The sequence below is a fragment of the Misgurnus anguillicaudatus genome, unplaced genomic scaffold, assembly GCF_027580225.2.
Source record: "Misgurnus anguillicaudatus unplaced genomic scaffold, ASM2758022v2 HiC_scaffold_35, whole genome shotgun sequence".
Lineage (NCBI taxonomy): Eukaryota > Metazoa > Chordata > Actinopteri > Cypriniformes > Cobitidae > Misgurnus > Misgurnus anguillicaudatus.
Window position 1 is genome coordinate 1 of NW_027395285.1, and position 116,120 is coordinate 116,120.

General features: G+C 36.8%; 4 protein-coding genes and 1 long non-coding RNA gene across 6 annotated transcripts; 2 read left to right on the forward strand and 3 right to left on the reverse strand.

The window, feature by feature from the left end:
* Positions 1–46,175: 46,175 nt before the first annotated feature.
* On the forward strand, positions 46,176–61,464 carry LOC141363486 (major facilitator superfamily domain-containing protein 4A-like). Its single transcript, XM_073866096.1, has 10 exons — positions 46,176–46,654; positions 49,891–50,089; positions 52,722–52,958; positions 55,051–55,216; positions 56,014–56,129; positions 56,235–56,408; positions 58,403–58,550; positions 59,000–59,070; positions 59,149–59,269; positions 60,891–61,464. The coding sequence occupies exons 1-10, from the start codon at positions 46,419–46,421 to the stop codon at positions 61,010–61,012; spliced, it is 1,590 nt and encodes a 529-aa protein (XP_073722197.1). The 5' UTR covers positions 46,176–46,418; the 3' UTR covers positions 61,013–61,464.
* A 9,144-nt stretch (positions 61,465–70,608) lies between these two features.
* Positions 70,609–87,255, reverse strand: LOC141363488 (ETS domain-containing protein Elk-4-like). Its single transcript, XM_073866098.1, has 6 exons — positions 86,420–87,255; positions 82,975–83,255; positions 78,993–79,649; positions 78,728–78,907; positions 76,346–76,462; positions 70,609–71,628 (listed from the first exon to the last, which is right to left on the reverse strand). The coding sequence occupies exons 2-6, from the start codon at positions 83,179–83,181 to the stop codon at positions 71,527–71,529; spliced, it is 1,263 nt and encodes a 420-aa protein (XP_073722199.1). The 5' UTR covers positions 83,182–83,255; positions 86,420–87,255; the 3' UTR covers positions 70,609–71,526.
* Positions 87,256–89,132: 1,877 nt separating this feature from the next.
* LOC141363487 (Krueppel-like factor 15) lies at positions 89,133–94,561 on the reverse strand. Its single transcript, XM_073866097.1, has 3 exons — positions 94,375–94,561; positions 91,835–92,842; positions 89,133–91,704 (listed from the first exon to the last, which is right to left on the reverse strand). Exons 2-3 carry the CDS (start codon positions 92,776–92,778, stop codon positions 91,536–91,538), a joined length of 1,113 nt encoding a protein of 370 aa, XP_073722198.1. The 5' UTR covers positions 92,779–92,842; positions 94,375–94,561; the 3' UTR covers positions 89,133–91,535.
* Positions 94,562–96,277: 1,716 nt separating this feature from the next.
* LOC129428032 (solute carrier family 45 member 3) lies at positions 96,278–105,105 on the reverse strand. The gene is made up of 6 exons (XM_055184893.2): positions 104,835–105,105; positions 104,507–104,558; positions 102,833–103,027; positions 100,441–101,256; positions 99,908–100,173; positions 96,278–97,839 (listed from the first exon to the last, which is right to left on the reverse strand). Exons 3-6 carry the CDS (start codon positions 102,972–102,974, stop codon positions 97,429–97,431), a joined length of 1,635 nt encoding a protein of 544 aa, XP_055040868.2. The 5' UTR covers positions 102,975–103,027; positions 104,507–104,558; positions 104,835–105,105; the 3' UTR covers positions 96,278–97,428.
* Positions 105,106–111,779: 6,674 nt separating this feature from the next.
* LOC141363489 (uncharacterized) lies at positions 111,780–114,765 on the forward strand. Of its 2 annotated transcripts, none has more exons than XR_012368977.1 (4): positions 111,780–112,346; positions 113,190–113,275; positions 113,424–113,497; positions 114,316–114,764. It is a non-coding gene; the product is annotated as an uncharacterized lncRNA (long non-coding RNA). The 2 variants fall into 2 exon arrangements; XR_012368978.1 differs by lacking the exon at positions 111,780–112,346 and adding an exon at positions 112,353–113,013 and having other exon boundaries at positions 114,316–114,765.
* The last annotated feature ends 1,355 nt before the right edge of the window (positions 114,766–116,120 follow it).

The window sequence follows — 116,120 nt, forward strand, 5'->3', positions numbered from 1 at the left end:
GGCAGTGTGTGAACAAAACATCCACTCTCTCCTTCTTTATCAATCTGCGTTAAACCAAAGCAGTCTCATTAGACATGCTGTTTTGATTCTCTTGTTAATGTGATGTCACACTGAAAAAGCCCCACCCATGGCCACAGACTGACTGGTTAATTTTACCCAAAAGCTCTTCTAAATGTGTGCTTATGTGGCTAAATACTGTTTATTATTTTCTCAGACTGTATTCACAGGAATCAAATCTATTTTAACTGAAAGCACTCACTGTCTGTTGGTAAAAGAGTAAGTAGCTCATTTGCTTTAAAGGTACACGCATGAAAACAGCACTTTTTTGCTGTGCCGCTAATGTCCATCAATCAGACCTGAACAAGAAATCAGGTGATCAATTTTATAAAAGTTGTGTTTGATGTCAACGTTTTATTTAATTATGTAAGGTTTTACGTTATGTTTAAAACTAAATTGTTAGTCATGGATGTTACAGTATGTGTTTACATGCACCGATTAGGGTTAATAAACCGATAACATGTGGGACTATGTAAACGCATAAAACGGTTTTCTTTTTTCAGGGAAAGCCCATAAATGGTGTAAGCAAAAATTGATCGGCGCAGGTAGTTTTTTTGCTCATTACCCCGATTTGGCATGGCATGTAAACACCTTAAAGGGACATTTCACTGGTAGAAACATTCATCGTTATTGAAAGTGGGTCATATTTGTAGTCGAAATGTAACATGCAAGCAGGGCCGTGCACAGGGGGGTGGCTCGGTGGCTAGAGCAACTGCCCTTCTGCCCTAATCGGCTGAGGTCAAGGGCGTAGGTTTGATTCTGGTATTGGTGGGGACATAAATAAAATGGTCGCATTGCAAAAACTGTTTATTACCGTTTACTTGAAATAAACAACAGACAACTCAGTATGCACTTTACTCAGTGACATCTGACTTGCCACCCCCGGTGCCATCCCAAATTTAATGTACTATAATAAACAATTCGTTATGTCCTAGAGCCTAATAAACAGTAACTGTTAAAGTCTTTGTAAAAAAAAAAGAAAATCACAACATATATGAATTCATATTTACTGTATAACAATGAAGAATATGCTATTAATATTTAATTCTTAATTTAATTTTGCCAAAAAAATCCCAGTGTTGAAGTTGGTATGTATATCATGCTGTTTCCTGAACAACGTTTATTAACGTTTCTGTAGTTCACATTAAATCTTCTTTTCATTAACAGACAGTTAATCAGTGTGAAAAAATAGTTTTAAGTTTAAATGTAACCTTACATTATGTCTACATCTGTGCAAGTAATGACCACAGTGCAGTAATGTATTCAGCAATCATGACATGAATTCATGTTTTTACCATGTTGAGGTTATTTTCTTTCATGGATTAAGGACCCCCTAAATAACCTTGCCACCCCATTAATATAAGGTTGACAAAAGTTTGCAACTCCTCAGGTTAACATGGGATTGTCGTGTATTGGTGAAAACACTGTCCTTGTGCATGAAACAGTTACAGTGGGTATAATAATACTTTCTTCCTCACTTACCTGTAGCCCGAATAATCACGCGCGTCTTGTTGAGTGAACTTTGGCGCGTTGTACAAAGTGAAACCATCCTATCACACGTAGCGAGTAAAGACATAAAGTGATGTGATTTAGAGCGGCGGGACTCAATAAATGCTAATCCAATCATATTAGCAATGTGAGTAGAGAGGCGGGACTAAAGAAATGCAAAGCCAATCATATTAGCGATGTGAGTTACGGAGGCGGGCATTGCAGAGAACGAAAGCTGTTAACCGTTTGTGTACCACATAGAGCGTCATTTTTACAGAACGGGATTCCGAAAGATATATAATATATATATATATAATATATATTATATATAAATACAGATTAATTGTTTGGTCAAAATTATTGCTAGGGACAATTCAGTCTTTCCTGAATATTGCTAGGGACATGTCCCTAGCGTCCCACCCAAAATCTACGCCCATGGCTGAGGTGCCCCTCTCGCCAACCCCAGTCAAAGTGTTCTGTTACCACTCGTCTAAAGATCCACTGTTTCTGGTAATCCACTTCGCGATTTCCCGCCCGCTCCGCAGCATCTCTCACATTCTGTGTCCACTCTTTAAAGGGCGAAGACGACAGTTTGTTGTATTAACAGGTAGATTCATTATATTACCTCAGTTGTTGAGCTGCTCAATTAGTAATTTGGTAGTTTGAAGCCGAGAGAGGTCGTGTTCTATATTTATTTTTGCTTGATTGTGTTCTCGTGATCACTACTTAATGTTCTCGTTATTTTTTAGCTTTAATCACATCACAAGAATACAACTTTTGTTATGTCGAGATCACGAGAAAACAAGCTGCTGTTTTCTCGTGATCTTGACATAACAAAAGTTGTATTCTTGTGATGTGATTAAAGCTTACGTGTACTCAATAGAACATAATTTTTAGACAGCAAAAGCATATTTAGCAAATTAGCATGGATGAACAAATGAGATTTTGCTTCAGGGATTCGCTCAAGATGAAACAGATTTGCCAATAATTGACCATTTGATAGCGCGGTGAATTTAGGGACCGTCTTTAAAGTACTCCATATACGTTTCTACTTTAAACAGCATTAAAATGGAATAACTTAAAGTCAACAAACAGTCACAAAACCAACTGTAAAGTGTTCGTGGTTGTCAACTATAATGCACACTTTTTTAGATGTTTTATATTTATTCAAATAAACTGTTAAATACTATTGAAGATAGAAACGTGTACAGTGCACTTTAGAGATGGTCCCTAAATTCACGAACATCAAACTTTATTTATTTATTAAGTCTATCGACAATTAGCTACGCGTGGTAACGGCGAAGACTTATACATCAGCAGTCCACTTCAAAATAAATGAAATATTATGGACAGGAAATTACATTATGGCATTTGGATTAGGCTACAGTATTATGTCTGGATAGCGAGAAAACAACTTTTGTTATCTCGAGATCAGGAGAAAACAAGCAGCAAAAATAAAAATATGGATGACCTCTCTCGGCTTTCCTATGTTTTTGTCTTCTTAAAGTGCTAACAACTTAGCAAACATTTTAGAATTACAGTGATTGTCTAATGAGTACCCGATGAGATCTAATATAAATAACACCAAATTTGCGGTTGTTGGCACACTTTGTCGACAAAAAATAAAAAACAATGTTTAAAAAAAGACAGAGTTGGAAGGAAGGCTGCAAAAGCTGTTCAAAATTGCAAACATGGATTCAAAGCTTCAGCATGTAAATCATATAGAATATTAAGAAGTTTTGTCACACTCTAAATCTTGTTATAAAGTCTATTTTCCATTATAATCACTTATATTATTTGATACTAATCTATAACACATCATATTGTTAAAACCATATAAATTGTGCCCCCTTGCCCCCTTTTTGGTTTGGGCCACTGCCCCTCAAAATGTCTGTGCACGGCCCTGCCTGCAAGCCACTCCCATTAATCAGAACACTGCTCAGATATGCTACTGTGTACATAAATGCCACGTTAGTATAACAAAGAAAATAGAAATACTAATTTTATAGTAAGACGTCCGTTTATCCCTGCAGGCTTTGGCTGTCGCTTCTAGTTTAGGATTTAAAAATATGTATCCAGGACCATATACGGTACGAAGCTTGGGTAGGAGCAAGCTTCATTCAGTTTCTGATTTATTTTTGAGAGTGCTTGGCCAAGCATGTATATTCCCAAAGAAGAAAATGCCGCATCCTGCACACAAACGTGTCCATCGCATAATATGTATACTCCACAGACGCGCTGGCTCAGCACTTGTGCTCGTAAGCCGAAACACGTCTGTGAAATAAACACGCCCAAAGTACCTCTCTTGCCCGGGACCATTCACCAAACAAACGTCCATATCCTGATCTGATGCAGAAATGTTATACAGAAAGCACACAGCGAGAGTACAGGCACTATAGTCAGTCCAAGCTCGAGCCAGTCCGGACTTCTCTACGTAGCAGAGGCAGAGGGTTGAGACGTCTTCACATCTTCTGGTCTCTCACACCCAAGATTGTAGTTTAATACAGAGTGACAAATTGGGAGGTCTACAGTCTCTCCCCTGCTAATGTGACGACTTCTTAAGGTGGTCTACATTTCTTGATTCTGTCTTTGAACCTTGCGGCTGAATACGATAGCCAACCCACAAATCAACCTGACCATGCAAAAATCTGTCACCTAGTTGATGGACCCTTCCCCACTTAGAATTGCCATTTTCCTCATAGAAAGTCATAGGTTTTGTTGGCTGTGAACAGACAGCATGTGCAAGTTATTTTGCCTGAGGTGATGTATTAGTGTCTGCACAAGTAATCTAATTAGCAGTGTGACGCAGAGGCAGCTGCATGTGTTAGATCCGTAGGGTCTCTGCGCTTCAAAATCATATGGCAGTTCCCTTTGCTAGCTACAATAGCTTACTGCTGACAACTGACAGCGACGTTAGGCTTGTCTTAGCTTGTAACAGCCTTCCATCTGCTTACTTTAAATGATGATGACTCTGTTGTAATAAAAAAAACATGTTATAATCAGAGGTAGGACATTAGTTATTTATTATATGGTGAAAAACCATGTTTCATATAGAGACCTACAGTAGAATGGAAAATGTTCTTTCACTTGACATCACATAAATGTGTACATGTTATGTATATGAATAAAATTAGTTTTTGTGGTCTTGGTAGAACATACAGGTTGACAAAGAGACATTACTACTAGGAGACATTAAAGGGGACATTTCACAAGACTTTATTTAAGATGTAAAATAAATATTTGGTGTTCCCAGAGTGTGTATGTGAAGTTTTAGCTCAAAATACCCACGAAATTATGTACCTATAGTCACGTAAATCTTCTTGCTTCTCGTGAGTCTTTTTGCTTCGGTTTACTTTTAGATTTGGTGTTTGCATTAGGATGTCACTTTAAGTATTGGTTCATACTTATTTTTTATGATTTTTTTATATTTTCAGATTTTTAAACCATTGTCGCCTGGCATTAGGGTTGGAGTTGGGTTTAGGTAAAGATGTCATTTTATGTAAATCTAACCCTAAACTGAAGCGACAATGGTAAAAAAAATAGGACAAAACAGTTGAGTAACAAATACGTGACAGTGACACGTAAACAGAAATATGTGATGTTCATGCAAAAGGCGGAAAAACGTGTCACAAAAAAGACTCACAAATTTATGTGACTATAGGTACGTAATTTCGTGATACTGGGTTAAAATACAATAGATAATTTATTATAGCATGTTAAAATAAAGCAATAAGCCCCAAGAAGCAGTGGGTTACCAGTGCGTTTTATAACAGCTAAGGGGCGTTGTTAGGCATGACGCGAAGCTGAGATTTTAAACAGAGTTTTCGCGGGGCTTATTGCTTTTATAAAACGGTTGCTTCATATGCATAGCAGGATTTCATAAAATAATACAAAAATAAGTTGTATTTATATTAATACAAATATTACTCTTCCGCCAAATAAAGTAGTTCCTCAGAATCAAGTGTAGCTGCAACAGAGTGCAGTTCCCAAGCAACACAGACGCAGCAAAGGCTGCGTTTACATTTTGCATTAACATGCGATCTCGGTGATCCGTTCACGCAGATCCGATCATTCGTATATCAGGACACGGCGCGTTTACATTTGTCACATAAATGTGGCTTCTGTATCTGGATGTGTGATCGGATCCCGTGCGGGGAGACGCGCGCTGGGTGGATAGCTGTCAATCAAAATGGGTACAGCTGTCTTTAGCCACAGGATTTAGGGTTTTCGCGCTAACCGCAATCCCGTATTGTACAGTGCTACCGAGAAGCCAACAGCATAGAATAACTAGCAACCCCAACAACCGTGATGTTCACATTTTAAGCTTTATATTTTTTAGCTTTAAAAGCCTTATAGCGTCCGCACCGCGGATGAATGTCCTGTTTAACTTGTCCTGAACTTGACTTTCACCCGCATGCTTTAAATCAACAACAAAATCCGTGTGAAACATGACCAACTCCACTGTTTTATTCTGCCTTAATAACGGGCTTTTGGCTCTGCCTGAACTTATATGTATATTTATATTTTAACCATAAACTGTTGTTAGTTATGTTTCCTGGTAATTTTAATATGATTTAATTAAAAGAGCTAACAATTTCCTAAATTTCCTGTTCATAGTGCGTAAGAAGTAATGTAATTTACAAACACATAAAAGTAACCTTGCATAAAACCAACACTGAATAAATGTATTTGGTTAATGTTATTATGGTTTGTACGTGTTTTAAAGTAACTTAAAATGTGTTAAATGAGACAGAAACAGCCGATTGACCAGAAAGAAGCGCAACATTCACGTAGATATGTGACCATGGAAACTCAAACATTATAACGACGATCCTGAATTCTGCCATTAAATATTAAATCTCTCTATGAATAGGAACATATAACATATGCCTGAATAACTTAAATACAGTCAGCAGTGTTAAAATGCTTTTGAAGATCGATTTATTAAGATACTTTTAAGCGTAGCTTCCATTGCTCCACAAATATGAATGTATGCGTCTCTCACCTGCGCTCCATGACCGAACGTCCTTTATTTTTGACAGCTGTCAGTGAGAGGAGATGATAGTGGGCGGGGTTTTTTGTGACGTTGACCTGTAAATGCAGATACGATGGCTGGATTGCGTTTACATTACACTGAGATCCGATCACAATGCGTCCTCGACTACCTCTGCATCAGGACACACAGATCGGATAACATTCCGATCACAGACGCGTTTACACTTGTCTTTTCAATGTGTATGTGGACAACATCCGGATACAGGTCGCATGTTAATGCCAAGTGTAAACGCAGCCAAAGACACAGTGAAAATATAATTAAAGACTGTAGTGTTTATTTTCATAAATCAACAGTCATCTAATTTATACATTAACATTTATTTCATGCAACTGTTGAAGTGATGATCAAATATGCTTAGAAGCATGCTTAACTCTTTCCCAGTCAGCGGTTTTTAAAAAAAGTTGCCATCCAGTTTTAGTTTAATGCCTTCCAAAATCTTCTTCTTTGAATTAACATAAAATATATCAAATGAAAGAACAGACCCTCCACTTTCAAACAAACAAACAAACAAACAAAAACCTGTTTCATCCTACCTTCATTTGTTTTCTTATCACCTCTCAAATTTTGAGCTAAAAGCTGAGATAATTCCATTTTTGTGAAGAACGTTTGTAAGAGATCAGATTCAGAGCCTGATCAAAACTTACACTGTGTTTTTAGAGTTGAGTGAATGCGTCAGTGTTTGGGTGGGGTGAGATCGAAGAACAGGCCATTTTATAATTGCCATTTTGTAGGTGTGAGCAAAAATGTGCCATTTTTGTGTCCTTTAAAATGCAAATGAGCTGATCTCTGCACTAAATGGCAGTGCCATGGTTGGATAGTGCAGATTAAGGGGCGGTATTATCCCCTTCTGACATCACAAGGGGAGCTAAATTTCAATTACCTATTTTTCCACATGCTTGCAGAGAATAGTTTACCTAAACTAAGTTTCTGGGTTGTTATTTTTCAAAACTTTTAGGTTGATAGAAGCACTGGGACCCAGTTATAGCACTTAAACATGGAAAAAGTCAGATTTTCATGATATGTCCCCTTTAATATAAGGTACCTTCATATATATGAAGGTACCTTAGGTTTTTGGTGAACTGGGATTGAATCTGTTATCCATTTCTACTTGATCCAGTCTCATCAGAAGCTCAGGCATCTGTTTAGATAGAAAGAAAAAGCTGTTGCTTTCTCCTATCAGACTGCATTTAAACATCTGCTGAGGAAAATTGCTCCTGGCTGGATGCTAATCGCTTCGGAATGCTGTTGTCTCGGGATCATGGTGCGTCCCAAGTGGAACTCTCACTTGGTTTGTGCTTCCCTGCAGTGTTTCAGTTAACTCCCTTTTCACCTCATAAATCCAATGTAGCCGGTTTGCTTCTATTCACATATTCACACTATAAGTGTAAACGCACTTTCTTGTACTTGTGAATAGACACTGAAATATACAAAATGGACATATTACATCCGCATAACAGTTCGGAAATGCATAATTTCAGAAACGCATAGTCCATTTTAAACTGGTTGAAATTGCCTAAATTCTGAAACTCAGTTAAAGGCCTTTTTAACATGGCAGATGTATTTAAAATTGAATCCAGATGGGACTAATTAAAGTTAAGTGATTTGCTCTCTTTGAACGGATGAATTATCATTATGAATAGATACGGTGTAACATTAATGGAACAGAATAAAACCATTATAATGTTGAATTAGGTAACTGCATTTACTCTGTTAAAGAAGTGTAATGGTGTCAAACATGTTTGATCTAAACACAATAAAGTAAACCTATGAATTTAATATTCTATAAACCTCAAAGGATTCATAAACTTTTATGTGCCACCTTGACGTGAATCCAGGCTTTCATGAATAAAATTATTGTGTTTATTGTTATTATTGTGGAGACTAATGGTCTCTGTGAGTCTTTATATTGGTGGTACCATTAAATCCTACTGAAATAATGCCCAAAACACACTAGTAAAAAACATTAGAATTTCTATGATGGTTTCTATTATTTTGTAGCATGGATCAATACCTTGATTGTATTACAAACTTGACATTACAAGTTTAAATGCACAGTTACCCATAAAATAAATGGGATCAGGTTCATGTTTATATACAAGTAGTGTGACAAAAACACCATTTAATTTGGAATGAGAAGTACAAATCTAAAGTACGAATTTTGTTTATTCCATAATGATAGTCTGGTATATCTGTTAAAATCCTCTGAAATGGAAACACACTTTGGATTTTATTGATTAGTTAATAGTCATCTGTGATGGCTTCCTGTGGTTGAATCATTTAATTATTTCAGTTTCTCAGCCTTTTCACTTGAACCTGTTGAGTCATAAAGTCACCACTACCAAATATCAGTATTGCAAAGTGTTGAGAATTAGTTTTTTGAATGAGCTCATAAAAGGCTACTTCACCCTAAAATGAGAATACAGTCATTATTATCTTATCCTCCTGCGTTTCAAAATGTATCATGTTAACTTATTTGCAACTGATCAAATATATTCTATCAGATTTTAAACTCTCTTTTCAATTTAGAAAGCCTCTAGCAAGCCTTTAGCAATATCAGTGCAACAAACAAACACGTTTGTTAGGTTAATCTTCCCCTTTTCCTTGGAGAGTTTTTTCATTTACGCTTCTGCACACATAACAGTGTTGCCAGATCTTCCATCTATCCTTTATAGCTCACACGATTAGATGAATTTGATTGCAAAATGTTTGTCTGAAATTTGAATGACTTGTGGTTTAGGTTGTGGATGTATTTTCACTCACAACAGATTAGTCCTTTCATTTAGATATTGTTTGAATTATTAAGTTTGTTTATATTTTGAAACTGAAATGATTTTTGAGTAAACCTCAAAGATATTGAATATAACAAGATTGAGCACTGCTATAGGCGGTTTCAGCAGCAACAGCATAAACAAACAGCTTTTTACCACTTCCTCTTATCTTTTGGAAATCGAAACATTTTTATTTTCCACAAGGTATTTATTCCAGAAGTCAGTTTAGTCACGAGCCAGAATGATATAACAAGCACAGACCGGAAGTTAACTTAGGGCCATGCGTGTGTGTATGTGATAAAAACTTCTACAGACGGACAATGCAATGCTGAATTTCAGAAGTCCCACCTTCCAGTTTAAAGAACCAATCATTAGGGAATAAAGACTGAGGATATTCTGGGAGAGGGGCTCTGTGCAGAGAGTCGCATGAAGCGCTTGCCAACCTGTGCACATGCACAGATGAAATGGCTTCGAGTAAAGGTGTTTTTAGCGCAATTTGAGCTTAAGAAACAAAAGTTATGGTACAGTTGATGTCAGGTTTAAATGGCACCTATGGTCTGATTCACGATTTTACATTTCCTTTGGTGTGTAAGTGTGTATTAGTACATGTTAAAGATATGCAAAAGGTACAAACCCCAAAGTAAACGATGACGTGAGTTATCGTCTTCAACGTAAATCTCTTTTCTTGGACTACAACAAACACACGGATTGTATGCAAAAGTTTACTTCCTGGGATTGGTGATGTAGACAAGACCGACATGATCATAATTCCTCCCGCTTTGGACTCACAGCCTGTAAGTTAACTCCTGTCAGCATTGCATTGTGAGGGAATCTTTCAAACATGGTAAGGAGCGTCACATTTCCGCTTGACGTCAGAGGTATTTAGGCCAATCACAACCTACACTATAAAAAAATATTTTGTGGCTTAGTAAATTTAACTAAATAAAATGAGTTTTCTTTAAATTCTTTAAAAATAATAATAATTCTTCTTTTTAACCAAATTTTATTAAAAATAACACAAAAAGGTAATTCTAAATGAACACATTATTTAGTCAATTCAACTATATTTTATCATGTAAAATTTGTAAGAAGGAAATTAAATTAATATTTTTTGGTTGAAACTACTTGAATTATTTTAGTAAATATAACTAACTAGTCAGAGCCAATGGTGTAGTGGACGGTTCTCCGACACATGGTGCAGACGCACTTCTGGTGACCCGAGTTCGAACTAACTAGGCAATGGACTGAAAATAATAGGCTGTATTTACTTAAAAATATAGTGTATCATTTGTTTTTTCATTTTACATGAAATTTTAAAACTTACTTAAAAAAGTGGATCGATGCAAAAATTATGCACTGTATTTACATTTTTTTTGTAAATCCAGCGTATTATTTTTTTTAGTGTACAGGTTAGCTGGCCAATCAGGGACGCATCGCTTTACAAATCGATGAGTTTTGTACAAAATCCATGTGTTTCAGGAAGACGGAAATCTGGAGCTACAAAAATGTACAGTATGTGGAAAATAATGTGTTTTTTGAACCATAAACCATCCTAACATATTGTATTATACCAAATACACAAAATAACGTTGCCATGAAATAGGGACACTTTAATTGTTTGTCAGAAATTTCGTTTAATCGTGTTATATTCCTACAAGCGGTTCAAGCTGAAATAGCTTAAAAGATGGTTGTTGCTTAAGTGCTGTGATGTGGCCTTGCAAGCAACTAGTTCAATTAAAAGACTTATAAAAAAGTTCAATAAGATGAATTAATGGATGGACAGATCAATGAAAATAAACAAACAAATAAACAGAGGTTATTCATTTTATCAGTATATCAGTTATTGTATAACTTTTTTGTTGTATATACTAGTCCTAATGTGATAAATTTAGTGCTTGAACAGTATTTTTATCTCTGTTTAGAAATGCAATAAGATCTAACAAAATCTAACTCAAGCATCTTCAATGCTGCCCGCGAAAAGCTGTGCTCATTATTTTTGAGGTTTTGGTATTTTACTGGAGATTAAAATAGATCCTGTTTACATATTTATAGCAGTTTAGGTTTAATGACTGAATAAAGATATCCAGGATTTTTTATTATCTTATTTGTGAGAAAAGCATTTTGTATTGCAAATTACATTTTATTGGGTCTCTAAACAGTAATATGCAGCTGTTGAATTTTAATTGCTTGCTGCAGAAATGCTAGTGGACTGGCCACTCCAGTCATAACAAGGCAATTTTGTGTGCACAGAAAAAACAGGAATTGTTGTCCCGTCATAGTTTCAGCTGGTCGGGGTTTGACTGCGAATGACTAATATCACACTTAAGTCCTGGGGTGAACCTTGAGGTCTCTTACTTGCTCAGTCAAGAGGAACCAATTCACCTGCCCAAGAAATCATTCCTGAGTAACCCAAGCACAGCCCTCCTCACATGTATCCGTGATCCAGAGATTAGGTTATTTTTCGGAGTGCCGTGTGTTTATTTTTCTTGAGCGCCAATCTCCTGTCAGATGTTTGGAGCGAATCATTCTGAAGGGCCTCGCTCCTCCTTTTATAACCGATCACCCACTTTATGGGGAAAACAACTTATATTTGTCAGGCTGGTGAAGAGTGAAGGGTATACAGCCGAAAACTGCATTTGCTTGCGGGAGATCATCTGATCCAACTTATCGAACATGTCGCTACACAATGGAGGTAGTAATAACCCCGGCGAAGCTTCTGTACTTCAAAACATCAAGGTTGGCTCTCAAGTGAGATGAAAAGCTGTGTGGGAAGATGGACGCTGGGTCTAATGCCTCTAATCTTCTATGTGAATCAGTCTTTGTTGTGTCTCTCTGCGTGGACACTACAAAGAGAAAGATGCAAACAGCGACCATTAACTTGTAGATGCTTCATTTCGACGAGTGTCACGCCAAAACCATGCATGCATAATTTTTTTCCTGTTTTTTTTTTCATAATGCCCTTAAACTTCTTTTCTTCAGCCACGGTTTGTGAATTTATACAAAACAGCGAGGAGAGCAATCAAAGCCTTCAGGATTGTTTGCACATTATAAACATTCATGAATATGGTCATGAATATTAATTAGGTGACAAAACATTTGCCCAGCAGTCCTTGCTGAATGCAGGGAAATAAGCGACATGGTAAAATGCGGCTTCCTGTTTGTACGTCCGTTCAGTTTAGGGGACAGACTTTCCACAAGCAGGGGGTGACATGTCTCCTTCCAGTTATCATTACTAAATATAGTTTATAAAACATTCATTTGATATTACTAAATGTAGGTTTGGGAGGAGCCTAAACATTTAATCATCATTACAACCATATATAAGCAGCAGTATATCTGCGCTTTCCCAGCGACAGTTCTTCCGGCATTCCTTCTTCTCCTCAATCTTTGCTCTTTTTCTCCTAAATGCAATTTCATTATGGGGGTTTGAGCTTGAAGCTCGAGCTGAGCCTCGCCTTTGAAGACAGCAAAGCAAGCTACAATTAACTATTAGACTGAATAAGAAGGCAAACTTTTGTACTAAGTATAAAGTTTAATTAAACAATGTACAGATTTTTTGATTAACCTCCTTGGCCCCAAGATGGGAATCTTTGAAATGTTTTTGTTATAAGATAGGTTAATTCCCACATACCAAAAATACAAATACTGTGCAGACTTTTTTAGACAGTTAAATCTGTAACACTTAATGAATTAGATGAAAATAAACAAACAATGAACGATGCTTCTACAGCTTTTATTAATCTTAGGACATGTTAATTTTGGGATTTACTAATACATAAAATCAACCGTTGTTACTGTTAACATTAGTTAATGTACCATAAACTAACATGAATAACTATAATGACATTAACTAATATTAAGAAATGTTCATTTATTATTGTTCATTGTTTGTACATTTAAATTAATCCATGTACTAATACAACCTTATTGTAAAGTGTTACCGTTAAATAATGTTTTTTTTTTAGATTTAAATATATAATACCTTTAAATTACTGTGCCCATCACAAAACAAGGATGTTGCATAACAACACCTGTGAGTTTTAAACTCACATGCCAACGTTCTACTAGGTCAATACATTTATTTCTTGTTTAAAGAAAAATCATAGTTTTTCAATATTTTTGCTATGTTCTTACCTCAACTTAGACGAATTAATACATACATCTCGTTTTTCAATGTTTGAACGTAATCTTTGTACAGCGCGTCGTGGATGTGGAAGCATTTAGCCTAGCCCCATTCATTCCTTAGGATCCAAACAGGGATGAATTTCGAAGCCACCTAACACTTCCATGTTTTCCCTATTTAAAGACTGTTACATGAGTAGTTACACGAGTAAGTATGGTGACACAAAATAAAACGTGGCGATTTTTTGAGCGGATAAAAAAATGAGAACTATATTGTATAGCGGAAGAGCACTTAGTTTGCAGCACTTCGACCTCGGCGCGCAGTAACATCATCACTCCTGACTACCCCCCCTCTTGCTCAAACTTACGTCAATGTTACTGCGCCTGAGGTTGAAGTGCTGCAAACTAAGTGCTCTTCCTCCATACAATATATTTCTCATTTTTTATCCGCTTAAAGAATCACGTTTTATTTTCTGCCACCATACTTACTCGTGTAACTACTCATGTAACAGTCTTTAAATATGGAAAACATGGAAGTGTTTGGTGGCTTCTAAATTCATCCCTGTTTGGATCCTAAGAAATGAATGGGGCTAGGCTAAATGCTAACACATTCAAGCAGCGCTGTACAAAGGTTAAGTGCACGCATTGAAAAAAGATAGATATGTATTAATTCGTCTAAGTTGAGGTAAGAACATAGTAAAATATTGAAAAATGGTGGTGTTTTCCTTTAAATAATAAATCATTTGCTCAGTTTTGGAAACTATACTGTATTGTGTTGGTGTGTGTTTAATTTTTGATTCTTTTTTCATTTTTTTTTTACCCTAGAGAGGTTACTTTCTCTCTGAGGCCTTTTACCCTCCCGAGTCTTCATTAGGAGAGACCTTGGATCCAGCTTTCACACTCCATGAGACTGTTGCCAAGGTAAAAGTAAAACTTTCCATCCAGTCCAACATTGGGGATTTATTTGTTTGTGGGTTGGTTTGTCAGATGGTCTTGGTTTGTCAGAATCTTTTATGTCTGTAAATTGATTTAAAAAAGGTGAATGGAAAGAATATTACGTAACCCCAACCGACCATCAATCCACCGACAATGATTGCTTGGCCAGAACCTGACATTGGCCAGCATGTTCTTACCCCATTGGCCTTTTAAGGAGCAAGCACGCATGCTCAGACCGCACACCGTGCATAAGTGCTATGAAATAAAGATGAAACTGGATGCAGCTTTAATAAACTACTTTTCTCTTTTAACTGCAACAAGAAATACAATGGCCATTAAAGTTCCTCATCATAGTCAAGCAGATATTGTTCTGCACCATGAAATATTCAGGACCCTTGAAGACAGATTGGCAATGACAAAGAAAGTCACGTGGAACAACAGCGAACGATACAGCGGATGAGAGGCTCACAAATTGTCCCCTTATTGTTCAGTCTCCTCAAACCGCACATACAAACATTATATGCAAGAGACATTAGATACAGCCACAGTCTGCAGAATCTGAGGAGGCAAATCTTTAGTGTGGTTTTGAATTCACCGAGCAGAATTGGATGTGTCAAAATATCATATTTTTCAGCACAATGGGCATAAAGGTTGGAAAACTTCCATGAATAATAAATCAAGACAGAGAGGGTAAGATCTCGGGCTGCAAAAATGTTCAAAGACACACACACACACACTGGGGTGGGAATTTTCCCACCATGAGTTGACCTGAATCCTTTGAGATGACAGAATGGGTTATGCTGCCAGAAAGGGTTATTATGAACGTTGACACTTACAATGCAATACACACATTTTTTTTAAGAAATATTAATATTAAAAATATTACAGCTGGAAGCTACAGAACTGATAGATGTGTAATGTACATTTATATTAGTAAATATTAGTATTTTGTATGTTTTGCGCGTGCAATTACATTATTTCAAATGGAGACGAATGGCAAGCGTGCTCATGCATGGTCGCGACATGCGCATGGTGCCGCAACCTTTTTTTTTCAGGCGCGCCGGTGCCCCAACCAGATGAAAATACTTCCATACTGATATTGTATCTGTCTGACTCCATACAGTAAATTATCGTAATTACCGTATAATGAATATGCTAATTATAATGTTTTTAGTTCGATGTCATGACCCAGTTTGTTTCATTATAAGTCTAATAATGGTACAACTGCTTATGCTTCGTTTACCAAACGATGGTGGATAGATTTGTAAGTCTGTCAGAAAATGTGGGTTACAGTTGCCTCTGGTCTCCCATACGTGCTTTAAAATTAGCGCAATAAGTGGCATAATATTTCAAGTCGACATGATTTTGACAATTTACTCATAATGTGTGTGCCTACACTTATGTGTCTTTAATGAAGTATTGTGTAATCACAGGCCGTGATTTGCTGGCGCAGTTAAGTGTTCGTTGATAAATACAAAAGTGCCTCGTGCGTGATTGTGAACCATTCGTAATTCATAACTTTGTCGTGTATGTTGTGGAGCGTAAAATTTGATTTATTCTCCCAATGTTCAGTACCCACTTTTCACGCCTGCGGTAACCTCTAGGGGTCGCCTTGTGTAAATATGTCCTACTTTCTAAGTTTATAGTCACACTGGCCCTGTAATGATGCTGTAAGGGTTGCCATTTTCTGCCTGTGTGCACTTTATGACCATAAAAGTCAATATTAATGTATGTTAATGCCTCCTGAGAATTTCTTCTACATCACATGACCTGTAGTCACCGGCAGGCTGCCGCTCCGGTACGCTTTAGCATCCAACCAAAATAACATCTGTGGATGTTGTTAACTTGGTGATCTAGATTTCTTAGGGAAACTAAATTCAAGTAGCCCCTCGATGCCAGCTTAAATCGGTGGAGGCAGACGTGAATTGATGGGGTGCGAGAGTTGGGTCTCATTGCTGTCTAGCTACGGTGAACATCAGGCTTCCTTACACCTGCGGGTCCCGAAGGATATCAGGCCCGAGCCGAACTCTCTTTTTCTGTGGGCTGAGGTGCTTTGGGAGTTCTGTCAGCGTGGCTTGTAACGTTCCCTGCTCATTTTTCACCCCACCTTTACAACCACAGCTGGGGCGGGTTGACGGGGGGACAGAGGGGCCGAGCAGTGCGGGTGAGTTGGTTCCACTCAGCCTGGCACAGGATGCTGGCATCGATCATTTGAGCCGCAGGTACAAGCACACTTCATCACCCTCACAGGGTTGTATGCGGCATACCAACTCTCAGTGGTCTGAAGCCTCTGTTTTTTCATGCTTAGCTTTAAATCTACATCTAAAGTTACTCATTACCTAACAGGATAATTGGTCCGCTTTTCAGTCTTATACTATAGGGAAGAACCGGGGCAAAAGAAACACAGGATGAAAGTAACAAAGTGATTTTCTTCGAGCCCTGATAACATTTGCGTCCCAAACTACGACAGCATCTTAGGCACACAACCCCTGACAGAGCTGACAAATTTTGCGTTATTTACTCATCGTTTTCCTCGTGTCAATCCAGAAAGGTGTTTTCAACCATGATGAGTAAATTCCTAAAGCGGTTATTTTGTTCTTATAACGCGCTGTGTTTCTCGTTTCATGTGTTAAAGCAGTGGTTCTCAAACTTTTTCCGCGTGCAGCCCCCCTTGTGTATGGTGCATTCCTTCGCGGCCCCCCCAAAGAAAATTTATGACAAAAAAAATTCTAAAATGTAACATTTTAATTAAACAAAACATATTAAGTTATACAAAGTATTGCTGTTGGTTAGTAGCCTTATTTTTTTAGGTTTAATTACACAGAATTCATGATAAATTAGTGTATTTTATAAAATGTCATAAAACTGGGGCCCCCCTGGCACCATCTCGCGGCCCCCCTGGGAACCTTGAGAACCACTGTGTTAAGGTACTGATCAATCTACAGGTTATTTAGTGCTCTAACACATCCTGAAGTTTGACCTCTCTGAGTTTTTCAAAAAAAAAAAAAAACATTTTATCGGGTTTATATGTGAGGAGATCCTGTCGGGTCGAAAGAAACACTTGTTACTTTCGTCTTGCTGCTAATGCTGTTGTATATGTAAAAAAAATATTGAAAAATTTATATTATTCTAATTTGATTTAATTTAATTTTCAAAGTGTTCAAACTGTTGATTTTTTTATTCTTAACAATTTAGGTTTGTACTGTCGGTTGCTTTTGAAACATTTGATAAAACTGAAATTTAGAATAAAATATATTTTCATAATTTTTTTACAAAGATAAATGACAAAATAAGCTTGCAGTTACATATTAACGAGGCCATAGTCATGTAAATTAAATAAACCCTACTGAAAAATCCAGCAAAGACCAGCATAGGGTATCTGGTTTTAGCTGGTTTAAGGTGGCAGTAGCTGGTCTAAGCTGGTCCTCCTCAGCTAGACCAGCTTAAAAAGTGACCAAAACACAGCTAGACCAGCTTCCAACACCAGCAATACCAACTAAAACCACACTCTAAAAAATGCTGGGTTGTTTTTAACCCAGGGCTGGGTCACTATTGGACAGAACACACTGCTGAGTTAAAATGACCCAACTGCTGGGTTATTGTCAGTCAAATCATGTTGAAACAACGCAGCATTTTTAGAGTGCAAGCTGGGAGACCAGCTAAAACCAGTTTACCAGCTTATGCTGGTCTTAGCTGGATTTTTCAGTAGGGAAAACAAGTGTAACACAAAAATCTATCTTGTTTTGTTGTGTTACTTTCGTCCCTGCAGGTGGGGTCGAAAAAACAATTCACTATGTTTAAAGTGAAATTATTCTGAAGTGGTTTTATATTTTTACAAAATTCCACCTGGTATTGATAATTTGGGTTTGTACTGTTGGTTGCTTTTGAAACATTTGATAAAACTGAAATTCAAAATAAAAATATATTTTCATTATTTTTTACAAAGATAAATGACAAAATAAGTTTGCAGTACATATTAACGAGGTCACTTGTGAGTTATTGATCATGGCAAAAATATATCTCTGTCTACAACATTATCTTTTACAATTATGTTTTTCTGAAAAATTGTACTTTTGCCCCCGCTCTTCCCTATTATTAAATATTATTGCTGTACTACAGATAAACAGTATCTAACCACTAAAAGACATCAGAACACATTGACTGCATCCAAAAGCATTCCATGGAATGTAGGCAGGCATGTCCGAATCCAATGTTAGGTTTACTTCCTGTCTCCTGGGATAACTTTATTGTCCTATCCCACAATTCCATGTGTGAACGTGCATGGGAATTGTGATTGGCCGAGCCTGGTTGAGTTCAGAAAAATTCAATGGTGGCCAAGAAAGCAGCTGGAGTGGAAATTAGGTGTAAAGAAAGTTATTTTAACTTTAAAAAAATTTTAACAGCATTTTTAGCGAGAAATTATTTATCACAAAGGCACTCTCTGTTTAAATTTCAAACATCCATTACACTGCCTATGAAGTCTGTCCGAATGCGTTTCTCGGAGTTGCCTTCATGCCTCCGAAGTCAGCTGCCTAAGCTTTCGGACGCAGCTAAACTGTTTTGCTAACCTTTTGCGGTTAATTTTAGGTTCAGTGCATTATCTCCACTTATTTCTTGAGGTTGATGCTTTTCTTATTATAATCATACATCAGTTCAGGTGAAATCTTTAATATTGACTGAGTAAGGTCATGTCAAAGATTAAAATCAGAATGGAATCAGTGATTGAAATTAAGCATCTAATCTTATAATTAGATCATGAAACCTTATCTTGTATTTCACAGAAGTATTAGCTCAGTGTTAACTACTATGAAAGCAATATCACATCGCAGTTATGTACTGAATATCAGCACAGCTATGATTACCTGCAATGTGAATCACAGCCCTGCTGATAATATAACAGCTCTCCTGCTTATTTGAGATTGCATACTGTAGTGTGCAAGGGCAACTTAATATATACATTTGTTTAACAAACCAAGCAACTGGTCATTTATTTTTAATAACTGTTGCAACTAAACTTGACAGTCGGTGACCTCTATGCAAATGGCACCATCAGAGTCTAAATCAGCATTTAGTGTAATGAGAAACTGTCATGATTGGATGATTCAGTGAAATTAGACTGACTAAAGAAGATATGAAGAACGATTTGAGCTTCCATCTCAGAATAGGACACCGGGTCATACTGTAATTGATAGGCTTATATGTGTGCAATGCATGATGTCACCCGCGATTGTGTCTTAAGGGAAGTTCGGTGTTAGAACATACCTTCAAGTACAGCGTTTGCAGATGGAAAGAGTCTTTTTAGGCAGCTTTCAACTCTCAGAACTTACCGTAGAGATAGAGTTATCGCACCCCAAGTTCTTTCAAAATTAACCTGCCATGCATCGCTTGCCCTGGGACTCAGCCAGCCAGAAAGTGCCGTGAAGTTGGAAGCCTGAGAGATCGGGATCTGCCAGCTCGAGAGACTGTGAGGTTGAGAGCAGCTGCCGGTGGTGATTGAATGTCCCAGGACAGCCATTGTTATGTGTCAGATGGAAACAGTGGTGGCGTGGAAGAGTGAAAGGTCTGTATTGTTCTCTGACAGCCTGAGTGACGCTAGCCGGGCGGGAGAAGAAGCGTGAACGGAAGATTCTGCCAGCTCTGCTTACACGGCACTGGAAGGGGCTGGAATCTTCTGATGGGCTCCGTTGGGAACGTCTACCTGAGAAGCATCTCTATTTGCTTTTCTTATATACACTCACCGCTTGATTAAAAGATTCCTGTCCGGAGTCCTTTCACATAAATGAGTGTCAGGCCATTGCGGATTTGATTTCGGAATGACGTTCGGATATCATTGTTCCGTCTCCATCGGAGCTAATGCGATTACTCAAAAGCACTGGCTGTCCATTGTTGGAATTCACCCTCATTTGAGTTCTTAATGTTTTAGTCTTTTAATTGCTTAAATGGACCATCTGCTCAAAGCAGTTGTATTAATATGAAGTCACCATTTGGAGGATAAAGGATTGCAGAAGAATTGCTTGAGAAAGCTCCCATTTTCCTAAAATTAAGTCTGAAACGATAAGATAGCTCTAATTTCCCAGAAATTACAGCCTTTGACGTATCGTATAGAAATGGGCTCGTAAAAGATTGTGAAGCGAACTTCAATTAAAATGCAAAACAATAGATGGACAAAGAAAAAAATCGAAATAAAAATGCAGTTACCAAGTGTTTGTGAGATTCAACATCAGTAGTAAAAAAATCCAAAGAAAGAGATTCATCTGTCTGCCCCCCCTCTCTCTCTAGATAAACTTGATGAACTTGATGAATTGCTTTTAGGAAGACTATCTAGATAATGCTTTAAAGAGCTTCTCCGGCACATAACTTGTCAAAGCTCACTCAGGTGGTTTAATCTCGAAGGATAACACGCCAGCTCTTTGTATTAGGCCTTGATGATGCTGCCGCCTTACAGCTCTTTTTTAAGAAGAAGAAGAAGAAGAAGTGAGATGATCCTGTGTTTTTTCTATTAATCTCATCATGTAGCTCGGTTGGTAGACCATGTTGTTAGCAGCAAAAATGTCATGGGTTCGAATCCTAGGGAAAACACATATTGATAAAATGTATGAAATCTTAAATGCACCTTAAGTCGATTCTCTCAAATGTGTTAATTGCAGTGTAAATGCTTTATCTAGTTGTAAGTAATATTATCCATTAGAGTCTGCATCGATCCGCACTTTAACAAGAAATTGCGAACCATCCAGGTACTTTAAAGTGAGGTGCATGATTTTTGAAAACGATTTGGAAAAGGGAGTCGGGCCGATTACCAAAACACACTTGTAGCCAATCAGCAGTAAGGGGCGTGTCTACTAAACGACATCATTGCCTGGGTTGCGAATGTGTGGGGTGGGTCTATCAAAAGAAGGTCCAGATTTTATTGGGGTAGGGGCGTTTTTGTTTAGGTGATTTCAAATGTCAACATTGGCTTTCAGAGATCGTGCACCCCACCTTTAAGGATACTCATTATAACATAGCATGATATGGGCAGCCCAGTCTCACGAAATATCGTTATATAGTCACGTGATATTATCACGAATTTCCGCGTTTTTTCGTGATCGTATAACGAATTCCTGTTTTCGTGTGATTATCACGTATTGGTTACTCAACTGTTTTGTCCTATTTTCTTACCATTGTCACTCCAATTTAGGGTTAGATTTACATAAAATGACATCCCTACCCATACCCAACTCTAACCCTAACGGCAGGCGACATATAAAAAAAATAAATACGAAAAAATAGTATAAACTAATATATAAAGTGACATTCTAATGCAAGCACCAAATCTAAGCCTAAACCGAAGTGACAATGGTTTAAAAATAGGAAAAAGCAGTTGAGTAACCAATACGTGATAATCACACGAAAACAGGAATTCGTTATACGATCACGAAAAAATGTGGAAATTCGTGATAATATCACGAAAAAATAATTTAAAAAAAATACGTGACTATATAACGAAACTTTGTCAGACTGGGTAGTATATGGAGCATACTATTTCTAATTTCAGATACTATTTAGGATGAATAATACACAAACTGGGACACAGTGATAGTTAAATTGAATGTTCAAAGTGCTTTTGTATTAATGGGTACTGAGGAACTCAAAAAAACATATTAAAAGCAAAGCATGCTGCCAAACATCTTCAGTTGTGTTTAAGGACAAAAAGCTTTTGGAATAACATAAAGGTGTATGATGACAGAACTTTTCCTTTTATGTTAAACATTTACGTATGCTTTAAATGAGCAACTTCTAAGCAATGGCATTCTCATCAGTCTCATCCCATTTCCACCATTTTGAGATTTGTGTAAAACAAAGTATGGAATTAATTAATTTCACATCATCCTCAGGTTGTTTAATAATAAATCATCATCGCTCTGAAAATAGGAATTTACTTTCAGTTTCACACTCACTGTGAAATACGTTAGACACTTGTGCTTTCATGCTGTTAACATACCAAGAAGCACATTTTTAAGTTTCTTAGTAGTTTGAACACAGGGTGAATTTCACACTTAGATGTGCTTTTACCCTCCTCAGTGCATTCAAAGAAAGTGTTAACCTGCAAATGAAGTGCATGTGTTAAACATTCGGTTATAAACACAGATTTTTTCTATGGATGTTTCTTATAATAAATATAATTAGCAAGGAAGGGCACAATCCACCCACACTGCATGTTAAACTTTTTTTTATCATCATTTAAACATGTCACTATATTAATAACAGTTATCTACCTATATGTGTGTACACAGAATAACTTTTCACTTCTCAAGGCAAAGTGTATGTCTTTGTCTGTTGGATATTTTCTTTTATACTATTGTGTAAGTGCATTTAATGTATGTGTCACTTATATGTGCATTAAAAACTCTGTGTGCACCATTGTTTATGCCAAGGGTGCAAAATAAACACTCATCAAAGTTAAAATTTTGCTTGTTAGCTTTACACAAAACAGCATGCATTGTATTAATATTTAATACAAAGCTACAGTATTTAAGTAATTTTAATTCAAATGATGGAAAATAATGTTTCTTTAATGGCCAGTAAGATATATCCCAGAAAGCAATTTTGCATTTAATAGACGTCTAGCCGTCCAAACACAGCCTAGACATCTAGGCTAAAACAAGGCAAAATGTGTGCTGTCAGTGAAAATATAATATACATTTAACCATAGCCCAAAAATAAAGTAAATAAATAAATGAAAGCAAGCACTTTGTAATCACTGTTGACTTTGCTTACATGGTGAATTTCATATATACATTTTGGCAAAAACAGGATGTAAAACCATTTAAAGTTTATTTTGGCTAGAAGTTGGTTACTCATAGCCGCATTATATCGCGTCTAGTTAACTTAGACAGTAAAATAATTTTTCAGTGTGTTTTCACCGTTATTGGAAAGTGTAGTAAAAAGTCATTTTTGCCCCCCCTCTAGATGTTGCTTCTGTCAGAGCTCCTAATCGCCCCAAGCCCAGAAATAAAATTCTCTCTGTGGTTTTAATGCAGCAATTGTCACCAATACAAATTGCCTTTTTTTTGGAAAAAATAAGGAATTAGCAAACCATAGATTTTTCCAAAAACTCTGAACTGATGTGTGTGACGGGTTTCTTTCACGTGCTCTACGTCACCGCTGGCAGCATATCAGGAGGAATTTATCGTGGCCTAATACATTACATGACGAGACGTCAAGGAGTAATTTTCCCAGACACTCCTGGGATTAAGTCAGTGTTTAGATGGAGCTCTCCCAGCAATTCTTCTTTATCACCTGGCTAACGCAATTGGCGTCTCATTGTACGAGAGCTGACACGAGTGTCGTTCGACACACATTGTACCAGGGACGTGTAATTTGTCCACAGAGCGAAGGCTGTCCTGGAATCTGGTTCACGTTCACTGGTTCGTCTCATGCGTGGTGAAGATTAACGCCTCATCCATCACTGCTAGTGATTAAACAGAATTCTGTACGTTCGAGGCCTTTTTTGCCTTTGTATAAAACTTAAAAACGAGGAAACATGCCATCTGGGAGCCAGCCGAGCACTTTTTTGAGGACAAATTTGCCTGTTTTAGAGCATATTACTGCCTAGACTGCCCCCATGTAGTCCAATTTCCTCATATTCTGATATCCAAACGTTGGTTTATGCTGGATGCTTTTGATGTAGTCAGAGTTATTGTCAACAATTACATTCAAATTAGGGCTGGGCATAGATTAATTTAGATTAGATTAATTAATTTTTTGCATAATATATGAGTTTGTGCTGTGCATAAATATCATGTATATTTAAACACACACACACACACACACACACACACACACACACACACACACACACACACACATATATATAAATATATATATTTTACACATATATAAATACACATATTTTAAAATATATATACATTTAAGATTTTTTTATTTATATATCTTTTTTATTTATATATAATAAATATAAATAAATATATATGCACATGTCAATGTTTCTTAAATACATACATGAATGTGTGTGTATTTATATATATACATAATAATTACACACAGCACAAACTCATATATATATATATGAAGAGTTTTGTTGCAAAACGAGATAACCACCGTTTTTTTAATTGTTCAGAAATCTTGTTTTTTGGTTGTGCATTCCAATTAATTTCAATGCAACTGCAGTTGGTTTGTTTTGATTTAAACCTTCATAACTTAAAAAATACAGCTAAGTAGCACCGTAAAACAAAAGAATAACATGATAACATAATAATAAACATGTTTTGACAAAAATGTAAAAAAAATGGATTTATCTCCATAAAAATAGTCCCTGACTGCGAAAAACAACATGAAAGTTCAAATAAAAACAACAAACTGTTCTCAGACTTTGTCTCATTATATGTTTATGTGTTGCTAAGGGTGTTGCTAAGGGCGCAGTGATATTAAATAGAACCGTTGGGTGAAGCGGTCATAGCAGTGTTTTATTGCGAATAAAGCACACCTATTGACCAATCAGAATCAAGGATTGGAACTAACCGTTTTATAAATATATATATTCAGTATTTTCACATTAATGCAATGAAAAGGTTAATGCTGTAGACAGCAATTAAAATGTCTTATTTTTATACATGTCACCCCTGACAATGTTTCAATCGAATGTTTGTGTAAAAAGCTGTCTCTTTTCCTACGTATGGAATTAAATTTTGTAGTACTGTATTATACCCCTTCAGGCCAACACAGTCTTAAGGCAAGTCGTGTTATAGTAACAAAAATTTTGATTAATTTATTTGTGTTTGATGACACACATTTCTGCTGTTTTTCGTCTTTTTCGTTCTTTCCAGCACAAATTTCTATCAGTGGCTGTTCGCATGGATTTCTTTATCGTTTGTTTCCTATTTTTAAATCATTGTCGTTTGGGGTTAGGGTTAGATTCGGGTTTGCATTAGGATGTAATTGTATGCATTGGTTTCTACATGTTTTTCGTCCGCTTTAAAAAAACTATTCTCGCCTGGAGTTGGAGTTAGAGTTGGGGTTTGGGTTAGGAAGTCACAGAAAGTGATTCTAACCCAAACCCCAAGCGACAACGTTCAAAATATCGAAAACAAAGAGAGAGCATTTGGTCAATATCATCATCTTATTTTTTATTCAAGGTTAGCGACATCTGATCTCTTCATATATAAAATACAGTATCTAATACCATAAAACCGTTATTTGTTATACTTCATGTATATGTAACTTGAACTATTTGGTTGTAAATCAAATTGCGCAACAGAATCGCAAATCAAAATTATTGTTATGAGAAAATTCAATTTCCTCCCCTCACTATTAACTTCCACTGTCACCTCGGGAGGGCTTTGAGCATTCTGGCAACATCACATCTGTAGCCAAAATCTAAACTGATGGTGTTATACCAGTCACCCTTCTCTTATAGTTTTTATGATTTCTTTGAATAATTACTAACCTAATGTGGCAAATAACTGGAACATTTTTCTCTATTAATAATAATTTGCTGTCTGATTATAATGGTACATTTTTCAAACTTTAAAGGATAAATGAAAAGTGACATTTCATCATTAGGAGAAAGTAACAATTTAAACAATAGCAGGCAGTGTTGGTGTACAGTCCTGGCCAGAGGGACCTCAACATTTGTTAGCATAATAATTTCATTGCTGTTGACAGGCAAGTTCGGCTTCAGCTCTGTTTACAAGAATATACTTAGGAAACCTCATTTGACCTTCAGTCCGAGTATTTCTGTTTTAAATGTCATTTTTTACTTTTTGATTTTGAATGAAACCACATGGCACTGCATCTCATATTTTTTTCAGGATTAACAGTATATTTTTCGTCCTTTATGAATAATTTCTGAGCACGGAAACTCTTTAAAGCAAGCAATCTCTTTTTCAGATTGGTTTCCTGCTGTCCTGTTTTTACTTTTCTGTTAGTGATTTCTGAGATGGACCCTGCAGTGTTTCTTGAAAAAGTCCCACAAAAGCCAATTAAGAGTATATGATGTGCATCTATTATGAAGCAAATGGCATGCAATTTGAAATTGTTAGGAAAGAAATGCAAATCTAAGATGCAGTCATGGGTATAGACTATTTGTGTACTCCGTAGGGAAAGTGTTTTCTTAATGTCTACACAGCTGTGAGGCATGCGCAGTTTCTGAAACCATCAGTAATTAAAAATTAACACATCATAACACGCCAATTCAGTTAATCGGTGCATTTGTAACCTTACATAAATCTGAGTTATTGTTTTTGGTGTCACGGTTATCGTGTTTATCTGTTCTAGCCTGCTGTGGCCCCTGCTCCAACTGTGTACTTTGCATGCTATCTCATACATTATAAATATAATGTTTTGAATAAGAGCCTAAAAATCCATATAACCGAGGGGGTTGGTGTTTCACTTGGTGTTTTACTTGAAAAATATTATTAAGATCATTAATTGCTGTTTAAGAGCCATGCCTTAGTGTGCCCCCCTACACTTTACTAATTGTTCCTACATCTGTGTTTTTGATAATGGTCCATTTAAGTTTATGATATTTTTATGATGAAATCAATTTCATTTTATGAATAAACTTTTGACCTTGTTGGCACATTTATGACTAAAGATCTAAGCTTTTTGCTTGGGAAACTGCAGGCATGTAGCTTTATCTTTTGGTTTTGTTGGTCCAATAATTTGTTGTATGTTCTTTAAAGCAACACTATGTAGTTTTTTTTACCTTTAAATAATGTCTCTAAAATTATTTCAGTGATAGAACAACTTTTAACTGGACAAATTGTACTGTTGCTGCAACCTGAGCAGCCTCCTAGCTGCTACAAGCACACTCTGAAAGTGGTGGTGGAGGGTAGAGCACACAGCCCCGCCCCTCCCCCTGCCTCCAGAAGAGTGTCTGATACCAGGCACTGTTGCACTTTTCAACCACATGGGGGAGCTGTAAGTCCTTTTTACATGGAAACTACATTGTGTTGCTTTAAAGAAGCTGTACGTAACATCGCAGTCTAAATATTGGAAAATAATCCTTGCCCCCTCTCATATTGCCAGATGGCTAACAATGGAAAGAATATGTTAATCTGCTCATTTTTATTTGCAATAAATTATGTCATCTGCAAATAACAAACCCACTCGTGTGGATTTGTATAACCATTGTGGTCTCATTTAAAGGGATAGTTTACCCCAAAATGAAAACAATGTCATTAATGACTCACCCTCATGTCGTTTTAAACCTGTAAGACCTCCGTTCATCTTCAGGACACAGTTTAAGATGTTTTATATTTAGTCCGAGAGCTTTCTGACCCTCCATTGAAAATCTATGTATGGTATACTGTCCATGTCCAGAAAGGTAATAAAAACATCATCTAAGTAGTCCATGTGACATCAGTGGGTCAGTTAGAATGTGTTGAGGGATCGAAAAATACATTTTGGTCCAGAAATAACAAAAATGACAACTTTATTCAGCATTGTCTTCTCTCCCACGTCTGTAGCGAATGCGCTTACACAGTGACGCTGTTGACTTGTTATCCTCGGACATGTTTGCAAAGATTTTTTTTTCAAACTTACGTGCATCTCCCTCAGACTGTAAACTAAGCTCGGGCGCAAAAAAAGCTGAGGCACACCAGATAACAGCGTCACTGCAGTCTCGTGCACCCGGTTCACAACAGACCCGGAAGAGAAGACAATGCTGAATAAAGTCAAAAATTTTGTTATTTTTTGACCAAAATGTATTTTCGATGCTTCAACACATTCTTACTGACCCACTGATTTGGGACTGCTTTTATAATGTTTTTATGACCTTTCTGGACATGGACAGTATACCGTACATAAATTTTCAATGGAGGGTCAGAAAGCTCTCGGACTAAATATAAAACATCTTAAACTGTCTTTCCAAAGATGAACGGAGGCCTTACGAGTTTGGAACAACATGAGGGTGAGTCACTAATGACATTATTTTAATTTTTGGGTGAACTATTTCCTTTAAGCAACCGTGATAACTGCCAACCGAGTCGAAATACACTATTTGGTAAATTGGCAGTGGGCAGGATCATACAAACCAAAACAAAAACAAAGATTCTGACAGCATTTCCAAAAGAGATAACTGGCTACAGCATTACTTTTCAGAGGAACAGATACATGAACTTAACACGTTTCCTAAATATCTACGAATATATTATAGTATTTTGTTTATGCAGTAATGTCAAAAAACAAATCGTTTACTCAATAATTTTCTGATATTTTATCATTTACTCAACCTCATTTCAGTCAAAACCCATTAGTTTTCAAATCAAAGCTGATCGTTTCAAATAACACTGAATGTTGACTTTCTCTGTTCCAAATCCTTATCAACTTTCATTGTATAGAAGAAAGCAGGTGAATATCTTTTGTTTCACACAACAAAGAAAGTCATATCTGAGAGAGTTTGCTAAAGATGACAGAAGTTTTGTAGTACAAACCAAAATCTCAAACTTTGAGAGAGAAATATTAAGAGCAACCAGGATATAAATACTTTAGAGTGAATAATAGTGAACAATATTCTTTTTGTCAATTCAGTTTAATACCTGCATTATTATAGTGGTGGAGCTCTCAAACATACAATAAAGCCATGCCATGATTTCACTGCTGTCATTTTCAGTGGCCTTTAGCGTAAAGGGTCTCTTTTTAAAGCCCGCGGTGCCTTTTATTCACCTCTGTCAGCATTCAGAAGCATTAACCTGCCTGCGGTTGTGACCCAGCACTGTCATCTGTCCTGCAGGATTGGAGCGTGGTCTTTCTGTTCCAAGAAGCACGTGGAATGTTTGTTTCTCAGAAGACCTCAAAGTGCGTTTTATCCTTTTTTATTTGATATTTTAGAAGAGAGAGAAACGAGAGTTGAATCGCAGCTCTGGCATTAAACCCACTGCTTTTTCTTGAGCTATCATAGCGTCCAGCAGAGGTTTTAATTCTCTGAAAGCCCTTACATTGTTTCACCACCACTTTCTATTGATGTATGCACTTATATTACTGTACACTGTAAAAAATACTTTGCTGCCTGCCTTAAATTCTTTTGTTGAATCAACTTGGATTAACAAGTAATTTCAACTTACTATTATTTATCTTGACTAGAGATGAGTTGTTATAACTACAGGTGAGTTGTTATAACTTGACTTTGCTCAACTATATTTTATAAGTTGTAACAACTCATCTCTGTTGATATGACTTGTAAATCTGAGTTGATTTAACAAAAATGTTAAGGCAGCAAAGAGTTTTACAATTGATAACTGAATGGCAGGATGTTCAACTGTTGTTTACATGTTTGTTTAAGTATAGTTTTTAATATTATTTCATTCTATTGTGTATAATGCTACAGTATATTAAAATAGTCAGTACAGACATCAGTAAAATTTCCACTACCAAAATCGATACCACAAGAGAATAAAATTGTAATAAAATAAAAATGGAAGGGTGCGTCTCATTTCTCTGTCTTAAGGGCTCGTTATAGTTGTGCGTAGGTCCTACGGTGTAGCCGCGACGGCGTAGGTTCCGCGTCGGTTTTCATTTATACTTTTGCGTCGTCGTCCGCGTCGACGTGCAAACACGCGCGCAGGCCGCTGGTAGTCAGTAACCACGCGTGTAACCACAGTAGCAGTGCGAATGCCAAAGAAGAAGAAGCTTTGCAAGTTAAGCCACAAACGAAGAAGAAACAGCAGCTTGTTGTGTATCATTTGAAAAGACCAACAATGATGGATGTAAATAAACAGCGACTTTTGTGGCATAGGAAATACTTATGACGCAGTTTTTTTTACCTGACGGGAGGGGTTCTGGTGGACCAATCACAGCGCTTGCGGTCCGCGTAGAACTGACACGCTGTTAAAAATTTTGCGAGGTGCGCATCAGGCTACACAGAGCTACGCACAGGCTACGGATAGCTACAGCGTAGAACCTACGCACGTCTATAAATCACCCTTTACCCCTTACCCCTACCCCTCGGTTTTGCGCGTTCATGTGAGGTGAAGTGGTGTCTCAATTCTCCGTTTGATCGAGGGCTAGGGCCAAGGCGTAGGGATACATTGCCCTTGAAACGAAGTGTGATAAGGACCACACTTGAAAGAGAGGGGTAAACGTAAACGTAGGAATTTCTCAGGAGAACCGGCCTCAAGATGTTTTATGGCTGAACGTTGAACTGTCAAGGAGTCGCACAAATAAAAGTAACGTTATTTTCGGCAGTTTAATTGAGGTTATATTATGACACACATGTTTATGATACTTTTAATAAAATGTTCAAGCGGTTTTAATTGTAATGTTTTGTTTTGAATCGCTAGTTAAGGCGCTAGCTAGCAGCTAAGTTATGCGCTATTTGTTGAGACGACGGCACACCTGAGACGACGACATCTTCTTTGTTTATGTCAACGCTTGTCTGTTTACGTAGCAGCCAGTTAGCGTCAAGGGAAGGGGACGCAAACGGTAATCAAGTCGTGTCTCATTTATTAAACAAACGATCTTGTCTTACCCCTTCACTCGGTTTCGAGGAGCAAGGGGAAGACGAAGACAAAGGGGAAGGGGTAAGACAGAGAAATGAGATTGGCCCTAATTAAGTTAAGATTGCTTTTTAAGTATACTTAAACTTTTTGCAAAAAAAAAAACAAAGATGTTCACTGTCAGAAAAAAAATGTCCCTAGCTGTCACTGGGGCGGTACCCTTTCAAAAATGCACTTTGAGTAAATTACATATGAGTAAATCAGAGGTACATATTGGTACCAAAGAGTGCATATTAGATATATATTAGGACCTCAAAGGTACATATTGGTACCAAATGTAAACTTTTTGTATCTAAATGGTACATATTAGGACCTATTTAAAGGGTACTGCCCCAGTGATAGCTTTGGACCATTTTTTAACCATTTGTTTTCTGACACTTTAGAGTACATAGTACAAACTATGCAATGCTTGAAGAATCAAATATAATAAAACATTAAAACATAGAAGTCATATTTACAATTAAACTACTTAAAATTGTTATTGGTCTACAATGCATGAATATAAGACATAAAACTACACATTTAATGCAGTTAGAGTTTGATTGAAGGGCAGGCTTGTAGCCAATTTGTCTATTTACGTTCGATACGGATATAACTGACTATGTTTACATTAACACTGTAAATTTCCACTAATAATTGCATGTTTACATGCATAGACAAATTACTGCATGCACTGTAAAAAAAATCCGTAGAAATTGCAGCTGGGTTGCCGGTAATTTACCGTAGATTTAAATTTATGTTTTTAACTGGCAACATTTTGTTCAAAGTTAAATGAACATTAAACATTTACAAGTCTTTGTCTTTATAGAGTAAAACTAAAAAAACAGCATCAAGCAAAACATTCTGGGAAACAAAATCTGAAGCAAAAAACAGAAAAAGGTTGATGATGACTTCTGGTTCCCAGAATGCTTTGCATGAGGCTGTTACTGTATAGTTTTATTCTGTAAAGATAAAGACTTGTTAATATTTAAAATTGATTGAACTTTGAACAAATTCTTGCCAGTAAATTACATAAATGTAAATCTACGGTAAATTACCGGCAACCCAGCTGCAATAACATTGTAATTTCTACGGAATTTTTTTACAGTGTGTGCTTCGCAGACAGTGATCAGAACCAGCCAATCAGAGATTCATGCGCGTTCATGCTCGTGCATTATATTTAGTACTTTCGCGCTACAGTAATGCCTTCTTGATATTTAAATAGCGCCTTAAATTAACAAGTCATAAATAACCTTTAACAACCATGATCAAGTTCATAACAGCTTAAAATGCAATCTACATATATATCTTGAGAGTAAAATTTGTGTACATGTCTTGACTGAGCAGTTTTAATGAACATGCCAGTTGTACCACGCAAGTTTTTTTTTTTTTTTAGGAAAACTTTTTTACTCATAAATCTGTACTGCTTGAAACACTGATGCTCATTATAGGTCCTAGAAACATTGACTTGTTTCAAGTCGGAGTGACTGTCGTCGAGCATGTCTGAAAGTGAGTAACTTGTGGATCATTGCTGACACAAGACGTCAATTGGCTAAACACGCAATAAAGTGCATTACATCATAACTTCACAGACACAGGACCCATTCAACCCGAGCCCATATGCACATGTATACACTGCCGATGTTACGGCACTGCACCCAACCATCAATCAGACATCATGAACCCAAAGTAACTTTTATTATTCCTGATCTTTATATTCACCTCTTGGATGGACATATTGTTCATAAAAAGGTTAATTTTAATAGCCGGCGCCCATAATGTGTATTGATCACACTGAATTAGCTAAATTTATTGCATTTACATGCTCTGAATCCAAACATAGCACACACTGAGCATGTGCAAGACTCTAATTAATGTTTAATAATGAGAAACGTGCTTGCAGAATGGGAAAATTGCCAGCTTGTATGTTTAAGTGAAACTTTCCACGCTGGAAGTTTAATTGGTCTCAGCATCTGGCAGATGTTTGCTGTAAATTACACCCACTACACCAAGCAATAAACACACACACATGCACACACGCACACACTCACCGAAACATTCTGTTTTTACTAATGATTTTTCTTCAATGGTGTTTACTGTTAAATTTACATTTATGCATTTAGTGAACTCGTATCTAAACTTATATGGTACTTGCAAGCTATGCATTTTATTAGTATGTGCATTTACTTGAATAAAACCCATAACCTTCTAATCAGTGTAATATAATACAGTATTGTATAATTTACAGTACAGAAGTATAGTTCATTGAGACAGCCTTTGTATTTGCTTTTTAGAAAGTTAATATGTTAATTATGATATTTTAACTACCTACCTGTTGTTATCTATGTTTTATTTTTTTGCCGGTATCTCTTGACATACAATACCATCTGGAAGCTTAATGGCAGAGGCAGAAGGTCGCTTGGCAAGAAATTTGTCTTGCCTGACACACTGGAAGAATACATTTGACAGACAGTGGTCAATAAGACATTGATTCATTAAACACCATGTGGTCAGCCGTGGTTTCGGGGACCTTAGTGCACTTCTGTACTGTATGTCAGTATAAAGTTCTTTTAGAGTGAGTCTGAACAAGGATCTCTTGTGATAGATGTTTGCTCTGTAAACCAAATAATTTATTCTTGTTTGCTTAGGAATGTGTCCATTAAAATGATGCCTCTTTGTAACTGCAGTTATGTAAAAAAAGCAGATCATTTAAAATTAGTTTGCTGCGTTTCTTACCTTGGGTTTTATGAAATTAACAAGTGGATTTTTTTCTAAAATTAGTTTTCACGTTAATTGAACCTTGGACAGATCTTTACTTATCAGACTTTCGAACATAGTGACCTCATTACCTTGAGGTATCTTATTTGAAATACTTTATAAATCTAATTAATATAATGTCTTAACTTGGCTGTCATTACAGTCTAGGGCTAATAAAATAATGTAGTTCCTCCAGCAGATTATCAACTGATCAGCCAAGACTGATTTGATTTTGAGTTTTACTAGATGATCTGTCCACCATATTAAAAGTTCATAATTGTTTCCACTGTTATTCAGAATTAAGATTTTTTACACATCCTGAAGTTTGACTTCTCTTGAGTTTTTCTAAATAAAGGTAAATCGGGTTTAAATGTCAGGAGGTCCCTTCGGGACGAAAGTAACACTTGTTGTCCCGCTGCTAATACTGTTGCATTATGTTGAAAATGTTATATTATTCGAATGTGATTTAATTGAACTTTAATAGTGTTCAAACTGTTCATGCTCAACAATTCAAGTACTGTCGGATTGCTCTTGAAACATTTGATGAAACTGAAATTTAAAATGAAAATGTAATTAAAATATTATTTGCAAAGATAAATGACAAATATATTTGCTGTTACATATTAACAACTTTCTTCAAAAGTAACAATTCGCTACTTATAATTTCAATTATAAGTTGTTTTACATTGTTTCAAAATTTCACATGTTATTGATAGAGTTATTGAATACAGAAAAAATATGTGAAATGGGTCTCAATTATTAATCATGCGTAGGCACAAATTTGTGTGTGAGATGTGCGTACAGATGTTCTGACAAAGAAATCGTGATTCAACGAAAACTTTTGTATCAAAATGTCTTCTAAATGTGCATAATAATGTTGATATATAAAATGTCCATGATTATATTAAATATTATAATATTTTCTGTATTATATATTATTATACATGATCTATATTATTATTATATACATTATATAATACATTACTTATTTTTCCTACACATATAAAGAGGATGCACGTAATAACAAATCTACACGCTTCCCTTCGTCACTTTTTAAATCTCTATATGAAAGCGTGTGTGTGCTTAATGCCTAATGTAAACATCATGTAAATGTAATGACAAGTCCAAACGTCAATCACTTGATCTTCTGTCTCTTTTATTTTAGATACAAAATAAAATATCTGTTTTTTAACGCATCGAATACTTCTTTAATGTTACTCCGGTGGACACACACTACTGGCTACCTCCAGCAAAACCTCCCAAATAAAAATTGCAAAGCAAAACAGAACTTTACAGATTAAAAATATGATCATGGATTTCTTTTCAAGCTCTTTTGCTTCTATGACAAACTTGTCAAACAATTTCTGTGGATCAGCCCTGCGGAAAGCCTTTATATGGAGCTGGTTGGGCGTGTTTTATGCAAATTACCAACCTCGTGGCCGCTCATGTAAAACACTCCAGTTTTACTAACGTAAGAACGTATAAGAATAAATTCATGTGCGTGCGCACGTGTTGTGAATCAGGCGGAAAGCGTACGAAAAACATACGCAATTATTAGTGAATGAGACCCATTATCTTTTAAAATTACATTTTTCTGAAAAATTGTACTTTCGCCCCTGCTCTCCCATACTAACAAAAATGATGTATTATTTGTTTAATCTGTATGTCATGTGACCATTACCTAAAATCTCAGGGGGTACAAGTAGATAATTTAGTTCAAGGGAGTTTGGCTGACAAAAACGTTTCAAAACCCCTGCAAAAAAATACTTTCTTTAAATGCCAAAGACATTCTTGTATGGCATCGTGAAGCACCTTTATTTTTAAGAGTGTATGGCGCGTGCAGTAAACTGTCATTTTTTCAGATGTTGATCTGGTTTTGTCAGGATCCTTGCTGATGTCACAGACTGCAATCTGTTCTGCTACAAAGTTCTGTACACGTTTGTGATTTCTTCAAGTCCGAGTGCATTTCTGCTTCAATCAGCTAGTCAAATCTGATTCAAATCCCACAGTACATGTCTAAATAGCAATCACAACATGCCTGACCCAATTTCTAATACTCAACCCACTACAATTCATCACAGGACATGAATATCCTCTGGTCTGGAGATCACATGCAGGCCTGTCAAAATCAGTGTTCGGCATTTGAGCTGCTCAGAGGGAGCCCTCTGCTGTCAGTACATCCCACCCATCCACGCACCCTCTTTTTCTCTAATATATACAAATATATTCCCCCCACAACAACACCCTGCAGTACTCACATGTCCTGGAGCATAAGATGAGTCAAGAAAAACAAGAGTATGCATATATGTACTCACACACGCACACTTTTTACAAATGCCAGAAGGCAAAACAAAATGAGATAAGGTAAAAATGAAGAGTTTGGTTCCAAAACGCAATAAATCCATTTTGACTAATTTGGGTAAAAACATGTTTTCTATACCAAGAAAGTGACAAAATGAAAACCACTATTTTCTGTTACAAACGTTTACATAGCATCTTTAGGTTATAAATACATTAAAAGTTCAAATCCATAATCTAATTTTCAAAGATTTATTATAAAAATGTATTATTTTTTCCACAAAATGCAATAAATCCATGACAAGTTTTTTTCCCCAAAATGCTATAAATCTATTGAATCAATATATAAATGTGCATTCTTCTTTGCCATGTTATATTTATTTAGTTGACTAGTGGTATACACTGATTAAAAAATAAACATTAATGGCATTAATCAAAACACTTACTTTGTCATATAAAGAACACTGTCATTGCTGCTGTTGGGACGTTGTCACTAAACTTTTTTTAAAGCAATCAGCTGTAAAATGTTTTGGTCCTGCTCGATTTTCGTTGACTCTGAGTAAAATAATGGAAAGTTTTTCATAAGATCCCCTGGGGTCAATGTGTTTGCATGACAGAAGCTTGATGCTGTCGGGAAAACAAGCAGCAGCAGGCATTTTTCCGGCTCCCGAGTGTCTTTCACGTAAATTATTAGATGTTGATGGCTTAGGTTTCTTTCTCGTCATAGAAAACCACCACAGGTTTATCAATGCCATCAAAGTATTATTTAGTTTTAGTTTGATTGTTGATCACGAAGTACAAAGTAGTGGATTTTGTGTGTATTTAACATGCCGCCATTGTTGTTTACAATGCGTGGAATGGTGCGCTGTGATTTGTTGAGTGGATTTATTGCATTCTGCAGAAAAGGAGGACTGGCGTTTATTATGTTTTGGGAAAAAAGAGAGAAAATATGACAGGATAACACGGCGGATTTTGCATAAAATTAACGATTTACTTTTTAATACTGACCTGATATACAATACTAATTATGGCGTTACCTCATTTTTTAGTAAAATGGCGTTTATCGCGTTTTGGAACCAAACTCTTCAAATACTGTTTTAAAATATATTTTTGTGGTATTTTAAGAAGAATTTGTTTAAGATTTGTGACTGTTTATGTTCATCAGCTGCATATTAGTGCAGACATGATTAAAACATATGGTTTTGTTATTAAAATATTTATAGTTTTAGTTTATAATTTTAATGAATTTAGTCAATAATACTCAACTGAAGGGCACCATCTTGTCTTGTGTCAGATGAATGCACGGATAGCAACCATACAATACATGTCATTCATCATGCATCTGTTTGTCACATATAAAGGGTTGACAGAAGGTGGTTGATGTTGTGGATGATTAGTTTCCTTACAGATTTCATGTACATCTTTCATCTTTTGGCAACAGATAAAACCGTGATATAAAAAACTTCAAATTTTTAGTTCAGACACATTCAGCTGTACCATTTAATGCTCACTACTAAAAACAATGCTAAAATATCTCCATCCTTGATGGCACATCTTTCTCAACTTTGCTAGATTTTTTTGTTAAGAAGCCAAAAATAGATGCAGAAAACAAAAATAGTCTATTGATGTATTGCAGATATATGCATTTGTGCAAAGTACTTATATTGGCTTCACTCAGAATGGAAAGCTATATGACTATATACTAAATAATCTGCACTAGACTGTTTATCCATTAATATTATTTTAAAGTAAATTGTATATACCTATACTTAATTTCAAACAGTGGTACAGACTGTCACACTGATGCTGCGCTTACACTATATATAAGTTTGATCCACTTATCATCTTGGAAATAAAAATATATAAACACACGCTATAAATAATATATGTGACCCTGCCTGTGAAAACCCAGCTAAAGTCATTTGTTATTTTTTACATAAAATAATTCTATATGAAGAACATTTGGTGAAAATATCACCTTGATATCTTTAATATCGACTGAGGAAGGTCATTTGATTTGATGAATTTCTTTCATTGAATTATATTTAAAGCTTGAATGCATTGTAATTGTAATTCAGTTTGGTGTTAATCTCATGTGGAACTTATCTGTCTTCGTGTTTTTCCTCCTCTGTCCCATTGTTGCATGCATTATCCATGAACTTATAAAAATATTTATATAGTATAGGCTATTATAAATAAAACTGAACTCAATCTTTACTGCTTCATATAAAAACAGCTATTGTGGGAGTCCAGCCCTAAACTCCAGCCCTGGGGCTAATTCATTTAGGTAGGATCAGTGACCGAACACCAAATCCTCCTTTTGGGAAAGTGTTACGGTGCCCCCTCACAGGTCATGATTTCACCCGTCCCAACAGCGAGATTGCCAACAAACTGCGGTTTCCAGAAGCCAGAAGAGGTCAGGCAGATTGAGACACTTACCATATGATATAACTGCAGTCGATAAGAGTTCACGCTGTGCAGTCCCTCGGCCTGGACAATAACATCATGCAGAATTTGAAGGGACCTGAGGTGAATCAATAGTGTTTGATCAGCAATACCAGAGAAAGAAAGGGCAACAAGAAGATGAGAGGTGCTGAAAGACGTCCCACTGGGTGATATAACAGACTGTGGTGTTTCATGGGCGCTATGGATAAAGGATTAGCACATTTTACAAGCTGCTTGGTTATGGTCACTCAGTAGAAAGCGATGGAAAAACTCTTTTACATTATAAAAAGTTAATAAAAAAGATTTGCAAAGATAAGAAGACTAAGTACAACCAACATACTTATATACCTGTACTGTAAGGGTTGCAGGGTTGCAGGCATGGCATCCTGACAGAGTATTTAATACAGTATATGAGTCAATTAAAAAGCATACTTAACATTAAACGGCAGCTTTTCTTAAAAATCCACTGTGGCTAAAAATATATGTCGGCAAGTGTGCCAAAGAATAAATGTTACTGTTAACGGGAGTGTTTTTGATCAAAATAAAATTAGTTGTGGTCTATCATTGATGGTAACCTTGTATCAGTACCATATGTTTTTTTATTTTCTTCAATGTTACAGAAGAAAAGCAAAATCGACGTGCCGCAAATTTGATTGAAAATTTTAATGGAATTTTTTGTTTGTGTCTATGTAGATAACAGCCGAGGTCATCCTGAGACTCGCTACGGATCCTGTTCTTCCATTTTACCCTTTGGATATTGCTCTGGATGTTCAGAACAAACTCAAAGGTAAGAATGTCTGTTTAATTCACAGTTAACACTCTGGGGTCGGCTGCGGCGCGGGCGCCGCCAACTCTTTATTTTTCAATCACTCCGTTAAGAGACTTAGATAACTCTGCTGATTTTGGACATAAGGATATGATTTATACATCATTTAAAACGTTAAAGTGTCTAGTTTTTTTTCTGTCCACTCCCAATAAAAACAGAATGTTGTGCTTTTCGCAAAATTAAGAAAATAAACATGATGCGCGTTTTGTTCTCTCTCCCTCAGTGAAGTCATTTCAGAAACGCGTCAGAAAATTAACTGTAACTTCACGAATTCATGTCATATAAACAAAGGATAAATGTCTACATAATGCTTGGAATGTCAGCTTTTAAATGATGTAAGTGAAATCGAAAACATATATTGTCATTCGGTGTAAACTGTATGAAAAGTAGGAGAGGGACCGTCTTTCTAATGTTACCTGATTATCTGTAATGAGAAGAGATCGCCACACCCCCGCGCCATTGAAGTGATTGAGCAGAGACATGCATATGCATAACTTGTGCCTCCTGCAGTCAATGGATACGCAATCCACAACCAAGTCTCTCCATTCCTTGTTGTTTCATCAGATTGCACCAAAACATGACATCTAAATCCTTATTTACTTGCGTATGTGTGTCAGTATCTCCAGACGCGAGTGTTTTCTTTGTTCTTCCGTCAAACATTTCACGCGAGGGGAACAGACATAAACAAACACACCAGTCTGGAAACTCGACGCGGTTTTTGGTATTCTTATAAAATACGCGATTGAAAACAGTTATTTACTTGCGTATGTGTGTCACTATCTCCAGACGCGAGTGTTTTCTTTGTCTTCCGTCAAACAGTTCACGCGATGGGCAACGCATACACAAACACGCGAGTCAGGAAATCGACGCGTTTTTTTGTAATCTTATAAAATACGCGACTGCAAACAGTACAATCCTTATTTGGTTGCGTCTAAGCATATATCTCCGCACAGCACGTTTATTAAACACAGGATCACTCGCATGTGCACACATAAGTTACTGCTTTCATGAGCAACACGTGAGGTAATGGCGACGGCTGTAAACAAACATTGAGCAAGTTTATCGTGCAAGTTTATCATGCTTGTCCCTTGTTGTGTTTCTACTATAATGATATAATGATTACAAAAACACAACTAAGAGTCCAAACAACGATAGGCAGTTGTTCTTTTGAGCTTTTTGCTGCACACAAACCCTGTGTTCACTTTACCATGATTAGAGTCAGGAAATCGACGCGGTTTTTGGTATTCTTATAAAATACGCGACTGCAAACAGTACAATCCTTATTTAGTTGCGTCTAAGCATATATCTCCGCACAGCACATTTATTAAACACAAGATCACTCGCATGTGCACACATAAGTTACTGCTTTCATGAGCAACACGTGAGGTAATGGCGGCGGCTGTAAACAAACATTGAGCAAGTTTATCGTGCAAGTTTATCATGCTTGTCCCTTGTTGTGTTTCTACTATAATGATATAATGATTACAAAAACACAACTAAGAGTCCAAACAACGATAGGCAGTTGTTCTTTTGAGCTTTTTGCTGCACACAAACCTTTACCATGGCTACTATGTGTGTTATTTCTCTTAAAAATGAGACTTGTTCTCTTTTTTAATTCTCAATGAGCTTGTGCTCAAACTTTAATGTAACAGTTACAAACCATTAACCAGCAGCATAACATTCTCCATTAACTCTTATTTTTCTCTTCCATCTCTCCACATGCACCATCGTCATCTAACCCGGTAGTTCCCCCTACTGGTCACATTTAGTATGTGATTCATTGCCTATCAACACATCCCCCTTTCTTTAAAGCTGAACTGAACATGCCTCAATATGTATATTTATATTACACTGGGATTGTGAACAACCAGTTTCAAAGTATTATATTTTTTAAACACACAATTAGAACATTATGTATTCAGTCCATTAATTTACAAATCGAGTCTGACTGGTCTTTTGACTTGACGCTCAGATCTTCTCAAGACCTGTGACCCTAACTGACCATCACTTGTGTCCACATGTACACATTCATTCGATTTCAGGTCTGGCACTGTTTCTGCATGTGACACAGGAGCAATTCCATCTTCATCTTCACATTCTGTTTCCTTGAAAGTCTCTTTGGTTCTGAGAAGGTGACGACGGTTCCTTCTGAGCACATGACCCTCCTCAGTCCTTACTTCATATGATCTCGGTCCAATCTCCTGAAGAACAGTAGCTTTTCGGTGCCACGCATCCTGGTCTTGAATACGCACAACATCATCTTTGGCAAGTGGTCTGAGGGTTTTGGTTGCCTTGTCATAATACTGTTTTTGTTTCCATTTCAAATTCTCCAGTTTTGTCTGTATCTCTGCATTTCCTTTGATGTCTGTGTAGCAAGGTAGGGTTGTGCGTAACTTGCGATTCATCAACAGTTCCGCTGGGGATAAACCACATTCAAGCGGGGCTGTTCTGTAGCTTAGTAGAGCTAAATAAGGATCCGACTTGCTGTCTGTGGACTTTTTAAGGAGCTGTTTGATGATATGCACTCCCTTTTCAGCTTTGCCATTTGCCTGTGCATGCTGTGGACTTGAAGTGATATGGGTAAATCCATATTGTCTCGCAAACTGCTGCCATTCCTTGCTGCTATAACAGGGACCATTGTCACTCACTACAGTCTTTGGTATACCATGTCGGGCAAAAATAGACTTGACATGTGTAATGACACTGGTGGAGGTTGCACTTGTGAGAAGAGCTATTTCGGGAAAATTTGAGTAGTAATCTATCACTATCAGATAGTCTTTGCCATTACAGTGGAACAAATCTGTACCAACTTTCTCCCAAGGAGCAGTGGGTAGATCTTGGACCAGCATAGGCTCCCTTGCCTGTTTGCTCTGGTACTTGTTACACGTCTCACATTGTCCTAGCATGTTTTCAATATCCTTGTTGATTCCGGGCCAGTACACAGCGGTCCTGGCTCTTCTTTTACATTTTTCAATGCCCAGGTGTCCTTCGTGTAACCTACGAAGTATCTCTGGCCTCAGGCTGTTTGGAATGACAATTCTACAGCCTCTCAGTAGCAGTCCATTTGCCACACTAAGCTCTGATCTCATGTGATAATATTTTGGACAGGACCCCTTGGGCCAGCCACCATGAATGTTTTCCATCACTGTTTGTAGCTCCTTGTCCTTGACTGTTTCTTCACAAATTTCATTTGCTTTGACATGAGATACAGGTAGAGACTCAACAACCATGTTGACATAATTCTCAATTTCTTTTTCAGTGGAGCATGCAGAACTCCTCTCTGGCGCTCGGGATAGCGCATCTGCCAGCACTAAATGTTTGCCTGGTGTGTACTTAAGATCAAAATCATACCTTTGCAGTTTCATGATGAGCCGCTGAATCCTTGGTGACATCTCATTAAGGCTTTTCTTGATAATTGACACAAGAGGACGATGATCTGTCTCAACTGTGAATGTAGGAAGCCCATAGACATAACAATGAAATTTCTGTAGTCCATAAGCTAATCCAAGACATTCCTTCTCTATTTGAGCATATCTTGTCTCAGTCTCAGTCATGGACCTAGAAGCGTAAGCAACTGGCTTCCAGCTGTCCCCTTCTGCCTGCAACAAGACAGCTCCAAGTCCGTCCTTCGATGCATCTGTGGAAATCTTCAGTCTTTTGTTGGGATCATAATACGCAAGCACAGGTGCATTTGTCAGTGTGACCTTTAGAGCATTCCATTCTCGCTCATTTCTCGATGTCCACTTGAACTCTTTGGAGTCATGGAGAAGTTCTCTCAGTGCTGATGTTTTCACTGATAGGTTGGGTATGAACTTTCCAATAAAATTGATCATTCCCATTATTCTGAGCACACCTTTTCTGTCTGTGGGGCGCGGCATGCCTAAAATGGCTTTTATTTTCTCTTGATCTGGCTTTACACCTTGAAAAGAAAGTTTGTCTCCAAGAAATGTTATTTCTTGCACACCGAATTGGCACTTTTCACGATTTAATGTTAGCCCATTTTCACGCACCCTTTGAAGCACTTTTGTCAGTCTTTCATTGTGCTCTATTAGATTGGAGCCCCAGATCACCACATCATCTACATAGCAACGGACCCCTTCTAGGCCCTCCAGCATGTTGTCCATTGCTCGATGATAGATTTCAGATGCTGAGATTATTCCAAATGGCATTCTCAGAAATCTATACCTCCCAAAAGGCGTATTAAATGTGCAGTATCTTGAGCTTTCCTCGTCCAATTTGATTTGCCAGAATCCCTGTGCCGCATCTAACTTTGAGAAGTACTTGGCTCCTGCCATCTCACTTGCGATTTCTTCCCTTTTTGGTATCTGGTAGTGCTCACGTTTAATGTTTTGATTTAAATCCCCTGGGTCCATGCATATCCTCAGTTCTTTGCTTGCGTTCTTTTTGTCGACACACACCATGGAGTTTACCCACTCAGTCGGTTCTTCCACTTTGGCGATGACTTTTAACTGACACATCCTTTCCAGTTCCTTTTTGAGGCGCTCCCGAAGTGGAGCTGGAACTCTCCTTGGTGCATGGATTACAGGGGTTGCATCCTCCTTGAGTTTGATTTTGTATGTGCATGGAAGGCATCCCAGTCCTTTAAAAGCATCTTGATAACGAGTCACAATGGATTCAACTGAGCCTGTTTGAACACTTACTGCTTCTGAGCAGTTAATGTGGTAAACTCTCCTCACCAGGTTCAATTTCTTTGAGGAAACACCACCGAGCAGTGATTCCCGGCCCTCAGGTACAACAGAGAACAGTACATTGTGGCTTTTGTCCTTTATTGTCACTTTCAGTCTACACTGACCTTTGCTTTCTATGTCTTTTCCGTTATAGTCTTTCAGTTGCATTGTTTTCTTGATTATTTTAGGCTTTTCTTTCATGGCCTTTATTTCTGTCATGCTGATCAAGTTTGCTTGTGCGCCTGTGTCAATTCTTAGTGCTACTAACGTGCCATTAATTGGCAATGACACAATCCATGTTTCATCATTTTCTAAGTGGCTAACATTTTCTTCTGTGGTATCTTCTTTGATATCGTTACAGGACACCATGCCAACAAAGAAAGTCTCACTTAGATCAGTTTCTTCAACTATTCTCACTGACTTTGATTTGTCCTTTGTTAAGCACTTTCTTGCAAAATGATTTTTTCCATTGCACTTTGAGCATCTTTTGCCATAGGCAGGGCACTGCCGGGGCTCATGTCTGTTACCACAACGGTTGCAGGAGTATGTTGCTGCATCTTCTCTGTTATTCTTTTGTGGTGCAGGCTTTTTTATTTTATTTTTGACTACTGCAACCTTTGCACTGTCATGTACAGCAGTGGCATTTGCTTCATTAAACGTCTTTGCATGCTGTTGTGCTAATTCACTTGCATGACACAGTCTCTCTGCTTCTTCCAGTGTTAGTTTAGCATCTCTTAAAAGCCTCTCCCTCATCCTCTTATCCTGAATTCCATAGACAATTTGATCGCGGATCATGGAATCTTTTAGATCTCCAAAATCACATGACTGCGCTTTAAGCTTCAAATCAGTCACATAACAATCAAAAGTTTCTTCGGGCTGTTGCATCCGTGACCGGAACACATACCTCTCATACACGATGTTCTTCTGTGGGGAGCAATATGCACTGAATTTTCCCAGGATGGTATCGTACTTCTCTTTGTCTTCATTTTCGCCGTACTCGAACGTGTTGAATACTTCAATGGCTTGGGGACCCGCAACTGTAAGCAGCAACGCAATTTTCCTGGCATCGGGTTTATTGTCCAGTCCTACGGCCGACATATACAACTCAAAGTGTTGTTTAAAAGATCGCCAGTTGCTATCTACGTTACCTACTAATTTCAGTCCCTCCGGAGGCTTCAAAACATCCATCTTTACAAGCTGAACTCAGGCTTGACAAAGTCGTTTGTTTTTTTTTTTACTCCTGGTACCATGTGTTATTTCTCTTAAAAATGAGACTTGTTCTCTTTTTTTAATCCTCAATGAGCTTGTGCTCAAACTTTAATGTAACAGTTACAAACCATTAACCAGCAGCATAACATTCTCCATTAACTCTTATTTTTCTCTTCCATCTCTCCACATGCACCATCGTCATCTAACCCGGTAGTTCCCCCTACTGGTCACATTTAGTATGTGATTCATTGCCTATCAACACAGTTTACGTCACGTTTTTAGTTAAATTAGATATAGTGGCATACAATTGTTGATGATGTATGCCACCAGGGAACCTGTATTTCACGATACCATCAACTAAGGAATGATTCTGCTTTGGATATTGTCGCAGTAAATTTACCACAATGTCGTGGGGAAATCGAGACTTCGTTGAGCCACGACCTAAATATATAGAAAATGCTTCACTTACAAATGTAATCCATATTCTTGACTTTAGCACACCTCAGGTTTCATACAAGCCATCATCATCAGCAGGTCACCGGCCGGAGGGGCGGAGCCCATGAGCTACGTCACAGCGACGTTATGGCGTTAATGTTTTCGTTAAAAAATCTCTCTTCTTTATTAATTTATTTATTATTTTTTATAGATAAACTTAACATAACAAAACAACATAATGTTTTGTTTATATATTATATTATATTATATTATGTTATGTTATGTTATGTTATGTTATGTTATGTTATGTTATGTTATGTTATGTTATGTTATGTTATGTTATGTTATGTTATGTTATGTTATGTTATGTTATATTATGTTATATTATATTATATTATATTACAAATGTATATTGTTTTAAGTTAGGACACATTCAGGCGGGGCTGGGGCTAAATCCATATGCGAAATAACCTGGACAGGTGGATATAATATCATTCATGTTTTTACATCAGTCCAGCTTTTACATTGTGTTATATTTTCTTCTTATTTTTTTTACAACATCTCGTAAACAATTTCCAAACTTTGAATCAGAATCGCTTAATGAGAGATTCACAGACGCTTCGCTCGACTGAATCATTAAAAAGAGTCGAATCGAATGAATGATTCATTAACTCGGACAAACGTCATTACACACGCGTGTCGCACCTTTAAACTGGTTTGCCAACCCCCTTAAAACTATTAAAGAAGAAGAAGAAGAAAAACACTCGCGTCTCAAATCAGATGTTTGTTTTCTCACGCCTCGGATGAAAGTTACTGTGTAATGTTGAAGAAACTTATGCACGTAATAATTTCTCCAGCATGAAGCATTTGTTCAATGAACGGATCTGCGCTTTATTTCGCGATAACTGGCAGCATACTTTAACATATTGGAGTGTCTTCTTTAGTTTTGGACTCTGTCTCGCTTTTCTGGGTCCGACCATACTGGACCTGAGATGTCAGACCCAGTCCACATTACAGGAGATCACTTTGGTCTTCTTCTCACAACAGTTTTTCCTCTTTATTGGAAGCACCATTGGAGGATTTTTCAGTAAAACGTGAGTATTAAGTCATACTAAATTCCTATACATCCACAGTTGTTGTTGTTTTACGTATAAACAAATTTTGTTACTTCCTCAAAAGCTGTTATCATTCAACATGATATTATGTTTACTACTATGTTCATTGAAAGTGAAGCTTCAATCTTATTTTTAAAATCGTGCGTGTTAAATTCTGTAATGTATAGCTGATTCTTATGCTGTAGGAAAGTTAATGGATTAAAAACAGGTAGATAAAATACTAGATACAAATGTTGTAGGTTTATGTGAGTTGTAGGCTAGTGTTAAATGTCCTTGAATTAATTTATTAATATCATTACATTGATGATAACAATGATCTGTTTGGTTTATACTAAGAGCAGTGATGGAAGTGAACAAAGTTTCTTTATCTCGCTGCTACTAAAACGTTTGGTAGATAAAAAAAGGAATCAAACTAATCACATTTATTCAATATAGACATGAAATTTAAATAATTTGTTGACTCATCTTAATGCAGAAAAGTTTATATCAGATTTATTATGAATCATAGAGTTCATAAAAGTTATTGTTAATGCATAAAGACATTATTCACAAATATGAAAATGAAAGCAACCTGTGTTTCTAGCAAACACAGAACGTTTCCCAAATGTTAGTTTTTGGTTATTTTTTGGGAACGTTTTTTTTTAAAGATTTTATTTTTGCAACCATAAACTAACGTTCCCCTAACGTTGCATGGTGGTTATTTTTAAATAACCTAAAAATAACTTGTACAGAATGTTCTCTAATGGTTATTTTTTGGTAATTTTTGCAACCATAAAATAACTTTCTCATAAAGTTGCAGGGTGGTTATTTTAAAATTATTTTAACGCTAGGGAACATTAAACTAACCAAAAAACGTTCCCCTAACGCTATTCTAACGTTAAAAGAGCGTTATTCTAACGTGAAGGGAACGTTAAACTAAGCTAAAAAATTTCTTAGGAAAACTCCTGGCTAACCAAAAACAAACCTTGGAAAATATCATTTTAACAACGTTAGGGGAACATTTTGAGAAACCAAAAATTGTTTGCTATGTAGGCAGCTTTTAGTCATCTAATATTTTTTAAATTAAAGGTGCTTTGCAGCATTGCCATAGACAAACCATTTTTTAGTTTCCTAAAAATCTTTTATTCAAAAGTTAGGGTTAACCCATAACCCTAACATGCATTTCTTCATCACTTTTATATATAGTCTGTAACATTTTCCACTACAAACAACACTGAAAGATCACTTTGGAGAGTTTGGAGACTCACCAAAGGACCCATTCATGGTCTCTGTTTGTGTCTAAAAACTTCTGTTGTGGTCATGTGCTTATTAAAGTCATACTGTTTCATTCAGGTTATTCAGTTAATCTGGGACTCAAGCCATATAAACACACACAAGCTGTTCCTTTATAGTACATGGCAGACAAAGATATGATAAACAAGTTTAACAAATTTTTCTTATTTGCAAAACTGCTCTTCACAGGACACAGATCACAATCACAGTTATTTCTGTGTCTTCATGTTGAATAAGGAACTGAGAATTGTTTATTTAAAAAGGAAATGTTGCTTTTAGGTCTGTTGATGATAACATCAATGTCTTTTATAGTTACAGTAGGTGTCAGTTTCTTCACACTGACAGTCTGCAAGGTTTCAACTAAATCAAACTTCTACTTTTTTTAAATATTTTACATTCAGGTGTCTTTTAATGGTTTAAAATGTTTATGCAATAAGAAAACTGAGAATAATGAATTCCCACACACTGTACATTTGTGTCCGGTTGTCCTGTAGGATCTTTATCAGTCTTTACAGCCCTGAATATATTTAAACAAGATTATGTTGTGTTTGGTCTGTGAATGTGTCAAGACCAGGAAACCTGGCATGAGCAGAGTTAAACATCTGCTGTCATGAAGCTAGCACAGATACTTGATAAGTTATCTCTACAAAAATAGTTTTCGGGGCAAGGTGAAAATTAAGTCAGTAAGAGATATCACACAGAAATATTTAAGGGTTAAGCATGCATGTAACCTTTCTTCAGGGCTTTATGCAAAGAATTTTTCATAATGGCCCGGTCGGTCAGGCCAGTGGTTCAGGTTTTCACTTATCCTGCCAAAATTTCCTCTGGACCAGCAAAAAAGATTTCAGTGTCACATATAAAACAAAAATCAAAAGTCAAATATAATTGTATATACATTTTATTAATCATTTGTGAAGATAATTGGCAATTTTAAATGTAAACTCTAATTCACAATAATCCCATAAGGGTCAATCGTTCAGGTTTATCAAGATTAACTGTGAACAGAAATGAAGAAAAAAAAGCGAAGTTTAGGGCTGCAAAATGATTAATCGCAACTAATAGTTTACAGAATAAAAGTCTTTGTTTACATCATGTATGTGTGTGTACTGGGTATAATAATTAGAAATATTTACATGTGTATATACATTTTTATATTGATATATAATTTAAATTATGTATAATTATAAATACTTAATGTATAAATAGATTTTGTTTCCTAAAATTGTACATGCATGCTAGATACAGGTCATTGAAAGTGCTAGTATCTATTTTATGCAAGAAGTTTTCTGGGGAAAAAAATCCATATTATTCCCTGTGTAGTGTAGGATAATAGCATAAAAATTCTAGACTTTTTAAGCACACGTGCTAAACTGTTCACTTTAAATGCTTATATCTTCTGTATGCAAATATTGATTCATACCAAAATGCTTTTTTTGCATAATTGTGTTTGACACATGAAAACGTCTCGGGTTACGTATGTAATTGTTGTTCCCTGAGAAGGGAACAAGACGCTGCGTCTCCCTTGTCATACTTCCTGCGTCCCTGTAACGTCGTCTTTGGCATATTTCAGATAGTGATATACTTCCTGACTCCCACGTCACCCTGTCTTTGTCATTCAGCGTCACCATTGGTTGAATTTAATATACACATTCAGATGCACTTACCCCTGGAGGCGTCCCCAAAGTGTCACCGCAGTGACGCAGCGTGAGTTCCCTCGAAAGGGAACTGTAACAATGTACTTTAAAAGGTAACACAATGTAACCTTGCTCTCACCTGAAATGTGTCCCCACATTTAGTCCTTGAATTTAAGGGTCCTGGAAAGTCCTTGAACTCTGATTAAGCAACAGCTTATTTATTTTACTCGTGTCGTTCCTTCAGTTTTAATTTTACAATATTTGAATGCAGTTAAGTAAATAATTGATGTCTTGTTTCTCTTTTTTTAGGTATGTGTGTTCTTTGTCTGCATTGGCAGTGTCCACTTTCATCATCTCTGTGGTGTTTGCCATCATCCCATTATGCAATCATTTACTCATGTTGGCGTTTGCCCTGGCAGTGTCTGGTCTTGCCATGGGTGTCATTGACACCATATCTAACCTACAACTGGTCAAGATCTACCAAAAAGACTCCACAGTTTTCCTGCAGGTGGGCACAAACTATTCTTATTTAGTCCTAAATATTATGTTTATCATGGTTTCATCATGTATAATTATTAACAAAAATGTTGCTCCACTGCCTTTATAACACCTCGCACCATTTCAGGGACCATCCAATCAATTCTATTAAATCCAGTAAATAAAAAAATTTGAAAGCATTTAAAGTTCAACTTGATTTTATGATATCATATATATTGCATTTTTTGCGATATTGTGTAGCCTTATACAAAATACTGGTTGTAGATGAGATAGTAGGTTTATTTGAGTTCAAGGGGGCGTGTACAGCAAAGCATTTAACCAAGTTGCAACCATCAGAATTCTCAGATAAAGCCAATACAGAAGTCACTTAAACTGTAATTCATCGACTGGCCACTAGAGGCTCCAAAAGGGAGTCAATTCCCATAGACCCCCGTGTTAAAATGCCCAACTTTACATCAGACATAAATACGTTTACAGCCTGGTACAAAAAGTGTTTTTGGTCTTTTTTTTGGTTTTAAGTGGGGTGATTTATTAGGTAACTCATCCGTTTGAATTAAGCCTTAAAGTTCTGCATCATTAGGGGCGTGGCCACTTGAGTGACGGGTGAACTGGCACTGCTGTCGCTAGAGTCGAGCTAGGTGGGCGTAGTTTCAGCTTCACCCACGTCCCACCTCTTTACTCATTTTCGGATATTCGTGAGTAATGTGCGGTAACGCGCGGCCAAGAAGGCGACGGCAGGCACTGCCTACTATTGGCTTTATAAACGATCTTCGGAAACCTATGGGTGACGTCACGGACACTACGTCCATCTTTTTTTACAGTCTATGGTTTAAACGCGGCTGAAAAGCCAGGCAGATGCCAACTGTGTTTTTTTTAGCTGGGTGCTTTGGTTTCTATAATACTTCTGTTCGTTGTACAATGCGTTGGTTCTTGTGGTATGTGTCCCAGCCCTTCTCCATTGTGATTGGACAGTCCACTGAAAATGTCTTTGTTCTGCTGTTGAACACAAAGGAAGATATTTTGTAACTAAAACAGTTTGAAGCACCATTGACTTCTGTAAGATTTTTTCCCTACTGTGAAAGTCAAGGTTTCTTCTGCTTCCTGCTTGATTACAAAGTTCTTATTTTGTGTTCGGCAGGACAAAGAAATTCAGTTTGTAACAACTTAAGGGTGAGTAAATGATGACAGAATTTTCATTTCTAGGTGAACTCTCGTTTTAATGCCAAAGTTTCACTTTCTATTTTGAGCTATATTAAATTCCCCTGAGATACATTTCTTCAAAGAGTTGGGTGTGCACAGAACCCGTTCTACCGTGTCATTTCTAAAAGACATTGTTCATGCAAAATGCATAGAACAGAGCAGGTTTAAATAAGCTCACGTTGTTGTATTGTGTGTTTCGTACATGGAGTATACAACATAATACCCATGCTGCATTTTCTCTCATTTAAAAAAAAAATTGTTCTGCTGAATACAAAGAAAGATATGTGAAGAATATTTGTAACAAATCTAATCTGGGGCACCATTGACTTCCACAGTAAGATAAAATCATACTATAGAAGTGAATGGTGCCCCAGATCTGTTTGTTTCCAAAAATTTTCAAAACATTTGTGTTCAGACATTAATACAGTTTTGGAACAACGTAAGGGTAAGAAAATTACAGACTTTTAATTTTTTGGTGAACTGTCCCTTTAAGTGTAAGATATACTGTATTAAATCCCCCTGAACACAATGGGGCGGTTTTCCAGACAGGGCTTTAGCCTAGTTAGTGTTGTCTTGATCAAAAACAACTTGCTCTGACATATCTTAACATATATCAGTGCGAGTGTGTCTCAAGATACACCAGTTGTGTTTATTTATAAATTATGCTTTTAAAAAGGACTTAAAAATCCTATTTACCTAAGGCTAAGTCCTGGCTTAACTTAATCCAAGTCCGGGAAAACACCCCAATGTGTCCACTTGCTATGTTGTGACCGATGTTTCTAATGTGTTTTGGGTTGTGGCTCTTACCAAAACATGAGAGATCAGTATATTTATGCCTAAATGTGATTTCTCTTGTTTTGAGAATAAGACTTCAATTCCCAACAGATGCATATACGTTCTCAAACTCGGTGTGCACAAAACCAGTTCTATGTCATAAAAAAGCTGTTTATGCAAATCACAAAAGACAGAAGTATACAAAGATTGTCAGATATCTAAAGCATCTATTTCAGGAATGCAACATGACCAGAAGTGTGTACCTTTATAACTGATATTTAATACAATTCAATGTGATATTCTATTTAACACTTATCTAAACAGCAATAATAAATCACTCATTACAGTGGTTATACTGTACATAAATGTAGTTTTACCATGGTTAAGGGGGTAAGTAAAAACCCTTAACCTGCAGTAACCAAAACTCACAAACCTCCTGTGGTTTATCGCTTTATTTTAAAGTAGCTTCACAACCATTTCAGTTTTAAACCTTGAGCTATCTGGGTCAATCTCACGAAACCACCGAAACATCACGCAGTAAAGATTTTACTAATAAAACATCTTGAAACCAGGATTTTGTTGGAATTACCCAACTATCCTACTATTAAAACTTTTAACTGTATTGTTCTTGGTAAAAGTCTGTCTTTGTTCTCTCTGATCTTTCCCAGGCTCTTCACTTCTTTGTAGGTCTCGGGGCTTTGGTGAGTCCCCTGATTGCCGACCCTTTCCTATCTGAAACCAACTGTGTGATCACAAACAGCAGCATCAGTACAACATCAATAAGACATCTGAGAAACAAGCTCGCGGGCAGACATGTGCACAACGTGTCTGACGTGCATCTGCACACCGACGGTGAAGTCGTGACCAACGTTTCCTATGCATTCTGGATCATGGCTCTCACTAATGTAAGAGAGATCAGTCTGTAAACTGTGATTTGAGTTTGTATTGAGAGGCATTATTGACAGTGACGTGCAATTAAAAGACTGGCCGATAGACTTCAGAATTATGATATCAAAGTAGTGTGCATACTAAATGTTCTGTCAGCCCTGATGTCAGATGAAGGGACGGCTAGGAGGGTATTTGAATACAAGATTGTCTCCTTGGCAACTGCCCTCCATCCAACATTTTTTTTTTGCATATTCATTAGGTATAAAGATGTGTCTAAAAAGCTGTATCTGCTTTTTCCTGGATATACTACAAACTAACAACATTAATGACAAATCTATTAAATGTTAAATCTATCAAATCAATTACAAGATCATGGTGATATTTGTGATACTGCATAATTTTATTTTGAAAACTAAATTTGGCCATAAATATTGATTAAGTAATTTCAATATTTTTAAGTGTTTTATCAGTTTGCAAATAAAAATAAGCTGTAGGTCTGCAACAACTAATCGATAAAGTCAATAATAATCAGTTAGGAAAATTGTTTCCATGAAAATGTCATTATCAATTAGATGGTCTGCACATCATGGCAAAAGTTAAAGGCAGGGTAGGCAGGAATTATCTAAAAAACTTTTTTACAAATTTGTTTAAACTGTCTTTATGTACCAATACATAAGTAAAATGTAAGTACTCTGAAAAAGAGAGTATAAAACTCGAGTGTCTGTAGACCTCTCACGACTGTTTTAAACACAGCTAATTATTTCCATTCGGGACGAAACAAATGATTGGCTTGCGCGACTATCACTCTCTCTCGCGACCAGGGCTACCACCCGTTGCTATGGGATCTGCCCACACATGCACACACCCGATTGATTTGAACGTGCACGAGGCACTTTAGGAAGAGCAAAAGTATGACAGAGAAAGAAGAAACACAGAAGGGAGGGGGTGGAGTGAATGGTGATAATGAGCTGTGTTTAAAACTGTCGTTAGAGGTCTACAGACCCTCGATTTTTAAACTCTCTTTTTCAGAGTACTTACATTTTACTTATGTATTGGTATATAAAGACAGTTTAAACAAATTTGTAAAAAAGTGTTTTAGACTATTTTTAGACTTAAACCTGCCTACTCTGCCTTTAAGTAAAACTTAGTACTTATTTTGTTTTTTTTTTGTTTTTAAGAAATGTTACTGTTAAAACATAAACAAACTTTTATTTTGTTATAATAAAGAAAAAATCATAAAGCCTATTATCCGATTAATCGGTTAATCAGACAAATAATCATCAGTTTAATCGATTATCAGAATATTTGTTAGTGAGTACAGTTTTCACATAAATACTCTGATTTAGGGATTCATTTAGTTAAAATAAGGAAAAAAACAATTCTTAAAGCTTATTATCTAATTAATCGGTTAATCCGAAAACTTATCATCCGATTAATTGATTATTAGAAGATGTATTAGTAAGTACAGTTTTACACAAATACCCTGATTTAGGGTTTTATTTGGTTATAATAAAGAAAAAAACATAAAGCTTATTATCCGATTAATCGGTTAATGAGACTAATAATTATCAGATTAATCGTTTATCAGAATATTTGTTAGTGAGTACAGTTTTACACATAAATACCCTGATTTAGGGTTTTATTTAGTTATAATAAGGAAAAATAAATAAATAAATATTCTTGAATCTTACTATCCGATTAATTGGTCAATCAGACAAATAATCGTCCAATTAATCGATTATCAGCATATTTGTTAGTGCAAGCCTTAGTAAGATAAAATGTCTTGCAAAGCCAAGTTTTTAGACAAAATTTCTGTGCAAATAATTTGTAAAATGTTTAAACTGCTGTATGATTTATTAGTAGCCTTGGGAAATAGAATAATTCAGACAGTTGTGTCAACAGTTAAAAAGGTAAACACTCAAACATAGATCCGATGTTGTTTATGTTAATGTCTATGTCACCCTAAGCTCATCCAGAATGATTCGCTTATATCATTTAAATGAATCAAAACAATAAATATATTGTTAAACTCACATAGACTGCTCCTGGTTACATGGGTTTATCCAGCTAATGTCTCTATACATAACTTGCTATCGTCTTTGTGTTTAGCTCCCTGTACCCATCGCAATATTAATCCTCATGTACCGTGAGCGGGTGTTCGCGTGCGGTTGGAATCCCAGTCGTCGCCTGTTAGATGGAGACATGCTGGCGATGAAAACATGGGGGACAACAGGACAGTTAGACGACAGCAGCCAACAGAAAGAAGACCCCACAAGTAAGACTTGAGGTTGTGTTTGAAATCAAATCATCATCTAATCCAACTCAAAATGTTACTTTGCATTTTGATTCTAATTTTGTGTCACAATGTCGTAACTTTTGCTTATCCAGTCAAATAATGAGTCACAAATCAGATGCATTGTGTTAAACCATGTATGTTTTGACAAATGTAGTAGCTCATGCAGGTATACTATGCGTACCATTTTAATAGTATGCACAGTATACATACACACGGCAATACTTACTACACAACTTTCTGTGCTGTGCATGTAAATTCATTACGTCTGTATCAACAATTGTGATGGAGTACTAAATTTGATGTTTGTACTTGGATGTCAGTAAAGAGCCAGCAAAACATGTACGACTAATGACTTGAGATTAATCGATTGTTGTAATGCATTAAAGCATACTTTCTGTGATTTGTATTAAGTAAATTCAGTATGTAGGTTTTGCAGTACAGTTTTACACACAAATACAATGATTCACGTTTTTATTTAGTTATAATAAGGAAAATAATAGATTAATCAGACAAATAATCGTCCGATTAATCGATTATCAGAATATTTGTTATATATTACTGAGTGCCAGCCTAAGTAGGTTACAATGACTTACTAGGGCAAAACATGTACGACAAATCACTTCAGTTGAATCTTTTGCTGTAATCCTCAACTGTAAGTCGCTTTGGATAAAAGCGTCTGCTAAGTGCATAAATGTAAGATGTACATAAAGCCATAAAAGGATACTTTCTGTGATCTTCCTCCTCTATATCCCAACTCTTCATTGCTGTCTCCACAGGCCATATAGACATATTCAGCTGCTGTCTCCTTGGCAACAAGAATGGACTTCCACTGTCTTTCTTTGGGATTCATATCCTCGGGGGTCTGGTGCTCTTCTTCTCTGACGGTATAGTGGTAAGGAGGATTAGCACTTCACGGCCGTGTCGGCTCTGTGATTTAAGAGCTTTTGCTTAATTACTGTTTTAATTAATTCATGTTTTATTTAATCTCCTACCTCAGGGCTCATACACAGGCTTTGTCTATACCTATGCAGTGGCGCCCCCTATGAATCTACCTCACAAGACTGCCGGCTACTTGACGTCAGTCTTCTGGGCGGCCATTACCTTGGGCCGCCTATCTGCTATTCCGCTGTCTTACCGGTGTAAGCCCTTTCGACTGCTAACCGTCAGTCAGGTACGATCTTTACCTCTTACGAACAGCCAATGAAAGAGTCAGATTTTTATTATTCCCCTAATGAAAACAATCCTAAAACCAGAGTTCCCACGGGTCCTTGAAATCCTTGAAAGTTTGTGAATCTGGGGGAAATAATTCAAGGCCCTGGGAAGTTTTTGAAAAAATACATACATAGATACAGGTGCTTGAATCTATTTTATGCAAGGAGTTTTCTGGAAAAAATCCATATTATTCCCTGTGTAGTGTAGGATAATATCATAAAAATTCTAGACTTTTTAAGCACACGTGCTAAACTGTTCACTTTTAATGCTTATATCTTCTCTATGCGAATGTTGATTCATACCAAAATGCTTTTTTGCGTAGTTGTGTTTGACACATGAAAACGTCTCGGGTTACGTATGTAACTGTTGTTCCCTGAGAAGGGAACGAGACGCTACGTCTTGTCATACTTCCTGCGTCCCTGTAACGCCATCTTCGGCAATATTTCAGATAGCGATATACTTCCTGGCTCCTGGTCACCCTGTCTTTGTCTTTAAGCCTCACCATTGGTTGAATTTGATATACACATTCAGACGCACTTACCCCTGGAGGCGTCCCCAAAGTGTCACCGCAGTGATGCAGCGCGAGTTCCTCTCGAAAGGGAACTGTAACAATGTATCTTAAAAGGTAACACAATGTAACTTGCTCTCACTTAAAATCTTTCAAATATTGCAAACTTTTGTAATATGCACATTGCAATATGCACATTTTGCAATATTACGCTCATTATATTGCTTAAAGGAACACGCCCACATTTTGGGAATGTAGCTTATTCACAGTATCCCCCAGAGTTAGATAAGTCAATACATACCTTTCTCATCTCCGTGCGTGCTGTAACTCTGTCTGACGCACCCACCGCTAGCTTAGCTTAGCACAAAGACTGGAAGTGAATGGCTCCAGCTAGCATACTGCTCCCAATAAGTGACAAAATAACACAAACATTTTCCTATTTATATGTTGTTATTTGTATAATCACACCATGTACAAATAACAAGGTGATATGAGACACAGCGATCTTTTGACCGTATACATACTGGGAACTATATTCTCAGAAGGTGAATCACTCCACCCAAGTAGCAGTGCTTCTGAGAATATAGTTCCCAGTATTTATACGGTCAAAAGATAGCTGTGTCTCATATCACCTTGTTATTTGTACATGGTGTGATTATTCAAATCACAACACATAAATAGGAAAATGTTCGCATTATTTTGTCACTTATTGGGAGCAGTATGCTAGCTGGAGCCATTCACTTTCAGTCTTTGTGCTAAGCTAAGCTAGCGGGGGCTGCGTCAGACAGAGTTACAGCATGCACGGAGATGAGAAAGGTATGTATGGACTTATCTAACTCTGGGGGATACAGTGAATAAGCTAAATCCCCAAAATGTGGGCGTGTTCCTTTAACTTGTAAAGATCCCATTGATCACACATAATGACAGAAAAGTTTAGTTTGAATGCACTCTTAAGTCGCTTTGGGAGAAAGTGTTTGCTAAATAAATTAGCGTATCTTCTTGTTTATTGGCCAAATTGAGCTTCAAAGGAGAACAGATCTAATGCAGACTGTTCAAATTTGGGCTACATTCATTGGATCAACATTGCAATTTGTTAACTTTAATATTATTTTGTGCTTACTAGAAAAACAAAGCAGTCATGTCGTATGAACACGTCATGATTCGATTGCAAGTCTTGCATTAGATAAAACTCTCCTGGACAGATTTATGTTGGTTAAACTAAAGCGGTTTATGATTTCACCATAAAGGTGTGCCAATGCACCAGGGAAACTGTAGACGGGAACAAACATCCTTGTTGTGGATCCTGCTCCATCCTGTCAATTTGCCAGATAGAGATTTATTTGTCTGGCGTAACTAAGCAGTGCCTTTTACACCAAACGTTCAACACCTCGAATACTAAATACATCACTTATCCAAATGCAAATCTTTTCTCTTTTGTTGTCCAGGTGGGTGTGATAGTCACGCTTCTCCTGCTGCTGGTTATGTCGAACAGCACCGTGTTCCTCTTCATCGGCACCTGCTGTCTCGGCCTTTTCATCAGCAGTATTTTCCCCTGCATGCTTGCGTTCACCGAAGACATCCTGGAATATAAAGGTATTATAAAGCATACTGTTTTTGCTATTGTTACTTTGTCTCATTCTGATGCCTTTGATGATTAGTGATTCAGTATTTACCCAAGTTAAGCGAGAAGCAACACGCCCTTTGTTCTTTTTATTGTGGGCCTTTGATGTAACTCGAAAGTGCGGATTGATGGGTGTCAAGACTACTGCTTATGAACACAAAGGGTCAGAGCCACAGGTGTATGAAGTATCGGGAAATAAATGGTTAATTACTAAGTGCACACAGTAGCTGTAGGGGACGGTTAGGGGAGAGGAATTTTAAAAATATCAGTAATGAATTTATGTCAGCCGGTCCAACAGGACCTGCAGGTTTGGAGTGTAAATGAACCGACTGGTTGCAGATGTAGCAGATGTTTAAATCATGCAATGTGGAAAACAAAGAAAAATGAAGATGCGTCATATAATGAACTATCATTTTTTTAGGCTGCGCCACCACGGTTTTGGTAACCAGTGCAGGGATGGGGGAGATGTTACTTCAGGTCATCGTCGGATCGGTACGTCTGCACGTTATATACGCATTATGACTTTAACTCACTGTAATTGTGTTGATTCGAGTCATTTTGTTGTCTCAGGTGATGCACAATCGCGGCAGCTACAGCTTCCTGTTGTCTGGAATGATTTTTGGATGCTTGGAGTTTATGTTCTTCATTTTGTTGTACTTCGTGCAGTATAATTACAAAAGCTTCTCTGAAGGTTTGTATTTACACAAGTCACCCTTAAAAAATGTGTAGGCTTTTTCTGTGTTGTGAAATTCAACAGAATGGATTAAATGTGGTAAAGTGTGTTGCACGGAGCGGAGACATACTATTAACTTTGCTAACTGTATTCATTCACATTACAAAATAACAATGCATATTAAAAATGCTTTAAACATGACATAGTACTCCAAAGTCTGCTTCTTAAAGGGGTCATATTATAAAAATCTGACTTTTCCATGTTTTAAGTGCTATAATTGGGTCCCCAGAGCTTCTATCAACCTAGGAAATGTGAAAAAGATCAACCCAGTAACTTAGTTTTGGTAAACCATTCTTTGCAAGCATGTGAAAAAAAGCTAATTGAAATTTGGCTCCCCTTGTAATGTCAGAGGGCAAGAGAGAAAATAATTGGAAGCACAGTTGATTTTTAATTTCAACAAACCACCATTATGGCGATCAGTGTTTGCTTATCATTAGCTCATTTGCATTTAAAGGGACACACCCAAAATCGGCACATTTTTGCTCGCACCTACAAAGTGGCAATTTTAACCAGTGTTTGAATTATGTCAAAGATTATGGGAGCTAAGCCCCACCCCCCGGCCAAGCCCTCCCCGTGGGTCGCCGTGATTTCACGAAGTAAGATGTGATTCTGGATCAACATTTTTTGTTGGTCCTAAATTATTGTTTTAATCAAAGAAACTCTAAATTATGCTTAACTCAAACCCTAACCATTTTTACACCTCAAATTAGTGTGAAATAATCATTTGAGAAGAATTTACTTGAATATTTATCCCTTAAACCTAAAGATTACTACACTGAAAAAATTATTCATTCAATTTACTCAATTTTTTTAAGGTAAGTAGCTACCATTTAAACAAAAGGTTCTTTTTACTTTATTTTACTATTTTAATGATTTTTTTTTGTTTGTTTAAATGTAGCTTAAATAAGTTGATTGCAACCACTTACCTTTAAAAAATTGAGCAAATTGAATGAATCATTTTTTTGGTGTAAAGATAAAAACTAAAGATTCTTACAGTCAACGAGGTGAGAATAATGCATAATTCCTTCAGAAAACAGCGTGAGGTGCACTTGAGAGTTGCACATTTATTTCAGACAGAAATCTTTTGGATTAGTTTATTGCAAAATTGTGACAAATGATGGAGAGTATCACTTTGTGGCAGTGCCGCATGCGAATTTTAAATTCATGTAGTATTTTAATAAAAATTGTGGTCCCTCAATGCTTATGGGGGGTCTGGGACCACCCTAGCCCCCCTCTCAATTCAAACACTGATTTTAACATGCTATAATAAATTATCGTATTTTGAGCTAAAACTTTACATACACACTCTGGGAACACAAAAGACTTATTTTATATCTTTAAAAAGTCTCATCATAGGACCCCTTTAAATACTGGCATGTTTAAATCCATTCTGCATATTTTCCCCACAATAAAAAAGTGTGGACTATATTATGTCCTAATGTTGATTAAACTAATTATTAAAAACAAAACTAATAACTTATTAAACTAATTTTAGCTAAAAATCAATTTCATCATTGAAAACCAATGCTGTTTATTTCAGTTCACTTGAGAATGTAACTTCTGCTGTTTTTTCACATAGTTTTACCCAGTAATTCCCCGAAGGAAAGTCTTGAGGAAAATGGGATCAAGACCTGCTCTGGTGCAGTGCTGAACTCGTGGGAGATCTTGGAGCAGAAAGCATCAATCGATCCACGGCAATAAAGGTCTGAGGTCATCCACAGAGAAGATTGATGAAAATATGACTGCCATAAAGGGATGAAGGACCTGTTGACATTCCTGTCGTCAAAGCAAAGATCAAATATATCTATGGACGAACATGAAAATCAATGGCAATGTATAGAGCAACGTATTAAAGTGTTAAAAATCAGGGATCTTGAACAAAAGATTTATTTTTGTATTTAAATGTTTTTGATAAATGGAAAGTGCAATGAACGATGCTGTAATATTATATTAACATCACAATATAGGTATGCTCAGTGTATGCAATGTAACTTGTATGTGCAATACAATCAAAAGAAATTATGTAATCGAAATTCAAATTGTTTTTGCTTAATTGTTAGAAACAAGTTAATTCAGTGAAATCTCATATGAAAGCACTGAAAGAATTGAAATCTTTTTGAATCAATATAAGAAAATAAATCAGGTAAATAGCTCTCACTTGTTTGTGTTTGCTGTACCTTTAAATTCTCATCCAACTAGTTGCTAATTTCTTCTCTCTTGAAACTAACATCGGCATAAAAAATTGTGGTCTGAATGGGAAAAAAAATACTTTAATGCCTTCCTTGTTTTATGTACAGCTTAAGGTCTCTCTGAAGCCCATGACCTTGGTGTACAGGTGGGCGAACGTGATCGAGTGCTGTCTCAGTGCATTTCTCGTGACCTTTGTGAAATTGTACTTAGCTGCTGCTTTTTATTTCTGGTTTCTGCAGCGTGCTAACATCACTAACACAAAATCATCATAAATGCTTTTTGCAGCTGTATTTGATGACACACAAACCAAATCATAGTTACAAGATTTTATTAAAATCTTCCCTCCCTTCTGACATCTACAGATTAGTACAGGCTACGCCAACTAACACAGATTTGTAAACATCTGAGCTGCATGAGACGGTCTGAAAAAATACATTTGCACAAAAATATTGAATAAAGCATTTGGTGTCGATCTTGTACCATAAAACACATTTCGTTGTCCCTTTTTCACAATATACATTTCTTTGCTAAAAAGAAAGAAAACATCCTGTTCAAAATACAATGCAATGGACTGATTTGTGTCAACGCTTTGCAAAAGAGAAAAAAAAATTCTATTGGAGGATAAATGTTATGGGTTAAATACAAAACAAATTTGCTTGAATTTGGATATATTGTTTGACACAAAATAAACTCTTCTTATTTAAAAAAAAATCATTGATCGACGTCTATAAACTTCAAACTATTCAAATCGTGTTAACGTTATGCTAAGATAAAATACACAACGGAAAGTGTTTGTTCTGCACTGAAAAAAAAACTGGTTGCACATGATTAAATTAAAAGTGGTGTGTGTAAATTTTAGTGGCATCTAGTGGTGAGATTGCGAATTGCAACCAACAGTTCACCCCTCAATTTTAAAACGCATATAGTAGCTGCCACAGGACAAACATGTTGTCGTCTGAAACAACGTATGAACAAAATGCGCTTTGTAAAACAGTTTGCGTTTAGGGGCTACTGTAGAAACATGATGGCGACTTCCATGTAAGGAAACCCGCGGTGTATGGAGATAAAACGGCTCATAAAAACAATACAGTTCATTATGTAAGGTCTTTACACAACACTGATAATACATTTATGTAGATTATATTGCATTTCTGTCAAGAGATCCTCCTAAAAGTTACACAATGAACCTTTAAGTTTTCTTAAAATGATTAAATCAAGTTATCTTAAAATGAAATTAATGTTAATTTTATCAAATTGCAGGCGCATTACGGGACATTTTTAATCAATATTCATTATTTGTGAAAAAAAATAGTGAGAACATTAGATACAGTAAATATCCTGAAAATGTGTTTTTTGAAATTCATTATAATATCTCTGTGGCTCACAAGTATTGGATGCATACGCTGTAAAAATTCATTGTTAATTAATTTATTGAAACTTAAATTATTAAAGGGGACATTTCACAAGACTTTTTTAAAAAAAAAGTCAAATCTTTGATGTCCGCAGAGTACATATGTGACGACGTAGCTCAAAATACCAAATAGATCATTTATTATAACATGTTAAAATTGTCACTTTGTAGGCGTGAGCAAAAATGGTGTGTCCCTTTAAATGCAAATGAGCTGATCTCTGCACTAAATGTCAGTGCTGTGGTTGGGTAGTGAGGATTAAGGGGCGGTATTACTATAATAAGATCCCCTTCTGACATCACAGGGGGAGCCAAATTTCAAAGAGCTATTTTTTCACATACTTGCAGAGAATGGTTTACCAAAACTAAGTTACTGGGTTGATCATTTTCTAGGTTGACAAAAGCACTGGGGACCCAGTTCTAGCACTTAAAGGTGCAGTGTGTAATTTTTAGAAGGATCTCTTGAAAGAAATGCTAAATAATATACAAAACTATATTATCAGTGGTGTAGAAAGACCTTTTAAAATAAACCAGTATGTTTTTATAACCTTACAATGAGACATTTTTATCTACATACACAGAGGGTCCCCTTACATGAAAGTTGCCATTTTGTGCCGACATGTTTCTACAGAAGCCCTTAATGGACAAACTTATTTACTAAGTTGTCTCCGACGATGAAATGGTTGTCCAGTGGTGGCTATCGTAGCTTCTTTATGCATTTCAAAACTGAGGGTTGGGCAGTGGACAGAACCGTTGGTTGCTATTCACAACCTCACCACTAGATGCCGCTAAAATTTACACACTGCACCTTTAAACATGGAAAAAGTCAGATTTTCATGATATGTCCCCTTTAAGTTATTCAATTTAAAAATGACATTTAATTTCAACTTTCAGGAGTTTCTATAAATTAAACAAATAAAGTAAAAAAAAAAAAACTTATTCAGCTAATTCAACCTTATTTTTATAATTTATAGCAACTCCTTACTAGTCAAAAAAATAAAAAACTGTGAATTCAAGTTGCTCAAACTTAAACATGTAAGTGCAACAAGGCATTTTTTAAATTGTAGAGGCCTAATGTTGTATCTTGAATTGAACATGTGTTAAAAAAAAATGTAGCTTTACATCAGATTCTAAAAAAACAAAAAGTGCCAGCAAAAAGAAAAACTGTTAAAACAAAGATAAATATAAGTGCTTTAAACTCGCATGGAGTACAACAGATGTTCTTTGCGGCTACAACAGTTAAATGTGTCAAAGTAGGAACAAACCATAAAGACATCATTGCTTGCAGGCTAAATAAATCCATTTCTATCCATTACAGAGAACAAGATGAATATTCAGAGAAACAAAACAAATCTAATGACTATATAACAAATTTAAAACAAGGTTTAAAAATCATGAATATGTTTAGCGGCTTTTCCTCCGAACACAAAGCAACACTGTGGGTTGGGGAGCATTTAACTATAATAAAGAAATAAAAAAAACAACAGACACGGTACAGAAACCATTATTCACAATATAAAAGGCGTAAAGCAACTCATTATGCCCTGATAAAAAGGCAATCGCATTTGCAGTGCTTACAAAACAAGCAACCAAAAACAACTTGAATGTTACAGGAATGCAAAGTAAAAAAGATCAGAAAGAAAATAATACACAATGCTATCGACATCCCATTACATGTTATCGTATGTACAATAAAAAGTGTTAGATCACCTCATTAAAGGATTAGTTCACCCAAAAATAAAACTCAATCATCATTTATTTCACTATGAAAAACAGCAGATCGGAGGTTTTGCGAAAACAATCTCTATTTGTTTATACAAGTTTACAACAAGGTCCTATACAATGACAAAAAGTGTTATTTTTAGGTGAACTATTGCTTCAATGCTGGATAAAATCTATGAATATAATCTGAAAATATTAGTACTGAAAAAGAAGAGTAAACCATTTCATATGATCCGATGGATCTCAATACAATTCTGAAGAAACGTAATCTTACCGTTCATTAACTTTAAAGGAATGCACCCGGTAATATTCTTAATTCAAAGCTTATCTTTATGGAAACTTTAGAAACGTATTTCACAGTTTGCATAACAAAACCGAAACCCAGTTACATTATGGAGCGTCTAAAGAGCTTGAAGTTGTATTTAAAAATAAAATGAAATGATGTTTTAGTTCATAGCTCCACAGAGGACACAAGATTTGTTTCAGAATAGTGAAACAAATAAAGATACTGTTGTCCGTTTTTATTTTATTGACAACAGGACTTCAAGGCACCATGTTAGCATGGGTGTAAAATAACTAAGTAAACATTTCTACTGGATTTCACACAATACCATAACACAATAAAGGCCCTTTAACGTGACTCAAACATTACCACACTTATTTATGGTTAAAACCTGTGCACCATACTGACCTCATGATCGGCCAATAAATACAAGACAATCTAGTCAGCAAAAAACAAAACTATGATCTAGTTATCGATAATGTCAAAAGAATATCATGACGATCAAAAAATATTTCATACAGTTCAAAAGTTTAGGGTCACTTATTTTAGTAAACTTGTCAAAACTATAATGTAACTTTGGGAATCATGTTGTGACTGAAGTAAATTTAAAATAAATCCAAACAATCCTATATTTTAGCATCTTTGGTGTAGTCGCCTTTTTAAAGATTTGTAGGTGATCCTATTCTTCAAAATAAGATCCCATCTCTTATCCTAGGCTCTAATTGGCTGCTTTTGCTTTATTATTTAGTCCGAAGTAATTTGTTTAAAACCCTAATTTTTAAATAAAACATGTTTTCTAATGAAAGAAATTCATGTTTATTTTTGGTAAGGCTGCACGATATTTCGGACATGATAGTTATCGTGATAACAGTATATGCAATATCCATATCACAGAGAGTTGCGATAACTAAACATTTATTTCACGTGTCTATAATTTGTGTGTTGCATGCGTAGATTGTCCAAATTAGACCGATCAGAAAAGTCCTTACTAAATACCTGCCAAGTAGGTCTTATGCTCTGTACACACCAAACGCGGGGCATCGCATTACTCGCTCTAGATTACTCGCGGGATTTAACTTCGTGTCAAGCAAATTTTTCGCTCGAGTTGAATATTTTCAACTTGGGCAAAAACACGTTTGATGCGAATAGCGTGTGTTTTCGCGGCAAATAAACCGCCTATATCGCGTCATTCGCATTGCCCCATGCGAGGATGTTTCTTTGCATTGCCTTTGTATGTAATCTAGTTGTGCAAATCGTTGAACTCACTTTTGGTGTGAACCCAAAATTATACTGTAATGCTACGTACGCACCAAACGCGGGGCATCGCGTTACTTCCTCTAGATTACTCGCGGGATTTAACTTTGTGTCATGCGAATTTTGCGCTCGAGTTGAATATTTTCAACTTGGGTGTAGACGCGTTTTGAGGTGAATAGCGCATGTTTTTGAGGCAAAAGCGCCACCCATATCGTGTCATTCGCATCGCCCCACGCGAGGACACATCTGATCGCGTCTTTGCATTGACTTTGTATGTAATCTACTCGCGCAAATCGCTGAACTCGCGTTTTGTGTGAACCCACAGTTATACTGTAATGCTACGTACGCACCAAACGCGGGGCATCGCGTTACTTCCTCTAGATTACTCGCTGGATTTAACTTCGTGTCATGCGAATTTTGCGCTCGAGTTGAATATTTTCAACTTGGCCGTAGACGCGTTTGAGGGGAATAGCGCATGTTTTCGTGGCAAACGCGCTGGCCATATTGCGTCATTCGCATCGCCCCGCGCGAGGACGCGTCTGATTGCGTCTTTGCATCAACTTTGTATGTAATTTACTCGCGCAAATCACTGAACTCGCGTTTTGTGTGAACCCACAGTTATACTGTAATGCTACGTATGCACCAAACACGGGGCATCGCGTTACTTGCTCTAGATTACTCGTGGGATTTAACTTTGTGTCATGCGAATTTTTCGCTCGAGTTGAATATTTTCAACTTGGCAAAGATGCGTTTGAGGCAAATAGCACGTGTTTTCGCGGCAAATGAACCGCTCATATCGCGTCATTCGCATTGCCCCATGCGAGGACGTTTCTTTGCATTGCCTTTGTATGTAATCTAGTTGTGCAAATCGTTGAACTCACTTTTGGTGGGAACCCACAGTTATACTGTAATGCTACGTACACACCAAACACAGGGCATTGCGTTACTTGTTCTAGATTACTCACGGGATTTAACTTTGTGTCATTTGAATTTTGCACTCGAGTTATATATTTTCAACTGGGGCGTAGACGCGTTTAAGGCGAATAGCGAATGTTTTCGTGGCAAACGCGCCACCCATATCGTGTCATTCGCATCGCCCCACGCGAGGACACATCTGATCGCGTCTTTGCATTGACTTTGTATGTAATCTACTCGCGCAAATCGCTGAACTCGCGTTTTGTGTGAACCCACAGTTATACTGTAATGCTACGTATGCACCAAACACAGGGCATCGCGTTACTTCCTCTAGATTACTCGCTGGATTTAACTTCGTGTCATGCGAATTTTGCGCTCGAGTTGAATATTTTCAACTTGGCCGTAGACGCGTTTGAGGGGAATAGCGCATGTTTTCGTGGCAAACGCGCTGGCCATATTGCGTCATTCGCATCACCCCGCGCGAGGACGCGTCTGATTGCGTCTTTGCATCAACGTTGTATGTAATTTACTCGCGCAAATCGCTGAACTCGCGTTTTGTGTGAACCCACAGTTATACTGTAATGCTACGTATGCACCAAACACGGGGCATCGCGTTACTTGCTCTAGATTACTCGTGGGATTTAACTTTGTGTCATGCGAATTTTTCGCTCGAGTTGAATATTTTCAACTTGGCAAAGATGCGTTTGAGGCAAATAGCACGTGTTTTCGCGGCAAATGAACCGCTCATATCGCGTCATTCGCATTGCCCCATGCGAGGACGTTTCTTTGCATTGCCTTTGTATGTAATCTAGTTGTGCAAATCGTTGAACTCACTTTTGGTGGGAACCCACAGTTATACTGTAATGCTACGTACACACCAAACACAGGGCATTGCGTTACTTGTTCTAGATTACTCACGGGATTTAACTTTGTGTCATGTGAATTTTGCACTCGAGTTGAATATTTTCAACTTGGGTGTAGACGCGTTTTGAGGTGAATAGCGCATGTTTTTGAGGCAAAAGCGCCACCCATATCGTGTCATTCGCATCGCCCCACGCGAGGACACGTCTGATCGCGTCTTTGCATTGACTTTGTATGTAATCTACTCGCGCAAATCGCTGAACTCGCGTTTTGTGTGAACCCACAGTTATACTGTAATGCTACGTATGCACCAAACACGGGGCATCGCGTTACTTGCTGTAGATTACTCGTGGGATTTAACTTTGTGTCATGTGAATTTTGCGCTCGAGTTGAATATTTTCAACTTGGGCGTAGACGCGTTTGAGGCGAATAGTGCATGTTTTCGTGGCAAACGCGCCGCCCATATTGCGTCATTCGCATCGCCCCGCGCGAGGACGCGTCTGATTGCGTCTTTGCATCGACTTTGTATGTAATCTACTTGCGCAAATCGCTGAACTTGTGTTTTGTGTGAACCCACAGTTATTCTGTAATGCTACGTACACACCAAACGTGGGGCATCGCGTTACTTGCTCTAGATTACTCGCGGGATTTAACTTCATGTCATGCGAATTTTTCGCTCGAGTTGAATATTTTCAACTTGGCAAAGATGCGTTTGAGGCAAATAGCACGTGTTTTCGCGGCAAATGAACCGCTCATATCGCGTCATTCGCATTGCCCCATGCGAGGACGTTTCTTTGCATTGCCTTTGTATGTAATCTAGTCGTGTAAATCGTTGAACTCGCTTTTGGTGTGAACCCAAAATTATACTGTAATGCTACGTATGCACCAAACACGGGGCATCGCGTTACTTGCTGTAGATTACTCGTGGGATTTAACTTTGTGTCATTTGAATTTTGCGCTCGAGTTGAATATTTTCAACTTGGGCGTAGACGCGTTTGAGGCGAATAGTGCATGTTTTCGTGGCAAACGCACCGCCCATATCGTGTCATTCACATTGCCCCTGCAAGGGTGCGTCTGATCGCGTCTCTGCCTTGACTTTGTATGTTATCTACTCGCGCAAATCGCTGAACTCGTGTTTGATGTGTATGCCCCATTATGCTGTGTTACACCAGCCGCGGTAGAGGCGTCAAGCGCGAGTGATTTCAATGTTAAGTCAATGTGAAGACGCGTTGACGCGCGTCTGAAGGTCTCGTGGCGCGATTCTGCCTTGTTCGCCGAATGGCGCAAATTGAGCATTGTGGCGGCAAATGAACAAGTTGAATATTTTTAACTTTGGCGGAAAAACACGCCGCTTTAACCAATGAGGAACTTGCTCTAGTAGTGACGTGATTACAGAAAGCGAGCAGAGTCACAGAAGGCCCTCCCATGACTTGAATTTCATGTGCGAATGAAGCAAGTTACACTCAAACCGTTCAAGCGGCAAACTAGGCGCGGTAGATGACGCCTAAAACGCGGCTGGTGTGAACCCACGGTTATACTATTGGCTAGACCACAGGTGCAAAGGTGAACCTCAATTAGGTTTAATTACATCAGAAGAATATGTATTAACTGTTAATGTCAGTATGATAATGACATATCTAAATTTTTTTTTTTTTTAAATAGCTAATAAAAATAGCATTTCTCTGGGGAAATTATATATTGCATGAAATACTGTTATCGCAACACTCAACAGCAAAACAGCATATTGCATATTTTCTCAATATCGTGCAGCCCTGATATTTGGTCTACAAAGACAATTTTAAACAATTACATGATGCTTTTTTGACTGATTAGAGTCATGAATGTAAAAACCTTTGCGTGAGTCATGTCAAAGGGACTTTAGGAAGTTGGGTCTAAAAATTCTGCACACTTGCAGGTAATCATACCTGAGACCTGTATATGAGATGCTGAATAGTTGATGAATAGTTTTTTTATACTGTATATATTTATACAAACATTTTCCTTTTTTGTTCTCATTGCACTTTATATGGTCCTACAAAGACTAACAAAACTCGTTTTTGTTTCTAGTCCTAATGTTAAAAGCACATTAGCTGCAAACAAGAGGCATTTATTATACCCCATTCCAGTTTTGCATCTAAAGTTCATGGGTTTAAAATCATGGCTTGTTGAGCAAAGACTCTCAGAGGTAGGGTTTATATTGTGCAACATTTGGGTATTGATTCTCTATATTAGTTTACGTAAAATTGTCTAACACTCCACAAAAGAACAAATCGATAGATCAGATGAGGATTGCAAGTAGTGCCCATAAAATTTGGAGACATTTTGCAATCTATGCCGAATTCAATCCCCCCGCAGAATCTGATCCTCTCTGGATCCTAAAGTGATGAAATAACTTGGCTATGCTCACACTAAAATACTAGTTTACTATTGAATTATGTGCAGTAAACCTTTCTTTAAAAAATTGTAGAGGACCCACACATTTCAAAAGTTGTACATCAGAATGATTTAAAGCATCAGGCCGGGGTTCAGTGACACAGCGCCCAGTTCCCATTCACATCCAACCGATCTCCACCAGCGCCTAATGGAGGGATGTGGCCAAACAGTTTTAAACACTGAGCTGGTAGCGATCCATTCAGTCTGAGCTTTGTACGGTCCATTAGTCTAATGGTGACAGTAAAGCAACATTTCAGGGTTTCTCACAAAAATGACATCTTTTCCAATGGCTTCCATTCTTTTAGGAAAAGGAAATGGCTTGTGTAAAAAGATGTGCATGTGCATTATTAGCATCATTTCAGCTCAGTATCTGGCAGTGTTCTGGTAATGGTAGCATGGCTTTGGGGCGTGTTCGTCAAACAGGCATTCACCAGGTATTTGGCTTTTGAAAATGTGTCACGATCCAAGCACCAGAAAAGTTTGAGCCTCAACCTGTTAAACTAGGTATATTTTCCCAAGGTTTGTCTCTAAACGGTGAAATCATTTCCTATCACCACATCTCTGCATTTTAATCTGAGATGAGCATTTTATTATTAAGTGCAGCATGTTGAAGTTACAAGATAACGACCATTATCAAAATCACAAGGCAAAAAGGGGCGGCTTGGCTTGGGTTAGCATGGCAGGTTTGTTTGAGACCTTTCCCAAACTAAAGGCAGACGTGGGGTAAGGTGAACTTGTGATGATACGTACAAAACAATTCTTCTTTATCCATCTCATAACTGCGCTCTCTTTGTACAACAGCGATGCTCCACGAGAAACAAAGCAATAGCAAATTCAATCATACGCCTCAATCATGGTCCACTTACGGTAAAAACAAATACACGAGGAACACGCTTAGGAACAGATGTATCCATTGAGACATCATTATAATTATTTCAGAGCCAATCACTGAAGGCCAGCACATGTGAAAAGAGAAATGCGAGAATTACATTGCAATGGCTTCAGCACACGAGAGAAAAGTATCATGATGGTTCAAGAGTCAAGTAGACACTCCCGACGCTTAAAGGATCGGATTCGAACAGGAATAAGGTTAATCTGGATTTATCAATCAAGAATACGAGGCAATGATGAAGAGCGATGTCTTTCTCTTTATGTCTTCTGTGTGTCTGGTGAGATGGGGCCGGGCGTGTTGGTGCCGTCTAAACTGTGTGCCGGTATGGTGAACTGGCTGGAGCTCAGGACAGAAGGAAACTGAATGAAAAACAAAAGAGACCGATGAGCAAGCATCCTTACTAGCAGATGAAGTTGAACTGTTTGGGTGTTTCTGTAGCTCAGTTAGTGGTGCATTGCATTAGCAACACAAAAGGTCGTGGGTTTGATTCCCAGAGAAGTCGATTTAGATAAAACATCTGCAAAATGTATCGTGTAAATGTAAATGAATTATATTCAGACATCTGAATAATGTATCTGAGGTAGGGTTGCAAAGGGGTGGAAAGTTTCTGGTACATTTCCGGAAAGTTTCCATGGGAATTTGATCTGGGGAATTTTGGAAATTTATTGGGAATTTATGGTAATTATATAAACTATATCATATACAAACATAAAAAAAACATTTTGCAGACATGCAAGCAAGGTAATACAGATTTTAAAGGGACACTCCACATTTTTTTGAAAATATGCTAATTTTCCAGCTCCACTAGAGTTAAACGTTTGAATCTTACCGTTTTGGAATCCATTCAGCTGATCTCCGGGTCTGGCGCTAGCACTTTTAGCACAATCCATTGAATCTGATTAGACCATTAGCATCGCGCAAAAAAAAATCTGCACTGCCTGAAAATAGTCTCCTGCTATTGAAAGTAACCAAGGGGACTATTTTCGGGCGTAATATCACTACGCCTGCTGCAGCCATGTTACATCAGCAAAGTCCTTGATTATTACGCCAGAATGAGAGTATAGTTCCTAGTCATATCGTCCTAGGAAATCGCAACTTTTAATTTTCTGCCGGTCTTAGTACACGATGTAACTACAGAAGAGTCAAGTTTAACCTCTCGACGCGCACTAGTTCGTGCACAGAAAAACGTCAGTTTTTTTAATGCAGCTAACACTATATATATAGCCTACTGTGTACAAACAAACAATAATAATAACATTGCTATACATCATTTAAAAGGTCTAAGGGTTTAGCATCAGTGTTTTGAGATACAATTGCTCTAGCATCATAAATATAGTATTTTGTTACAGAAGTCCAGATGACAACATGCATAAAATAAGCTGACTCCTTACCTTTGTGCTGGTATAAGGAACGCGAATCGAATCCAGTCTGTTTCAGATGTGTGAATAACCCATAAAAACTCTCCAACAAAGCACATCCAATGACCATTTTTGTCCACAAATGCGTATAATCCGTGAAATATTGATATATTGTCCATTGTTTACATCAGATTTCACATGCACGTCTTGTAATAGATTATAATATACAATCTGATGACTATTTACATCGTAACACTTGTATATGAGATTACGCTCGCGTTTAAAACCAGCGGTCAAACTTGTTTGTAAAAGTAGGCGGGAGTATAATACATAATATCCAAACAGCGCTGTCAAATATCGTGACGTCATCTGACTCACGCGTTCCTCCAATGACTTCATGGAAAATATTGATAGACAGAACGTGTAGCCAATTAGATAACGAATTCAACGATCTTTGTGTGAAGCTTTATTTCCTGGTGTGGATACGGCATTTTATACGCTTATATAAGGATAAACAATAAAAAGAACGAACATGTATGCATGTAAACAAAAGACTTTTATTTTGTGGCTGACTGGCACTTAGAAAAGGCACAAGTCTTAAAAAAACTCTTGCAAGAACCTCATTTTTGGGTCTATTGACTTCAAACGTGAAACATAACTTCTTTAGACTTGTGGCTTTGGCATCATTGCATTTCTAGGTTTCACACATATATTTATCATTAAGATTTTTAGTGTTAAAAAAGATTTATTACAATGTACTTCAGCCTCTCTAACTTTTTTAATTGTTATCTTAAAATTATTTTGATACCACAGTTATGCTTATACTCTAAATGGTTTAGTAAAAACAGCCATTTAAGTGAAAGTAGGTATTTTCATGGTTTGGGGCCAGAATGGGGGTGCTTTTCAAGAGGTTAAAATAGGAAAAATATTGAAACTCTTTGGTTATTTTTAGCACAATGCTAATGGTCTAATCAGATTCAATGGAATGTGCTAAGCTATGCTAAAAGTGCTAGCGCCAGACCCAGAGATCAGCTGAATGAATTCCAAAACAGTAAGAATCAAATGTTTAACTCTAGGGGAGCTGGAAAATGAGCATATTATCAAAAAAAGTGGAATGCCCCTTTAAAAATAACATGACTGATTTAATAATAGTAGAACTTTAATTGATTAATTTATTGAGTAACACAAAAGCATAATAAACATTATTATAGTTATTATAATACTGCTAGCCTACATTTAGGTATCTGATTTACTGGCTAGCTAGCTACTACAGTACTGTGCAAAAGTCTTATGCTGTGTTTACACCAGCCGCGGTAGAGGCGGCAAAACCGCGTTATTCGCACGTAGTTGGACGCTTGAACATTTGAGTTTACTCGCTTCATTCGACGTGAAATTCTAGTCATTCAAGACATTCACGCAGAAATTTGCGTCATGTGAGGGGCTTCTGCGATTCTGCTGAGACTCCGTTGGCTTCCTGTAATCATGTCACTACTACAGCAAGGTCCTGATTGGTTAACGCAGCGCGGAAATCCGCCAAAGTTCCGATTTTTTCCGCGGCAACGCTCAATTCGCGCGGAATGCACTGTGCGTTTCGCACCATTCGCGCCGCGCCTACCGCACCGCAGGATGCCTAATAACGTCTTTGCATTGACTTAACATGTAAATCACCCGTGCTTGCCGCCTCTACCGTGATTGGTGTAAATGCAGCATAACATAATTAGATTTGTTGTAGTGATCATATATAATTGTTTCTCAGTCTCTTTAATAAAATACATCCAGAAAATACAGGAAATATGTATGTATCTTGTATTAAAAACAATAAAATGTAAACTGATGTGTCAAGTTTTTATGGTATACTCCCCTTTCACTTGAAGCAATAGCAGGAAACTGCAGGATCTCTTAAACCTAAATGAGATTAAATCCTAATTTCTAATTTTAGAGAAATTAGTCTTTTTACTTCATTCTGCTCAAAAACGCTCAAGATGTGTTTAGTGCCAAGAGAGGTCACACTAAACACAGACGATGCCTAAATAAGACATTCAGTTCTCAAAATATTTTTTTTTTTTTTTTTGAACATATGTCCTGTATTTTCTGTTTGTATCTTAATAAAATAGAATGAAAAATAAATATGGATGGACATTAACGGTCTGGTGGTGGTGGCCTAGAAGGTGTCGCACACCGCATGAAAAGCGCCGCGTTGCACCATGAATCTAAAAACAGAACACATTATTTTCTACGAATGTACACACACCGGTGGCGCCTGTCTGCTGTGACCGTGGGTTTACACCAGCCACGTTTGAGCCTTCAAAATCACGTCTACCGCGCCTAGTTTGCCGCCTTAACAGTTTGAGTGTACTTGCTTCATTCGCACGTGAAAGCCGTGCGTAACATTCTAGTCATTGAGACATTCACGCGGAAATTCGCGTCATGGGAGGGGCTTCTGTGACTCTGCTCGCTTTCTGTAATCACGTTACTACTAAAGCAAGCTGCTAAATTGGTTAACGCGGTGCGTTTATCCGCCAAAGTTCACATTTTTCAACTCGCGCGTTTGCCGTGGCAACGCTCAATTCGCGTCATTCGCGCAAACTAGGCATGCGAATGAGGCGGAATCGCGCCTACCGCGCCGTGCTAAACGCCTCATTCGCGCCGTGAGACCTCCAGACGCGCGTCAATGCGTCTTCACGTTGACTTTGTAATCACTCGCGCTTGAAGCCTCTACCGCGGCTGGTGTCAACCCAGCATGACTCTGGACACTTCTCAATTTCCTGTCAACACTGGCTGCTTACTTATATTAAGCATTTTTAGTAGATGCTATCTAACTAAGTTCACACTATTTAATATGTACTTCCAGTGTACAATACCTCCGAGTTGTCTTGGACGCGACGCGGCGGTTCTCATCCGGTGTGCGACCCCCTTTAGACTTTTGCACAGTACTGTATATAAACACATTTTGGTATTTGCTAGTTAAAATGTTAATATGCACATTGCAGCAAGTGTGGCTTGTGTGGTAGTCAAGGCCTGGAAAATGGAGGGGAGTCCATTAAGTGATATATGCCAGATTTTTTTTTTTCAGAGGAATGTGAATGTGTGTTTCTTAATGATCTCACCTAAATGTTTTCTCAATCAGTGTATTTGTCTTTACAATGGTATAATGTTGTTGCACAGTATTTCAAACAGTTTTAAACACATGTATGTAATTTACATGAAATGAATACATGCACAGATGTGCATTTTGATATTATTTTGTGTGCATGATTCAAGAAATGATCTGTGCATGTTATGTAAGAATGCAAATACATTCAGGGGGTGTGGCCTCAATGCTCCTTTAGTAAGCAGTGTGCTATGTGCATGTTACTAATGAATGTGCAATGTAGAAATTCAACTGTAACTACATTAAATCTTGATGTTTTAAAGTTATGCTGCAAGATTTTTTTTAACTACATTTAAGTTCCCTGTAATAAGGAGTTCCCAGTTTATTCCCATTAATTTGAGTTAATTCCCATGAAAAGTTTTCAGCCTTGAAAATTCCCAGAATTTTGCAACCCTAGTCTGAGGGCAGTTTCTCAATGTTGCTGACCAACATCTTTTTGGTGTCAACAATGCATGAAAATGTCCTGCAGCAGAGCGGGAATTAAATTCAGCTCCGAATCAAGCAATCAAAAATGTGCAGAATGTTGTTTAAACAATTTTCTTATCAAATGAAATCATACCGACTCACCTGAAACAGAGTATGTGCGCCCTGTCTCCGAGCAGGGCTCAAGGGCGCGACCGGACTGAGCGTGCTCCAGAAATGGATATTTGATAGAAGTGGACTAGGGGTGAGCACGAAGGGTGTCTGAAACAAACGAGAAAATTAATTTCTCTCCAGTGTGCATTTATTAAAGCGGCTTTCCACTTCCTTGTAAGATATACGTAACCTCCATATATAAATGTTTAATTAAAAGCATCTTAATGAGACTCGATAAGAATCAATCACAGTGCACGCGTTATGTATTTTATGAGAAACTATGAATAATAGATTTAAATTAAAGTGTATTTCATCTTTCATCTAGCTCAAAGACAGCAGGAGTTGATCCTAAGGGACAGGCTATATGAGCGAGGTGATCCATCAAAGATGCATCTAGCGAAGATCACATTCATTTTATAACCAATGAACACCCCAGTATCAGCTCGAAGTATCAGAGTTTCGCTGGTTTAACTGGTGCATTACTGCCCTCTTGTGCCTAAAACTAATCAAACAACCACAACGAAATCAACTTGTCATGACTGTTTTAGTAGAGGATAAACACACTTTTTATAACCTTAGGGATAAAATGACCAAATACAATCACCACTATTTTGTTTTGCCTTAAAATCTCTTCTTTGAATTTAAGTCTATAGGATTTTACCACCTGCTGTGTGAAAATCTTGAATGTCTTTGCTTAGAAAAAGTAATAGGACACCCTCAGTTAAAAAACCTGCAGAACTTGATGTATCATCTATGCTAAAGATACAGGACTTTTATTATTAAGCACGAGTTTGTGGATATTGAACCCTTAAAGGCGCAATGTCTTTAGAAGTTTATTATTTAGTCACTTTATTTTCTTGCTTTTGTGTTTTAGTTCATGTAGCTGTTTGTATTATCAACAATATTCATCAATATTGTAATATCAATATACATTTCCATACATTCTGTGCCATGAATTGTAATACATTAAGTCTCCGTCGGACAGAGATCAGATATACCCATCATCGAGTTTGGGACTACATAAAGACGAATAAATTCAGAAAGCAAACTATATAAACAACTTTTTTCTTGGTAAAGCATCTAATTTGCCTAAACTTCAGAATTTTAGCCTGAATTTATCCCAGTTTTCCACTCCTGAGAATCTGTCTCAAATGACATACTATGCACTATGAACTTTCCATACAGCAAAAATATTTTTTTAAAATGTATACTAAATACATTTTTTAGAAGTAAAGGTTATATAAATATATTTTTAATTAAAAAAATGAAGAGTTTTGATTTTTACTAGTGATGCACCGATGTATCGGCCGCCGATATTTATCGGCCGATTTTTGATGAATTGTAATTAATTGTTTATTAATTAACTGCATAAAGAAATCCATTATATGTAAAAAAATGAGTTAATGTTGTTAATAAAATAAATGCTGAATAGCAAAAACCACCTTTAAATGTTGTCATGCTGTCTTATTATATTTGTTTTAGCTTAATTTGTGCCTCTCTTATTATGTTGGTCAGTTGAATGTTAATTAGATTCAATCCATGTTCAGTAAAAATTATTTGATGCAGAAATAAACTAGCTAATAGACCAACTGTATAGTATTGTATACAAGTGTTTAATATCGGTATCGGCGAGAAGTTGTCTGTTTAAATCGGCATCGGCCCAAACAAATCCTATCGGTGCACCCCTAATTTTTACAATATGTAATCGGACCAAATTATAGCCACAAGGCTAATTTATATCTGTTGTCCCTGGGCAGCAGTTGATGTTATAAGTCAAAAAATAAAAAGTAAAAAAAAAACAATAATAATAGCAATACAATTAAACTAAATAATTCATAAAATAAAAAATAAAAGAAACAATCTCAAATAAACACAGAGACAAGAATCAATGACTAGAAATGTTCACAATGCTGGTTTGCTTTCAACCATTTCTTAAGGCCTAATTTAAAGGTGGTGAGTGTAGCGCTTTGTCTAATACTAACAGGGATGCTATTCCACAACCCTGATGTTTTCACCGAGAAAGCGGTTTGGCCAAAGGTGGAATGCCTAAACACACTCATTCATTTCCACTGTTTTTCTGCCACCACATGTGCGCGTGACGTAACTGTGACATCGACTCGCAAAAGGTCTATGGGTCGGTAGACAGCAGAGATGGAGAAACGGCCTGTCAACATGAATAATGCATCCTTAAAACCTATAAAAAAGCTGCGGATAAACGTCTTGGTTTTTAAACACAGCCTGCATCTGCCATGAGATAGAAAATGAGACACAACATTGGGTTTGACAGGAAACTACTGACAGTCACCAGCCCTAACAAACCGAAGGAAATTAACTATAGTGTCGTGCATGTGTGATTGCCGAGGTCGAGCTTACCTGCAGGAAAGCTGGTGTGAGAGAGGCTGTAGGGAGGGAGGGGCTTAGATTGAGAGGACTGAGGAGGTCAGAACTGGTCACAACCAGCGTGGGCATCAACTCCAGGCCTTTGGGTTTTTTAGACTTTCCGCTGTTACTCTGAGATGGAGACTGAGACGTCTCGAAGGTCAGTATCGTGTCCTTGGAAAATGAAGAGACATAGATATGTTAAATTTTAAACAAGCGAACAACATGCTTACAAAATATTATTCTTCACTGGCGTTACCTGTAGGTGAATCTCTGATGGCTGGGAGGAGACGGACTCTTTCTCGCTGTCAATCACCAGATCCTGGGAATCAGTCATCGGAGAAGATGAGGGGGAATGAGGAGGTGGTGAAGAAGAGATTCCCGACATTGTGGAATTCTCCGCGGAGGGCGCATCCAAGAACCTACACACTACATGAGAGAAAGCCGTGTGTACGGTCTCTGCTTCTGTCCGGGTGGACAGTGGGCCTTTAAGTTCAGCAGTCGTCCTGTTTTGATTATTGGTCCCGTATTTAATGACTGTGGGTGGTTGGGGTGACTCCTGGATCGATCCTTTTTTCTCCACAAGCTTTTCTCCTGGGTTTTCGATTCTGATGGATTTGAAGAGTTGTGTTCCTGACTGCAGCGAGTTCAGCGTGAAGGACGTGTACAAGCCGGAGTGGATATAGTCATTCCGACCGGACGACTTGGATTGACCCGATGCCGCGCCGCCTCGGTCTGGTGCCGCTTTCCCGTCTTTATCCCCGGAGATGTGTGTAGGTCTGTCAAGAAGCGGCAGAGCCCCATCAGAACCTCCATCTGAACCTTCCGTTCTGGTCATAGCATCTCCATTCAATATATCAGGGTAGGACACAAAGCGGTACACAAACTTCTGCCCATTCACTTTTCTGATGATGTTCTGAAGGAAGAAAAAATGATTTTTTTCTGTAGCATAAATGATTGAGCATTGTATTAGTAGCACAAAAGAAATGGTTTTAGTTCCCAGGGAAAACAAATATTATGCTTTGTGAAAAAGTAGGGATGAACAGATAAATCGGCCAATGATGCTTGCTATGCTTCTTAATGAATTACGGTGAAATGCCGCTACATCCAAAAGCCAGAGGGCGCTCTTTTGTGCAGAAACTCAATATGGGCTGCAGAAGAAGAACCATTACACACGCATCTCCAGGAAATGGCTTAAGCATATTTTATATTGCTGTTTTTCAAACCTTTTCAGGTATTTTCATTATAATAAAGAATATGTATAATGATAATGTTTGACAAGTGTTGCTTTTTCAAATGCATGTTATAGAGAAGCATGTTATAAAAGACTTAACTCACAGTGATTTCAGATTGATAAGGACTTGATAATTAATAGCCGTAGTACATAAAAAATAGCTGTGCACGTCCCTATATCAAAGCATCTTAACATAATAATACATCAATTAAACTCATAAAGCTCATACATAAGACATTCGAATAAACCGTAAACACACAGTATACAAACCTAGCATGTGCAACTCATCTTCTTATTTCGATCAGTTTACGAAAACAAATAACAGCTAAATTAGTACAGCATGAGGATCATGACCATTCATTTTTGGGTAAACTTCAAATATGTTAATAAGTATTAGAGATGCACCGATATATCGGCAGTTTTAATGCACTGCACTTTTAGCCCAAAAGAAATTTCTTTGGCAAAAATATTTATTTAAATATATGCTAAATACATTTTGTAGAAAGTAAAGCTTAAATCTTTTTGAATTAGAAAATATATTTAGTTTTAATCTTTTCAAACCTGTTATGTTAACAGGTTTGTAACATGCAAAGTTTTTCCTCCAGTTTGACGTAAATATAAATGTTTTAAAATATATTTAAATATACAAAAATAAATACATTTTTGTAAACATATTTCAAAATATATTTTTATTTTTGTATAATTTGAAATACATTTAAAATTATATTTAAACCTATATTTTTTGCCCTATTGGAGGATTTCAAAACATAATTTGAAACGATGGTAAAAAGTTAAATTATCTGTATATATCAATAGATGTCATTCTAAGTGCACTGTAAAAAATCTTTTTGCACTTAAAATTTTAAGTTTAATCAACTTGGATTTACAAGTTATTTTAGTTACTGTAATTTTTAAAATAAAGTTGACATAACTAAAGCAAATTTAACTTGATTTATTAAGTTACAGCAATTCACCACTAAATCCTAGTTGATTAAAGAGATTTGAAAAAATGTTTACAGTGTAGTCAAATATCGGTTTCGGCACAGAAATTTGTATCGGTGCATCTTTAACAACTATACATTCAATGTAAGCATTAATTATTGACTATTTCACTCACACACAGGGTTTGATACATTAAAGGAATATTCCATTTTCTTAAAAGAAAAATCCAGATAATTTAATCACCACCATGTCATCCAAAATGTTGATGTCTTCCTTTGTTCAGTCGAGAAATTATGTTTTTTGAGGAAAACATTGCAGGATTTTTCTCATTTTAATGGACTTTAATAGACACCAACACTTAACACTTAACTCAACACGTAACAGTTTTTTCAAAGGAGTTTCAAAGGACTATAAACGATCCCAAACTAAGCATAAGGGACTTATCTAGCGAAACAATTCTCATTTTTGACAAGAAAAATAAAAAATATGGTCTTTTAAACCACAACTTTTCGTCTAGGTCCGGTCCAGCGCGACCTAATGTAAATGCTTTGTGACGTAGAGAGGTCATGTGTTACATACATAAAACGCAAATTTGCGGACCATTTTAAACAATAAACTGACACAAAGACATTAATTAGTATCATTCGACATACAACAATGTAGGAACGGTCCTCTTTCAACACACTTGTAAACACTGGGGCGGAGTTTCGCGTTCGTCCTCTGTGACCTCTTGACGTATTGCACCGGGTCAGCTGGTGCATCACGACCGGATCTAGATGAGAAGTTGTGGTTTAAAAGTGTATATTTTTTATTTTTCTTGTCAAAAATGACAATCGTTTCGCTAGATAAGACCCTTATGCCTCGTTTGGGATCGTTTATAGTCCTTTGAAACTCCGTTGAAAAAAACTGTTAAGTGTTGAGTTAAGTGTTAAGTGTTGGGGTCCATTAAAGTCCATTAAAATGAGAAAAATCCTGCAATTTTTTCCTCAAAAAACATCCACATTTTGGATGGCATGGTGGTGAGTAAATTATCTGGATTTTTCTTTTAAGAAAATTGAATATTCCTTTAAACATTTTGATTATTTAGTGGTAAAAAAAGCTGATGCATGACTCTTTCATACAATACATTTTTAAATATCTACACAAAACAAATTGATAAAAACCCCATCAATGCAGCCCCTAATATTTTTACCAGCCAAATGGTGCGTTCTCTTATCCTCTCTACTTTAACGAAACAAAATAACATGCAATTAAAGAAAATGAATCTGCCTTAAGAAACCAGAAAGAATGTGGAAAAACGATACACCTGCCTCTGGTGCCAAGAAAAAACATAAAAACATCACAAGCTTGCCAAACCTTCAAACATGCGGATATCACTGTAATAAACCTCTCCTGACTTCCCTAATGCCATTAATACAGAAACTCTGAGAGCGACTCTCTTAAAGACTTTGTGACCCTCGTGTTTTAGAAGTAGACCCCTGATTGAAATGTGTGTGTCTACAACACAAAAATACTGTAGGGGTGAGCAGGGCACAAACTAATGCGAGGATAAGTGTAACACGGTTACTTTAGATATTTCTACAGGGCCGAGCAAACTGTGCTTTTGGTCTTTTTCTCTTACTGTCAGAAGATGATCTCCTGTGAATTTGTGAAAGGTTTTGATGTGTTTTTGTTGAACAAAAAGTATTTTGGAGGAAGGAAAGTAAATGGGCCCTATTTTAACGTTCTAAGCGCATAGTCTAAAGCGCACGGTGCACAGTCTAAAAGGGCGTATCCAAATCCACTTTTGCTAATTTAACAATGAGATAATGTGTCTTGTGCGCCTAGCACACAGTCTAAAAGGATCGTTCCTATTCTCGTAATCAGTAATGGGTGTGTTTTGGGCGTAACGTGCAATAAACCAATGAGAGTCTCATCCCCTTTAAAAGCCACTTGCGCTCGCGGCATGCCGATTCCCTTAGTATATACTATATGTAGTATAGTATACAGTATATCCATGTACTCAGCATGCCAGTATGTGTGTATGCTGCCAACCAGGCTAAAAGAACAGAATTTTAGTACACACCTTGTCGTAATAGTAACGCAGAGCCCGGCTGAGCTTGTCGTAGTTCATGCTGGGTTTGTTCTTGCGGGCGCCCCATAATCTGGCCACCTCCTCGGCCTGCAGGAGTTTAAACTCTCCATCTTCATTGGTCCAGCAGATCAGCTTGTCATTACTGGGGTCCAACAGAAGCTGAAGCAGGAACTGCCACAGGGTCACCGAGCTGTCCATGGTCTCCAATGCCGAAAACGCTACTTCACAGCCCGTCCAACATGCGTCATTCTCTGGAAAATTTCTGGCGACAGCTGTAACATAAAATGATCAATATGCATTTAAATAGTGAGATTGCTGTATTTAATATTGGCAAACATTTTTGCGTGCACAAACAATAAAATCTTGTAGATTCAGACCATAAAGCATAAGCAAGGTTTTTTGCAAGATTTAATAATCATTTTTGATGGATGTAAAAGTATACACCACATCCATGAAAATGGTTATTGCTTTCATTAAAGTGAGCGACTTCAAATTAAGACTTGACGGATCAAATAACAAGTGACAATTTGAATTCATAGATGCATGCACACAAATTAAACAGCGAATGTTACTGCCTTCAGAGTAATCCAGGCATTGTGCTGAGTGCAAGCTGACTGTGTATGTAAGCAGCTTAAATTAAAACGAAATCTGCCTTGACTCATCCGATATCCAACTGGGTGTCGCAAAACACGGAGTGAAAACCCACATACAATCTGACTGAACAGAATGCACAAAAATAGAAACACAGAGGCGAGACAAAGCCCTTATTACAGACTGTAGAAGAGAAGGTCTGGGAAATTTAAACTACACATAAAGAGTGAAGATTGAAATCAACTTGGATATCATTCATAACCTCAATTTAAGTTAAAAACAATGTTGCAGGAAGATTACATTTATGCATTTGAATTTATGCATTTGGCAGACCATTTTATCCAAAGTGACTTACAGTGCATTATACAAAGTATACAATTTTTATCAGTTTTATCAGTATGTTCCCTGGTTTCGACCCCATGAACATTTGCGCCGCTAATGGAATGCTATACCACTAAGCTATAAAAGACATAAAGACGGATGTTATAAAACCTGACACCGACTTCATATAACTATCTAGTAGTGATGATAGGCCAATATATTGCAGCCGATATTTTGATTTTTTTATCGACATTGGTGAAAATTTCTCTTACTTAAATTTGATGTTTGTAATAAGGAGACGCTCAGTGTCACTCAATGTAAAGCCAAAGTCTGACAGACAGTAAAATGGCCAATCATTATTTACTTTTTAACACGACGTTATGTTGTGTCACACACTGGTTCAACACATTTATTTAATCAGTGCAGTTAGATATAAGATCCACATTAATTATGTCTTATTATGTAAATTATTTATTATGTAAATATGTTTTAAAGGGGATATTTCACAAGAATTTTTAAGATGTCAAATAAATATTTGGGGTTCCCAGAGTACGTATGTGAAGTTCTAGCTCAAAATACCATATAGATCATTTATTATATCATGGTAAAATTGCCACTTTGTAGGTGTGAGCAAAAAAATGTGCTGTTTTGGGTGTGTCCTCCTTAAGGGCTCGTTATAGTCGTGCGTAGGTCCTACGGCGTATCAGCGACGGCGTTGGTTCCACGTCGGTTTTCATTTATACTTTTGCGTCGTCGTTCGCGTCGGGAGGGGAGGGGTTCTGGTGGACCAATCACAGCGCTTGCGGTCCGCGTAGAACTGACGCGCTGTTAAAAATTTTGCGAGGTGCGCGTCAGGCTACGCAAAGCTACGCACAGGCTACGGATAGCCTACGCCGTAGCTACGGCATAGAACCTACGCACGACTATAAATCGCCCTTTACTCCTTTTAAATGCAAATGAGCTGATCGCTGCACTAAATGGCAGTGCCGTTGTTGAATAGTGCAGATTAAAGAGTGGTATTATTATAATAAAATCCCCTTCTGATATTCGAGTTCTTGGAATGGCAATACCGATAGAAACCGATAGTATTTTTGCCTTGATCGTTGCCGGTTTTTACATCGGCCGATGTCCGATAGTGTAAAAAAATAGCTTTTATCGGCAGATACCGATTATAGGCCGATACATCGGTGCAATTCTAAATATATCACGTCATCTGCTGCTGATTATTGGAATATTAATAGCAATATAAAGCATGTTTTCATTTACTATCTATAAAAGCTCATATTTGAAACTCCACATACAGCTAATGTATGTTATAATGTTATTAGCATTTTATTCACATTCAGTTCAGTATTTGAGTATGTTGTATGATATAATTTTTAAAACTACTCTCTTACTAGATTACTAACACACTTAAACGCTGTTGCATTTATCACCTAAATCATTCATTTGAAGCTTATAAACGGCTTGAACTGTTGGGTTTATAGACAAAATAATTCATGAACTGACCACACTGTCTGTTCAAATACAAAAACATGTTGCATGATGACAGTCTCTGCACACGGTTACTTGATCTAACTTTGTTAATTTACCTCCTCGGTTGGTTAATGAATTATGAAATATTATGGATGTGCCAATATATCGGCCTATAATCGGTATCGGCAGATAAAAGCATTATTTCCACACCATCGGACATATTTTAAACATAATTACATTTTGTATGCTCTGCACTTCTTGGATTTTGTGACATCATCGTTTTAAAAAAGTTAAAGGGATAGTTCACCCAAAAATTAAAAATCTGTCATCATTTTATTATCCTCATCTTCTAAACCTGTTTTTTTTTTTTATGAACACATAAGAAGATATTTTGATAAATGATGGTAAGCACACAGCTGATTGTAACCATTGACTTCCATAGTAGGAAAAACAAATACTATGGAATTAAATGGGTACCGTCAGCTGTGTACTTACCATCATTTATCAAAATACTTCCATAATACAAGGATCTAAATGCTAAAGCGATCCTAAATCCCAGTTTCTAAATTTATAACGCATCTTGTGCATTTACCATATAATGTAAAGACTAAAAATACAAATGTTACTGTATAATTCAACAGCATTCATTATAAGGTTGTTAGAAAAATGAAAATAGTCTTTTTTACCAAGACATCATCTCCTTAAACTGCATGCCCATGTCAAACTCACAGAAAATACAACATGGATTTTTAAAGTTGAATTATAATGTAAACATTATAAACATGCATTACAAACAACACTTTAATTTAGGTGTAAGCACATACATTCAATCACATTTAATAGTGCAGACGGGTCAAAGTACATTATGTGCCATTCATGTCGTCTCACAAATTCTTCTGAAATACTCAGAATGAATACATAACACAATTATTAATTCACAATAAATACAAATATAAATACACAAATAAGTCAGAAATATTAAACTATAGCAACCTGTTAGATCTTCAGTTTAGCTCATTAGCATTGAGTTCATGTCTATCAAACTCACCCGAGAGTTTTCGGTCCTGTGCAGTCTCTCCTCAAGTAATTTACACGTAATTAAAATACAAAAATACAATAAAATAAAAAAATCTTCGTTTCCTTTATGTTTACATCGTGCACAGATAGCGGGTGGGCAGCTAGCCTAGCGCGTTAGCATGCTAGCTATAAAAGTCTTCGCTAAGTTCAGATAACACAAGATCATGTAAAAATTGTGTATTTAAAGCGGTTTTCTGTTGTATTTACAGCGAAATCGACGAAATTCTGAGAGAAAGAGAAAAGACGACAGGCTAAAGTAAACGCATCATATCGTGTACTCTTATTGTGCTGCAACCACAAAACAAAACAGGAAGCAACATGAATCAAAGAGGCGCGCAACACAAGAGCACACTAACTTACGTTATAACTCAAACAATACAGACTCACAAGTTTATAAATGTGTTATATATTATATGGCTGTTAAAGACTTGATATCCTCCTGATAAAAAGTTATGAGATTGCAGCAGAGCCGGGTGCGTACAACTAAAGAGATTACATTCATCTCATGATAGACAATTTCGTACAACAAACAAAACACGACACAATATTATACAACGCAAATAATTATGTAATTGTGTTTCTTAATATGCGTGCAATATTTACATACATAATTGCATATGTACAATGGCATGCATCCAAACAAATAATTGCATAGAGATCTTTTGTCTTTTAATATGCTTCTTGTTAAATCCTATAAAATAGTGATTGTAAAAATGTTATCAGAAATGTTATGTAGCATATATTGGTTACTGTAGTTAACTCAGATTTTTAAACTACTGTATCCTTAATACTGAAAAATCCAGCTTAGACCAGCATGAGCTGGTATCTGGTTTTAGCTGGTCCTCCCAGTCTGTAAAAGCTGGTCTTCCAGCCTGACCAGCTAAGTCCAGCTTAAAAAGTGCCAAAAACACATCTAGACCAGCGTGCTACACCAGCAAAACCAGCTAATACCAAGCTTGGAGATCAGCTAAACCCAGCTCACCAGTTTATGCTGGTTTTTGTGTTTTTTTCAGTGGGGTGTATGCGTTTGATTCTCACTAAAACACAGCACTTATTACAGATGAGATAAACCTGGGCTAGAGGTACATTTTATGCTAAAACACTGATTTAGTTAGTACCCAAATTTACTTTCAGTAACCATTAACACTTATGCATTCGCCAAACAGTTTCCCAGACAGGGCTTATTTTAGTCTCAGATTAAAATGTATGTTTGACCTACTTTAATAATAAAAAAAAACTTGCACTGACATATATTAGTGCCATTGTTTTGTCTCAAGATGCACACCAGTGTTGATTTTTGTAAGGTTTGTTTGTAAAAACTACTTAAATGTCCTAACTAAGGCTTAATCTAAACCCTGTCTTGGAAACCGCCCCTAAAAAAAAATAGATTGTAAAGTTTGTAGGCAAAACTGAAAAAAAGACATCACGTGGACTTTAGTTTGACTTATTTTAGCGATAGATAGACATACCCACCCATGTTACCCAATGTGTTAATAAAATTTCATCCCTATTTCTACACCCTCAGGTTACCACCTTCATTTACTCAAGCATTTATTTATAACATTGCCTCAGTCCTTCTCATTTGCAATGTGTGTAGGAAAGACTGACAGGGTAGAAGTGTCTTAAATGTCAATCCCTGTCTTTCAAACCCTTAAAAACATGAGAGATAAATACTGGAGAAAGAAGAGCATTCCTGTCCAGCAAGTGCCCACACTTGGCCTTGATGTTTTAGTGTATATTCGTCTTTAGTGTGCCAAGCATTTTTAGGAAATGCCGTCATTTAACATTTTAAAGTCAAACTGCATGGCATCACTTGAGTATTTCGGGTCCAGTAAAAGTTGAGCAGCATCTCTGGCTTGCTGTTGAATACCACAAAAAAATCCCCCCAAAAAAGTCGGATTCTTTATAAATGGCTCCTGTTTGTAATCTTTGGACCATATCCAGCTTAAATTGTCCTGACAGGAATAGAAAAATGTATAACTTTGCAAATTCAAATGTTTTTATTGCACACTCTAAATTTTGCTGGGTTATTTTTAACCAAACGCTGGGTAAATATTGGACAGAATACATGTTGGGTCATTAAAGAAACCTATTCTGGGTTGTTTCAATACAATGCTGGGTTGTTTCGACTATTTATCCAGCGTTGGGTTAAAAATAGTTTCATCATTCAAATAATTATGGTTTTAACCCATTGCTGGGTAAAATTATGGACAAACCCAACTGCTGGGTTTAATTTAACCTTTGGTTTGATCAAATATGAAGTTTTTTGGGTTGGGTTTGTCCATATTTTCCCCACGGATTGAAAAACCCCAAAATTTTTAAGTGCATGTAAAGTTTTTGTGCACTATGATTTTTATTAATACCTTATAAACCTTGTAAGTGCATTGCATACTATTGCTTGTTTTTGTAAACTAAGAAACAAGTTTCCATTATTGTCACTGGTAATGAACAAATTGTATGTATTAACCCAGTACATACTTTTAAAAGCTGATAAAATTAATCTAAACCTTAAAGTTGACATATCACAGCTTTCCCAAAAGGTTGTTGTTTTTTCATTTTATTTTCTTATATAGGAAAATAGCATTTTCAGTTATTCAAAAATATAACCTAAATTTGACCAGCTATATGGTATGAGAGCAGCTATAGTCGGATGAGCTGGTAAATGGATTAACGTGATAAAGGAAATAATTTAATGCTTTTATTGGGATGAGGGTGAAGGCAGATAATCAAGAATGAGCCCTTGTTAAAGGAAAACAAATGCTATAATTCCCAAAACAGAAATGTCTTGAGAGCATTTTGAAACAGGGGTACATGGTAGTACTATCTGAAATACTGTAAATCAGATAGGTGTATTATTAAGGATGATGCACCTACATGATCGTTCGGATATCTTACAACAGCTACAAACTTCAGAGTATCGATGAGTCCGAGAAACGGATCATTCGTGAAAACCTACATGAGCTAGAACAGAAATAAAATGCATAAAGTAGTTAAGACGGATGTTAAAAGGCAAGATGATGTCAAGAGCTTGACAGGATACAAGACATTGATTTCTGCGTGTTAGATGAACATGAATCTTTTCGAAAAGAAAACTCAAGTCCGGCGGATGAAAAGTAGAAGACTTCAATGACGTGACGGTTATAGGGTGTCCAAATAGCTTCATGTCGACAGGAAGCATCCAGCTGCCAGTTTTTGTGAACAGTACACCTGTTCTCAGCGATTTAGCTTATCAACCGTGACAGCACTACATAGAAAAATGCATTGACCTAATGCAAAGCACATTACATTGACATAAAGGAAACAATTTTCATTACAGATCGAAAAGAAAATTGTTTCTAGCTTATATCTGTTTTACAGTACATAAGTTCATTCATACGTGTAGTGATGTTATCCAAAGCCCCATAAACAGGCGAGACTCTGGTTTGGCATACACTCTCAACAGACTGAGAGAGATGAGGCACAAGAAAACAGGACGAGCATCTTGATGCACAAATACTTCTCAGCCGATGCAGGGATGTGATTACGCCAGACAAATTCCTGATATCTCAAAGCCACTGGGTTTGCACAGGGACTAAAAAAATAAGAGCAAGTAAAAAATATAAACTTAAATATGGTAAGACGTCGCACACATAACTGCACGGACCTAACCTTTAATTACGTAAGCGCTATACTCTACCAGAGTACTTCAATAGTGCTATAACATCTGGGTCATATTGTTTTCATTTAATTTTATAGCTTGAGTCAAGAAAATTAAGCATATTTTCAAGACCAATTTTTGCATCAAAACGTAAATTACTATTATAGTAAATCCGTGTGCTCATTTGAGCGAGGAAAGTGAGGTTGCTTATCGCGTTAAGCTGCATTGACTTTGCTGTTCATTGCCTTTGCAATATTTCTGAAACTGCCAAAAGTCTAAAATTAATCGTATTGATGAAACGCTTTCATCGTCACGAATGGAACCAAATTACGACTACGATGTATATCGTACAATCTGAAAATCGACAACCATAAATAACTGGGAAAATCTTTTAGGTGGGACCCGGCAACTAAATCTTCATCGCAATACATTCAGTACATCAAATACCGCCTTGATGTACACTTACAATTACACTTAATGTTACTATTGTTGTGAGTATTACATCATACCCCTTACAATAGACTATTTACAATTTGCCAAAACCGAGTTAATTTTCTTAAAGGGATGGTTCACCATAGAGAAAACTTCTGGCATCATTTACTTACCCACAAGTTGTGTATAAATTTCTTTGTTGGGCTGAACGCAACTGAAGATATTTAGAAAAATGTTAATAACCAAAAAGATCTGGGGCATCATTCATTTTCATAGTATTATGTATTTTAATTATATGAGTCAATGTTGCCCCATATTTGCTTGGTTACAAACAGTCTTCAAAATATCTTCGGCAGAACAAAGAAACTTAAAATTTTTTGTTGAATTATCCCTTTAACGCAAAACGTAATTTCTATTTTTTCTTTACGGTGAAATATGACCCACGCATTTTCTAATAGTTTTGCATGATATTTATGATATACTGACAGAGGCCATGTTTAATATTGCATATTATCATAGCCTAAAAAATAGTGCATGTAGTTATGTTCGCATTTAAAAAGAAGAAGGAAGTTTGGCTTTAGTTTAGCCAAACAAAATACTGAACTCCCTACCTGGTTAAACCTATAACGCATATATACACAAAATATACAAGACACACTTTTCCTCCAAATTGGTTATTGCGTTTTAAATCTCCTTACTTGTTTAAAAGCGATAAAAACAAATCCCATAAAATGCTGCATCTCCGCCTGAAGCTTTACAACAATAAACCGATGGAATTGTTGGTGAGCTTTACTTTAGTCCACCGAAAGCCAGAAATCTGCTTTGAGCTTAATAATCACATCCCTGAGATTCAAGTTAGCTGACTGTAGCACCAAGAAAAACAAACGCCTGGATTAACCATAAAAAACTCGGGGAAACAGACCAAAATAAAGGCGAAGGGTTACAGCTTATGAGCCTGTTTAGATATCATTGCTTGAACTAAGTAAGAGACTCCAGGCATGTGTCTGGGATCCGGCAGTCAGACGTTGGCCCTGACCAGTCTGCCAGCACGTGGACCTCGGTGCACCTTGGTGTGTTTGGACAGGTGGTCGCTCCTGGCGAACTTTTTGTCGCACATCGTGCACTCGTAAGGCTTGACTCCCGAGTGAGACCGCCGGTGGCGCGATAGCTCGTCGGAGCGAGAGAACCTTTGAAGCACAGAACACAGCAGTGCATACACTTATTAACCATTGAACATCCATGACTTTAGAGCAATTTATACTTAGAAAATAATGAAAAATATCAGCATTATTTTTTTATGACCCAAACACTTCTCACCTCCACCCGCAATCTGGCCAGCTGCACAGGTAGGGCTTCTCACCCGTATGTCTGCGAAAATGAGCTTTAAGGTGGCTGCTCTTGGTGTACATCTTCTCGCACCCCGGGTGAGAGCACTTATGTACCCGCAGGGTTTCTGCGGTGGGCCTGGATGGTCGTGGCGTGATGGCTTTGACCAGACCCGCGCCCGTGATTCCAACCGCCCTGACCGTGATAGGCAGAGGGGCGATCTTCACATACTTTTGGTCTTGGTTGATAGCTTCGCCAACAATGGGAAGAATGGTTGCCGAGGGCACCTGCGATGAGAGAAGGGTAATGTTCTGTGCCCCTTGGACACCAAGCACCAGGTGGGCCACTCGGAGCCCACTGGCCACACCCGTTTGGGCGTCTGGTTGTGGGAGGGCGTGGCTTAGCTGGAGAGGTTGCAACTGTAGCACCAGTGGAGCACCAACAAGCACTGGAGCAGCGCTAGTTGCAGCGGCACCGAGACTTTGAACAACGGGGGTCGGCGTCGTCACGGTGGGTTTCGACTCCTCGTCGCCAGGGGAAGACGGCTGCGCGGGAGGGTCGTCCTCCTTCGCCTTCTCCTCCGGACTCGGAGGAGCATCGCTCACCAGCTCCATCTTCTCCATCAAGAATTCCTCAATGTCCTCCAGGGTTGGAGAAAAGGTGCTGGGGAGCTGAGATATAAAATCTGGCAGCTTGGACTGAGCCAAAAAGTCCTCATTGGAGTCAAAATAATTCTGCAGCAGCCCTTCATCCTCATCTTCCTCGCCCGGGCTGCAGCTGAGCCGAGCACCTGCATCTCCGGATTCGGGACTGGAGCACGAGATGGAGCTTCCACCCTCGCTGCTTCCCACCTCTATGAAGTGTAAGGCGGCCGAGGTGTGGTCCGTGAACGATTCATTAGCAGTGGCCACCGCTCCGTCACTTATGGAGACCATTTGTTGGTATGGAGATCAGAGGATGGGTGAAGGTATCGCCAGTGAGCACCACAGTTTGTAAACGCTGCAACGAAATAAGAGTAACTATTAAAAAACTTCTATATTTACTTGGATGCATTTGGCAAATCAACTTAAATTGAATTTAAAGTACACATTTTATCATTACGTGTATTTCCTGGGGTCAAACCCATGACAATTGCGTTGCACAGCTTTACCAATTGAACTACAGGAAAATGTATAAATATAAAAAACATATAACATTAGGGTTGCATAACAATTATTCGCAATTAATCGTTTGCAGAATAAAAGTTTTTGTTTACATCATATATGCGTGTGTACTGTGTATAATAATTATGTATAAATAAACACATACACATGCATATATATTTTTAAGAAATATTTACATGTTTATATATATTTTTATATTTATATATTATTTATTTATTTAATTATATAATTCATCTACCTTGTTCTTAAAATTATATATGCATGTGTGTTTACAGTCCCCACACATATGACGTAAACAAAAACTTAATTACTTAATGACGTAAATTAAAAACATAATAATTGTTATGCAGTCCTATATAAAATTATATTATTTAAATAAATATTAAATAAAAAGCATTTGTTGAACAAGGATTATTCTCCGTTTTAAATAGAAATAATTGTAGTACTGCAATTATATTTACTGTTGTACAGTAAAATGAATAAATAGATAAATACATAAAAAGCCACTAATGTAAAAAATAATGAAAAAAAAAACATTAATAAATGACAAAAAACTCATAAAGCTGCAAAATCAATAGCCAATAAGTAATATTATTTATGAAAAAAAAAACAAATTTTTTTTCATAAATCATTATATAGATATATTGGTGTGAAATGACACACTTTGGAAGATTAATCCCAAAAGATGATTAAAAAAAATTAATAAATAAACCATAATGTACTTGGACACTTTATGGCTGTCAAACTTTAGCATAGTTAATGTAAACAACATTTTATCTTGCTTCATACAGCTTAATAAAAAGTAAAATATGTTAGTTCTAAGACTATTGTGTTTGTAAATGACCCCTGGTTTAATATTTTGCTATTTAAAAAACACGTATTGTAAGTAAATCCAAATACTTTCTGTGGCCATTATTTACATCCACAACAACAATGTCCAACAATGCCATGCGTTCAGAGATTAAAGCACTGATGGCTTATGGGACAGAAAGAGGAGGGGCTGTTTAAAACAACAACATCGGAACATAAAACACCAACGCAATGCACACTTTTCTCGTTGTTAAAACGAAGATTCTGAGAGAAAATGCTCATACATACACCAAATAAACCAAACCAGACACGCACGAGGCACGAGACATGTGTTGGGGAAAAGTGCGTCAGCAGGGCAGGAAAAACACAGGCCTGCGCACACACATAATCCCAAAACAGAGAAATAAACTACAGCTTTTAACACAACACGGAAACAACATTGAACCAAACACGTGTCAGGTTCAGCAAACTGGGGTCATTTAGATCGAAACTACAGCTGTGTTTATAAACGATCTGGTTTATCGATCCATGTTAAGTTTGATATATGCGTCTCATTACCTCGAGTAAATTCGGATCGTAACGTCCGGATTGCGGATGTGCAATATAAAATGAGTCCAGAAGTCCCGTTTGAAATTATTGTAGGGAAGAACATCGTCCTTGCCACGGGTCCATGTTGGCATTTTTCACACAGGCCTGTCACATGACACGCATCGCGATGCACTCGAGGGCACGGATCCAATTCCTCGCCTCTGATTGGCTGCCTGAACGGGGGCTCGCACTGAAACGGGGCGCGTGATTGGTTGGAGGGAAAGTGTTATGAATTATTCATGAGCACAGGAAAAACAGCCAACGAAAGCAAAGCAGGGCTGGAAAGAAAATACAGACACATTTAAATACACGCATTGTTTCCATCTTTTATTTACGTCTAAATATTTATTTAAACATATTTTTTTTTGTTTAATGATTAACAACACGGAAGCCTTTATCCAACACGTTACTCATTATGACCTCTACATTACTAATTCCACCACGTCTGGTTAAGATATTTTTGCTTTTTTAAGTTATAAAAATGACGTAATAACTTATAATAATGACTCAGTATGTCACAATTATTACCCAGTATATCATAATAATAACCTAGTATCTCATAATAATGACTTTAGTGTCTTATATTAATGAGTACCTGATAATAATGACTGATTATGTCATAATAATGACTTAGTATCTGATAATGACTGAGTATCTCAAAATAATGACTTAGTATGTCACAATACTGACTTAATAGCTCATATTAATGAATCAGTATCTGATAATAATGATTTAGTATCTGATAATAATGACTAAGTATCTGATAATAATGACTTAATATCTCACAATAATGACTTAATAGCTCATAATAATGACTTACTATCTAATAATAATGACTTAATAGCTCATATTAATGAATCAGTATCTGATAATAGTGATTTAGTATCTGATAATAATGACTAAGTATCTGATAATAATGACTTAATATCTCACAATAATGACTTAATAGCTCATAATAATGACTTACTATCTAATAATAATGACTTAATAGCTCATAATAATGACTTAATAGCTCATAATAATGACTTAATAGCTCATAATAATGACTAAGTATCTCATAATAATGACTTAGTGTCTGATCATAATGACTTAGTATCTGATAATAATGACTCAGTGTCTAATAAGAATGACTTATCTGATAACAATGACTGAGTGTCTCATAATAATGACTTAATAGCTCATATTAATGAATCAGTATCTGATAATAATGACTTAGTATCTGATAATAATGACTTAGTATCTGATAATAATGACTTAGTATCTCACAATAATGACTTAGTATCTCATAATAATGACTTAGTATCTCATAATAATGATTTAGTGTCTGATCATAATGACTTAGTATCTGATAATAATGACTGAGTATCTCATAATAATGACTTAATAGCTCATATTAAAGAATCAGTATCTCAAAATAATGACTCAGTATCCCATAATAATGACCTAGTATCTGATAATAATGAGAAAGGTTTGATTTGTTATTATTATTAGATACTTAGTCGAAATAATATAATAGTATCTCATTATTTTGAGTAAATAGCTCAAAATAATGATTTAGTTTCTCATTATTATGAGATACTAAGTCAAAATAATTACTAAGTATCTTATTATTAAAGTAAGTTGAAATGTTGAGATACTAAGTCATTATTAGGAGATGGTTTCTTATTATTATGACATACTGTTTCTCATTATTATAACATATTTAGTTATTGTTATGAAATAGTTTCTCATGAATACGAGGCACTTATGACTTATGTCATTATTATTATGTAAAAAATCTAAATATGTTAACCAAACATGGTGGAAATAGGTTTCCATATTTGAGATGTTTTCAAGTATGAGTTTCATTTGTTGTGGAAAAATACAAAACATCAAGCATTTATGACTTTATTCGAAACATGAATGATTCAATGGCCATAGCAGTGGTTGTTCAAAACACTGTACCACTGAATTTGGACATCTGGTAAAGAATTAGAATAGCAAAACAGCAACAGACAAATAAAAAATAGTATAAAACGGACAGAGTAAATGACTTGTTGTTATGTGTGTGGGTGTGAATTTGTAAGACTGTTTTACTAATGACTGTACTATAAAAACAGAGCTTTACAGAGCCACAAGATGGCAGTAGCTGAGTAAAAAAAGATCACATGACACTAATACTATTAAATGCTACAAAATTATATCAGAAAAATTCAACAAAACAACACAATATAATAAAAACTTACTTTAATAAATTACACATGGATGTACAAGTTATGATAAAGATAACAAACAAATATGAACATTTTATTATTTTTGTAGATAATAAATATTAAAGTGTAAACAACATAAATATATTATTAAAATGAATAAACGTTGGTTTTCAAATTCAAAATCCTAGCTTCATTACATTTACCAGCCCATCACAGCCAGTAACATTATCATCATAACTTACAGCAGTGGTCCCCAACCTTCATCAAACATGTGACCGAAAGAACATGTATATATACACCTGAGGGGTGGGGAGCTCAGATTGTAAACATTATAGATATTAATATAAAACATTTTACAAAATAGATCATTCACTTAATCTTGGCATTTGAAAAAACATTTTTATATAATATTTTTAGTGAAACATTTTATGCATCTTTATTTGACCTCTAAGCATAAAAGATCCTTCGCTCCCCTGTTAAATTTCAAGTTGGGAACCACAATGCAAAAGTGTTGCAAATACAATATCAGAAGCATGACATTGTATGGAGAACAATCATTCGGTCAAATGAATGGTAAACTTTACAAAAAAGCCAACACCCTGTTTATCCAATTTATTGTAAGGCCACAAACCTTTCTGCCTGAAGCCAATGCTTCTCTAATACAGTACTTGCTGATACAGTATTTTCAGTATTAAGAATATTAATAGCAAAGACTTAAATAATAATTTGACACGTCACCATCCAAGTAAAAGTTTTGGATTGCCACACAAACAGATCCAGCTGTCGTTTGTGGTTTTGAAACATCATATTTGCTCCAAGGGTTACATCACAGTCACCTGTTTGCTTCCATGTCTTTCTTTTCAAAGACGATCTTACTAGAAAAGTAAACGGCCACCACGCTTAGCAAAGTGGCACAGGCCATGTATGTGGTTACGCTGTGAAAAAGCTGCACTATGGAGCCCAAGAAGAGAGATGGAACCACCTGAGATAGCATGTAAGCACTGTCCAGTAAGGCTATGTCTGTACCAATTCCTTTAAGGACAGGTGGTTTTGGGCATATGGTTACACAAACATGCAGATCAAGCGATTGTGAGGTTGATATATTGCACTGACAGGTTTTCGTGTTGGGCCCAGCAATGCAGCCGTTGGATCTTTTCTGCTTGGTCAAAAGCTGTACATCAGCTGATTTGATCAACACTGCACCATTCCCATGAGGTTTGTGTCTCTCACCGGGAAAAAACACCTGTGAAGAAGTGCAAATGCTGTAATAACATGGACCATTTTGATTTCTAAAGTATAGTTTAATTTTTACACGTGCACGAGAACCAACCCACCCAGCAAATTGAGCTAAAACAAGTCAAAATTTGGGCTTCAAGTGAAAGAGATGTCTAACTATAGCCCAAGAATATTCATATTCTTTTTACTTTTAAAACATGCAAAGAAAATGAAAGCAAACACTTTGCTTAGATGACGGAATATCAAACATCTTCAAGCAAAAATGGCATGTTACCAAATTCAAGGTTACAGTTCGGGTGTTGCAAATTTCGGCATCAAAATACGCGCGTATTGTACGCGCACCACAACCGCGCCTACTCTGTACGCGTTGGTCGCGCATACGCGTACAGGATAGGCCAGGAGAGTCCTTACGAAAATTGACCATGGTTTTACTACAGTAAAAAAAAACATGGTTACTGTAGTAAAACCATGGTTACCACATAATAACATACATTATGGTTTTAAAAACCATAGTTAAACCATGGTTAGTGTAGTACTTAGTTTGCTGATAATAATCAATAAAACACCATGGCTGCTAAACTTTTACTACAGTAAATCCATGGTTAATTTTTATAAGGAAAGTATTGCAATTTGTCGCAATGCGCATGCATCGAACGTCGTTTATGCATATGAACCAAACTATGTTTTGCAATGCGTAAAAACAAACAATACTTCTTAAAATTGGATACACAATGCAACCCTTACAAAAATTAACCATGTTTTTGTGGTAAAAGTGTAGTAACCATGTTTTTTTTGGTGTATTGATTAGCAAAACCATGGTTTTACTATAGTAACCATGCTTAACTATGGTTTTATATTACCATGGTTTTGTGGTAACAATGGTTTTACTACAGTAACCATGTATTATTTTTGTTTTCTACCACGGGTCTGTTGAATGCTGCATTCTGATTGGCTGAGAAGTGTTCTATGGGTGTTGATTATTTTTCTGTAAACCGCACACCTAACTTTTCAAATGTCTTAAAAATAGGCACCAGAGCAATGTTTGTGGTAACCGTGGTATAAGCGGAATAATTGACTCCGGTCCTTTGAATTATGTAAGGAATAATTGACGACGGGCCATTGAATTATAAGAAAATAATGCACACCAAGGTGGGTAGGCGGCACGACGCGAAGCGGACATTGCTCTGGTGCCTATTTTTAAGACATTTGAAAAGTTAGGTGTGCGGTTTACAGAAAAATAATCAACAATAGAACACTTCTCAGCCAATCAGAATGCAGCATTCAACAGACCCGTGGTATAATTGAAAATAATGCACACCTGCTTCGCGTCGTGCCGCATTACCACCTTGGTGTGCATTATTTTCAAATAATTCAATGGCCCGTCGTCAATTATTCCTTACTTAAATGTAGTTAAACTAAAACCATGGTTCATTTTCCCCTAACCATGGTTTTATTGTGGTGAAAGTGTAGTTACCATTTTTGGTGTATTGATTACTATCAGCAAAACCATGATTTTACTACACTAACCATGGTTTAACTGGTCAAAACCATGGTTATTTTGTGGTTACCATGGTTTTACTACAGTCACCATAGTTTTTTCGTTTTAACTGTAGTAAAACCATGGTTAATTTTCGTAAGGGTCATAAAGAAATACATGTCACAGTAAATGAGAATATTGGATGTTTAATATATACAGTATCTATGTGAAGCAATATCAGTGAGATTTCACATGAGCCTATTCAGCATGAAATGACAAAAAAACAGAAATCAAGAAACTACTGTTGCATGTTGCATCACTCTTAAAAATAAAGATGCTTCACGATGCCAAAGAAGAAAATTTTTGGCTGAATAAAACACTGAAGAGTTTTTAAAAGTTTTAAAAAGTTTAAAAGTTTTTTTTAGATTGCAAAAATGTATGAAAGAAATGCGCCTTTGAGTGTAGTTCTTCTCTGGCATTCTGGCAACGTTTTTTGTAGCACCTTTATTTTTTAAGAGTGTATGCTAGATTAATGTTTTGCTATTTTTAAGTATTTGCACATTGTAAGCATGAATGAATTGCAGGTGCGTCCCCCTACCTGTGTATTGGAGTGGTAAAGACATGTTAGTGTGTATGGCAGTATCTGTAAGATACTAAAGGTGTATCCTGTAGCCGCAACCATGATGGTGACTAACACGACATTACGTGAGACGCTCATGACTGCTGAACTCACGGCCAAGATCATCATGCTGCTCATATATAGCTTTCTGTGGCCAACCCACAACACCAGAGGCTCCATAAGCACAGAGAAGATCACGGACGTCACACATTGTAGAAAAAGACCCAAGCTGGCCATTCGTACACCTGGAGAGATATGGAGACACCAGATGCTGCTGTTAACTTTAGGGATCAATATGATCGTGTGTATTGAATAATGCTTATGACGTTTTATACAATCAGTTACTTAAGTTATATAGCTGTTCCTGTAGTTCATTTGGTAAAGAATTGTGCTAGCAACACTAAGGCACCGTATGTTGCATTGGATAAAATGATCTGACAAATGCATAAATGTATTTTTTTTATCATTATGTGTGTTTCCTGGGGATCAAACCATCACCATTCCCCCCGCACCTTCATCATAACGTATCCTTCCTGGGGAACCTGGAATATCACTGGGCACCCCGCCATACAATCCTTCCCCGACAAAATCTGTGTAGAACAGCATAACAGACATGAGGGCCATCCAACTGCACAGCTCTGCAACAAACAGTCTTGCAATGACTTTGGGCATGCGACTGCACAGCGAGTAAAGTTGTGGACCCACAGACAGGAGGCTGAAGATTATTCTGGGCAAGAGCAGGACTTTGGAAAACAACGCACGTGGACAACAGCAGGTCGTGGACTTTGCAATCCTCCTGGACACCTCGGCGTCTCCGACCTTTTCTCTACCCGTGTGTTCTTCAGATATGAACATTGTACCCATCAAGCAAATGAGGAAGATAGCGGTCAGCACCAGGAAGATAAAAGATATCTGTCCACCCAGATAGACCACGGTATCCGAAGCGCTCCAGTCGACCGCAGGCAGCAGGTATCCAACACAGCCACCCAGGCTGAGCATGAGGGAATTGGAGGAAAAGGCCTTGCGGCTTTCTACTTCTCCAGGGAAGAGATCTGATATCAGAGCCTCCAACGGTGTGAAGCAGGCCTGGCCACAGAACTCCATCAGGCAGATAGCCAGGACCAACAGCGGGACCTCCAGCCAATGGAGGTCGTGTTTTGTAAATAGGCTTATGAGGGTGGACGTCTGAGGGATGATGAGGAGTCCGAGGAGGACACCCAAACACAACGGCCAGATGAACGGACGTCGCCGGCCATATTTACTTCTGAAGCCATCGCTTGCTGAACCAATCAAAGGAACAAAGATCAAGCCCAGCACGGGTCCCACACCTGAATAAAACATGAGATATTCAGCACCATAGACATAAAAAAAATCTTTTTAATTATTCATTTTATTTTGGTCACTTTTTTATTAATGGAAACTGGTGCTGATGTAGACTCTGTTTAAGCTTGCATACTTTGATGTACTCATACAGTGTATTTAATATTATAATACAGACAATTATGACTCAATCTTTGAATTTAGTATTTGATGAATGTGATATACACATCAACATGCATTTTTTATCATTGTTAAGAGGAATAAGATGTGTTGAACAGTGTCCATGTATACCTAAGCAAAAACTTGACCAACTTATAGTTACAATAAAACAACATTAATAATACTAAGAGTTGATTTTTTGAGCAAAAAAAAAAAAAAAAAAAAAAAAATATATATATATATATATATATATATATATATATATATATATATATATATATATATATATATATATATATATATATATATATATATATATATATATATATATATATATATATATATATATATATGTATATGTATATATATATTAAAATATTTAGGTGCAAAGAATTATGAGTATTCCGCACAACATTTTTTACTGATTATTTTAATTTTGTTATTGCACTTTATTTTTTTAAGTTAAGTTTATGGATTTTATAGGTTAGAAAAAGTTAACTAATATTGTAACTCATTTCTGGCATGCCAGCATTTTTGTGATATTCACAAATATTTCAAAAAAACTAAAAAAAAAACTATATGTCTATAAACACACAAATATATAAATTAAAAGAACAGATCTGCTTACAAAAAAAGGGGGAAAACCCTTTTTTTAACCTATAAAATATGAAATTTTGAGCAAAAAGCTGAAAAAATGGCATTTTTGTAAGGTAATTTTTTTAGAGATATGATTGAAAATGAAGATCAAAACATACACAGAGTTTAAAATGTTGTTAAATTACTTTTTGCTTCAGTTTCTGGGTAAGTTTTCTGGCCATCTAGATAATAGCGGAATTACAGATTACCGTAAAACCTCGTCAGGAAAGCGTCATTTGCAGGAAATTTTCAACGTGATGCCCAGCCGATGCTTGACCAACGGCCACCGACGGAACCCGTTTAATCTCCTTATCCTTTACATCCCATATATATATATATATATATACAGAGTCAATAATATATATCTCCCAAGGGTTTTTTCCCTCCTAGGACTTTTTTCCCTTCTAGGCTTAAAAAAGTTGGGAGGTTTTCCTCCTAGGGGGTTTTTCAATCCTGGGGAGTCAGCCGACATTGGCTTAACTTAGCACCCTCTTCTATATGTTACATTATTAATACATTATACATTATTGTCGGTCGATTTTTCTGTTTTTCCCCTGCTTCTATTAATGTAAAACTGTAAAAATTAGAAACAATTACCAATTGTGAAAAGCGCTATATAAATAAAATTGAATTGAATTGAAAATATTTTATCTTAATTGAGAGATAACCCGTCAATGGTGGGAAAAGAATTAGAAACATGTTCAAAACACAAAATTTGAATTGATGTTTAACATTTGGGTTGACAATCAAATCTAAAACAAAAGTTCAATCTCCTGTTGATGAACTTACCCAGCACCATGGTCATGAAGCGTTCCTGCACCCCTGCTTCCAGCAGCATGGGTGGGATGTAGATCGTCCCAGCAGCCAAACATACTTCCAGACCACATGTTAAAGAATTAATCAAGAATAACTGTGTGATCCTGCCATGCATGTCCGTCCTGTCCTCTTTCACGCCTCCTTGGCCTTTTTTCTTTTCTGTTTATTCTGCAAAAACAAAAGAAGTTATTTAGCCATACCTAAATGCATTCATGCAAACAATGCTTGCTGTCAAAGGAAAACAATGTATGCACAATATGTATTGAAGGTACATCTTAAGTAGGCCTTTGTTATTTGAAAGGTAAATAAAAGGTATCACTTACTTTATGCATTCATGCGAGAAGTCAATAATAAAATACTTAGTAATGCATTACACCCAGAACAGTACAACCTGTCCTGGCAACAACCTTAACATTATTGCATTTAAGTTTTACCCTTAGCCAAATGTATTTCATACCATGCATACATACATATTTACACCATTCCACCTTCATTTTCATATTTACACACGGATGTAAGGATGACTTGAAATTCAAACACCATCAACCATAAAGCAGCAGAACAAGTGGAGCGTGCATGCGACTAGCGAATATTACACCCCTTTAGTAAACATAAAGCAGCACATAGTCTGTTTGTTTTACACATATAGCATGATAATGATCTTAACACCCATGCCATCTTTGTCTTTACAGCCACCGTAAAATTAAAATAGGACTTGGGGATGGCTTTTACTGTATATCTGATCATGTCTGTTAGCTTTGAGGTCAAAATGAATACCCAGCAAGAGTCCCAATGAGAAAAATAACCTTCTCCAGTTTCACCTGCCATGACGATAATGATTGACATGAATGAAATTTGCGCAAAACCTTATTGTGCATAGACAGCAGATTATCAGTTACCATCTGCATGTTTGTCTAGGGCGTCATAGTTACTTTAATGTGACTGTCTACAGTTGTTTCTTTAATTGAAAATATATATTTTTTAATAATAGTTGCTATGATGTAAAGAAACAATGATATATTATTTACATTATGTTATTGTTTTTATATATAAGTATGTTTGTCAGTTTGTTGTAAGGTCTCTTATTTATGATGATTCAAATTAAATTATTATATTACAGTTATTTTTTTATTGTAACACAACACGGTATAGATAAAAAGTTACCGTATTGCACTAATGAAATCAAATTAATCAATAATTAGAATTAGATTTAACAAAATATATTGTGCATAGAAAATGTTATGATGATTAAAATATAAAATCATTATATTACAAAAAAAAAACTATTGTAATACAATACTATATAGAAAAAAATTGACTATATTATGAACCTTATTTATATGTAACAAAATATATTGTGTGTTTGTATATATTGTGCATAGAAATAGTGTGAGGTCACACTTGAAAACTTTTTTTCCTGTGAACATGATTGTAGCGACGGCAGCAATTGTTAACTTCCCCTTTCGCACATTTCTTTAAAAATGACTGAGGCATATATTTAGATCACAAACAAATGCATTTGAATTTAAGTCTTGCATATGACACCCTTTGTTATTTTGCTGTCAGTTTAAAGCTTTTGACAGTCTTAAGTATAACCTGAGGCAAACACAATAGTGCCGAAAAGCTTTACGACAGAGAAAGTTTCACCTGATACTATCTTTGACAGAAAACTTCACAAGGTTGTTTCAGCACTGGAAATCTGAAATAAAACACATAAAACATTCACTGTAAGAGATTTTATTTAGGTCTTTATTAATACCCCCCCAAACTGTTGTTAAAAATCTATTAAAATACTTTCTGTTCACATGTCAAGACCACAACAGCTATTCACAAACACTTATACTACTGAATATACACAGGGCATTTAATAACTAATATCAATAAATATTAGTTATATATCTAGCAATAATTTATTATATTTTAGTTCCATAACACACAGGCACATCTATATATTAGAAACAGATTGAATACTTACATGGCAAACTCCTTTAAAAAGTCAAATCTCAATAGTTGTCTTCTGTGTATTCCTTTATTGATTCCCATGTGAGTGCGTGTACAACTATTGTGACATCAGATTGAGGAGTAGTTACAGGAACGTAAGAGGAAGTGGGAGGGATAAAATGAAAGCGCGCAGATGAATGAGAGAGTAACACACAGAAAATACTTGAACTTCAACATTCTTGAGATAATTACACGATTTTAACTAAATATGCTATTACCTAAGTTCACTGAAATAGGTTTGCCTTTCTTAAAGAGTATTTGCATTATGTAGACATATCATAACAAGTGCTGATCATATGATGGGCTACAAATCTATGATTTTTTGCTCATTGTTCAAATATTGAGTATGACTGATATTTATACGATGAAAATGAGCATTTCTTGTGTATAAATAAATATAGTAGAATAAAATGAAAGCTTTATTGGCGTATAAGTGTGTAATTGGGCGTTTCAACAATGCACATAAAAAACATACAGACATAACAGGACTAGGACAACATAAATCTATTTAAAATGCACAGAAGATGGTGTAGTACAAAACACACAGAGCCGACCCATTTGGTTATGGGGCCCTATATGAGACCATGAAAATGGGCCCCACTGGTGTAAAAATTGTCATAGCACTGCAACTTGTCAAGTTAAATTAAAATAAACAAAAATGACAATTTATACGTTTTTATGAAGCGCAAGATATTAAAAAATTTTGTTATAGTGCAACAACTGTAGAACTAGTACTGTATGTATCAATACAAATATTATGGATATTAATATAGAATAATTCATATAGGGTGATATAGTATTCTGCATACTGTTTTTGAACCTTATTAGTTTTTGAAGTTTACTAGTAGGCTATTTACTAGTAATTTTTTAGCATATAAGAATTTTACAACCATTTACTAAAGTAAATGACATAGTATAATAGTCTTTTTTTCATGTGGGTTAATTTATAAAAGGTAATGGACATTTTTCTTTAAATAAGCATACACATTAAACAATGTAAAGCAGGACATACATTTACTTTGAGGTTGCTTTTCTTCCTCTGCTTTTCTCTTTTCAATTCCAAAGGTACCGTTTTGATGCCATAGTTTGCCTAGGCTACGCCTACCACAGCAAGCTCACTGAAATAAATCTTGTTTTTTATTTTTATTGAAAGATGTAACATGAACAATATGGGCCCTATTTTAACGATCTAAACGCATTGTCTAAAGCGCACAGCGCAACGTCTAAATGGGCGTGTCCGAATCCACTTTTGCTAATTTAACGACGGGAAAAATGGTTTGTGTGCCGAGCGCATGGTCGAAAAGGGTTGGTGCTATTGTAATGGGAGTATTTTGGGCGTAACGTGCAGTAAACCAATGAGAGTCTCAGGTCTCATTCCTTTTAAAAGCAAGTTGCGCTGGCGCTATGCCTAATCCATATTTAGATGACGGACTTTGTAAACTGAAAAACTAAGCGGAGGTAGAAGATCCCCAGTTTAAGATTAATGTTAAATAATTGTGTGTTTTTTCACTTGTATTGAAAGTGTTATTTTTTTATTAAAACCTTTAAAACCCGTTTTCATTTAGTCATGGAAGTGAAAAAGCAGGCTTGTAATTGCTTTAAATGTATGGCTATCCAATATCATCAAAAAATAATTTACAACTATGTAAGAAAAGGTTTGTACTCTAAAAATACTTTATTTGTAACAAACAGGAGATAAAGAATTTACAAACGGCTCTGCACGTTTCAGTACTTTGGACAGCGTTTTTTTAGCAAAGAGTTTTTTTTTAAGCATTACTTAAAAATGTTTCTCATCTCACCATATCCGCAGGTACAGAGTCATCATATACAATAAATCCGTGAGGTAGCATTTAAAAAAACATTTAAAAACAGATGCATTTGTTTAAAGCAAAGCATTTATTTACTTATCAGTCTACAGGTGAAGCAGCTCTTTGCGCCTTCTAACGTCTCATAATTAGTCCTCATTTATAAATATGTCCAAGAGACTCAATAATAATCTCTTACATTCAATCCTTAAATCTTTCATATTTAAAAGCATTTTTGTGCTGCTGCGCATTCATGTACTTTGTGATAAGCAAACCCGCGTTGTCCTCCCGTTTATAGGCGCATATTACTAATGCGCTCTTTAAATAACATAAAACACATTGCGCCATTGACTTTAGACTTTAGAGCAGGTTTTTGTTGGTCAATGGCGTAGTCTATTTTAGTTGCCTCAAAATAGCAACGCACCAACAATGCGCCTGAACACACCTCGTTTTCAGACCAGAACGCCCATGGGCGCAAAAGGGGACGCAAATGCATTTGCTATTTAAACAACGCGGCGCTAAACGTGAAAATTAGGGTGGAAACTAGCAAAAGACACTTGCGTCGCGCATTGCGCTGCATTGCGCCGCGTGTAAGATAGAGCCCTATGTTGTTATACGCTACTACATTACCCATAATTCTAAACGTTTTATTTTTTAAGCATGCGCAATGTGGCATGTTTGACACTCGCCTCTGCAAGTGCAGTCACGTCATTAACATTATGAAAATTAGCCCACTCTGCTCCTATTTTGTAATATTTTATGTCTCTTTATTTATACTGTTTTTTATTTTTTGTCACTTTTTGTCGATTGTTGTGTGTTTATCCTGCTATTAAATCCCTGTGGGTTTTTTTCACCTACCGTTTTTGTGATACCTGTTAATACAGTCCCTGTGCATGTAGCGCGTATTGCCTCTGTGATCGTGTCTATGCACTTTGTGTAATGACAAAATTAGTTTTAAGCTTGAAGGGCCCTCGTTAAAATATGTGTTTGGCGCGTCATGTAAACTTATGTGCATCATAGATCATGTCAAAATATGTGTTTGGTGCGTCATCATGTAAACTTATGTGCATCACACGTCATTTCAAAATATGTGTTCGGTGCGTAAATTTATGTGCATCACGCGTCATGTCAAAATATGTGTTCGGTGCGTCATCATGTAAACTTATGTGCATCACGAGTCACTTCAAAATATGTGTTCGGTGCGTCATGTAAACTTATTTGCATTACGTGTCATGTCAAAATATGTGTTATGCGCGTCATGTAAACTTATTTGCATCACGTGTCATGTCAAAATACGTGGCTGCTGCATATGCTTCAAAGGGGTTAATTATAAAAGAGATGCTCACATTTGCCAGATACTTATTTAATCTCATGCGTAATCAGAGTTTAGTCTTAAGTTAGTGTCTTGCGAGTATTTTGTGAATCTCTGTTATCATAAACCCTTTTGACGCGTGTGGAGCAGGCATTTTGACATGACAGATGATGCATGTAGGTTTACATGACGCAATGAACACATATTTTGACATGACGAGCAACACACATGACACCCTGATCACATTATTTTGAATTTGCGCCCCTCGGAAGTCATCGGCTGTCACTGCTTTTGACTCAGTGCTGGGTTGAAAAACAAGAGAGAAATATATTACACACAATATTAGTTTTTTCGAAAGAAATTAACACTTCTTTTAAATAAAAAGTGTAGGATATATAAATGTATAGTAAGTGTTATTTCAACAAGCAGGACGTAAAATCATTGGTGATGTAACAACATTTCTATCAACCAATCAGATTGTAATTTTAGTACTGGGTTGGGAGCTTTTATACCATTGTTTAAAAAAATATTTATTTAATTTTAGATGTTACACTCAAAAAAATGCTGGGTTATTTTCAACCCAGCATTTGGTTAAAAATGGTTAAGCCCAGCCATTGGGTTAAAATAACCAAATTTTTTTATATTTGACCAACGCTGGGTTGAAAACAACCCAAAAAATTTTAATATGTAACATCTAAAATTAAATATATTTTTTTAAATAATAACCCAGCATTATTTAAAGTGTACAGAGCAGATTACACACAATTGACAAATTGATGGTGTGCAAAAGAAAAGAGAAATATATTGCTCCCAAAATTATAAAAAAAGAACACTTCTTTTACATAAAAACTGTAGGTTATGTAAGGAATAATTGACTACGGGCCGATGAATTATTAAAAAATAATGCACATCCAAGGTGGCAATGCAGCACGATGGGAAGTGGTTACACAGTGGGTGTGCAATATTTTAAAATAGTCAATTATTCCATTTATCCCATGGTTCCTTGGTATATGTTATTACAGTCATGACCTGAGGGTGCCTGCAACGTTTCGTCACAGCGCCACCTAGTGGTCACAAGATTCGAAAAATGCCTATTTTTGCTTATAACTACTTCAAACTTGAGTCTAAAATTATGAAGGTGGTCTTGTTAGATTCCTTGAGGCATGCCGAGTCAAAACGATACCAAACGGTTTTCGGTCAGCCATTTTGGGTGTCGGCCATTTTGAATTTTCTCATTAAGTTCAGTATTTTACAAACAGAATGGCGTATTGCTACGAAATTTGGCATGGTTCATCGGTGACATGTTCTGAGCGCACCTATAAATCTTTAGGATGGCGCCACCTAGTGGTCAGGATATGTAAAGAAATTGTTTAAAATCTTTATATCATTTGATTAAATTGCCACACTGACATAAGACTTCCTTCTATTGATTCCTTGGCTCACGCTGTGAGTCCGACTGTACCAAATATGTCTGAGTCAAACCTACTTCCTGTCGGCCATTTTGAATTATATTGAACACCTACTTTTTCGAATTCCTCCTAGAGCGCTCGTGTGATTGGCTTGATTTTTGGTATGCATCATCTAGAGACACTCCAGACAAAAAGTTATCAAAAGCTTTTCGGTAGACCTATCCGTTGTCGTATAACGCATCAAAGAATGCGAAGGCGAGCACGCCAAAATGTGTTTGAGCCTGTATCTTCGCAAAACTTTTGCGTATTGATTTGATACTTGGTATATGTCATAACAGTGATGACGTAAGGGTGCATGCACCGTTTCGTCACAGCGGCCCCTAGTGGTCATGAGATATAAATAATGTCTATTTTTGCTTATAACTACTGCAAACTTAAATGTAAAATTATGAGAGTAGTCTTGTTAGATTTCGTGAGGGATGCCAAATCAAACGATACCAAATGGTTTTTGGTCGGCCATTTTGTGTGTCGGCCATTTCGAATTTTTTCTTTAAGTTCAAGTATTTCAGAAACGCAATTGCGTATTGTTATGAAACTTGGTATGGTTCATCAGCAACATGTTCTGAGAGGACTTGTAAACTTTTCGGCGCCCCCTAGTGGTCAAGAGATTTGAAGCTATATCTCTGCATCTCTTTATCGTATTTACACCAAATTTGGTGGGTGTCATCACAATCAAGACCTGAGTCACAATTTATTGTTTGGTCAGTGCCCCTTAGTGGTCAAGTCATTTAAGGCTATATCTCCGTATGGCTTTATCGTATTTACACTAAATTTGGTATGTGTCATCACAGTCATGACCTGAGGCACCATCTATTGTTTTGGCACAGCGCCACCTAGTGGTCTCAAGATACAAAAAAATTGCAATTTTTTTCATAAAACTAATGCAAACTTAGATCTTAAATTATGACAGTCATCACGTATGAATAATTTTTTGCCATATTTGGCTTGACCCTTGTATTGCTGCTTGCAGCTATATTTAACTTTTGAATTGTTTGAAAATAATGCACACCCACTTCACGTTGTGCCGCATACGTGTACAAGCTAACATAAGCTCATAATCACACCAAAAAATTCTAGTGTTTTTTTAAGCCAGTGTTGGGTCAAAAAGGGACGAGCCCAGATTAGTTTAAATTACAACCCAAGGGGATGGGCTCGTCCCTTTTTAAAACAATGCTTGTTTCATAATAACCCAGTGTGATTATGAGGTGTGCTTTTTGACAGGAATGTTGTTCCAGGACTAACAAAAATGTTGACCCAAGAACACATCTTATGTGTCAAACAGTAATATATTTATAATATGCATTATATCAGTCCAGGTTTATCTCTCTATCAATCATAATATAGTTTATAGACATAGCACACGTAGTGGTTAGGCAAGAATTGCAAAAATGTTAATCGTTGACGACGTCACGTCCTACGCACGCACAGGTGGAGGATTTGCTCTGAAGGATTTCACACCTACATTTACAGCCAAGAATGATCACACTATAATAATGACTGATGGCACGCATTGTTTTAATACAGCTTGTTTTATACACGTGAAAACGTCTGTCATCTGTTCTTTTGATCACAAACCTGATGTTCCTGTTTGGTACAACAAATTCCAGGCAGGGCAATTAAAAGAGATAGACAGCATTGTTTTTCACTACATGCAAATGAACCAGGAGCTGCAAAATTGTTCAGTAAAGAGATAATTGGCTAATGTGAATTTTCAGTGCATCACAGATTTTGTGTGTGTGGGTCACACGTCACGTGACGTGAGGATATTTTGGGTATCTTTTTTGACACTGTGTTGGATTACGGCAAAAAAATATTTTAAACTATTTTATAAAAACAAATTTAACAATGAAATAGTCAAGAGTTTAGAGTAAATGACTTTTCTTTGTCTAAGTCTGGCACCTGTAATCCAGTTCTGAATGTAGTTCATCACTGACACCATGTGGATGAAGTTTAGCACAACAACAGCTGCATACAAACGATGACGTCATGATATGACGTCAAATATGGGTTTGAGTAATTAAAAGCGGAAACACTTATTCACACGAATAAAGACAAATATCAATATAAAATGTTGTCATTAAGGGTTTTGGAATAAATGTATTCCTACAAATATTACATATGACTGCTTAGTGGCCCGGGTCATCATTCACTACCCTCCCCATCATTCATTTTTTTGACCTTAACCTTAGTAGTCTATGTCAAGAAAAAACAAACATGTACAATAATATGTTTTATAATTAATTTAAGGTAAAACTTTATATGGTATAAATAGTGATCATAAGCTACCCAGCGGGCACCTTGACGTCAATTTGACATCAACGAATAGTCAAGATTTTGACCACCATGTATGACGTGCATGAATATGCATATTTTCATTATATTTTGTAATTATTTCCTTCTGGTTGTAAAGAGACCCAACAAAGGTATCAAACTGACATGTTTTTTGTGGTCCCTATATCTCAGGTCAATATCATTGACATTAAATTGATGTTGATTTGATGTCAGGAAATAAGATGTCAAATTGACGTTAAATTTATGTCAAAACAATGTCTGAAAAAGTATATTTATTATTCATTGTAAATCAATGCGACTCATGTTTAACATCTTGAAAGTTGTAATGGGGAGAGTTAAAAATGTAATAAACACGTGCAAATAAACTATTATTGTTTTTTATTATTATTATTATATTTTCATCACAGTGTCTAAAATATAACATTTTAAATATAAATTTGAAGAATACCATTAATAATAAAATAACATCAAGACGTTTATATGTTTCATTCATACAAGTCAGTTTGGAATGTTTGATCCTGACAAAAAAGAAGCGAGGAAATCTCGCGAGATTACACGATACTGGAGAGTTTAACGGCTGTCTGCGTGATCATCGAGAGTGCATCGAGGTAAGGAAATATCAAGTCAATAAGTCAATGTTTAAAACGCGTAACATAATTTTATTCACACATAAAATGTTGTATGACAAAAAGCACGATGCCAATTAATTGTGTTTTTCTGTAAGTTGTGAACGTATCCGTTATAATGGTTGATTCGCTATTCCACGGGATGTTCCCGCCGAAATTGGACTACGGTTACATTAATATGATTGTAATATGAATATTAATCAATTAATATTATATAGGGTGTTATCAACTTAACCACATTGTTGTTTATTGCTTCAGAAAAGCACATAAATGTAAGGGCTTTTTGGACAACTGTTCGGTAGAAAAGCGTTGATATCGTAGTTCAGTCAGTTTATCCGAGAGGTCTTACAGGCGCCAAAGACACCTCTGTCAGAGTCATTTGTAAAGAGGAGCAGCACGGCAGCTGGATGAGTGCGGTCAGTTAATTAATGCTGCTTGCTTAATTTCGTGTTACTGCTTAAGTGTTTATACTTAAAGTTAGATGATATGTTGGTGTTTTATGGCTCGCGGATTTGCAATAACTGCATTTATCAGGCAATCACACGTTACGTCACACGCTTATGCTTGTACCTGCGGTGGCTCGCGCTGTATCCATGATTTAAAGCAGAGACTAGACTCTTAACTCCTTTGTAAGAAAAAGTCAAGCAGTGTAAGTTTTTGGCATGTGCTATTTGAATTGAAATGAAGTGTAATGGTGTTATTTTGCTTACTTCTCTTGATGAATAATTAGCACGTTTAATGGAACTTGAAAATATTAGTTATATATAAATGTGCTCTTGTTTTCAGTGTACTTTTATAAATCTTTTGTAATGTCTTTGTTATCAGAGCCCTTCAAATTAAACATAGTGATGGTGATCTTGTCAATGCTGAGATTTTAATGCATCAACAGCCATTACATCTGTCTGGATCAGGTAATGTTGTGACATGTTAACCCTGATATTTTACAGTATATACTTAAATGCATTATGCAAGTGTATGCATTACATTCTGATAAAGGTCATCATTTATAGAATTATCTTTTACTATTGCACTAATTTTACTTTTTTATATGTTGTCAAGATTGAACAAGAAACAGACAGCAAGGGTTGTCAGGTCAGAAACGTGATGACACACAAACATAAGAAACTTCACAGGTGAGCTTTTTAAAAACACCTGCTACTTGTTTCTCAGTACTGGTTTATCATTGTCATTAGGAAAATATAAGAAAATAATTCAGTATGCAATGGTCACTGACTGTTCAGCACAGCACTTAATTTCTTCTGTATGTCACTATTCCCTCTATAGTACATGTTTCAGACCCTTCGTTTTCAATAGACAGACACAGAAGTTAATTCATAGTTCAGAGTGGATGTTGATGCAAGTTTTAAAGAGGCTTCATATTGACAGACAAAATGGATCTTTGTGGTTGTGTACATAACAGCATTTCTTTCTGTCTTATCTTTAAGGCCAATTTATACTTTTGCGTTAGGTGCGCGTTATAGGTACGCCGTAACATACGCATAGACGCGAACCCTGTCGCCGTAGCCTTCGCAGTACCTGACGTGCACCTCCTCAAAAATGTAACTACACGTCGAAACGACGCGGACCGCAAGATCTGTGATTGGTCGGCGTGAATGCATTGTGTTTCCTCCTACGCATTTCGGCGGTGTAACTGCAGAGCAACACAAACGCAGAAGTATAAATGCTCATGACGGCGTTGCCTACGTGCGTAGCGTCTGGCGTACCCTACGGCGTAACCCTGACGCAAAAGTATAAATTGGCTTTTATTATGGCTGTGACAGTATTTTACCACCGCCATGGTAATGCACCAATTCACCACTGTGGTGCGGTGGTTTATATAATGTGTTTGTGTGAGGGGGGAGGTATATATCTCTTTTATATATATATTGAAAATAAAAAATGTAAACAAAGATCATATATGATGTTTCTTAACAAACGTGTGTGTTCATAGGCGGCAATTTCTTTTTCCACCGGTGGGTGCTCATCACAACCTCCAGCTTTACTGGACGCCAGGTGCTCTGGAGCGCTCAAAAGCTTTGAAGAGGTGGAAAGCAGTGCAGTCATGTTTTCGTGTGATTTTAGATGCGAATTGTAAAGTTAAAGGTAATGTTTTTTCTGTGTTTTTGATTGTGTTCATGTTTTGTGTGTAAAAAACAATATTTTTCACACAATTTACTGTATAGCGCTGTTTTCACTGTCCTCAAAGCGGGCTGATGTCTTCCTTGTTCTATGAAGTCCCTCCTTCAGAATTATGTAACGAGTTCTGCTTGTGTAGTTTGTTTAGTGTGTTTCGACAGCAGCTTAGCTTAGCCAGAGATAGGGCTGCACGATTAATGGCACGTGATTGTCACGCGCATCTCGTCAGTAAAGCTGGTTTCTTGATAAGTAATAAATCGCCATCAGCTGCTTTCAGATGGAGCGCCATTTACTACACAGAGCCATAGTTCACTGACAAAAGGGGAAATAAATATCGCATTCATAATCGGCAATGATTTCCCCTTTTGCCAGTTAACTACTGGTCTGTGTAGTAAATGGCGCTTCATATGAAAGTAGCTGATGGTGATTTATTACTTATCAAGGAACTGGCTTTACTGACGAAATGCGCGTGACAATCATGTGTAATTAATTGTGCAGCCAGAGCCATTTGAGCTTAGCTGACGCCTGACATGTTCCTGTGGGCAGAGGTTAGTCAAAGCTCATCATTCAACTTGGAAGTAGAGGGCTGTAGTACAAACTGGCCATTCGCTGTAGGATTTTGTCACAGGTGGGAGCGGAGCGCCCCTGTCGCGGGTCATGCTCCTCCTTCTGTTTTCACCCCGAGGACGTCCCAAAATGCCCCAATGACCAAACAGACAAGAGGAATAAAATGTAACAGTCTTTATTTAATTAAAAACAGGGAAAGGGGGAAGGGTTCTAAAAATGGTGAGCTTTCTGGAACTGAGGGAACAGTGATCCGAGTCACTTCTGACTGTTCACATAGACTGCAGGTAAGTCTTCCTGACTTTCCCTCTCTCTTCGTCTCCACGTGAACTACATGTAAGTCTTCCCGGCTTCCTCTCTTTGCGTCTCACAGGTGAACTACAAGTGAACGTTTCTAGCCTCTTTTCCTGAGCTCAGAAGGATAGATACAGGTAAGTACACTGGGCTTTAGGCGTACAGGGAGGTATACGGGTGGGTACACTGGTAAGTAGCTTTGGGCGTACACAGGGGAGTATACAGGTGGGTACACTGGTAGGTAGCTTTGGGCATACACAGGGGAGTATACAGGTAAGTACACTGGGCTTTTAGCTTTTAGGCATACAGGGAGGTATACAGGTGGGTACACTGGTAGGTAGCTTTGGGCATACACAGGGGAGTATACAGGTAAGTACACTGGGCTTTTAGCTTTTAGGCATATAGGGAGGTATACAGGTGGGTACACTGGTAAGTAGCTTTGCAACTTGAACTTACTGGCAAGGGAATGGGCGGATGTACAAGGCTTATCCTTCTTGACACTCTGGTGGTTGGAGCAGACGTATAGGCACACAACGACTTCTAGTCTTCCTCTCTCGAACAGACTTACGACGACCACTTAGGCGTCAACTTCAGGGCATAGGATAACACAATCCCTCGACGACACAGAGCCCTTGGCTCGGACCTGCAGGCTGGCAGCAAAGACACACAATCTCTTCGACAATAACAATACTTCAAGGAACATGCAAGGAGGATTACACCACCTCTTAGCTTCAGGCAGGAAAGGGGCAGATGGAGGCACCG

Excerpts from the sequence above, each read along its gene's own strand:
- LOC141363486 (XM_073866096.1), top strand. The coding sequence starts at position 46,419 with ATGAAGCATTTGTTCAATGAACGGATCTGCGCTTTATTTCGCGATAAC. Across the intron at positions 50,090-52,721 it reads ACTCCACAGTTTTCCTGCAG|GCTCTTCACTTCTTTGTAGG; the intron begins GTGGGCACAAAC and ends GATCTTTCCCAG. Across the intron at positions 56,409-58,402 it reads GACTGCTAACCGTCAGTCAG|GTGGGTGTGATAGTCACGCT; the intron begins GTACGATCTTTA and ends TTTGTTGTCCAG.
- LOC141363488 (XM_073866098.1), bottom strand. The coding sequence starts at position 83,181 with ATGGACAGCTCGGTGACCCTGTGGCAGTTCCTGCTTCAGCTTCTGTTG. Across the intron at positions 76,463-78,727 it reads TCACACCAGCTTTCCTGCAG|ACACCCTTCGTGCTCACCCC; the intron begins GTAAGCTCGACC and ends CGTTTGTTTCAG. Across the intron at positions 71,629-76,345 it reads GCGCACATACTCTGTTTCAG|TTTCCTTCTGTCCTGAGCTC; the intron begins GTGAGTCGGTAT and ends TTTTTCATTCAG.
- LOC129428032 (XM_055184893.2), bottom strand. The coding sequence starts at position 102,974 with ATGCATGGCAGGATCACACAGTTATTCTTGATTAATTCTTTAACATGT. Across the intron at positions 101,257-102,832 it reads CTTCATGACCATGGTGCTGG|GTGTGGGACCCGTGCTGGGC; the intron begins GTAAGTTCATCA and ends TGTTTTATTCAG. Across the intron at positions 100,174-100,440 it reads AAGGATACGTTATGATGAAG|GTGTACGAATGGCCAGCTTG; the intron begins GTGCGGGGGGAA and ends ATATCTCTCCAG.
- LOC141363487 (XM_073866097.1), bottom strand. The coding sequence starts at position 92,778 with ATGGTCTCCATAAGTGACGGAGCGGTGGCCACTGCTAATGAATCGTTC. Across the intron at positions 91,705-91,834 it reads TGGCCAGATTGCGGGTGGAG|GTTCTCTCGCTCCGACGAGC; the intron begins GTGAGAAGTGTT and ends TGTGCTTCAAAG.